Source organism: Gorilla gorilla, chromosome 3 (genome assembly GCF_029281585.2).
Source record: "Gorilla gorilla gorilla isolate KB3781 chromosome 3, NHGRI_mGorGor1-v2.1_pri, whole genome shotgun sequence".
Lineage (NCBI taxonomy): Eukaryota > Metazoa > Chordata > Mammalia > Primates > Hominidae > Gorilla > Gorilla gorilla.
In genome coordinates, this window is record NC_073227.2 from 104,264,606 (window position 1) to 104,408,784 (window position 144,179).

The window sequence follows — 144,179 nt, forward strand, 5'->3', positions numbered from 1 at the left end:
CGGGCGCCCCTCCCCCAGCCTCGCTGCCGCCTTGCAGTTTGATCTCAGACTGCTGTGCTAGCAATCAGCGAGACTCCATGGGCGTAGGACCCTCTGAGCCAGGTGTGGGATATAATCTCCTGGTGCGCCATTTTTTAAGCCCGTCGGAAAAGCGCAGTATTCGGCTGGGAGTGACCCGATTTTCCAGGTGCCGTCTGTCACCCCTTTCTATGACTAGGAAAGGGAACTCCCTGACCCCTTGTGCTTACTGAGTGAGGCAATGCCTCGCCCTGCTTCGGCTCGTGCATGGTGCGCGCACCCACTGACCTGCGCCCACTGTCTGGCACTCCCTAGTGAGATGAACCCGGTACCTCAGATGGAAATGCAGAAATCACCCGTCTTCTGCGTGGCTCACGCTGGGAGCTGTGGACCGGAACTGTTCCTATTCAGCCATCTTGGCTCCAAGAACCTTTATTCCACCTTTTTTTTTTAAACTAAATCAAAGAATCTAGCATTAAGAATTCTGTCAACCTGTCTTCAACTACTGGTAATTCCTTCTCTGCTTACTAGGCTTTAATTTTTGTGACACATTTTAAAGTAATAAAAACTTTTTTTTTTTTCTTTTTTTGGAGACGGAGTCTCACACTCTTGCCCGGGCTGGAGTGCAGTGGCGCGATCTCCGCTCACTGCCAGCTCTGCCTCCCGGGTTCCCGCCATTCTCCTGCCTTAGCCTCCTGAGTAGCTGGGACTACAGGTACCTGCCTCCATGCCCGGCTAATTTTTTGTATTTTTAGTAGAGACGGGGTTTCATCATGTTAGCCAGGATGGTCTCAATCTCCCAAACTCGTGGTCCATCTGCCTTGGCCTCCCAAAGTGCTTACAGGGGTAAGCTTACAGGCATAAGCCACCGTGTCCGGCCATAAAAACCTATTTTAACTTTTGTTCCGAAAGATTGTAAAACCTTTGTATTACAGAAAAAGATAGGGCTGGAGGACTTAGAGGCAGAGCAATCCTTGGAGCAACTAGCAAGAGTAAGAAGTGTTGCTCTGGTCTAAACCAAAGCAATTATGTGAAGCAGAGAAACCATGCGATTGTGGCAGGTGAACATTTTTCTCTTATTGACACTAGAGAGGGTTTGTGCACGTAAGTATTTTTCTGGTGTGGAAAAATGTAGATCAGAGACAGGATAGCTAAAATGCAGCATGTAGCTTTCTGCAAGGTTGGAAGCTATGAAGTGAAGTTCCAGACTCTTCCACAAATACAGAGTCAGGACCAGTGAGAAGGAGATGATCATTTGATCAGCTATTGCATGGGAGGAATGCCTGGCCATTTCCAAGGGCACTGAATTCAGCAGAGACTTAGAAAAGCCAGCAGGTTCATCTCACCATCTAGCAACCCCTCTGATAAAAGTTCAAACGACCTGAGTTTGGTTGGTGAGGAGGTAGTGGTAAGAGAATATGTTAGAGTAGCAGTCCGCAACCTTTTTGGCACCAGGGACTGGTTTTCTGGAACACAATTTTTCCACAGACAGGGAGTGGGATGGGGTGATGATTTGAAGATAAAACTGTTCTGCATCAGATCATCAGGCATTAGATTCTCATTAGAAGCGTGCAACCTAGATCCCGCGCATGTGCAGTTCACAATAGGGTTCGTGCTTCCGTGAGAATCTAATGCCACAGCTGATCTCACAGGAGGTGGCACTCAAGTGATAATGCTCTCTAGCCCGCCACTCACCTCCTGCTGTGCGGCCCAGTTCCTGACAAGCCATGGACAGGTACAGGTTTGCCACCCCAGGGGTTGGGGACCCCTGGGTTAGAGAGTTAAACAGTGTTCTGGTATGGGGCTTGGCATATAAAAGATGCTCAATTAATGGTGAACATATGAATGAATGGCCTTATAAAACCAAATAAGGAGTTTGAATTTTATCCCAGGCCAATAGATTTCAAATAGAGGCTGATGTGCTCAGATTTGCACTTCAGAAAGATTTGCACTGTGGGGAATGGATTCAAGCTGGAGATCAGGAAGTCAGTTAGAAGGCTTTTGCTTGTGGCCAGAGTAAAGGTAGCGGCTATTCAGTTAATGTTTGGAATATTGGATATTTAGCATTTTCTATTGATTTAAATAGCTAATAAAACTGTGTGGTAATAATGAGTGCCATATATCTCAGATAATCTCGGGAATGCTTTTGCCACACTGTCTGTCAATATTCTATGAAATTAGGAATTTCAGGAAAATACAGTGAAAGCTCCTTTATCTAATGCCATTGGTACCATTATGCAAACTTGGATAAAGTATGAAATAATAAAACATGACACACACATATCTTAAATGTTTTACCTAACTTAAAAATATAAGTAGATAGTTATTTACCAATCATTCAATACAGAGCCAGAGCCTTTTCTTTGACCATTAATCTTTTCTTTAGAACTATCTGTAGTCTATTTTTGCATATATCACAAATGCATTTTTATGATATCCAATTTCATTTTAGTTCAAGTGGAGTGAAAAATTATACACCCTTATAAAGCAATTTGAAAATTTTTATAATTGTTTTCCCAACCTGTTACAGTTATTTTGCCTACATTGAATTTGGTAGAAATATTTTACTAGCTACTTACTATTATGATTTTCTAAAGCAATCAACTTATTTTTTACAGTATATTGGACACTTCCCATCATCTTGGCCCATCTTTATTTCAGCTATTGTTGCAGCCACAAACATTTTGCAGGTGTAAACTGATGATGTTTAGTCTCATCTGACTACCCACCTAGGCTTTCTAGTGCCACAGCATGAGATACCACTGGAAAGCCTCAGGGAATCGCCCGGTATGAATAGGTGCAGCAACTTCAAGTATGTGCAAGGGAGTTGTGCCCCCTAGGAAACCTTCAATCAATGGGGGACAGGATCTTGTAGATAAATATATCATTCTTCTGTCCAGTTTATACAGCTTCTCAGAAGGTTCCAGAGGAGTTTAGACCTTAATATTAACAACAGTCAGCAGCTCAATAACACTCTTACATTGGCTCCCTGCTCTTTCAGGTTCTCCACTCTTGGGATTACATTAACTACTTATATGTAAACTCTTGTCTACATGCAAGACTCTGCTTTGTGGGAGGCAAGTCAAACCAAGACACACAGAAGCAACACCCCTATTTTAAAAACTCACATTATTTTACTGAATGTTTAATTTTATTACATAGTTATAACAAGTGCAACTGGCATAAGCAGACAGGTGAACAAATATAATTGACCCTGAGAAAAATGCACCACACCTATCAGGAGCGGAGGTAATAGAGAGTATCTTTCCAGCTTACAGCAGTTTCATGCCCTCCTTACATGCAATGTCCACTGTACAAGGAGGGAGGAGAGAGTATTGGTTAATCTAATGACTTGGTTATGTGGAGATTCGTTAAGAAGTCTTTGAGGAATTGACACACTGTCTTCCACAATAGTTGAACTAATTTGGTCAAACTACCATTTGACCCAGAAATCCCATTACTGGGTACATACCCAAAAAAATATAAGTTGCAGCGTGGCAATTATTTTGCACCAGTCTAATATTATAAAGATGCATGTATATGTTCATTGTAGCACTATTCACAATAACAAAGGCATGGAATCAAGGTAAATGCCCATCAATGGTAGACTAGATAAAGAAAATGTGGTACATATGCATCATGGAATACTATGTAGCCAGAAAAAATGAGATAATGTCCTTTGCAAGAACATGGATGGAGCTGGAGGCTATTATCCTTAGCAAACTCATGCAGGAACAGAAAGCCAAATATCACATGTTCTCGCTTATAAGTGGGAGCTAAATGATGAGAACACAGGGACTTATAGAGGAGAACAACAGACATTGGAGCCTATTGGAAGGTCGAGGATGAGAAAAAGGAGAGCATTAGAAAAAATTACTAGTGGGTACTAGGCTTAATACCTGGATGACAAAATAATCTGTACAGCAAACCCCCATGACAAGGGTTTACCTATGTAACAAACCTGCACATGTACTCTGAATTTAAAATAAAAGTTAAAGTTGTAGAACTTAAAGCAATGTCCTACAGAGCATTGTTCTATAATTCATTATAATTTATAAGATGCCTTAGCTGGTCCAGGGCAAGAGAGTGAAGAAGATGAAGTTTGTCTTTGAAGACTTTAATATACCCTTTCTTGTCTCTATCTTTCTCCAAAGTATTCTGCGCATGATTTGTTTAATCAGAACTGGTTCTTAGGAAATATCTGATATTCATTTACTCAAAGGAATACGTTAGCAATAAGGCTTCATGTGTGACTTTCTCTACCTTAACCTACCCCATGCTTACAGGAATAGTTGCATTTTTGAATAAAAATATTATATCTCTAATTATTTACATTTAAAATAAATAACTTGATAGAAGGTATGTTTTGAAGTTGAGGGAAGAAGTAAAAGTAGGGAAAAGAAAACCTGATGTCTTTCAAAAACACTCTAAGTAGGTGTTTGTTTATGCTTATTGAATTTACAAAGGTGGTTTTGCTTAAATGGATTCACCTGTCAATTATTGTTGCCCTCATAAAAATGTCCTTACATTGAGATCCTTATCTGGAAGTTGTTATTGTAGTCTTCATTAGATAAAAATCTCTAGCAGTGACTTCTTTTTCTGTTTGGAGAATTTCCAATAAAATAGCAAATGCCTATATCATGTGTGTTATATGCCAGACACTATTAAATCTCACAACAAGCGTATGAGATGCACTATTATTATTATTTTGTGGTTGAGGAAACTGAGGCACAGAGGAATTAAGATACATGTTTAAGATACTTCTGACAAGTAAATGTCAGAAGTTGTATTTGGCTCTGGTTTTAATTAAAAACAAACAAAAAAACATAAATGGAAAACAAAAATTATTATAAAAATCCTGGATTGCTGCATTTTAAAATAACCTTAGAATCACATTTGGAAAAAGTCTTAGCCCAACCACTGAGCAAGCTTCTTTGAATGCAGCTTCTTCAATATGTTCTCAGAGCACATGCCTCCCTACAGAGGAGCAGGACTTGGGGAGAGCCCACTTGAATGCTTCCAACTACCCTCCAAATCGTTGCACAAAACCTCCCAAGTACAGCCTTTCTACTTCTCTAGAATAGGGTCTGAGGCAAAACCCCAGGAATGGTTGTGCTGCAAGTAGATGTTCTTGGTAAGGTCAGTTCTGTGGACTTCAGATAAAAATATGCTAATAAGCTATTTTTCAATGCCACCTGCTGGTGCCAAACATAATTTTTCTTCTGAAGCTTTGTTCAAAGAGTCAACAGAGCTCAGACGTTATAGATTATAGTAATTCTAAGAGGCACAACTCTGTGATATATTCTGTAATTGTAACTTTTTCTTTTCAGTAATGCTCTCTTCTTCCTCCATAATCCATTAACAGTGTTCCATTTTATTTACTTTGATCTATTTTCTATTAAATACTCTACGTAATAAAAATGTATGCTCCACTTTTTCTCCCAGAAAAACTTTCAGTATCTTGGTGAAAAAGTATCTTCAACATTGTCAGGTTCTAACTGAGGTCCAAGGAGAGTTGGTGGGCGAGTGGTGGGTAGCTGGAAAAACACTCAAGGAATCATAGACAGTTTTGACATGGCTTTACTTTCTCTCTGGGCATGAGTGAGCCTGGGCATGAGCTGTATGTACAGTGTTAGCAGGGTAATTATACCTTTACAGATAATAGTGGCTCCAAGTCAAGCACGAGTTCATGTGGGTGATCACCTAATGTGCCTCACATGGTGTGGTTACATAACGAGCAGAGTTGTGTACCTGTGCTCCAAACTTGCTGAGTCATGCTAGACCGGATGTCTGCCTCAGCTTATTCTTGACTGAAGCACATCCATTTTCCTTACACTCCACCTCCTAGGCTGAGGGAGACATAGGCCTTAAACACACAGGTCTGACACATAGGCCTTATACATTGGCTCTGAGCACACAGGCCCCAGACACATGGGTCCAACACATAGGCCTTACACATTAAGCCAGGTTTTTATTTCCCTACCTTTAGGGGCATTGGGCCAGGCAACAACAGGTTACCCTTTGTCCCTATACCTGGTTGGAGGAGGTCATCATTCCTCCTAGAGGTCTTGGCACATGGCCTGGCCCCACATGGGCTGGTGACCAACTAGTCACTTTTGTAACTTTTAGGTAGTTAACAATAAGGTTAAACCTCTATAAACTGCCCAGCTATTGGTGCAGATTATCATAGGTGTCACCTCCTTGGTGATCACCATTTGCATTGCTCTGAGTTCAGTCCATTGACTACTTTGTCCATACCTGGTATCAAACCATATGGTTTCAGTGCTAGGCTGGACTGTGAATAGATTAGCACCCTGCTAATCTAGTTCTGGTGCTAAGGAACTAATCCTGTTAAGGATTAGTTCTGCCGCTAAGGAACTTGTACTCAGAGTACTCTGCTGTTCTAAGTAGGTGTCCCACTTTGCAAAAGTGGATGTCTGCACCATTCCAGTCCAAGGGGTTGTTACCCATGAATGCACCCATTCCACTACTGGATAAGTCACCTTCACGACAACTGTAGCCCATCCTGTCATACCCTTTCAAGCCTGAAGGGCAGCATATACAGCTGCTAGCTGTCTCTCTATCAAGGATTACTAGAGCTCAGCTCTCTTCCACAGTTGGAACCAAAAGCCTACTGGCATTCTCAAGCTCTCTGTGTGCTGACACAGGCCCCAACTGAAACCATCTGTGGTCACATGCACATCCAGCTCAAGTGGGCTCCCCCAGTCAACTACCCATAGGGCTTGTGCCCGCTGAATAGCCCGTCTGGCTGCCAGGAAGGGAGTCTCAGCCAGGTCATCTCAATTCTAGGCAAGAGGAGTGTTGTCGCTTCTAAATCTGCAAGATAATCAGAGGTTAACATCATATCATCAACAAGACCATGACATATGATAGGGCTGTGCATACATCCCTGTGGCAAGACTATGAAAGTCCATTGTTTCCTTTCCATGAAGGCAAACTATTCCTGGCTCTCTGGAGCAGTGTTAGTTGAGAATGCATTGGTCAAGTCCACCACATAGTGGTACTGTCCCAATTCTGTCATCAAGTGGTCCATCAAGTCCATGACAGACAGCACGGCTGCCAAGCTGTGCCAAGCCAATTCACTCTCAGAATGTATTCAGGTATGAGAGAGGCATACACACTGCATAAGGGAGGAGCCAAGCGGCTATTGCTGAGGTGCAAAGATACAGGTTTTGCTTTCACTGACTGGTCTTCGTAACAGTCTATGCAGCCTTGTCCGGAAACTTATCTGGGTGCAGGGACCAATGGATTGCCAAGTCCACATGTGGCCTCTGGTTGTCTGGTGTGTCCCCAAGCTGGTCACCTCAACCAGTTCCCTAATCAAACAGAAAAGGCTTTACATCCCTGCCTGGCTGCAGCACATAGTCTGAGCTGGAGTGCCTGGGCAGGACTGGGTCGCTCAGCAATGTCCTTCTCCCTCATGGGCATTTTCTGGAATTGCTGCTCTGGAGACAACTGACTCCACAAAGTTGAGTACCTCAGTGTGTTCCTCATTGGGCTGTTAATTGATTTTCTCTTGGTTGACCCCAGCCAAAACCAAATCTATCCACATCTGTAAGTGTGTCACTCATTGGGGCCCCCTTTTCTCCCATTGGGAGCACTGGTGGGCAGGGCATCTTCCCCTTCTTTATGGCACAGATCCCTCGGTCCCACTAATGGCCTTCTATTTCCCTGAGAGCCACCATAGGAGTGGTCACTTCATTTCTAAGCTCTGTAGCCAGGCCTCCAGGCACTCCACCTCCACCTGAAGGTCCCCATTCATGGCAGCTTCTAACTCTTTTTCTGAGCTCTGTAGCTGGCCTTCCAGGTGCCCTGCCTGTACCTGGAGGGCCCTTACCTGTGCTGTGTCCCTCAGGGACTGGGTGTGTACTTCCCATAGCGCAGTGAAAAACACCCATCCAATTCTGCTGGCAAAGGCTTGCTCCTTCTTGGTGCTCTGAGCTTCCAGCTGCTTCAGCACCTTCTCCATGCTTGTGGGGGACCCATCTACCACTTCCCAGATTTCTACTGGGCCCATCCAAGCAGCACAGCTGCCACCGGGTACCACAACCCATGTTGCAGCCACATGGCCAACCCGGAATCAGCGGGGACAGAAGTCTTACTCACTCCATGATCCTGTTCATGATGCCAATTGTCAGGTTCTAACTGAGGTCTGAGGGAAGTTGATGGGCAAGATAGCTGGAAAAACACTAGAGGAATCATAGACAGTTTTGACATGACTTTACTCTCTCTCTCAGCGTGAGCAAGCCTGAGCATGAGCCATATGTAGAGCATTAGCAGGGTAATTCTACATTTTACAGACAACAGCAGCTCCCAGCCAAGCACAAGCTCACGTGGGTGATCACCTAATGCACCTCATGTGGTGTGGTTACATAATGAGTGGAGTTGTGCACATGCACTCCAAACCTGCTGAGTCATGCTGGACTGGATGTTTGCCTTGGCCTATTCTTGACCACAGTACATTCATTTTCCTTAAAATCATGTTTTGAACAAATAACAGTTTTTAAATATTTTATAGTTGCTTGTGAGAAACCATTATATACTTCTATTAATTAAAACTCACTCTGACATGCAGGCTCTAATATTTAGGAATTACTGAGATTTTATCTCATTTGTGCATTTACAACCCTATTTGTGCTGCCAATTAACCAGAATGCTTCTCCAAGGTAAGTTCTATCATCCCACAATGCACCTGGGCTGTCCTTTACTTGACTGAAATATATCATGAAATGACAGCTGCTTGAAAGGGACCTTTAATGAAGTATGCTCTACTTTTGATGTCTTCTCTTCAGGAGCTTGGTTGTCTGGTTGTTGGGTACTCTAGATCCTTTTCAGGTAAAAATGACATTTTTAATTCTTCAGCCTCCAATTTTGTAAACAGACATTATCCTTGTAAACTCGTTTAAAGACAAAATGTGGGAAGATTTTGCTTAAACTTATTAAGCAATGAAACATCAGCAGTTCCTGCCTCCCCTCTGTCTATATGATGATGTCAAAATGGGTAAGAAATGACACCATGTCCCACAGACATCGTAACCAGTGTAACTGTGTCCTGGTGTGTGGTTTCCTTGGCGTATGATAGAGATTATTTAAAAAATTATTTCCTTGGTGTATGATAGAGATTATTTAAAAAACAGAAACATGAATGAAATAAGAGCAACTGAACTAGTTAATAAAAGCAATATCTTATCAATTTGAGTCCAGAATGCTCATAACAATATGTTACATTCTGTGATCAGTAAACATTTGTTTGGAACTTCTGTGCACCAGAAACTGGGGGTTTAAAGATGGGGGCTGGGCACAATAGCTCATGCTTGTAATCCCAGCACTTTGGAAGGCTGAGGTGGGAGGATCACTTGAGGCCGGGAGTTTGAGACTAGCCTGGGCAATATAGACTCAGTTTCTACAAAAAATACTAGCTGGACGTGGTAGTACTACCTATCTACTAAGGTGGCTTGAGCCCAGGAATTGGAAGCTGCAGTGAGCTATGATTACACCACTGCATTCCAGCTTAGGCAACAGAGTGAGACCCTGTCTCTAAAAAATAATAAATAAAAAAATAAAAAATAAATAAATATTAGAGAAACAGGGACCCTAACTTCAAAGAACTCTCAGTCTAATTATACTCATGACTGCTTCTCATCTCCAGACACTAATGTTGTCTTGTTTCCAGATAATCTTATGTGAAGATTTGACAGGTAAATTTCAGCTAAATGGTTTATTGGCTAGTTACTAATTAGTAACCAGCCTGACAATAGCTATTTTGGGAATTATGAATAATGTTTAGGGGAAGTTCTGAAAACTGGCAATCAGTACTGGCCTATAGGTATTTGTATTTGGCATCCATGGTGGTTTTTTTTTTTGTTTTTTTGTTTTGTCTGTTTGTCTGGTAATATCTTTATTTACCTCCAACCTTTTCATTAAATTTGGGAAGCTTTGGGACATTTCTTCTCAATCTCTTCTGCTCAGCCAGGTGATATTTCCCATAGGTCCCACCTCCAGCTTTCTGTATCTTTGAGAGGTACCTTAATTCTTTCTGATCTGATCCTTTCTTTGGAGGTCTACTTCTGAACATCAGTAGAGACCTTAAAGGGACTTTTCTTAGCATTTTTCTCCTGTCCCTGATCTTCAGTGGTTTCCCCCTTGTACTTGGGGAAGACCTGCATGCCTCAGCAGACCCTGCCTCCTTCTCCCCTTCCACTCCCAGCCTTCAGTGTACTACCTGCATGCACTTAGTGAAGACACCATTGGTGAGGTGATGCAGACTTGTTCTGTGGCTAAAGCCCAGAAATTTAATCCATAATCTCAACGGATAGCCATTAAAAGTTTGTTAAAAGTTTGTCTGGTTCCTCCTTACTGCTGTCTATGGTAGATTCTCCCTTCTCCTGCTGCTTCATCAGGGATGAAAGTAGCTGTGCATCTCTTCTGTCCTAGGAAGGGCTTATCACCTCATTTAGGTTTCTTTGTGCTTCAATTCCTGGATGTTTTTAATTTTAACCTAGTTTAGCCAGCTTGTTCTAGGGTGAATTTCTGATATCCTTACGAAAAGCAGAAGTCCCCCACAGTGTCTAAAAAATTTAAATAGTTGCCAGCACTAAAAATGTTAAGATTTACATAACAATCTTATTTCTGGCTTCTCTTGAAAAATAAGAAGTTCTAGCAAGAGAGGGCCTAAATTTCATAGCAACTGTACGTGGAGTCAAATAATATCTGTCCCATTCCTATGAGGGAGATATGGCATTGATCTATTCCTTTATAGAGAATGCTTCATAATATAATCTGGTATCTAGGCAGGTAGAAGCAGAAAGATACACTATAAAAACTTCTTTGTTTAGGTTCATACAGCATTTTAAGTCAGGCCATTTAACGAGCTCTTAGCGTGGTTTCCTGATGTGACAGTGTTCCTCTTGATCTTTTTCAAGTACAATGGATTCCTAAATCCTTCTTGCAGGTTCATTAGTGTTAAGATTTATTAATGAAGGCAAACTGTGCCTTTCAAATTATCCTTCAAGTGGAGAGAATTGTTGAGATGTATTCTTTCTCCAGAGTTTGTAAGATTTTCTGATGAATCTTTTTTTTTAAAGGCTTGTTTAGTGTGTGTGTGTGTGTGTGTGTGTGTGTGTGTGTGTATATGTTTCTTTTCAAAAATAGTCTCAATCATTGAAACTTTTTTATTATTTGAAGGGGATGGAATAGGACTGATTAAAAGAAAAGAAAGTAGTGAAATACATATTTAATAAATCATCAGCAAAATACTTAAAATTCATGGAAATATATTCACTGATAAAGAAATTATACTTTTAGTTTAACATTCACTTGCAGTATGTGTCAAGGTCCACTCTGTATAGAATCAAGTCACTAATTTCTTCTCTTCTTTTCTTTGTTCCTTTATTCCTTCCAACATCCATCTGCTATTTGTTAAGCACCTTGCTAGGTGCTGGGGACTTAATGGAAAGCCAGACAGATCTGGTTTTTGCATTTATGGAATTTGGGGATGTTAAATAAGCAATTACACAAAGTGTGTGAAGCCTATATGCATTTGATTTTTGTTTATTAAAGCTACAAGCATGATGGTAAAATATGTAGAAATTAATAATTCATTTCATATCTAATTTGAGAATGACTTTGAGAAAATTTTTTTCCCTCAGTCTTGTCTCTTCAGGAATACACATTTGAACTGTATAAATTTCATTAGCCAAAATCATTTAGGGTGTCATGAAATGTGGCAAATATAGCAAAATAAATTATTTTAAAAATGATGTTCTATATACCCCTAAATATTGTTCTTTTGGAAGAAGTCACCTTGAAGAAAGGTCTGTTATTCCAATGAATACAATCTTGGATTTCTTTTCTAAGAAAATTCTCTTGAATATTCTGAATGGTGAAACATTTTCCTTTGTGGAGATAGATGAATTTTTGAAATAAGCCAAAAGTATTTTGGCTATCACATATTCTCCTAAATATTCTGAGTGGCAGCACATTTTTATTTGTGGAGGATAGATTTAGTTCTTGAAATAAGCTAAGAGTATTTAAAATTCAGACCTATTGAATAAGACAGGAATCCATACTATTTGCGGGGATGAGGTTGTTGCTGTCTCAAAGCAGCTGTGACTATGATGTCTGGAGGGTGTGTCTGGTTAATCAGCTCTGAAGATAATTCTTCAAGAAGAGCTCCTCAAACTATTTAGTACACAAAAATATACATCAATAGGCCTGCAACATTATGATGTTGAAGAAAAACAATCATTTGAGTAGATAAATTTTTGTTTATCCAGAAAAAATCTTATTAGAGGAAATTGACAACAAAAATAGTTAAAGCTGTAAAAAATATGTATAACCTAATAGTTTCTTTGGTAGCATAATATGGTATTATGCATGTGCAACAGCTTGTAAAGTGAACTATACTTCTTTGTACATGTTTGTATTTATAATATAAAAATGGCTTATTTAGATATGTTGCTTCCAGATTAAAAATATGCTATGATTCAATTCTAAATTATATGACATTTTCTTGAGGTACTTATGGTTTTTTTGAAACTTTATGTATAGAATGCCTTATGAAAATCATCAAGGTTTTGTACAAAAGTTCGGAAGAAAGGCAGGACACAAGTGAATTACACATAGTAAGTTATTCAACCAGCTTTGAATAGCTGTCTTTGGCTGAATTAATATTTGATTCATCAGAAGCAAATGACAAAACAAAATGGCATGGGTCTTGGAGCTAGAGAAACCTAATTTAGAATTCTACTTTACTGCAAGCTAATTGTCCATGGCCTCAGACAATTTGTGTCCTGTTTTCCGTATATATACACATAATATATATAAGATAGATAATGTCCATCCTATTGTGTTAATATATGTAACATACCTAATGGGCTCAACAAATGGCAGTTATTATTAAGAGATAATATGGGAAAATTGAAATTTTTTTACATATTGTAATTTTCTTATAATTAAAAGCACATTTGCTAATACTACTGTCATTTTACATGACATTCATAACTTTCTTCTCATCAGCATCTACTGTGGTGCTGGTTGCCAATCAATGGATATACCCAAACCGGGAGTGTTGGTGCATACCTACAGTCCCAGCTACAACTTGAGATTAGGAGTTTGAGACTGTAGTGAGCTATGATTGTGCCTGTGAATAGCCTCTGCACTCCAGCCTGGGCAATATATCAAGACCCTGTCAAAAACAAACAAACAAAAAAGCAATGAATATACCCAGTAGTTTTGGAATTTGTGAGTTTCCAATTTAGAACATAGGACTAAGTCTCAAAAGTGGCAGTTGACAGTCACTATAAAGGAAAAAGTATTTTTCTTGGAGAAACTTCTTCTAGATCTTTTTTGAGATCTAAAATCGGGCTATCATGAAACCTCGTTACAGGCAGTTCTAATTCGCATTAGCATGTACTTGTGTATACATATGTGGGCACTCTAAAATTTTCTTACTGTCTGACTTCTGAATCAACAATGTTATTGCTGCGCTCCAGGAGCACAGTGTGATTACTTTGCTTTTGTAATATATCCATGAGCAAGAGCCAGATGTTCAAATTCACCTTTTTTTTTTTTTTTGGCTAAAGAGATTATCATCCCTGAATATAATCTCAAAGAAAGTTCCTGGGCCCTGCTCCAATAAGAAAAAGTCTTGTTTCTCTTTACAAAATCAAACGAAAGGGCTTTTTATTATATGAGAAGTATAACATTGCATTCCAGTGGAGGAAACAGGCAATCACCTTTTGATCCCTAATGTGGATGCCCAAGTTTGTAAATTTAATAAAAAGATAAAAAATGTGGTGGTGTTTTTATCTCAAGCAATAAACTCTGATTAAATCTTGCCAGTTTGATGCTAACAGTCTTCCTGGGTAGCATGAAGGGGAGTGAAAGCTTTGGACAAGATAATAGCAACAGACAAATGTGAAAGAATATGAAGTTTTAAAGAGCCTTTCAGAACACTAAAGAGTTTAGGAAATTAAAATAATCAGTATGGCTTTTCATGCTCCCGTGTAGGCTTAACTGTCTAGGTTCATTCACTTCTCTGTCATGGAGTAAATCTATCTCCACCATTGTAATGACTATTTCTTAGTCTGTAATGATTATCTTTCATGTTCCTTTTTATTATTATTTAAAAATAAAGATGGGCCAGAAAGTAATATGCACATTATCTGTTGAGCCTAACAAGCTGCCAGTCAGCTTAGCCTCATTGCTCTTATAACTAAAGAGGTAAGTTTGGGAAAGGGAGGATGTGGACTGGAATTTTTAACAAGGTCTTGAAAATTTATCATCATGTTGAGCAGAAGCTATAGCATATAGGAAAAAACAATAATTACTATGAGGTATGTTACAATGCTTGGCTATGCAGACACATCTTTAAAATGTTAACGTGGTAACAGTGGTCTGAAAAGTCAGAAACTTTAGATGGCATGCTTTGTATAATAGATGTTGAGTGCAATTCAGTCTAGTTATGCATGTTTATACAAATGTGTGGAGTATGGTAGTCGGGTCTTTAGTTAGAATAAATTGTAATTAATGTTGAGATTAACTTTATTTTATGTCAATTATGTTTCTTAGTTTATCCCATATTCATGATGATAACATTTTGATAAAGAAGTGAGGATTTTGCATTATGGTTGTGGATAGGAAGCAGTGCTTAAACATTTTGGTTTTGCCTGGTTAATGTTGATAGTAATTAAACAATCCTAATATGACTTAAGTTAGGTATGGCTTATATTTTTGTTATCTAGATATTACATTGAGCTGGCTTCTTTTAATGTTTCATGGTTGAAGTTATATTAAAACATATTAGTTTGGCACAGCTTTCAAAAGGGCACCCTCTGTTAGATAAAGGGTGCCATAATAGCTTCTGGAATGATCTATTATTTTTGGCATATAAAAAGAGTTATAATGCTGTTCGTTAAAATTTATGTTTCATAATAAAATGAATAATTCATTCACTCATCCACTGACAAGCAGAATACTTAAATTAATGTCTCAAAGTAAAAAATCAGCACCAAACCAAAAAGCTAGGGTTGGAGGTAGAGAAAGAAGCCTGGCTATTAGGATATAATGCATTTTCAGAAGATAACCATAATATAAAATGAGTCTGAAAGTCATTTATAAAGAACAGGATATTAAAAGCTATAGGAAAAAAAGGCCATTTATCTATTTGTGTACTATTTTGAAGACTTGAGCCAAATGTTTCATCAGTGATTTGGGCGCCTTCCAATAAATTGGACGGGGTTTATGTGTGTGTGCAGGGTGGGGTGGGAAAGGAAGGTGGGCAACAGTCTCTTTTTCCTTTGAGCTTTGTTTATTTAAGCCTTCATTCAGTAATTCAGCAAATGCCTACTGAGCAGCTGATATGTATAAGGCAAGCTGCCAGGCATTATAATTTATATACAAAGATATCTAAAGCATAATACCTGAGTTCAGAAGTTACAAGTGAAGATGACATATCTAGATGAATTTAAGATAAAATTCGTTTTAAACATAATTCTGAAGTAAATTATGGAATGAAATTACTTTGTTAATGACTAAGGATGAGTAAATAAATCTCATCCACTGCCTCCTTTTTACAAAGCATCATCATCATCATTATCATCATCATCATCATCTGATCATTAAGGATAACAATAATAGCCAACATGTACCATTCTGTGTGTTTACATGTATTTATATGTACACAATAACCCTATGGTGCAGGCGCTATTATTATCTCCATTGAATAAATGGGGAAACTGATGGACAGATAAATTATGTAACCTGCTCAGGATCATACAGGTAGTAAGGGTAGTCAGGACTTAGCTCCAGAGCCCAGGGTTTTAGCTATCAGAAATTACACACATGCAGGCATTGCTGTCAACTCAGAACCAATATAGCGTAATTCCCTGACAATATCTAGTTGGCATTCTAAGATGTCAGGATTGTGAGGATATTTTCATTTTGTTTTCCAGATTTCTTTAAAGTTGTGAATAGAAATTTCATATAGTTTGAAACAAGTCAAAGAGCTCAGGCCTTGGTTTAGAAAAGAAAATTGTATGAGTATGACAGATGTTCTGTTGTTGATATTTGAACATTCACGTTTACAGAGAATCTTTATTTCCTAAAACTGATGTTTATCAGGGTTAGTCAAGACAGTCACAAATCAAACAGAGGTTGTTTCTGGTTAGCTAAGTTCTATCCATAATAAGAGAGTTCTGAACTGGGATCTCTGTATACATGACCATATCACTTTTCAGATCTCAGGTTTTCCATGTGTAAAACGGAATTGAATGAAGTGATCACCTGGGTCCATTTCAAGCTTCATGTTCTGTGAGTTTATATTTCTTTGCGTTAATGAGGCTCATGCAGTTCTAGATTTGATAATAATAATTAAGAAAGGTTTTAGTGGCTGGGTGCGGTGGCTCACGCCTGTAATCCCAGCACTTTGGGAGGCCAAGGTGGGCAGATCACGAGGTCAGGAGTTTGAGACCAGCCTGGCCAACATGGTGAGACCCCGTTTCTGCTAAAAATACAAAAGTTAGCTGGGGGCGGTGTCATGTGCCTGTAATCCCAGCTGCTTGGGAGGCTGAGGCAGGAGGATTGTTTGAACCCGGGAGGTAGAGGTTGCAGTGAGCCAGGATTGCGCTCCAGCCTGGGGGACAGAGCGAGACCCTGTCTCAAAAAAATAAAAAAGGTTTTAGTGAGAAAAATCAGCAAAATTTAGACACTTAGAAAATAGCTTTACATGAGCTGTTATCTTTTTTCCATTGACGGGTAGCTTTGGCCAAGTCAACCAGTGTACATTGCACAAATAAATATATTACATTGCATTTCTTACAGACTTAAAATAATTGCTTCTATTCAGAAATAGTGTTAGTTTTGTTTAGTCAAGGAGTTAATTATCATATTTCAACATTTGGTTACAATTTCCCATCTTTTGACTGTGACGCAAAGTAAAATAAGTTTCCTAGGAAGGCATGCATAAGTTCCAACAATAAAATGCTAAAAATAGAAAACACTAAAAAATGGAATAGGCAGAATTGACGTGATTATGTGTGTGTTCATTTCATACCTCTTGTAGAACATTGTAAAAACTTAATGCTCTTATATTTCACAGATTTGTAGACATTTTTGTTCTAAAGACCTTCAGTATCACTTTTCTGAGCCAGAAGTCCTGTCAGGTAATTTCCAATGCCTGAGAATTTTTACTACCTAAGGTGTGTGACCATAATATTTTAATATGTGATTGCAATTTCCTAGTTAAGAAATGGCTATATTAACTATATTGACACAGAGGTGAATTTACCTACTCTTTGAAAAGAAAGCCTGAGATCTTAATAACTTGATTCTCTGTCTGATGTGTGTCATGGATGAATCATCCCTCCCATGGCACATGCACAATTAATTTACTCCCATGGAGAAGCAGTTTATGATAAAAACCAGTAGCTCCAGTTCTTCTTCCTAGCTGTCTGTCCTAGGGCAAGCCATTGACCTCTCAAACACCATTTTATTTTCAACTATGAAATGGAAATTGTTTTCCTTAAACCTACCCTAATTTCTTAAAAAGCAACTTTGCTTCATTGTTTATGAACAATAACACATTTCTTGTGACTCATTTTATGTATGATCACAACACATGAGTACAAGTGGATGCTTTGGATGAGAACTGATATTCTAGATGGAGACACAGACTGGAAGGGTCATAGGAAGTGAGTAATCTCACTCCCTAGACAAAAACTTTGCACATCAGGATCTAGAAAAGGGAAGGCTGGAAGTTGGGAGCTTTTTTTTTTTTTTCTGATTTTGATGTGAACCAATGTCATTTAGAAGAGAAAATTGAAGCAGCAAGGTGTAAATTTTTAAAAGGCATATTATTATTTTTTAAAAATAGTAGATGTAAGTTTCAGTTTTTTCTAACTCTGAAGGTTCAGGACTTTGGAACCTACTATTCCTTCTGGGCTTTGGTGAATTTCATTTCTGTTTAGGAAAGTGGAAGGGGAGAAGTTAAGGCCTTCATCCTTGATAGTTTAGCCACATATTCACTCTCAATTCACAGGAAAGTTGAATAGTCTCAGACTGATGTTCCTATTTCTGAAAATGTACTAATCACTTGATATGTAATCACATAAATTCCCACCTCCACATATTCCTACCTGCACACTCCTACCTCAAACAATTTTTCATTTACCCCATTACTTTTTAGGCATGGGTTAAATAACAAGAGAACCCTACATATTACCCCATTTGAGAAGGCAAGTCTGTCCAAGAAAGAATATGTCCATCTATGGTGGAAGCTCAAATGATTATTTTTCTCATACATTGAGAATTTCTAATTTACATTCAGGGAAATGTTTCCAATTCACTGAAAACAGATAACAAAAAAATATAGAAGTAATAGAATGTAATCTTCACTTCAGTTTTCTGGAAGTTTACATATATGTGTGTGTGTGTGTGTGTGTGTATACACACCCACACATGTATATATTCTTATTTGAGGTATAACTTATAAACAATAAAGTGTACAAATCCCAAGAGGACAACATGCTCTTTGCATAGACATATTCTTGTATAATCACCACTCAGAACAAGGCACAGAAGATTTCCTGCCTCTCTCCCCTTACCTCCTACTCCTTCACAGAGGTAAGCACTTTTCTGTCCTTTACCACCATATATTAATTTTGCCTATTTTTGAACTTCATATAAGTGTAATAATATAATATATAGTCTTTTACATTGTGCTTCTTTTCTGCTCAACATTATTTCAGTGAGATCTTATTCATGCTGTGGTGTGGAGCAATAGTGTATTCTTTTTCACTGCTGTGAATTATTTCATTGTATGAATATTCTACAACTTAGTTATTCTATTATTGATGGACATTTGGGTTGTTTCCTACTTTTTAGCTATAAATAGTACAGCTACGACATTATAGTAAATGTTTTTGGTGAACATTTTTGGTGAACATAGCACCAAGGGTGGGATTGCTGGGTCATAGGATAAACACATGCTTAGATTTAGTTGATGGGCCAAAAGTTTCCCAAAGGGCTTATACCAGTTTACAGTCCCATCAACAGCAGATGGGAGTTCCACATCTTTACCAACATTTAATATATTGAGTGTAGATGCTCTTACAGCATTTTAGATGGTGTGTGGAGATATTTTATTGTGATTTTAATTTGCATTTCTCAACCAACTAAGCATGTTGATCTCGCTTTTGTATGTATATTGGCCATGTATTTCACTTTTGTGAACGTCCGATCAAGTATTTTCCACATTAAAAAAATCTGGGATGTCTTTTTCTTCTTGATTTGTAGTTTTTTATATATTCTAAATATGAGTCATATATATATATATGGCAATTATTTTTTTCCAGTCTGTTGCTTGCATTATTATTTTTTAAAGTCATCTTTCAAAGAGTAGGAGTTTTAAATTTCATGCAAAATAATAGATTTACCTTTTCCCTTGTGGTTAATTTCTTGCTTTTTTCCAGTTAAGAAATATTTGCCTATCTCAAAGTCTTGAAGATATCTATGCTTTCTCCTGAAAGATAGCTATGCTTTCATCTTTTATATTTAAGTATCTGATCCATCTCTAATTAATTTTTGTGCATGATGTAAGATAAAGGTAAATGTTTCCCTTTTTCCATTTATTGAGAAGACTATCTTGTCCCCACTGGATTGCAGTGGCATTTTTATTATAAATCAAGTGACCATATCTGTGTGGATCTGTTTCTTGGCTCTCCAGCATGTCTCTTTGGTTTATCTGTCAACCCTTGAGCTGAAACCTCACTGTCTTAGCTACTTTTGTTTAACAGTAAGTCTTGAATTCTGGTTCCAAGTCCTGCAGCTTTATCATTATTCATTTTCTAGACATTCCTGACTATTCTAGGCTCCATATATTCACTGAAGAGATATTTGAAAGCTCTACTTTTGAAAGATTTTTAAATAACTTTTTGGGAATTAATAAATTTTTCAAAGCACGGGATTGACCTTCAAAATCATTCTGATTATAAGATCTTTGGTGAATTAATGGATCATTAAGATCTTAATTTCTGCAGTGATAGAATAGGACTAAATAATTTCCATCAACCTCCTTGGATTGCTGTATGGCTAAAACACAAATGATTATAACTCTCTTGAATTCAATACTAATGAATTAGTGCCCTTAATTTAGGGAGGGGAGTTACCTTAAGGATTACCTGGCTCAAGTCCTTTATAACAGAAGTGAAAAACTGTTAAGGTAGGTGATTTTCCCAGTGTCTGTCTCCTGATCCACAAGTCACGTTTCTTTCTGCTAAAGCTTGCCATCTTTTAATCAAACCTACAATATTTTAGGAAACATTTGTCTTGATACACATGTCTTGTATCTATTGGCAGAAAGAGATGTGTGACCTTAAGAATGTTAAACTTCAATAAAGAGGAAAACAGTTTATAAGAACTGTTCCTTTGTGATGTAGAGAGATGCTTAATTAGCTAGAATGTCATTTAAAATTGCAGTGTAAATCTTTAAAAAATTAATCCCAAGTCCCCATGAATTATGTCTCCTCTGATTGTGCGGTCCAAAAGATTTTAAATCAGCAAGGCACATCTTGATCTAAGAACCATGTTAATGTTTGCACACTCTCCACTTTCTCATTTGCTTCAAGAGAGGAAGGTTTCTCCTTAATTCCATTTACAACAGCTGGATTTTGGAAGACAAACATTAACAATCTACAATTAAAAATCATTTCAGCTAAAGGGAACCTGAACAGATGAGGCGCATCATTGACAGTGGATTTTCCCCACTTCCTATGCTCTCCCCAAAACACTGTTTGTTTCCCTTCCCTTTTATTTTATTTTAATCACTCTTCTGAGACATTGTTGGGGCTGACTCTTCATCAAGGTGTCCAGCTGAAAAATGGTTATCAGATCCTGCTGAGGCAGGGACAGAGGAACAGCAGCTCACATCGGCTGCAGATGTGCAGAGTGGTAACTTTGGGAGGCAATGATAATTAAAGAGCATATGGTCTCTAATAAATCTGTACAGTAGTGTTAGCCTGTATTAATCGAGGGATTAAGAGTAATAGCACATCCTTACAAATAGCATGTTAAATCTCAAGTTACAATTCCTAGGCTTAACATAGCTCTGTAAATTTGGTGTTTTTCTTATTCAATATAGCATATGAAGTGTGAGAGATTTATGATATAATTTGTGTACATGCACCCTGATCAAAATGGCTGAGAAGGGCCTGATAACACACAAACATCTGGAGATACAGATGTCATTCCCGTGAAGCTGAAGAGTGCTTGGGGGGGGGGGCGGGTAGAAACATATGATTGTGAGGGAAGCAGGGCTCAGAAGTGCCAAGTTTCACATGAGTTTGATAGAAATGTGTTATGAGTGCTTAACACTGTGACTGATAGTGTTTGACGAAGCAAACTGTCCCCTAAGCCTATGCATGCCTTTTTGTTTGGTTTTTGGATTCGTTCTTTACTTCTACTCTTTTTTTTACAGTGATGACTTTTACTGGGAAAGGCATTGAGTGTCCAGGTTTGGATAACAGAGGTGACTCTTTTGGAACAGGGAAAGCTGTGGTGAAGAAGGCAAGTCATATCCATGTTGTGTCCTGGCCTGATATGAGGTTATCAGCAAGAAAGGGAGAAGTGTGTATTTCCTCGTTCACTTATACGTACTCAATGTCTATCTATTAATACCCTCAAACCAGTGACTTTCATTCATGTTTATAAATTAAATTATATATATGAATACCCTATCAAATTAATAATGATTATTTCTGTTTACTGGAATTATGGAATATTTTTCGTTCATTTTGCTGATCTGAATGTTCATTGATGATTGAGATAACATGTTTTTCAGAAGAGAAATATTAAAAGCACAATTTTTCTTGAAATGAATGTCTTCACAAAAGTTCTGGTTTTGAATTCATCTGTCTTTAACCAACCCCAGTGGCTTCCTTCTGGTTTCATCAAAGTCAAAGAATGACTACTACTTCTTTTCTTTTCCTCTCATCATTACCAAGTGAAAATAAACTGAAACATGATTATTCTTGTCAGCTCAAACAACATACTTCCTAAGTAGACTAGAGTAGAATAGTTGAGCCTGACAACTGTTATAAACCAAATGAGCAAAAATATGTAGGACCATATGGTAAGGGATATACATTTATAAGTTAAAGAAATATGTCCACTGGGAAATCCTAGGGGCTGGGCCTTGGAGTTTCCTGAAGCATCCTCCATAGATGAAGATGCATCGCCTCAATGTTAAGTCAGTCAACTCTCTTCTAATGGATCAATAGCCCACTGGCTGAAGATTTTTGAGAATAGTTTAAAAAATTCATATCTTTTGGCTGGGCACGGTGGCTCACGCCTGTAATCCCAGCACTTTGGGAGGAGGAGGCAGGCAGGTCGCCTGAGGTCAGGAGTTTGAGAATAGCCTGGCCAACATGGTGAAACCCTGTCTCTACTAAAAGCACAAAAATTAGCCAGATGTGGTGGTCCGCACCTGTAATCCCAGCTACCCGGGAGGCTGAGACAGAATTGCTTCAACCTGGAAGGCAGAGGTTGCAGTGAGTTGAAATTGTACCACTGCACTCCAGCCTGGGTGACAGAGCAAGACTCCATCTCAAAAATAAATAAATAAATACATAAATACATAAGTAAAATAAGAGTAATGGTTTACCCCAGTGTCCTGGGCCAGGCGTTTGGAGGCTTAGACGAAAACCTTCTGTCAACTCCCATAATCCTCTTTATAGGATCAAAGTATATGTGCCATCTCAGTAATATAAATTTATGTATATAATAACTGAATGGTCTACTCATTCATTTGCTGGATGTGATGTTGCATTGGGAATACAATGGATAACAAAAGCAAAGTAATTAAGGCAATATTGAGTTTCCCTTTCAGAGCAAGAGCAGATGATTATATTGCCATAACCTTTGGAGTCGGACAGTAACCTTAGCTGATCAGCAACTCATTTTTCACCCGATGTCATTCTGTTCTCTTCTGGCCTCCTCCTAACCATACTGTAGATGAATAGCCATGCTCCTAGATTTACTGTTCTGCCACTGACTGAGGAAGCAGCTGCTGATGCTGTGATGATGCATGCAGTCTAGGGATGCCAGGCTTTTACTTCTATCAGGGACATTTTTTCCTTATTGGTTTTTAATAAGCAATTTTATATTTCATACTGGCAGTGCTACATCTCAGCCTGAAGAAGGGCTAATGGCCGAAAAGATTTTATGTGAGTTTCACATGGGGGCATATTCTACCATCAAAGGAGCTTAATTGCTATGATGGCAAATGGCTTTGGCATGGAAATGCCAGGGAGCGTTTTTGAGTTCCTCTTGAAACAAAAAGAAAGAGAAAAAGAGAGTCAGACAGACACAGAGAAGCAAACACATATTGACAGATACACACAGTAGGTAGCACACTCAGTTCTATTCCTGGTACCAGAAGGAGTTCTTTAACTGGATAGAGACAACAAAAAGGGTTAGCTAACAGAAACCATGCATGTACTCTGGATGATCTACATGGACTATTATGTGGTCATCTTAAACATATAGATGTACCTATGTGTATAAGCATATGTGTACACACACTTAAAACCATATATGTGACACACAGAGTAGTAGAATTAAGTGTAGTTCTGATTTTTAAACTATGAATCCTTATTCACTGTAATGTAATGAAAGTTATGAGAGTGCTGTTTCTCTTCTTTGTGTTGCTTATATCCTCTTTCTTAGACCTATGTTCATATCCATGTGTCAGAAACTAATTGCAGAAAATCCTTGGCCTCTCTGTTGAGAATGAAGTTTATAGTCTTAGACAACTTCATTTTCCATAGTGTTAGACTTTTCTGATCCTATTTGCTACTGTATCAATCTATGTATTTATAAGACCTTCATGAGTTGAAATTCTAATTCAATGCATGACTTACAAAAATATCTGTTGGGTAAGATTTTATAAAACATCTCTGTTGTAGTAATAAGAAGGTTTTCTTTGTGGTCTGTTGTTTGTTCTATCAATGATGCTTTGGCTTTTGGTTGAAAAAGAACAAATCCCCACCTTGGCATATTGTTGCCTGGAAATGTTTGTCTCCATTATTCAGAATTCTTAGGTTGTGGCTATTTTAAGTATCAAACTATCAGATGTCACCTCCAATGTTATCAACTATGTTTAAGATCATGTAATTACTACTTTGTTGAAATTTTGCTGCATAAATAAGAAGAGTTACTGACAGCACCAGATATGCAGGTACAAAAATATTTCCTTTCTTATTAGGTATAAGAATGATACTTTTAAAAAGAAAATATAAATCTAATTTTATATCCCCCTAAAATGTTTAATCATTTGATATTTTTTCAGAACAAATTGCAACAGAAGCGGAATGTTGCCTGAAGCATGCACGTGGCACACACAGACACACACATGTGCCCACATGATACATATTCATACACACACACACACACACACACACATCTCCAGAAGTTAAATTCAGATAACAGAAGTGGAGAATTTTCATGGATAATAGGATCTATGATGAATCTTGCAGAGTAAAAATTGAATGACCATGTTGCTAGTGTACTAGATGGTTCCATTATCTGTCCTGCACAGGGAGGAGTAATCCTAAATACTGCACTTATTCTGTCAGCTCCTCCCCGCCAAGATGAATTTATCAGGAATTGATACCCACTGGAGTAGGGGCCATATTTAGGATGAAAAGCCATGATTACATTTTTTTCTCAAATTTGAGAAACCAAGCTAAAAGATCCTATAGACCAGGGAGTTGAAGTTGCCATTTTAGAGCATAGGGTAAGTTAGCAGAAAAAATGAGTGTGTAGAATGAGAAAAAGCAAGGAGATTCAATGACAGGCATCATGTGGCCCTTGAAGAAAAAAGGGGAAAAGAATATCAATCACATGACCTTGATCCAGGACCCTTGAGACACCCCCCCAACCCCCACCGGAGTCATTATTTTCAATATGGCATTGTTTTCTAGGTTTAATTCCTTTCATGTGAAGAAATGGGTAGAAGCTACAAGGAGTCTGAGAAATTCTTCCGCCCAGCACTTGATTTTACAGATTGGTAAACAGAAGTTTATTGAAGTTAAAAACAGAAAACTTGTTCAAAATCACATAGTGACATAATCAGTTCCCCTTCCTTAGCATGGATACATACAATATAGTCCAGAGGAATATTTGTTATCAATAATAATATCATTTGCAGAGACATGAATACTAATAATATTCTCACTTCTAAGCTTTGAAAATATTTCTTCTACAGGTTTTCAGGGAAAAAATTGCTTTTCTGATGGACGGTCTGGAGCATTCATTCACTAAGAAAATGTGAGGCCCTCCATGATCTTTCCCAAGTTATATTTCTAGACTCATCTGTACTAGTCATACTTGGGGACCCTGTGGTCTAGCCACATTGTTCCCTGAAATCCTGAAATGCCAAGTTTTACTATTTAAAAATGTATTTCATTTACATATTTATATGTGTATATATATATAAGTGTGTGTGTGTGTATATATATATATACATGCATTTGCTAATAATATTTCTTTTTCCTAGAACAGCAGTTCTGCATCCTGGCTGTATATTAGAAATTCCTGGGGAGCTTTAAAAAATATTGATGCCCAGAGCTGTCAGGTCCTGATTTAATTAGTCTGTGTTGTGGTATCAGCTAACTGAAGTATAATTTATGTATAATAAAAATTCATCCATTTAACTATACAGCTTGATGAAATTTGTTAACTGTACAGCCATATAACCACCATCACAATCAAGACTTAGCACAGTTCTATCTCCTTACAAAGTTTCCTTGTGCCCTTTGTTAGTTGATCCCCTCTCCTGACACCTGGCCCCAGCTAACCACTGATCTATCTTCTGTCACTATAGTTTTGCCTTTTCTAAAACTTTATATAAATGAGACCATATAGTGTGTATTCATTTAGATTTGACTTTCTCTACTTAGCATACATTTATGCTTTTGAGATTCATTCATATTGCTGCATATTTTAATATTTTGTTCCTTTTTGTTGCTGAGTAGAATTCCATAGTATGGATAAGCCATAATTCATTCATCTTTTTACCAGTCGGTGGAGAGTTGAGCTGTTTCCAGTTATTTGGATATTATAAATAATGTTCCCATGGATATCTGCATACAAGTCTTTGTGTGGACATATGTTTTAATTTCTCCGGGAGCAAAACTGCTGGGTTACATGGTAAGTAAATTATTGCTTTTATAGATATTGCCATATTGTTTCTCAATATCATTTGCATTTTCACAGTAATGTGTGAGAAGTCCAGTTGTTTCACATTCTCACCAATACTTAGTATTGTTAGACTTTTAAACTTTGGCCATTCTATTGAGCATGTAGGAACATCTCAGTATTAACTCAAGCATCAGTATTTTAAAAATACTCTCAGGTGACTCTAATATCACCTATGTGTTCTCATTGTTCAGCTCCCATTTATGAGTGAGAACTTGTGGTGTTTGGTTTTCTGTCCCTGTGTTAGTTTGCTGAGGATAATGGCTTCCAGCTTCAGCCATGTCCCTGCAAAGGACATGATCTCATTCCTTTTTACGGCTGTATAGTTTTCCATGGTATATATGTACCACATTTTCTTTATCCAGTCTATCATTGATGGGCGTTTGAGTTGATTCTATGTCTTTTCTATTGTGAATAGTGCTGCAATACACATACTATAATGGAATGATTTACACTCTATTGGGTATATACCCAATAATGGGATTGCTGGGTCAAATGATATTTCTGGTTTTAGATCTTTGAGGAATAGCCACACTGTCTTCCACAATTGTTGAACTAATTTATGTTCCCAACAACAGCGTAAAAGTGTTTCTATTTCTCCACAGCCTCACCAGCATCTGTTGTTTCTTGACTTTTTAACAATCACCATTCTGACTAGCAGGAGATGGTATCTCACGGTAGTTTTGATTTGCATTTCTCTAATGATCAGTGATGTTGAGTTTTTTTTTTTTCATTTGTTTGTTGGCTGCATAAATGTCTTTTGAGAAGTGTCTGTTCGTGTCCTTTGCCCCCTTTTTGATGGGGTTGTTTTTTAAAAAATTTGTTTAACTTTTTGTAAATTCTGGATATTGGACCTTGTCAGACAGGTAGATTGCAAAAATTTTCTCCCATTCTGTAGGTTGCCTGTTTGCTCTGATAATCATTTCTTTTGCTGTGTAGAAGCTCTTTAGTTTAATTAGATCCCTAAATGGTACCTATCTCAAAGGGTTAATATGATCACTGAATGGATTAGCAGTCATATAACATTTTGAACTGTGCCTAGCACATGGTAAGCAGTATGTGAGTACTCACTATTTTTAGAGTTTACTTACGTGTTTCTGCTCTGTGGTGTACAGGGGTGGTTTGTAAGAATAATTTTAAAAAGCTGAGATATTAGAGAGGGGAGCTTGAGGGAAAAGAGAGAGACTAGGATTACTTTTCCTAATATTGGCTTTGAAAAAACTGAAAATGAAATATCCATTTAACCCCTGTCAGTCCAGTTCTCTAGAGTGAGCCTTCATAGTCTCATTGGAGTGCTCACCCCCTTTAAATCCCATTTTCCCCCAAGGTAAAGCACCAGGACATTCAGCTGGTGTCTGACTCTAGAGATTGTTCCCACTTAGTCTGGCTGCTGTCACTTGTTTCATGGAGAGCCAGTTCTGATCTCCAGCCAGTAGATACAGCTTTTCAGTTTTCTCCCTTTACCAGTTGGTCAGATACTAATGCTTAAAAGCACCCCACTGTCCTGAAGGTGGTATTTTTATTAGAGCAGTTGCTGGAAATTTGGTGAGGCTTGCTTCTCAGCAATTTAGGAACTTTTAAATTTGTTTCACAGTGTATCTTTTCTTCCATGACAGAGAAGTCCTGTTTATGTATTAGAGGGTATACCTTTTCAAAGGAGCTGATTAGGATGATTTCTAGTTGAAATAAATAAAGTATTTCACTGGATCCTGGAAACAATAATCTGACTATACTCAGATTGTATTCATGCTGTGGGAGGAAAGAGCCACTGAGATTATTTGAAGTTTTACTGTTACTGCTAGGGTTGAGGAGAAGAGAGCAGCTTTGAGCAAGGAGACATCTTTCTTCAAATGCAGTATCTCTGGGGCCTGGTGAGGTTGGGGGTATTCCTTTCTTTAAACATTGAATATTTTGCAGCCACCCTATGGTGCAGAATCCTACCAGATGTTCCTGGCCCCTTCTGGCTGGGTCTAGCCACGGTAGGACACAGAGTGTTGCTGTCCTTGCTGCTCTTGGAAGTCTGGCTGGGAGTTCTCTGCAGGATTAGAATATGGTGCTAATGAGGCCTGGGCCACAAGGTGGATCCAGGTGTGAGCCAGTCACCTTTGCACAGAGAAAAGCTTTGTCCTTTGGTCTCAGTTTGCACCTAGCCCTTGAGAGCCATTCTAAAAATGGGTCAGAAGGGGAACCAGGTGAGAGAATGTTCATGAATAGGGGATTCATTTTCACTACAGGGAAATCAAAGCACAGGACTTAATAAACCCAAGTTTATTGTAACATCTTTATTGGTGTGGGCTAGTGGGTGGTAATTAATAGGAGACAGACACCCAAACCAAAACATGAAGCTACACAAAAGTACCTGCTGCGGACACACATCAGTGGAGACACAGGTCATTTACCCATGCTGTCCAGGAGGAAAACAAGGAATTTAGTTAAACATATACTTATTGATTGAACACCTAATACAGCAAGCCACTCTTCAGGTTGCTGAGTGGGGCACTTAGTGAGTTTCTATTATCAGAGAACTTAATTTTGGCAGGCAGTAGAAATAAAATAAGTACACAGATAACTAAAATACAAGAAAGTGTTAGGTGAATTACAAAAAGTACAATCAAAATATAAAGATTCTGGGAGGGAAAAGTCACAATTACAGAATACACGATTGATTAACCCAATATATATTCCCCTCTATTTTCCTTCCTCACTGATTTTTGATTTTATTTAGTATCTGCCATCCTCCACACAATTATGGGCTTCAGGAGAAACTGACCTCATGCCCAGATTCTGAGAATTTAAACTGATTAGTCTAAGCCAATCCTGGGAATCTCATTATCCCCTCCTGTGCCTTATTTAGGAATGGTTATGCAGTCAACTGTAGCCAATAATGATGGTAAGGGAAAGCTTCTAGGGAAAGTTACCTTGCCACCTAGCAAAAGGGAGAATGGATCCCTTTTTTATTGGCATGTTCCCAGCACTAGATGTGATGCGTGGTACTGCTGCAGGCATCTTGACATCAGCCTGAGACAAAAGCGAACACGTGGAGAAGCATGGAGTAAGACAAGTTCAACAAGAGGTGAATGTTACACAAGTTGCATTCACCCAGTGGAGGTGAGAAAAATTTTATGCAAAGGCCAACATTCAAGGTGAATATAAAAGGAAAAGCAGAAGTTTGATCATTGGAGTACAAAGAGTAAAATATTTTAGGTGATGGGGTGGTGGTAGTGGGGTGGAAATAGTCCAGGTTCAGAAAAAAAATCAGAAAAAAGGCACAGGGATTTGAAAGTTTAAAATATGTACATTCAGACTAAAATTTGATAATTTTATGCATTTTCATTTTACTGTATAAGGGATATAGACCATTTGTGGAGATTGTTAAAGATAGTTATAAAAAAGGAAAAGAATCAGATACATGAGAGATTAAAATATGCAAATGATAATAAAAGGTCAACACACAGAAGGTTGAAGAGAAGAAAAATAGGGTTTCTAAATCCTGCACAGTCTCTAGGTTGGAATATGACTTTCAAATTTCCATGACCAAATGAAAACGAAACCTGGTAAATTCCATAGATCTCGTTGCACATTTGAAGAAAACATGCTAAGAAGGTTTAATAAAGGAGCTATTTATAAATGTGTGTGCAGGGCGTAAGGGACCACCAGGAATAGTGCAGCTTATCCAACAATTGGCTGGTAACAGGAGAACTAATGCTCCAGTTAGGCCCAAAGGGATGAGGAATGTGAGTGGTTATCAGAACCCAGAAGAGAAATATAGTGCATCATATGATAAAAATAGCAATTTTTCTTTTATTGAGTATTTTATCAAGAATGAATATTAAATTTTGCTAAATTCTTTTTCAACATTTATGCTATAACATCCCCAAAGCAAACACATTACTTATTGAGAAATTATAAGAAACATTCCCATTAAAGAACAAGAGAAACATGCTTGCTATAGCCACTGTTCTTTAACATTGTACTGGAAGTATAAGCCAATGTGATTAGACAGTAGAAATAAGCAGTATAAAAATTGGAAAGTGGCAGGAAAAATGCATCTTATTTTCAAATAGTTGATTGTTTAATGTAAAACCCTAGAGAATTAATTTAAAACCATTAAACAATCAAAACAGCCATAAAATTAACATATAGTAATCAAATATAAAAAGAACAACTAGTTAGAAGATGTGATTAAAAAAATACCTTCCCACTTACAATAGAGCTAAAAAAGATAAAACTATCTAGGCTAAACAGGAAATATGTAAGACCTAAGAAAACTCTAAAACACTCTTAAAATGTACAAGATCCAAATACATGAAAATGCATACTATATTTTTATATAAGAATGTTTAACATTATAAAGATGATAATACTCTCTATTTTACAAATTAACACACTCTTGATTATAATAAAAATGCCACAGCTGCTTTTTTTGAGGATGGGGCAGAAGGAGGGAGCTGAATAAGATGATCCTAAGTGTCATATGGGAAAATAAAACAATTCCAGGAATACTGTTAAAAAATGAGTACTGAGAAAAAATATCATACCGATATTAACATATATTAGAAAGTCTCAAAATTTAAAGAGTGTACTATTGGACTGTGAAAACGAAACAGAACAAAATAAAACCAGCCAATAAAATTGAATGGAAAGTCCTAAATAGACAGAAATGCATATAGCAATAATATATGAAAATGGTGACATCTCAAATACAAGGATGAAAAAAGGTGCTCTCAATACATGTTTTGGCTAGTAAACTAAAAATAAAATCCTAAGCCTCCCAGCTGACTGAGCGGACCCTATCTTGGCCAAGGGGACCCCTGAGAAACCTGAAACACTGAGTTCTTGGCTGTGATGGGATGAGAGTGAGACAGCAAGGTGGGAGGGGGTCTCCAAAGAAACTCCAGCCAGTGTGTGCACTGGGAGGAATGCACACCGGGGCAGAGCCTGGGTAAGTTCCCGCCATTTGAAGCAGGGAGGAGCCCGGCTCCTTCCTTTCCTACGTGGAACCTGGGATCCCAGTGACCGAGCAGGAAGTGCTCTAGCCAGAGGGACACTGTCCTGGTGAAAGTCCCTGTTTCCCCCTTTTCTTCCTTTTTACCCAATAAAACCCTGTCTTACTCACCATTTAAATTGTGAGCCTGAATTTTCATGGCTGTGGGACAAAGAACCCCATTTTTAGCTGAACTAAGGAAAAGTCCTGCAACATTTTTGGCATCCAATGTGGGGCTCAAGAGGTGGTGAGTGAAATGGGGACTCAAAACCTCTCACTGTTGCTTCTAAGTCCTTTCATCCTTGGACTTCTGAGGGTGGGGGAAACTATGCCCACACCCTCCGTCACTCCCGGAGATTTTCATGGTCTTTTCCTTCCTTTTTCAGGACCGACGGGCGAGCAGCAGCTCCACACCACTCTCCCCTCCCTGTCAGGGCTGGGACACGTGGTCCAGGGGTCCCACACAGCCAGCTGGCTGGTGGTTTCCACCACACACCACCAGAGGCTTCCGCTTCCCCAGCCAAGGGGCTTTACTCCATTGGCAGTAATTAAGCTTTTCTCCTGGTGAAGGAACCAGTTGCATAAAATAAAAGGTTCTTCCCCAGGCATTTTTTTTTAACTGTTTTTTCTTCCCCTTATCAACCCCACAGCAGTTAACCTTTAAAGTTTTTATTTTCCTCTTAGAAGATGTTTTCACTAGGCTAGGTCCCCCAGCTATCACTGCTTGTACTCTCTAAAGCTTTGGTTGTGAAAAAGGATCTTGTGGGGATTGCGTTTTCTTCTGCCTGTCTGTGTGTGTATTGCTTCTGTCTGTCTGTGTGTGTATTGTGTGTAATATCTTTAAAAAGAGCTCTAATTAATTTGGCCTAAAGAAAGACAAGCACTTGGATCAAGTGTTTTTTAAAGGGAAGGTAAAAGCTGTGGTACCTTTCAGTTCACATGACTTTAATCTTTGAGAAGTAAAAACAGCCCTAAAGACTATTAGTAAAATACAGGTCAGATGCAAAGTTTGCTAAGTGTTTTGAGGTTACAAACTGCTTTTTGGGTTTTGAGAACTATTTGACTTGCTGGCTTCACAACTTGTAAGGCCAGGGGACATATGGAACTAACCACACTCTTAACTAAGAAGGCAAACCTGGCTGCAGTTAGTACACAATTAAAGGAACTTACCAAGTTTTACCTTAAAGTTAAAAATGTCTAGGAGTTATCATTATAACATGTAATTAAGACTGCTGAAAATAGATTTACATGCAAGTATGTAAAAACAGTGAAATATGTTTTTTAGTAAAAGGTTATAAGAAGGCATGGAAGTGTAAACTTTTGCCTAGAGCTTAAGGATTGTTTTAAATTAGATAGGAAAAAGTCGAACGTTCAAAGAAGTGGTGGAAGAATTGTCAAAATTAGTCTTGCAGAAGAGGTTCTCTATGTGAACATATTGACTAAATTTGGAAGGGTATTATATGGTTTTTCTGTAAATTGAGCATTAAAATAAAAGCATAACAAGGTATTCTCAAAATGCTAATCTGCTCTTTGGCAAAATTCATAAAGGGTTATAAAAGGTTTTGCCTCTTTCAAATTTCTGAGTCATCTTTCTGGCAAAATAAATAACATATGGTCATCTGGAATTTTATTTCATAATATCAACTGCTTTAAACATATTTATAAGGCTTCCCCAAATCAAACTTAAGTTTCAAAATTGTCTTCCCTGGCACCTGGATTTTTTAATACATCAGAGGGCCCCTGAAGTGTCCAGAAAAGAGAGGTAAACAAGATTATTTGACATGTTTAGGAATGTGGGATTGTCAAAATGATGCTCAATCTTCTTCAGGTTATGTCTTGGTGAATAATGCTAATATATGTTCCACAATTGTATGGGATTTCCAAAATTCTAATGTCTAAGTATATGCTGTGAATCATAATTAAGGTTGTTAAGTTATCGTAAACCATGGAGATAACCAAACTTCTCTGTCAATCTTGTTTCTTACTGTAACTACCCTAGATATTTTGCTATTCACAGACAATTGTTGTCTTGTTTTAATCTTTTTCAAAGCTGGTTTATAATGAACTATAGGACTTTAACAGGTGCTCTCAAATACAGGCTTCTGATAACTTTAGAGATTGTTAACATTGGAATGAAGGAATATGTACAGGACTCACAAAGAGCTGAAATGTTCATGAATATCAAGCAAAACCAGAGTTAACTAAATGGACTGAACTCAGGAAGCTGCAGCAAATCTTTTTTACTTTTGCTTGGTACATTGCTGATCCTTATTTGGTTTTTCAGTGTCAAGGAAACTTATTTTGAACTATTTACAGCCTTTAATAATTAAGTAAGGTATACACTCCTGTGATCAAAATTTGGAGCATATTTGTTTCTCTCTGCCTGATTCCTCTAGAATTTGGAAACTATCTGTGAGTATTCTTATGGCAATATAGTTGTTTGTGTCACTGCAATAAGAATCTATTTTTCTTTTGCAACAGGACACAATTGGAGAAACTGGTAATTTTATCAAGGCTTTGACTGGAAGGGTATGCTTCCCTTAAACGAGTCAATCTTGACATGCAGAGCCAATAAAAGCCCAGTGGGGAAAGTAGCCTCATACCCTTGTCTACACAGTTCCTGTACAGGGTTCCTGACCTGTGGTCAGTAAAGAATGTCACTTTCTAACAGATCTAGGAGCTCCAAGTTTATTATGGGACCTTAAGAGGAGAGGATTACCTAACTCACAGGTATTTGAGGATAAACCCATGGTTAGGCTTGGCTTTAAAAGGTCTTATCTGAGATTCCTTGTGGAACAGAGTTCCATCAAAGACAATCCAAAAGGCCTATGTAGAAATAGTTATTCTTGCTACACTTTATGCAAATAATCAGACCAATTATAAGACTAAAGTCTATTTTGCAAACCACTCAGTCCTATGATGATTTTTTTTTTTAACAAACATGAGGACTGGAGAGAGAAATCTTGTTTCAAAACTTATCATATATTTGTTATTAAATTCTATATTCACTAGTTGTTTTAAAGTTTTTGCCTACATTTTAGACTAATCCTGCTTGTTCCTGTGAATCAACTAGAAATCTTCTGCTGCAGCTCAGAAAGAACAAAAGGGATGGGTAATATAGAAATCTGGATCAATATTCTAGTTCTGAGCAATTATCCTGCAAATCCTGCCAGGTGATGGAATAAATAGGGAATACATAGAATGCCCATCACCCAGAGGTTTCCTTCTGGGGAAAGTAGGACCAAGAAAACTAACCAAAGCCAAGCACCATGCACCCAAATCCTAACAAGCATAACTGTAGCCACCAGTTATCTGGATGAATCACAAGACATCCTTTTCTCTCCCTTGTTGGAGAAGGACTCAGTTCCACAGTTTCATCTTAGCATTTGGCTTATGATAAGGAGTCCATGCAACCCCCTGAGACATATTTTTGTCCCAAACTTTATTCTAAGCTTCGGGTCAAAGCTCTAGGAAGGAAAACTGGATCTGAGGGATCCAGAGGCAAATAACAACAGAGGTTAAAAGGCACAGCACAGGTGAGCATGGCTGATTCCTGCCGATTAAGCCAACCCCAAGCTTCCTGTTTTATGAATAAAGGCCACGTTAATATCCGTGGCATAAATGAGGTCTAGGGAACTCCAAGGCTACTGACAGTAGTGGGGATAGAGGCATAGGTGAGAGCAGATAATTCCTATTCTCTAGGCCCTCCCTGTGTCATGGGTGCAAGCTGCTTTTACACTCATGGCAGGACCTGCCAAGGTCACCGGGACTCAGGGATGCAAGGATGGAAGAGAGAAAGGGGATGCTCTTCCTTCTCTCACTCACTTACCCTGGGTATCTGCTAGGAAGAGAAGGAAATGAGGGACACCTGTTCCCCTCTTTCTAGTAGGGTAGCCATTCATCTTCAGTCTGTACCCCTTTCAAATGTATCCTGAACCACTGGGACTCCTTTGAAAAAACACCTTCTTTTTTCCTTTTTCCTCCTTGATTCTCTCTTCATCAATAGGTAATTGTGTCTATGTACTATGAGACACTCCCCTCAGATGCATCCTCCAACCTGGAAAAAGTTAATTTCCAAAACCTTAAACTGGTTGGTTTAGGATTGGGCTCACTGGAAGGGAACCCAGAAGCCCAACATCTGACAAAAGGGTAAAGATTTTTTTACCAGTCAGGATTTCGGCCTCCCTCACCCTATGCAAACTGGTAAAAGGCCTCATAATTTTTGAGCTGTCCTTACCTCCCGCTTGTTTCGATTTGATACATGTTTTCTAGTAACCCAGTTTTTCTGTTCTTGCTTTCAGGCCATCAGACTCCAAATGGTCATGCAGCTGGAGTCTCTGACAATGGTCCCTTTTGCTGAGGTCACTTAGATAGACCTCTGAGGGAGCTCTGACTGCCGTTTCCCCCAAAACAGCGCCACCTGTCAGCAGGAAGCGGTTTAGATCGGTCTTCATCCTTATCTTTAATCTAGCAGCAGTTAGATATACTTCTTTAGAGGGGGGAATGAGACAGCCAGGTGGGAGGGGGCCCACAGAGAAACTCCAGCCAGCCTGTGCACTGGGAGAAATGAGCATCAGCGTGGAGTCTTGGAAAGTTCACGCTGTTTGCAGCAGGGAGGAGCCTGGCCCCTCCTCTCCTTGTGTGGAACATGGGATTCAAACAACTGAGCAGGAAGCACTCTAGCAGAGTGACTTCAGCTTTGTGGGAGTCCCTGTTTCCCCCTTTTCTTATTTTTTACCCAATAAAACCCTGTGTTACATTTAAATTGTCTGTGAGTCTGAATTTTCATGGCCGTGGGACAAAGAACCCTGTTTTTAGCTGAACTAAGGAAAAGTCCTGCAACAAGAGATCGGACACATCTTATTTTACACCCTCCTTTTTGGAGTTTAGACACAGCAACTGACCAGCATTAATGTTAGAATAGAGATCATAAGACTAACAAAACAGACTCTTTGTGACACTGAGATACCAAATTAAAAACGGGACCTAAGGCCATGCCAGGCAAGGGTGAAATCACACACCCTTACAGGTCGCTTTGACCCAGTGTATTGGTTCACAGCCTTCCTTATCTTAAAAATTCCTTTCTGCTGACTCTAGATTTTTAGAAAAAGCTTTACTCCTTTAACCAATCACAAATTAAAGAATCTCTGAACTCACCTATGACCTGTAAGTCCCCACTTCAAGATATCTCACCTTTTGGGGCCAAACCAATATATAATTTCTGTGTGTTGATTTATGCCTTTGTCTGTAACTTCTGCTTCACTAAAATGTATAAAACAGAGTTACGACCTAACTGCCCTGGGACCACTTAGTTAAGGCTTCTTGGGTTTGATACATAAGGCTGGTCTTGATCTCTCTTTTCTTTTATCCTGCAACACAGATCCTCTGTGACCAGGACTTGGGCTCTATTACTAATTACATGGCTTAGGTGCACAGAAGAAAGAGTCTGAAATACTTTGACTTTTAAAATATCACATGTACTTGGTAAATATAAAATAGATACAATTATTATGTATCAATAAAAAGTTGCCAAAAAAGCAAGCATTACCAGCACATTTCCACCTAGAAAAAAAAATGCTGTGTTCTTTGTTTTTTTTTTTTTTAAACGTACACTAAAGGAACACAGCAGGTTCCCTTACAATCAGCTCCAGGCCCCTTGTCACAAGGAATGGCTCTCCATCAGCAGCCGGCAGGGAGCCAAAACTTGCATGGAGGGGCAAGCAATAAAATAAAAATCACATTTTCAGGATTTCTTTCCTCTGCTACTGTGGGTCATATTTGATTAATGGACTGCATTTATTTTAAAGGTGCGATTGCACACACGTTACCAATACTGTGCCACTGTGCACTTCGCAGAGGCAGAAAGCTCATTACGAATTCGGAACCACAGTGAAATGTTAGTACATCATTAATATGCATAGGTGTAGATATCTGTCTGTTGTTTTATAATGCTATTTCATTTATATAGTGCCAGTACTTGATGGATGTAAGAGACTTCATTCCCAGCTAGAGAGATTCCTAAATAAAACTAGCAAGTTATTGCAGAAGTAATCAGACAGAGTGAAGGAGTTCAGGTTCTTGTGTCTCTCTCTATATAAAACCAGGTTTTGAGTTTTGTTTCAAATGTCTCTCTGTGTGGACTAGGTTAACTTATTCCTTTCTTTCCTCACTGACAGCTCCAGTGTCAATAAGTCCTACCACACTGGAATATATCAAACTGCAAATATACCTGTTTTTACTTTTCTTTCTTTTTCTTCCTTTAATTTTGTTTAATGTAAAAATACAGTTTGCTGCTTTTTTTTTTGGTTCCACCAGCTAGAAAGTAGTCTCCAGGAAATAAAACCTCATAGCGTGTGGAGTCAAGCTGCCTGTGCCCCTTTCTATGTAAGCAAATGTGCAACCCTGAGTGGGGGATGGTCTAGGATGAGACTGGGTGTGCCTACCTGCCAGTATGAAATGGGACGTTCAGAGTCAGATTTAAGTATCTTTAAGTCACCAGTTCACTACCCTACTTACAGCCATCTTGAGCAAGAAAAATTCAACTCCTTAGGATGATATGCAGAGTATTCAAAGCCCCATCCATCTCTTCAGCAACAATCTTACATCTTCACTCTAGCCGGAAAAAGCTCCCTACTGCTTTCGAAAGCACTGTATTGGTCTATGCCGTTTCCCTCTTTTTTGCTATTGCACATGTTCCTTCTTCTATCTAGAATGTAATTCTTCCCCTTCCTGCTTGGTGACTTCTTCCCATGGACTTGCTCTTGTGTGAAATCTCTTGTGAGTCCCTATGTAGACGTGCCCTCTCTCTCTTTCCTATTTCTATTGTGTCTTGATATATAATCTATTATAATACCACATACATCATACAATAAATTCTTTATACATCTCTAACCCTACTAGAATGTGGTTGTCTACAAGGGAGAAAGTGTGTTTGTCATCATTGTAACTCCAATGCCTAGCACAATGTCTGGAAATAATGGACCCTAAATGAACATGTGTCGCACGTGTACCCTGTGAACTTGGAAGGTATTTAAGGTAGGATGAGGGAATCCATGAGAATAGCCCATATCAGAAATATTGGATTGTGTATTTGAGATTATGAGAGGATTCTTTCCTTGATTAGAGGCATTCTTAAATAACACCTTGAAGTTACTGCATTAAAACCTATTGCTGTCAATTCCTCCCTTTCTTCAAGACAAGTAGGAGTAGCTCTTCTAGGAATGACTGCAGCAATTCTACTGCTTTGATAAGGAGTCTTAAGATGGGGGTCTCTGGGCAGAAGTTATACACACCTGAAGACTCACTGGTTATACTGAGTTTCTAAATATGGTTGTCTTATTCTATGTTTTTAAAAAATTAGTTGTCAATATCAAAAATCTGCAGATTTCACATAATGATCTTAAGCTCTAGCTTCTTTTAAAGCAAAACAAACAAAAAACCCACGAAAAACACAAAAACAAAACAAAACAACAAAAAAACCAACAGCGGACATACATTGTCCCATGGTGAAAATCAGATGGAGGACATACACCATCCATGTGCCACAGACTCTCATCTCTCCCATTTCATCTGCCTATTCCATTATGTTAAATGCTACAAATCCCTTGAAATTGGATAGGGATTTAGTCCATGTGAATTTATGGACATTTTTGAAAGGAAAATTTTCTTGTTTTCATTATAATTTCAAAGAAGAGTATGAATTCAAAAAAGGTTAAAACTAACTAATTTGGATAATATCACACAGGAGACAGCAATTGAGCCAAGAGAAGAGTACTAACTTAAAACAGACATCAGCCAGTCATTGACTGGGCTTCCATCATTTGTCATATTCTCACGGTTGGGTGGGAAATCAAGTGGGTTTTGAGTAATGGATAAAGCTTTGTTATCGCCACATTGTTAATGTAGCTAACACACATGCACCCACATGCACACACATATGTATGCACGGAAACACACCCTGAAAATATAATCCAGAAATAGTATAGCACATTTGGAAATGCCACTCTAGCGATTTTAAATATGAAAACTTCTAAGTGAATACTTGAGTTATATTCCACAGAATAATTGCAGAACTCCAGTCCATTGCAGATATTTATCCAAATTTTAAATTAATCTGGAATTTTGTCTTAATTTTAGATATTTGGAAAATCTTGCTATTAGTTGCATATAATTTAATTCCATTCATCCTGCTACTTTCATTATTATTAAAGTCTTTTAAATATGAGGCTAGAATTGGCTTACTGTGCTTACCGTTGCTTTATAGCTTAACACAAGAGTCTTTGTTTTCTCCCTATTTAATAAGTTACATAGTATATATTACTAGTCTACTGGTATACTAGTGAATGTATTACACTGTCTAAACATATTTAAGAGGCAGTGTAATATATTATTAATTTGAAATCCATTTGATTTTCCCAACTTTGATTTAAGTTGCATGATTCAGGAAGGACATTTTTATTCTTTGTTTTGTGAAAGTTCTATTTACTAGAGATTTTTTGGATATCTATGATTGAATTAAAACACAGTAATGACTTAGCTGGAGACTTAAAACTCACTTTTTCTTCTTATCTATAGGTAGACAAATCCTAAGTAATAGATATAAAGGATAAATTCTATATGAAAGAAAAGATAATTTTTGTTTAGTAACTTGTTTCATTATTATAAAATCTTTACTGCTGCAAAATGTTTTCTTAAAGCAGGAATCATTCATGCCAAAGATAAAGCTCATATTCTTATCAATTTATAAATAATCCATGTGGTCTTGTCATTATGGCATTTGCATTAGTTGAAAAAAATAAGAATTACATTAAAAATTCATTAAGTTTAAAAATAATCCTAGGAGGCTTGAATTCAGAAGTTTAGGAAATCTTAAGAATAAAAGGGAGGATTGTCAACTAGTTGCTTAACCTGCAATATTTCACTTGAATTTAGACACTTAGAGTGAATCAAAAAATCAAAGGATATTTATTGCTCACTTGAAGTTACATAAAATAACAGCGTGAGTTGGATATGATATCGATTGAGTTTTCTTGGAGATATATAATTTAGTTTTATGGCAAATTTGGTAATGGAAGTTGTCAAGTGACATTGAAGCAGTCTATTAATTCCTATTAAGTTTACTGTGCTGATCTCAGAAGATGAGGCTATTATTATGTATGCATAATAATACATATTTCTTGGAGATTGTTGTAGAAATTATTATCACATCTTCAAGAAAGTTGTTACCCTGTCTAATACTGTCCCCAATTAAATCATTATTAAATTGAGGCATATTCTACTACCCAAATCCATAACAGCTTTTTTGCTTTTAAATGTTGACTAATAAAATAGAAGGTGGTTGGCCAAAAGCCACCTAATGGAACACCTGAGAATTTGTGGCAATGTCTGCTCTTGACTCATGCATACAATTTAATATATTTCATCATATCTAAAACTTCATCAATTATAAGTCATACTAATATTTTATGTTCCATTAAGAAATAAAAAGTGCTGCCAATTAAACTAAGACACACCATTTATTATAAGACATCTCTGATTTCAAAGACATTAAATGTAAAAAGAAAGTATGTCTTAAAATGATAAGAAAAGATATTAGCTCTTCTCAAACTTTTCACTCCAGGTGGCCACTCACTTTCCCTCCAGTGTTTTGGGAAATAGTAATGTAGCCATGTCTATTGAGTACAACTTGTGATACGTGTGTGTGTGTGTGTGTGTGTGTGTACTGGTAACATGGAAAAAGCTTAATATGACCTTCATGTTAGCCTTTTAGTAACATGTCAGTTACTAAAAGATGTGTTTCTTAGTCTGAGTCTTCTTTAGAAATGTGCTAATTAAAATTAGGTCTATGTAACAGGATGTTCTGAATAGTAGATGTTTTCTTTCTCTTTCATCACTTTAAGCCTTGCTTGTTCAGACTGCAGATCTGCTTCAGGGGATCTCTATATGCCCAGAGCCCTTGGACCCTTGGATTTAACTATATCAACATGGTTGTATAAGAAGCTGTTCTGTAGAGGCATGCTGCATCTCTAAATGGTGAAAAATGGTACCAAAAGTGTTGCATACACACACACATGAGCATGTGCATGCACACACATGGAATTCAGTATCTAATATCTATTTAGGGAACTTTAGTTATGTGTCAGCCACTGTTTATACATTTTATAAACATTTACTTTATAAAAGTTTAATCTTAATCTTATAATATTTACCACAATCTATGAGGTGGTTACTGGTATGTCTATTTTACCAAAAAGCACACTGAAGCTTAATGAGATTGTTACTTGTTCACAGGATACAATTAGCAACTGGTGAAGGCAAGATTCAAACCCAGCTTTGTCATATTCCAAAGCCAGTTGTTGTTGTTTTGACCATTATGATGCCTCTCCCAAACAAATTACATTTTTTAAAACATTTACCTTATTCCATTGTTTTATTCCATCTTGTACCAAAAAAGCCTTCGGGTGATAAACCCCCTTCCCCACACATCCTACGCCAAATTATATAGCGATGGAGGAGAGGAAAGAAACAAGCAGAGGGGAAGATGATGATTTCTATGGTTAAGTGTTTTTTTCTTAAACAATAAACTAGAAATCAGGAGTTTATGGTTTGATTTTTCTTCTCCTGTTATCATTTTGGTTAATTGAATTATTCAGTATATCCTGGTATGAATGGTTCTTTGTAACAGTTTAGATAAGCAAGAATTCATTCTTTTTCTCTGTATTCTTTTCCTCCTTTGAATTAAATAAATGGTTTCATTTGGAAAAAAGCAGGATGAAAGCTTAGGCCTATTGCCATTGATTCCTCAGTGTTTTCCTAATGTTTTCATTTTATAGAGTGGGCAATCAGGAATACAGGAATCTTTCTGAAGTCCAATGGATAGTATTGGATGTGGGGAAAATTGGTGCTACTAAATAATACAGTTTGTAAAATGTCATGGTACAGAATTTGGATGATTCCAGTTCTAAAAAGTTAATGACAATATGCTCATCCTTTTAATGGAAAAATTACTAGGAGGTTCCTGGCTACATAATCCATCATACTGCAGAAGACTTGTTGACTTATGCTTTGTGACGAGCCAGTGAGAAAAATATACAAACTCATACACCAATGTTGCAAATCAATTCTGCAGCAAAGTGGAAATAACTCTTGTACCAATAAGCAGTAAGACCTAGAGGGAAGAAATCCTTTTCTGAATTTCCAACTTGCAGATAGAAAGAGAAGCCATCAATCATGCTAGAGAGCTTCCATTTCAGGGCCATTGTTCTTGAAGACAAACCAGATGAAATCAGACAAGACCAGAATATGCAAAGGCCTTTGGATTTTTCCAGTCTTGGTGCAGGAAGGAAGCAGAGAAAAACAAGACTTTCTCTCCTTTTCTTCTAGATGTGAAATGTGAAATCCAGCAAAAGCATGCACATAGGCTCAGTTTATTGTCAAATGACCAATTAATCACTCCACAAATGGCTATTAATCATACACATTAATGAGATATTCTCTTTGCTCTGGCAAATACAGATTCTGTGGCAATCCTTTCTCCTTGGTACCCAAAGCAAGCTAAAAGCATGTAGAACTCAATTAATCTTGAAGCAGCATGGGGTGTTTGAAATTGCTCACAGTTTGAAAAGAAGCAAACAGCAAAGACATTTAAACTTGTCCATATTTCACTGTGTAAATTCAGAAGCACTTAATCATTCCCTACACATTCTTTTGTTCCCTTTCTTCCTGTGTCATGTTATAACTGTGTTTTAAGTCTTCCCATTTCTTTCCCCAACCTTGTACACTGAAACACAAACCGAAAAGAGTGGGGCTTCTAATAAATTGGATTCTCAGTCTTCTTGGACAGACCATGAATAGAAACAATGTCTGTGTGTGTATGTGTATACACACACACACATATATATATATATTATATATGATATTAGAGCAAAAGGCCTATATCTAGTTGCATAAATTATGAATTGAATGCCATTTCTTATTTTTTTTATTGTTTTTTTTTATTATACTTTAAGTTTTAGGGTACATGTGCACATTGTGCAGGTTAGTTACATATGTATACATGTGCCATGCTGGTGCGCTGCACCCACTAACTTGTCATCTAGCATTAGGTATATCTCCCAGTGCTATCCCTCCCCCCTCCCCCCACCCCACAACAGTCCCCAGAGTTTCTTACTAAGCAACACCTAGGTTAGGATTCCACTTCCAGACAGAGCTGGATTGACCTAGGGAGGAAATTCTATGAAGTTTGTCCCAGTTAAACCGTCTGCAAAGGATTCAATTTTTATAATTGAATGCTTTAGTTTATTCAACAGATGTTCATTAGATACTTATTCTGTGCCAGGCCCTGTGCTAGGTGCTAAAGATGCAAATATGAATCAGTTTTATTTCTTCCCTTTACGGAGCTTACGGTCTAGTGATAGAAATGAGCTGTTGTTACATATGAATACGTTGTGCACATGTACCCTAAAACTTAAAGAAAAAAAAAGAAAAGAGCTGTTGTTTCCCTAGGAGAGTAAAAGCAGAGGGAAGAACCAGTGTGAGGAATGAAAGCACAAAAGAGCAGAATATATATGGGATGTAAGTAGTAAAGGAAGGCTAGACTTCGGTTGCCCTGGGGAGGAGGCTGAGCATGTGTAGGGATTGATGTTGGGAAGGAAGGTTGAGGCCAGATTGTCAAGCGCATTGTACACACTTCTAAATACACTGGGGAGCTACCAGAAGTTTTTGTCCAGGGAACTGTCACGATTTGTGTCAGGACTTTGAGCCTAAGACCATGCCCGGAAAAGACATTTGTTGGTCTTAGAATGAGAGTGAGTGGACTTGGCACGGGGAAGGTACATGAATAACTGCACCCATGACAGCTGATCGCAATACATTTCTTTCATTAATAGCTCCAATTCTTCACCCTTCTCTGGAGCAACACCTTGTTCACCATGAAGTTTTACACTGTCCCTGCTCTGTGGGCAGGGCTCTTTCCTGCTGGGTTTGACTACATGATCTATCGACACATTGTCACTTCTGATTCATTCTAAAATAAAGTTGCAAACCTAATTGCCTCCTTTTGCATCCTCAGGTTGCATTTGGATATCAAAATCTGATCTGCAGCCCCTGTTTTAGTGGGCTCTGAGGGAAGAGAAGGGAACCCTCATCCATAGTACTAGAGGACACTGGGAAATAGATATTTCAAATCTCATTCAAGGTCTCCAATAGCAATGGCTGTCACTCGTTTTGCTGTTTAATAGTCTAAGAGCAAATATATTTTCCTGCCACAAAAAAATTGATTTTCTTCTCAAGACCACTTAGTCTCAAGAATACTGAAGTTTATATGTGATTCCTTCCAAAATAAAAAGCTTGGCCTTGTTATACGAACAACTCTCTTCTGGGTTACATTTACAAAGTCTCTCACTTTAACTGAACGTTTTTTTCTGTGAGCCACATGGGACAAATATAACTAATTAAAAATAATTTCTCTGATTGTTAAAAAATTTCTGAAGCAGTGCTTAGTGGCAGAAGCCTGTTCAGTGAGGAGTTTCAGTTCATCCCTCAATCTTTCTTTATTTCTTCTTCCCTCCCTTTTTTAAGTACAAAAGGAACACATGCAAAGGGCTTTCCTGTATTTTTAAAACCAACTTTAAAACTATAAAAGATATTATTTATTTATTTATTTATTTATTTTTGTACTTTAAGTTCTAGGGTACATGTGCACAACGTGCAGGTTTGTTACATATGTATACATGTGCCATGTTGGTGTGCTGCACCCATTAACTCGTCATTTACATTAGGTATATCTCCTAATGCTATCCCTCACCCCTCCCCCCACCCCTCGATAGGCCCCGGTGTGTGATGTTCCCCTTCCTGTGTCCAGGTGTTCTCATTGTTCAATTCCCACCTATGAGTGAGAACATGCAGTGTTTGGTTTTTTGTCCTTGCAATAGTTTGCTGAGAAAGATGTTCTTAATGTGCTGGAGAGTTAAAATTAAATTTCAATACAGTTTGCATTATATGATTTCAAACATAGATTGATTCATTAACACACATACAAGATAGATAAAAAGATGATTGATTCATAGATATTCCAAAAATGTTCACAAGAGTTATTTCTGAGTGACTGTATTTATCTCCTTCTTTCTTATTATATATATTTTTTTTACTTTTAAGTTCAGGGGTACAAGTGTAGGTTTGTTATTAAATTAGTTCAGCCATTGTGGAAGACAGTGTAGTAATTCCTCAAAGACCTAAAAACATAAATATCATTTGACCCAGCAATCCCATTACTGGGTATATACCCAAAGGAATATAAGTCATTCTATGATAAAGACACATGCATGCATATGTTCATTGCAACACTGTTCACAATAGCAAAGACATGGAATCAACTGAAAGGCTTATCAACAATAGACTGGATAAAGAAAATGTGGTACATATACACTGTGGAAAACTATACAGCCATAAAAAAGAACAAGATCATGTCCTTTGCAGAGACTTAGATGGAGCTGGAGGCCATTATCCTTAGCAAACTAACAAAGGAACAGAAAACAAAATACCACATGTTCTCACTTATAAGAACATGTGGTATTTTATAAGTGGGAGCTAAATGATGAGAACACATGGGCACATAGTGGGGAACAACACACACAGGCCTTTCGGAGGGTGAAGGGTGAGAGGAGGGAGAGAATGAAGAAAAATAACTAATGGGTACTAGGCTTAATACCCGGGTGTTGAAATAACCTGTACAGCAAATGACAGATGTGTTTTCATTTCACTTGGGTAAATACCAAAGAGTAGAATTGTTGGGTCATATGGTAAATGTATGTCAACTTTATAAGCAACTGCCTAGTTGTTTCCCAAAGCGGTTGTATAGTTTTACATTCCTATCAGCAGTATATGAGCATTGCAGTTGTTCCACAACCTCACTAACATTTGATAATTTAATCTGTTTAATGTTAGCCCTTCTAGAAGTTGTGTACCAGTATCTAATTGTGGGTTTAATTTGAATTTTCGTAATGAATAATGGTGTCGAACATATGTTCAGACTCTTATTTGCAATTTATATACTTTCTTTGGTGAAATATCTGTTCAAATTTTTTTTTTTGCCCATATTTGTCAGGTTATTTGTCGTATTCTTGAGTTTAGTAGTTTTTGCATATTTTGGATACAATCAAAGATTTTCTTTATCAAATATATATTTTGTTAATATTGTTTCAGTTTGTGTCTTGCCATTTTATTTAGTAACAGTGTCTTTTAGAGAACAAAATTTACTTTTGATAAAATCCAATTTTTTTATACTTGTGATTTTCGTGTCTTATGAAACTTTTATCTAACATAAAATTGTACACATATCTTATTTTTTTCAGATGTTTTATAGTTTCATGTTTAACCTTTAGGTTTATAATCTATTTTGAATTAACTTTTGTATATGGTGTGTATGGCTTCTGCATGGGAGATTGTCTCTTTTTCCCCAGTTATTAATTTATTTAATCATTTATTTATATAACTATATCATGGATATTTATTAGGATATTTATAAATGGTATGGATATTTATTTTGTACTTTGAGTTATAATACTATTTTATTTATTTTCTTGCACAAATTGTTCCAGCTTTAGCCACTGGGAGCTTCTTCAGTTGGCTCCAATGACCTCTTGACATACCCCCAACAATGTGTTTTTTAATTCTGTTTTGTGTTTTGAAAACTTCCTTACTGTCTGACACTATGAGATGTTCAAGGCTCATCTTGTATATTTCCTGTCCCAGTCCTAGAACCAGCCATTTTGCCAAGAACACAGTCTTTTTTAAAATGGGAAAACAGTATTAGAAACTGTTTTAAAATGGGAAAACAAGGTCAAGGTGCTAGGTGTGCTTGTTGATGCTAGGGTACTATTTCTTTTAGATCCTCTCAGCTAACAGAACAAAAATTCATGTGTGTATTAACATGTGTATATATACAGACATATATATATATTTCTACATGTAAAAATCTGTACATTAAGTTAAACATGATGTTTTTCTCATGTCTCCAACTCAAATTCACTAGCACATGGATCATTTTAGCCTCCTTCTCTGCTAATTACCATTATATAAGTGAATAACCTGGCTTCCACCATCTATCATCCATTTACTTGGTTAATTCCAGTATATACAATGAGAATTTTGAACCCAGACCTCTAAGGGAAACAACTTTATCAACTAGAGTACATTAATGTACAGTTTTTGTTGCCTTCAATCTTACAAACTACATTCATTTCCAAAGTTACTTAGGTCAGCATCTTGTCTCCCAACCTTGTTTCATAAAGTTAGATTTTCTTGTCATAGTTTTCATTATTTCTTGAGATCCTCTTCCTAAAATTTTTTTTAAAAATTGATTTACATTAATGTTCACTCTGTGCTGGAACATACTGTATATTCTGACTAACGTATAATGTTATGTATCTACTATTACAGTGCCATACAGACTAATTTCACCAAACTAAAAACTATCTGTGCTTCATATATTTATTCCTCTCCTTGTTTTTCCTTTCCCTTGGCAACCAGTGATCTTTGTGCTCTCTGTAGTTTTGGCTTTTTCAGAACGTCATATAATTGGATCATAGAGTAAGTAGCCATGTCAGACTGGCTTCTTTCAATTCTCAATGTGCATTTATGGTTCTTTCATGACTTTGGAACCTTGATAGCTCATTTCTTTTTATCACTGAATGAATTCCATTTTATGGACGTGCCACAGTTTGTTTATCTATTCACCTATCGAAGAACATTTTGGTAGAAATTATAAATAAAACTGTAATAAGTATCTATGTGCAGGTTTTTGTGTAGACATGTCTTCAACTCATTTGGGTAAATACTTAGGAGCATGATTGCTGCTTAGTATGGTGAGACTAAATTTAGCTTTGTCTTCCAAAGTGGCTGTACTATTTTGTATTCTCACCAGCAATGAATAAGAATTTCTGTGGCTTCACATCCTTGTAAGAATTTAGTATTGGCAGTTTTAAAAATCTTTCTTAGCCATTTTAATAAGTACGTAGTAGTATCTCATTGTTTCAATTTGCAATTCCCTAATGACATAACATGTGGGGCTTCTTTTCATACATTTATTTGCCATCTGTATATCTTCTTTAATGAAATGTCTGTTCACATCTTTTGCCCATTTTTTAATTGGGTTGTTTTCTGATTGTTTAGTTTTAAGAATTATTTGTATATTTTGGAAACAAGCCTTTTATCAGATATGAATTTTGCTAATATTTTCTCCTAGTCTGTGGCTAGTTTTTTCTCTTAAAAGTGTTTTTTGAAAAACTGAAATTTTTAATTTTAATAAAATCCAACTTTTTTCATGGTTTGTGCCTTTAATGTATCTAAAAAGTTATCATTGAACCTAAGATCACCTAGATTTTCTCCTGTTATTTTCTAAAACTTTTGTAGTTTTCTGCTTTTAGGTCTGCAATCCATTTTTGAATGATATTTTTGTGAAAAGTGTAAGGTTTGTGCCTGGATTCATTATTTTGCATTTAATTGTTCCATTATCATTTATTGAAGAGCCTATTTTTGTATAAATCTCTTTCTGGGATTTTTATTCTGTTTTATTGATCTATGTGTTCTTTTGCCCCCCACTACCATGCTGTCTTGACTACCATAGCTTTATACTAAGTCTGGAAGTTGGGTAGTGCCAGTTCTTCAACTTTGGTTCTTTTTCTTCAGTATTGTGTTGACTCATCTGGGTTTTGGCTTTCTGTATATACATGTTAGAAACAGCCTATCAATATTCACAAAATAACTTTCTGGAATTTTTATTGAGTTTTTTTGACTCTACAGATCAAGTGGGGAAGAACTGACATTTAAATAATAATGGGTCTTCTAATCCATGAGCATGACATTTATTTTAATTTTTAAAAATCTTTTATTTCCTATATCAGAGTTTTATAGTTTTTCATATATAGATCTTTTACATATCTTGTTAGATTTATCCCTAAGTCCTTCTTATTTTGTTAGACTTATATGTTTTTAAAAATTAAATCAGAGCTTTAGACAAAGTAGTTGATATTTTGTCAATGAAATAGGGGGAACAAGGTTTGTGTCAAGGAAAGAGTTGACCTAAGTAGTACAGAGGACTGTCCACAGTGTCTAAAGCTAAAGACATGACATGAAATAATGACTGAAGAGTCAGAAGCAAAGAAGATGCCTATGTGGAAGTGGATCCAATTATGACCTTTTATGTCTAAAATTAACTTATTTACATCTACCCTCACCAGCCAGTCATTATGTAAATTCATGATAAAGCAGTAAGGACCTATGTGCCTGCTTGAAGTATACTTGGGATCTATTAGTCAGTTGGGGTAATCAATAAAAATGGAATAATTATTCTCCATTCTCTGTAGATCATATAGTTGCCCTTTTACATCAGTTGAACACATTTTGTGAAACATAACCTTTGAAACTCACACGTAATCATCATATGTTTCATATACTATCTTTTCTTTCTTTAGAGTTTCTGACATCTTCCTACCTCAGGGAAAACTTTCTGGGCCTGTTGAAAGAGGAGGACATTTCCTTTGACCTCATTTCTTTCACAATATTCTATTCAATCACCTCTTTGCAATAAACATATTTTTTTCTCCAAATACACATATCCTTATGGAAAGTTGATTTCACTATCTGGGTCTTTGGCTGCCACTACTGCTTATCATGTATTGTCAGATGTTAAAAAGCAGGTCCAGGAGAGAAATGCACTGAAACAGACATTGAATAAATCCTTTAGATGCAATAATTATTGCCCACAGAGGAGCTAGGCCAATAGGCTTGATGCCAATAAGATGATGCCAATTTCAGCATAGCAACATCAACTTCAATACAATGTTATTGATATAAGCATTTTAGTATTACAGTAGTATCATTGGCACCAGTGGAGAATGGACCTGATAAAGGCTATTTGACGCCCGGCTGGCTCAGAGTCATTCATAGCTTTCCTTCGGGGGTTAGGACATGTGGCACACTCTGTATGTGGGAGATAAAGGGGCACTTGAACAGTACTTGATGGTATCCAGATAGATTCTATGCCATTTGTTGCTAGCAAGTATTTTTTAAAAATTAGTTCTTTTTAATTTAATAAAAATAGTGGGGCATAATATGTAATGGAAAGACTGAATATCTTCTATCATTTTAATCTGCATATGCTTTCTAGAATAGGAAACCTGAGAAGTTTTGGAATAAAGAGTATTATACCATGCATTGCTTCTAATAGGTTAACTCTTTTTCCACGTGGATGGCAAGATCCCAGCTTTGGCTTGATTCCCAGACTTTACCTATTTTCCTTCCACACAGCATGGGGACACTTGCACTTCATGTGCAGGCTCAATCACCTCTCAAACTATTGGTAAGATCCTAAAAGTTTCAGATTTCCAAGTAAATGGGATAGATACAGAGGATCTGGGACTGAAGCAAAACAAAAAAACAAAGAAAAACAACCTGGTTGTGGATAACACAACCTTTCATCAAAAAGGCCATGTTAGTGGAGAGCTTTGAGCCATTGGGCAGGTATATTCTTCATAAGAAATGTTTCCCTTATGGTCTTCATTCATTAGGATGCTGGATTCAAGAGTTATTGCCATTTTTCTCAAGGCCTAAATTTTTATCTATCTAATGTTGTCACCTGAGAGAATTCCCCTAACTACGTACTTGTTCTGATCTAGAAATAGTGCCTGGTCATGAATGTTACCACCAAGCATCACTTGACTTTTCAAGGACAACACCCTGGTTAAAAACACCCTCAACAATATTTTGATCTTGGACTACCATCTATTATTTTTTCCCGTGTACTGTGAATATCACACTTTAATTGTTCCACATACTTGATTCAACTTCACTCTATTTAAATTTACGGTCTGCATATATTTTAGAGAGATTTCTTTGTTTCCATAACTAGAGATTTAATGGTGAGCATAAAAGACATGATTTTGGTGTTTTACTGCCAGCTGAGATGTAGAAAGATGCAAAGGACCTTCACCCTGATGAAACCCACATGCAAGAAACCCACAGACAGAAATAAAAAACAATATTTTCTATGGGGCTAGCAAAGAGCAATGAACAAAGGAAGCCCTGATAAACTGAATTCCAGAAGGAAATGAAAGTTTCACAGGTGAGCAGAAAACCATGACAGCTTCTACACCATAAGGCAGTTTCCTAATTTGAGTGGAGAGAATGGAAGAATTAGGTTGACATATGCACACAAACATTGCAGTAATGAAAAGAAATCAGCTGATTCTTAGACAATAATTTGGGCTGGAGACAGGTTGGAATCCAAAAGAGACAGAGATCCCAAAAACAAGTGGTTTGACCTGAAAAAATTTTCCCACCACAAATTTTGCCAGGAAAGTGGCAGTGGCAGAAGATCTGGAAATCAGAGAGAAGTTGCAAACTTCTGCACATTTGGGAGGCTTGAATTCTAAGGCTCTGCTTAAGTTGAATAAAAGGGGAATTAAAAGTCTTTGAAACTATAACCCGACTTTATTCTAGCTTAATATCGACAAGGTCAAATAGTTAATCTTGCTGTGGGAGATTGGAAGTTGGGCTAATCACAGGTAAGCTCAGTCTAATGAAAGCTAAGGTTCAGTTTCAGATCAACTTAATTCTGGCCATAGAGAAATGGTTTATAATCTCTGAAAAATAAGCAAAATAAAAGGAAATAATTATAAGTCAGTCTTCACTGTTTCATGTCCTAAAAAGTACATGTGAGTTTCTATATGTGAGAAAACACGAAAATGTGATATATAATCAAAAGTAAATACACTCAATAGAAGACTGACAGAGGGCCCAGTTAGCAGAAGTAACTTAACACAACTACTATAAAAATGCAAAAGGATTTACAGAAAAAAGGAGATGTAATGATGAAAATATGGAATATTTCAGGAGAGAGATAGAAGTTTTCAAAAATAATTAAATGAAAAGTTACAAATAAAAAATAAGATATCTACCATCAACATTTTATGGGGTGGAATTAACATTAAATTGAATAGGAGGAAAAAAGCATCAGTAAACCTTAGGATACATCAATTAAAAAGTAACTAGAATAGAGAGAAAACACTGAAAATAAACACAGGCAAACAAATCTTTAGGGCTATTATAAGCTATGAAGTCCCAGAAAGAAAGGAAAAAGAGACTAGGGCAAAACATTACTTGAAGAAATAATGACTGAAAAATTTTCCAAGTATGATGAAAGTAATAACGTACAAATCCAATAACTCAATGCATCTTAATCAGGATAAATATCAAGGAAACCACATTGAGAGATGTCATAACTAAATTATTAAAAACCAAAATAAAGGAAAATCTCAAAAGCAATTGGAGATAAAAAGACACAAAAAGGAACTTCTTATACACTGCTGGTAAGATGGTAAAATAGTTCAAAGACTTTGAAAACTGTGTGAGACTTTCTTATAAAGTTAAACATACGCTTATTTTACAACCCCTTAAGTCTATTCCTAAGTATTTACCTATTAGAAATAGGTTCAGTCCCAGATCAACTGAATTCCAGCCATGGAGAAATTGCTTATAATCTCTGAAAAATAAACAAAATAAAACCAAATAATTACATCTCAGTCTTCACTGTTCTATGTCCTAAAAAACTTATGTCCATTAAAAGGCTTGTATAGTGTTTAAAGCAGCCTTAGTCATAACAGTAAAAAGCAAAAAACAACCTAAATGTACATTAACGGAAGATTAAACAAACAAATTGTGATAGATTCACCCAATGAATTCATCAGTACCAAGAACAAACTACTGATAAACACAACATGAGTAAATCCCATGGACATATGTTGAATGAAAAAAGCCAGACCAAAAAAAATGCATACTATGTGATTCTATTGATAAAAATTCAAGAACAGGAGAAGCTAATCTATGGCGATAGAAATCAGAGTGAGAATCGACCCTGGAGGTTAGCGGGGTTGACTAATGGGGAGTGTAGAAGTACTTTTTGGGTTGATGGAAATATTCTATGCCCCGATTAGAATGCCCATAGTATCTTGAACTGTATGCTTATGAAGATGTACACTTTCTGTAGGTTAATTAATTATTCCTCAGTGTAAATAAGATGGAGTCTCTTTCCACATGGAGCTTTCATATCAGTGTGGAAGAAAGAGCATCATCACACAGTTATACAAATCCATAGATATAAACCATGATGAATACTAGAAAGAGCAAGACAAAGACTTAAGGATTGCAGAGAAGCTAATCTACATCTGCGGAATCAGGGAGGGCTTTTGAAAGGGAATAACATTTGAACTGGGTGCTGAAGGTTGAATAGATGATAACTAGGAGAGTGTTGCAGGTAAGGGGAGGAAAGAGCATTCTAGGCAGAAGGGATCAACTGGCTGTCCAAGAGACCTGAGCAAAGGAAGGCATATGACAAATTCAGAAAGAGAGATAATGTGATGGCTCAGCATACAGTGAAAAGTAAGAAAGGTGGCGAGTAAGGCTAATCATGCATGGCACATTTAAGATCATATTAAAGATACTACTTTTTATCCTAAGGATATCAGTAAATGACTCAAGCGTCTTACATAGGAAGCTGGAATGATCAACTGCATTTTCCAAAGCTCCCTTTCATAAAGGAAGAATGCATTTTCCAAAACTCCCTTCATAACTTAAAGAATGAATGTGAAGTGGTCAAGAATGGATATGGGGAAATCAATTAGGAGGTTACTGCTATTGCCCACCAGTCATCATGTCCACTTGGGTGAGGTCAGTGGCAATAGTGATAGAGATATTCAGGCAGTATTTCTTAATGGATTAGATTGAGGGCAATGATAAACAGTTGTTTCACACCATTACTACTACTAGGTGTCTGCTCTGTGAAACTAGAAGGAATCTGATGCCAGCCACTGAGATCGAATAGAAATGAGGAACTACATTGTAGGAACAACACATGAGTTGTATTTTGAACAGGTACAGATAGAAATGTCTTTGACACCTCCAAGGGAATATTGATTATTAAGTTGACATGCACAAAAATGGCCTGGGCTGGAAATACATTTGCTGGAAATTTGGGAGTCACCTATTTGCTCTGATGATTCAAGTCACAGGCATTAATAATGTCATCTAGAGAATCATTAAAAATTGAGAAGATCTTACAGCCAAACCTTGAGGGCTTCCCAACATCCAAGGACCAGGTAGGAAGAATATGCTAGTGAAGGAAACTCTGAGATAGTCAGAGAAATAGGAGGGAAACTTACTGGGCCCTCACACAAGCCAAAGGAAAATGTTTCATGAGTGAAGGAATGGAAAGCAGAGTCTAAGGTTTTTGAGCAACCCAGTAAGAGGAGAATGAGAAAATGCCTATTTCATTGGTAAAATAGATTAGATTTAGGTGTCCATGGGAACGAAAAGGTTTCAGTGCAATAGGGGTTCTATCTACAGCTGTACACAGATGAGTTAAGGGGACTTAGAGAATTCCCAGAAATTGTCTGAAAATGTTTTTATATAGGCACATGCCTTTTTCTGTGGACAGGATCTACAGGCTTAATCATATATTACTCTAAGAGAATCAACTATCTGCTTCCCCTTGCTTGGTGTATGTGTATGCGTGCATGTGGGTGTTCATTTTTAGACTCTGGCTGATCTTTGCTGAAGAACATCAATATTTAGTTTATCTCTCTCACAGTAACAGAATGAACACCACAAAGCAGGTTTCAGTTTTGTCCTCGATAAGCATCCTAAAGGAATTCTGAAAACTTTTCAACAGAATCTTTGGCATTAGAAAACAATGTTGAATGTAGGCCCAGAAAAAACTGAATTTTTAGCCCCTTCCTTGCCGTGAGATCTTTAGTGAGAGGCTTAAACATTGTATACCTCAGTTTCCTTGTCTGTAAAACAGGTAAAGTAATAGCAACTTAGTAGGGTTATTGGGATCATAAAATGATAGGTTGATTTAGAATGCATTTTGCAAATTACAAACTGCTATACAAAGATAACTATTCTTATATATACCTTATGTGAAGAGATGTGAAAAATGGGAGAAAATATCTTGATTAGGGTTATGGTAGACACAAGTGGCTAGGCAAAGGTAGAAAGCACAAGAAAAGTGGTTGCCAGAAGTTGCTATCCTGCTAGCATCCACCACACTGACTCCAATAAAAACCAAGGTGAAACAAAAAATTACCTCCATTTATAAGGTGGAAAAGAGTTCATCAGAAAAGCAATGGAGTGAGATCAAAGGTCTTCATTTTTTGTGGCAAATAGAAAAATCTAAGCAGAATCAAATATATATTACTTAAAGCAGGGGATAAGATGTAATTTAGTTTGAGAGCAAAATCTTTCAAGACCTAAATGTTGCCTCTTTTCCCTTTGCCAAATAGTTGCTTATTAGTTTCCTAGGTTTTCACTCTAGAAGCTCGTATTCATATATGATGAAGTTGGTAAAATGCATTTTCTTTTCTCAGTAGTAAAATTATTTTTCTTTGGCTACATGTCAATGAAAATAACAAACTCTTCAGCTCCAAAGGGTCTAAAATGTCAGCTCACAACTAGTTTTTTATTGGGGTACTTGTTTTTACTAACTTCTCCATTAATAGTACAAATCTGTTGCCTGATTAAAGTGTCCTATGAAATTGCCCTATTCCACTCAAATCTGGAAGTCTTCCCTACAGCAAGTGTTTTGAGATATTGTTTCTGGTTCTGTGAAATAAAATATGGTCCAGATTTGACAAGTAAAGATTAAGTTGGAGCAGGTCCTTGGCCTCTCCTCCCTCTGTGGCTAAAGAGAAGCCTACTCCATCGCAGGTTGTGCAGGTGTAAAAATGACCTTCCCCACTCGCTGGGCTCTCTTTGGCTTATAGTTAAGGACAAATCCAGAACTGTAATGGAAACGATCTCTTGTATAACATTGGCTTTGAATCACAATTTTAAAATAATGCAAGTTTACTAAAAATTAAAATGCTTTTTAAAAAAGTTTCAGATACAGATATGCTTGAGAAAATCTTTTTTTCAAAATAATTAAATATAATGCAGTCTTTCATTATGTATTAATTGAACTATATTGATTTTTGAAAAATATATGGGGGTATGCCAGTAAAGCAGGAAGTTATTTTCTTTGCAATTATTTGCTTTTGAAGTCATCTTGTGAGGAGACTTAAGTCTTATTTCAACAATATTGTCAATGCTTAAATATTTCCTAAAGTGTGTTTTGGAGTTACAGTCAAGAGTATTTTCCTGCCTAACCTTCTTTACCAGACTTGCCTCCAAATGAGTCCTGGATATTTGGAGAAATGAAATCTGCTGGCAAAGATGGCAAAGATGGAGATTTTCTACCACATAGAATATTCACATAAACCAGCTTTAGGCTTTGAAAACTTATTTCAAATAGTCATTCCAAACTTGATTTTAGGAGTGGCAGCATTGTTGAAAATAAGAAAATAAATGTTTTGACTATGTCAAAGGTAGAGTGGCACACAGCTAGTTCTTTTTTTTTTTGGGGGGGGGGTCTTGTTTTTATTAACTTCTTCATTAATAGTACAAATCTGTTGCCTGATTGAAATGACTTATGAAATTGCCCTATTCCATTCAAATCTGGAAATCTTTCCCTGTGGCAAACCTCACCCCATTTTGCCCAGGACTTTCTCACTTTTGGCGCAGAAAGTATTGCATCCTAGGAAGAATAAGAAAGACCACTCTAGACAGAGGACTGTTTTTAATTTGGATAATGGTACTCTAAAGTTGCTTGGACTCTGTTATGGTATACAGAGTTTATATAGAATTTAAGAGAATAACAAACTGCTGTCATAAGCTGCTAGTTTTAGTCCAGTAGCTCTTCTTTTCTTCTTTCATTTTTAGTAATAGAACCCTAGATTTATAGCTTGGAGCAAAACAGCTCAGAATAAGGGCTATATTTTCTAGTTTCCCTTCTAGCTAGGTGTGGTCATGTGCCTAAAAACTGTACAATGGGACATATGTGTAAGTGATGCATGGAACTCTGAGAAGTGTCCTTAACGGGAGGGAATGTGCCCTTTTTCTCCACTTCCCACACCTGCTACCATATTTGATAATGAGATGATCTTGGGAATGAAAGTCACACCCAATGGAGCCTGGGTCAATATCACTGTGGAGCTCCATATCTTCCCTGGATCTTCTTGACCAACAGACAGAGAAGTAAATTTCTGTATTTCTAAAGCTGTTGGTATTTGAGGCTTTCCTCTCACCCAAAGTTGAATCAAATCCTCTGATAAGAAGTTTAAACAAAATGATTTTCTCAGCTCCTCCATGGTCAGAGGAAAACCCACACCTTCTTAGGTCATGATTCCTCATTTTAGTTTTGTAATCTTTATTTGCGTTCAAGTTATAAGGCTTTAAATTAAGAATTAATTTTAATTTACTTTAATTTAAAGTATAAAATACAGGTCGAAGGGAAGGCTTTACAAAGGAAGAGGAAACCAAACCAGACATTCACTTTTTTGACATTTTTATGACAACCTCTCCTATGAGATTTTGGAAGTGGGGATTTTGCAGAGTTTAGGGGAATCTTGAATCTCTTTACTATTCTTGTCTTTAATGACAGCCCACTCCTTTGCCTCTCCTTATAACTCTAATAATTGCTGCTCAAATTGCTTTGCGGACACTTCTTACTTCACCAATATTTTTCTGATGTACCTTAAGGCTTCACCTTTAATCCAGTACTTCCCCCAGCCCTACCTTTATACCATATTCTTAGTTGATCTTATCTACTTTTTTATTACAATTAACTTTATTTAAACCAGAGTTCTATACACATTGGCATAACATTATTTATTTTACTTGTATGTAGTTCTGCCTCTTTCTTAACCTATGACTTGTTTGCCTCTGCCTTACTTCTAGCTGTTTTCCTAAATACAAATGTACACTGACTGTGTTAAATATTAACTTGCTACTTTTAGAGTACTCTTTATTTTCTCTTTTCTCTCCCAGTCTAAAAGAGACCACTTTGAATTTCTCTAAGTCTGGGCCAGATAATTCAAATGCTTTTGACTACATCCCAAACACTCCAACCCAGAGCAAACACACACACACACACACACACACACACCACACACACACACACACACACGCGTGCGCGCGCACACACACACACACGCACACACACACATGCAGAATATAATATAATGGAAGAGAAAACATTTCTTATAGTAAGGTGCATCTCATAAAGTAAGGGTAAGTATTCTTAAATTTTGTTTAATTTTATACACACATACAAAAGTACTATATGAGATTAATACTATGCACTTTATTTTCTAGACTTCTCTATTCCAGTCTATTTTATTCTCTTCCACTTGGTTCAAAATGAATATTTATCATAATCATCTAAATTTATTTCACAATCCATTAACAGCCATGATACACAATTTGAAAAATAGTCATTAAAATATTCTTTCAAGAAAGGAGGAAAAAATAAAAAATGTCTCTAGTATTTTTCAGAGCCTGGCTAAAAAGCAACCACTGTAAGCTGTGTTTATGGGAGCAAAACCATATTTTCATTGTCAAAGTCAATTAGGGGATTGGATCTCATCTGCTTTTGTATTTTAAGCCACTGTCATTATATTGGTCACTTCTACAATGTTATCTCTAGAGCAGACTTTCTGATCCTTCAAGTTCCTACAGTCAACTGCTTTCTGGTAGGACAGCTACTTTTTATGTAACTGAAATTCATAATGTTCAAAACTCAAACTGATTGAAAAGAACACCCTTCTTCCTAAACGTGTCTCTCATTGCTAATGGACTGAATGTTTGTGCCTCAACAAAATACATATGGTGAAGTCCGACCTCCAATGTGATGGTGTTTCGAGGTGGGGCCTATGGGAGATGATCAGGTCATGAAGGTAGAGCCCATATAAATGAGATTAAAGCCCTTCAAGAAGAGATAAGGAAAGAGCTTGCTTCTCTCTCTCTCTCTGTCTCTCTCTGTCAACCCTCACCCCCAATGCACATGTGAAGGTACAATGAGGAGTCAGCTATCTTTAAACCAGGAAAGTGGGCCTTTACCAAGACCTCGACCATACTAGCACCCTGATCTCAAATTCCCAGACTCCGGAACCATGAGACATAAATGTTTGTTGTTTAAGCCACCCAGTCCATGGTATTGTATTATAGTAGCTTACAATGACTAAGACACCCATTGTAGATTCTTTATTATTCCATTTGAGTGACATCAACAGTTACCCACATTAGAAACCTATCATTCTTGATGCTGCCCTTTTCCTCAGACTCCAATGCCAACACCCATTTATTATTACTCACTAAGTCTTGCAAATTTTATAGCTTAAATATTTATCGAATTCACCCCATTGTCTCCAACCTTATCACCTCCCTCCAGTTTTTGACTCTCCTTATATCTCTACCTGGGTTACTATTGCAACTTTGGAATCACTTTCCTGCTTTAGTTTTGTCTACCTCAAATCCCATTTCACCACTGAGGCACTATAGGAAATAATCCATATTTCAAATCTGACTTAATGCTCCTTTAATTAAAATCTTTCAAAGGTTTTGCATCCCCTATTGGATATGATCCAAATTCCTTAGAATTGCAAAGAAGCCGTCAGTGTGCTAGACCTTGCTTGTCATTCCAGCCTCACCTGTTGCACTGCCTAGCCTTGAAAGTGCTGTTCTAACAACACGAAACAGCACATATAACACTCTGGGACTCACATCCATTCATCTACTAATGCTTCCTCTGACCCTTCTGCATAGTCAAGCTCTAAAATTAATTTCAGGTATCTCCTCTTTTAACGTCACGCCTGACCTCTCCCTCCAATGTGAATTAAACATCTCTCCCCTCTGCTCCCAAAATATCCTAAGATTTTCCCCCATTATAGTCATTATATGCTCTAGTTATTTGTTTAAATGTGTGTCTTCTTATTAAGTCATACAGTAGAACTTAAGTAAATGTATGTTAATGAATGCATGAGTTAATAAATGCATTAATGAGTGAACTAACTTAATAATAACATAGTGCCTAGAATAAGAACACACAATAGAAATACATTTTATTTGATTCTAGATATGAGATTGAGCTGGAAATAACCTCTGCTATCCAAAAGATCATTCTATTTGATTCATATGATTTTGCTAACTGGGTAGGTGTTCTTTGCTTTCCACCATTCTGTATATGATCTTCCTGAACTGGAGACTCAGACAGAGATAGTGGCCTTTGCCTGGAGCAAAAAAAAAATCCCAGTTCACATTGTTTTCAGTAGACTACAAGCAGGGTTGATTCAATGATATTTCAGGAGATAGATGTTGATCATATTCTTCCTAACAAAGTCAATCATTCAGCTGACTTTGCATTTTGTTATATTCTACAGGTTCTTAAAAAACTAGTCCATTCGAATGTCTCAAAGATTAATTTCTGACTAAAAGGCAATTGGATTGACTGAACTGTATGTAGTAATTGGCAAGAAGTTAAATAGCCTCAGAATAAAAAAAGTAAGGAAATATAAAGTCTCCTTCTCTAAAGCACCCCAGAAGAATTTCAAACAAGTTAATATTTATACTCATAATACTATAATTTTCTCCAGTCCCCTTTTATTCTTCCTATATAACTATTCAATTATGGTAAAATCTCTATCATATTAGAAGCACCTTTTTATTTTGTTTTGTAAACCAAAAATAAAATTCTAAGCCCCCAACTGACTGAATGGACCTTCCTCTCGGCCAAGGGGATCCAAACAAACCTGAAAAACTAGTTCAGGTCATGATGAGGAAGTGGAAGTTCGACGTGTCTCATTATACCCTCCTCCCTTTGGAGTTTAGACACAACTGATCATCATTAACATTAAAACAAAGATCTTAACACTGATAAAATAGACTCTTTGCAGCAATAAGACATCAAATTTCTCACTCCGTAATAACATCACATGACAGAGAGCAGGCCCTGAAGGAGATCAGTCTTTTACCCCAAAATATATTTCTTTGACATATTTTGAAATGGCACTGCAAAGCTGTCTCTTTTGGGAGACACTGGCATTCTGTAGAGAATCTCCTTCCTTTATAAGGTCTGACACTTTTTAAGGTCCAGTGAGACATTCACATCTATTCTCTGTGAAGCCTGCTACATGGAGGCTTCATCTACATAGTAAGAACCTTGGCTTCTACAACCCCTCCATTACCTTAACTTCAGCCGATTTCAACTCTTCAGGCAGAGCTTAACCCTTTCAACCAACTGCCAGTCGGGAAGTGTTTTAATCCACCTATGACCTGGAAGATCCTTGCTTTGAGATTTCCCACCTTTCTGGGCCGAACCAATGTATACCTTGCCTGTATTGATTTATGTCTTTGCCTATAACTTCTGTCCCTTAAAATATATAAAATCAAGATGCAACCCAATCACCTTGGTTCTCAGGACCTTCTGAGGCTGTGTCATAGGTCATGATCCTTTATCTTTTCCTTTATCTCTACCTTGGGGAAATAAACTTCTAAATTAATTAAGATCTGTCTCAGATACATTTTGGTTTACACCTTTAAATTGTGTGTATATCTCAGCACTTTATTTTGGTCAAGACCTAGCCCATTTATTAATAGAGATAATATTTAATTAGCAGAAATACCCATGTACAGCAACAAGAAAACCTGTATTACTAATGCTTGAAGGATTTAGATTTCAAAGTCTCTTAACAACCTCGGGCTAAGAACACATGTCACAGAAGAGGTATTTGGTAGATGGATTGACCTTTAAGAAAGCAAACGCTTCTTTGTCTGTGAAGGCCACTTTGGCTAAGACAGAGTGAACATGGGGAAGTGCAAAATGGCATGAGGGTGAAAAGGCGTCTGGGTGAAACGATAGAAGTGATCTTAAAATAGGGGGTGTAGTAAGAGAATTATAAATAGAAGAATAAATGCAAATGTTCTCTTCCATTGTTTTTTCTTGGGTCACATGTAGTTAGGACAGGCAGATATTGCTAGGGTAGCATGTCTCTTGGGATGAGACCAGGCTGCTCTTAAAAAGTGAGGTACAAACTAGAGAAGCGCCCAGTTTTGGGGACACTAATGTTTGAAGAGACAAGAAGAGACTGTGCAGCTCATGCATGATCTGGTCTAGGTCACCAGGGTAGAAAACCCTACAGTAAATTGAGGATGAAGTTATAACTAGTTATAAAGAGTATATATTTGTTTGGAGAGTCCTTTGGGATTGTGAGAGTAGCATGGTTTCTGAATTTAGCAATACTGTTATTCTTTTCATGTATCACAACTAAAATGAAATACAACTATATTTACCATTTTAAATAATCACAACTGCTTTTTGGACATAGACACTGTGTGAGCAAGAAGGGGTGGAAGAAAGATCGCTAGAAATAGATGTATGTACAAATCCATATATACTTACATTTAATATATATTTGACAGTGAGATTTAATATTTGCTGGCATTTATTCCAATGCTTTTCTTTTTCTTAAAGGACTGAGGTTGATTTTCAAAATGATTTATCCCTATGGCTCCCACTAATACATCACCACTTTAGAATTTTGCTTCATACAGCTGTAGCTTTACCCACACGCCACAGAAAAACAAACCTTTTTAATATATGAAGGGTGTCAATGTTAGTCATGTGATTTGTAATGCTTTTGCTTAAATATTGATTTTTTTCAAATTCAATTTTTATTGATTTCTCTTAAATATTAATCATTTCTAATGACAGCTTAAAAAATAGGCTGAGCCCCTTGAACATTCTTGCTATCCACTCCTTGTAGAAATAGAGTACAATTTTAGTATGCTTCAAATTAAGTCAAACAAAAACATACTGCTTTTTCATTTAAGGGTTTATTGTAATCAATCAAAATTTTATTTGTCCAAATCCAAGAATTTATGCAGAGTGTTAAACATGGCTGTGCAGTTTCACCATGAAAATCCAGTGCCATCTATGACCTCTAGCTCGTTTATCTGTGCTTTGCTGCCATAGTTGCTTCCTGGCAAACTGTTCCTGGCCTTTAGGAGATCAGCGTTCTGCAATATTAGTGAAGTTGACAGGGCCCAACTTAAAATAACTAGAAAGTGGCAGATTGTTAACAGTTGGAGGGGACGACGTCTCCTGTACAAGCGTGTGGAAAATATTCCGATTCTCTTGGAAAATAAACGTCACTTCCCCAACATTGGTTATGCTTTAAATTTGTGATTGAGAAATTAGTGCTTCTGAAGAATTGAGTGCTAAACTTGGCAATAATTAGCTGTGAGGCTTCCAGTACATCATTTAACCCCTCTGACCTTGGTTACCTCATCCACAATAGCGCCAGTGGCTCCGTGGGAGACAAACAGCACAGGCAGTTACCCACTTGAGCAGGTTTGTATTTAGAGTTTTTCTATGTGGATTGTTGAGATTTGAGGATATATTTACCCACACAAACAATGTATTAGTGCTGGCTGGATTTTAGTACAGTTCAGAAAGCCCTTTAAACCTATAACATAGCTAAAAATATGAATTTAAGATTAGATAATTTTTTATTTTTTGTTTTTAACAAACAGTATTGAAGTACTACAAATTAAAGATAAATGTAATAAAGCAAATAAATATTTTCTTTTGCGTTTTCAGTGATGGTGTTTGAAAATAACACAAGGACAATAATGATGGGGGTTATGACAAAATTAAATATACTTCTACACACCATGAATGTATTAAAGTTGATAGAAAGTTTTAAGAATTTTTTTTTAATCTAATGCTTATTTACATTTGACATAGAAAATTTGGAGAATAAAGATAAATCTAAAAATGCATTTAAAAAGGATCTTCCACTACCTAGAGATAGTCATTATAAAAATACACTTTGGCAATAATTTAGTTCTTGTTTTTAACTAATCAGGACATTGAACTTAACCATCATGATAAACCTTTTTTTTTTTTGTCTCACAAATAAATTAGGGCCAAAATACAGCACAGTAAATAATATATGCAAGTGTCTGTTATGGTCATGGTGATCCGGAAAGAATCCTGCAGGATAAGTTAATCAGGTGACTGTCTGGAGCTGGTGAACTGAGGAGAAATGGTATGGAAGAAGTGGCATACACCAAGTGCCAGGGTCCATATAAGGATACTATATGTTTGGAAGTACAGTTAGTTCTATATATGAACCACTGATGAATTTATCTATTATTTGTCTTTTGTTATGAACCTGATTTAGGCAAACTTGGATTCCAATCTAGGCCCTATCACTTAGTGGCTGTGTAATTCTAGACACATTTATGTAATGTCTTCTTTTAATTGGTATAAAATTTACATAACATAAAAGTAACCATTTTAAAGTGTACAGTTCAGTAACATTTAGTATGTTCACAAAGTTGTGCAATCACTACCTTTATCTGATTCCAAAACACTTTCCTCACTCTAAGAGGAAATCTGTACCAATTAAGCAGTCACTCCCCATTCCCCTTTCTTCCCAGCTCCTGAAAACCACTAATCTGCTTTCCATTTTTATGGATTTATCTATTCTGAATATTTCATATAAATAAAATCATACAACATGTGAACTTTGCACTTACTTAACTTCTTTAACTTTTTTTGAGCTTCAGTCTTCCCCACTATCTTCCCACCCTAACATGTACTTTATTGTATGAATTATCATTGTATGAATTAAAATAAGATCATGTCCATAAAATACCAAACACAAACCCTGGAACCATGCATTCTGTCAAATAGTTCCTCTTTTATTGTTTGGTTTAAAATCATTGCGTATATCTTTGTATGTATATAGATATTATACTAATCTTTGAGGATTTACTTAATGTAAACTTTTTTTCCTATCACTAATACACTTTTTGTGTGACCTTGTTTTGTGTGACCTTGTTAATGTAGGTCTAGCTAGGGATTTTCATCTTGGCCTGCAGTGCTGCCCTTTTCTCTCATTTCATCTCCTGCCTTCTTTTCTAAACATAGTTGTATTTCCATCCATTTGGTGGGTCTTGGGAATTTTCTTTTCATATCTGTGAAAACAGCAAGCTGACAAGCTTCTCCTTGGCATGACACAGCATGTGTGAATCTATGTCATGTCCAAGTGACTTTGTTCATAGTTAATTTGTTAAATTCCTTTGGAGAACAGACATGGCATTCCCTACTGAGCAATCAGCACAGCTGCGAAGCCAGGCAGTGGCCAAACAGAACCCAGTGGGAAATGTGTATTCAAAGTCCAGAGACAGCAGTCATGGCTGAGCCCCTGAAAGTTTACTGGCCTCTCTTTGGGGATATGCAGTATAACTTGCCCAGGAGCCCTATGTTGTCCATGAATCTTAGGTATATAAGGTGCTTGGCTGTGAAGGTTTAATAGACATAAAGCAATAGAAGGAGATACCCTGGAGTCATGATATAATCCCATTCTACTCTGTACTCTTCCCTCCTTTGTTCCTTCTCTTCTTTTCTTTTTGCTATCCTAATATTTTTCTTCTATCATCTCAGCTGCTTTGATCTTGGTGTGTTGCTCCTTTGACAATTAAGTGATGAGGACTGTAGCTGACAAGTCATTAGAGAGGGAGCTGGACTTTAAAAAGAAATCAAATAAACCTCAGGCATGATTCCCGTGAGTCAGAAGAGACCATGTGCCGCTACATCGTCTTGGGTAGACAGTGGGTGGGCAAAAAGGACAGTGTGTGCACACTCTTCAATAAGCACTCCTAATAAAGTTAGCTCCAGCTGAGATGATCAAAGGCTGTTTTTCCCAAAGCTAGCCTATGAATTGTCAAAGTCAGCCTGGCATTCAGAGGTTAGAATCACATATCTCCCTGAAATTATCCATAAGGTCCAGGAGCTTATCTCTGCCATCATGATAGGAAAACAAGCTCTGGCCCACAAGAGCTGGACATAAAGATTTCAAGGTAGTGAGACTAATGAGATGATCTACAAACTACAAACTTGGTCCCTCTTTTTGCTTCAGTTTTCTGTTTTGTTTAGTTTTGTTTTGTTTTTATCTGGGGGTGGGGGGTGGTTTGGTTCTCATGTTCTGTTTTCTTAGGCTAATGTGATAATGGCTGAAAAAAAGAATTCTGCAGAGAAAAATGTGAAAATTTCAAGGAAAGGTCCTTCATAAGTCTGAAGCAGGGTCATAGAATTTTGTGGTAATTTTTCAACTTTCCTTCTTGGTTGAAAAAAGATATACCTAGGTGTTGGTCCCATAAAGTTGAATTGAAACATCATTCAGAGAAAAGAGGTTTCTGGAAACTTCTAATTAGACCTGTTGTGTGTGTGTGTGAGAGAGAGAGAGTATGCAAGAGTGTGCCCATGGGGTCCACCCAGCATTATGCTAGACTTTCCATGTTATTTCTTTTATTTCTGAAAAAAGTGAGGTGGGCATTTGGGAAAGTTGAAATTAACAAATGGAAAGCAACATGCTACCACTGGTCAGGAAGCTTGTAAGTGTCAAGATCAGAACTTGAACTCAGGTCTCTCTGACTCCAAAACACTTTCCACTGTGCTACCTGCTCTTGTACTGCCTAGTAGGACCTACAGAATACCCAGTATCCTCCTCCTCTCACAGATTCCCTCAAAGCCCATCTAGTTAACAATTGTAGATTGAATAATTAGTACCTGCAAAAGCTCTCAAAAGCCTGAAGGTCGGGGAGCCAGGTCCTATCTTCAAGGATGTCACAGTTTAGATGGGGAGGTAAGAAATGGACTCAGATAACTAGAACACAAGGCAGAGTGTGCTGAGGGAGTACCAAGCAGCAAGAACCTCATTTCTAGCTGGGAGTGCCCAGGGGGTTTCACAGGGAGCTGGCACTAGAACTTGACTTTCAAGGGTGGAAAGGATTAAGAAATGCAGATGGGGAGGGATTTCAGGCTGGAAGGAGGAAAGAAAGAGGAAGGGACCCACAGGCTGAGGGTGAGGACTTGTAAGTCATCCAGGTTGTCTGGGCTCTAAGCTAAGACCAACCAGATCTGGACCCCCACCTAAAGAGTTTGGACTTTCTGGTTTACGTTGCATCAGATGTTTGCAAGGGAGGAAATAAGTAGTACGATACTAAAGGCAAAGGCCACAAATGGAAGACTGGCAGGCAGATTACTATAAAGGTTGAAGTGGCTTTTTTGACAAACATATTATAGTAATATTTTTAACATTTTTGAGTAATTATTTAAAAAGAGAGGGGATTTACATAACAACAAGTGGCTAGCATTTGATATGGCAACAATTGTCTGCAACTGAGAAGCAGCCCCTTCAGTTCTTCTGCTTCAGTTTCCCAGAGTCCCTGTCTAATTCAACGCCTGGATTGCTTCATTCGTTTACCTTACCTACCTAGTTCCTGTGGGCAGTTGAGTTGGTAAACCCTGTCTCAGGTTGTCACCAGAAGATGGTCTATTGTCATAAAGTGGAAAAGTTAGAGATTCGAGTTAATGGTAACACAGTGGTTAATATTGTCATCACAGGCATATTATACACATTATGATTCTGTAGAAAGAAAAGCATCGGTTTATGGATTTATTAATTTTTCTTGATCTTTTCTTCTTCCATATTTCTTCTTATCAAAAGAGACAAGTGTTCTTAAATTTTCCACTAAGTGAGCACTTTGGTTTTGTCAAAAAAAGGAATAAATAGAATTAGAATAGAAAAAGCAACAGTATTTACAATGTGGTTTCAGAGGCTGTATTAGTTTCCTTTTGCTGCTATAACAAATTACCACAAACATAGTGGCTTAATAGAAAAAAAATTTATCATCTTACAGTTCTGGAAGTTAGAAGTCTGAAATGAATCTCAAGGGGCAGCAGGACTATGCTCTGTCTGGGGTCTCTGGGGAAGAACCCACTGCCTTGCCTTTTCCAGCTTCAAGGATGCCCGGATTCCTTGACTTATGGCCTCCTAGGAAATTACATCACCGTTTCTGTAATCACGTCTCCTCTTACTCTGATGCTCTTGCGTGCCTCTTATAACAAACCCTTGTGACTACATTTGAAATACCCACATAATCCAGGATAATCTCTCCATCACAAGCTCTTCAACTTAATCACATTTGCAAAGTTCCTTTTGCCATGTAAGGTAACGTATTCACAGGTTTTGGTGATTAGAACATAGATATCTTTGGTGGGGAGCGGCATTATTCTGGCTCACAGAGATCACAGTAAGATTCTGACCTCCAAAAGAGTTGAATCTACCATACCCGCTCAAATTCCATGAAGAATGCTCAGAGCATTTTATTCCATAAGGACAGCTAAGAAAAATAACTAGAAGAGAAGGTAGAACAGTGTCTTAAAATTGGCACAAGACCAAGGTACAAATCCTGATTCAAGATGTTGGGCAGAGAGTGAAGGAAGGTGAGCAAAGCAGGACACTGTACACGAGGGTGCAGAAAGAGAATCTGGATAAATAACTATTTCTACAGTGATTAATGACTGACCAAATATTTCTTCATATGACTCCATGAGATTCTCACAACAAGAAAGTTAGCATCTCTAACCATGTTTTATAGGTGTATAAACAAGGCTCATGCTAGGTAACTTCTCAGAGACACACAGGTAACGAGACACAGAAACTCTTATGCTCAGATATGTCTAACTGAAAGCCACACTATAAGGTGGCCTGCTGCACAATTTGCTGAAGACCAGACTGAAAGCGTTAGTAAGTAATGTTCATACCAAGCAAATTTTATGACTTATGAAGATTTCTGGAGGATTATTTGTTTTGAGCATAACTACCTCTGGAGAAGATGTAATTACCTCTGCTTTAAAAGATGCTATCAATATCGGGATCCTACTAGAAAACAGAAAATGTTCTAGGCCTTTCAAACAGTGAGGATGTAATAAAGGGGATTGGTTAGATGTTGGAAGGCTGAAAGAACAGAAAGATGATGCTGGATTAGTATTAGAAACTGTGAGAACTGCATGAAACAGCTATCATTTCTAAGGTAGGGTGATACATCAGGGCAGATGATTTGGTGTGACAGGAGCTGATGCCTGTGATAAGTACCTGTGAGTCTTACCACAAGTGGTGCTGGGTGTACCCAAGAAGCTGGAGGCCAGAGATGCAGCGTCTCTTGCTACTGGATGAGGCTGCTACTAACTAGACAGCAGAAGGAGCCCTTTCTCCCCGCCTTCTGCCTTTCACACTCCCTCTAGTGCCTCCAGTAGTCTATATACAGCAATCCAAGGCAAGGTGCTCTGGGAAATATGGATTGCAGACTCCAGGCCTGGCATGTCCAGGAAGAAAACAGAAGAGTAAGCAGAGAATGGCAGACAACAGGTAAATCACTAGCACAGGAGCTGAACTTGTTAGTGATAGCATTTATTTACATTTACTGTACTCTAAATATTTGCCTGTAAAAATTTATTTAATTTTATAATCCTACAAGGCAGGTACATTATCTGTATTTTACAGATGAGGAAATGAACATAACCAAGGCATCCACAGCTAGTAGTCAGTTGGAATAAAAATCATGAGTATAAATTTACTCATATATCACATATTCATACTCCAATGTTCCCTTCACTGTGCAAATAAACCCCACATGAATCTCCTTTTATTATCTTTTCTGAGCTAATGTCATGACATAGATTTTCTTAATAACAGGTCTATGTGAACACAGAATCTTTTTAGATAGCTGGATGCCTTACTTACTGAACTAAATTATTATATTAATGAAAAGACCGTACCCTGGAGCCAGACTGCGTAAGTATAGAGAGTTTCAGTTCTTACCAGCTGCATGTCTTTGCAAAATTGCATAACCTCTCTGTGCCTCAATTCCTTCATCTGTAAAATGGGGACAGTAAAAGTACCAATCTCATAAGGTATTTGTGAGGGCTAAGTGTGTTAATACCTGGAAAGTGCTTAGATGACTTCCTGCACTATATGATAGCCTTTGTTTATAATAATAATTATTATTAGAATTGGAACAATCTTTAAGGAGAAATGATTCCCCTCCCCCTATCACATTGTAAACATATACTATCAATTCAGCAAACAAATAATTTATGTTCCTTGATCAGGGGGTTGACCCTCTCTAGCTTTTTGGCCACCAGAGAGTAACCTACCACCTTTCCCAGCATGGCAAACTTACTTGAACAGTGGCTTAAAATGTCTCTGATCTTTGTGTTGACATGGATGTAGTGAAAAGGGAACACGTATATGCCACTGGTAGGAATGTAATTTAGCACAACCTCTGTGGAAAACAGTATAGGGATTTCTCAAAGAGCTAAAAGTGGATCTACCATTCAATTAAACAATCCCACTGCTGGGTATCTACTCAAAAGAAAAGAAGTCATTATATCAAAAGATACCTGCGTGTGTATGTTTACTGTAGCACCATTCACAATAGCAAAGATATGAAATCAACCTAAATGCCTATCAACAGATGAGTGGATAAAGAAAGTGTGGTATATATACACCATGGAATACTACTGCCATATAAAGAACAAAATAACATCTTTTGCAGCAACCTGGATGGAACAGAAGGCCATTATTCCAAGTGAAGCAACTCAGGAATCAAAACTAGATACTGCATGTTCTCACTTATAAGCGGGAGTTAAGTTATGGGTACATAAAGGCATATAGAGTTGTGTAACAGACATTGGAGACTCGGAAGCAGGGGTTGTGGAAGGAAGATGAGGGATAAAAAGCTACATATTGGGTATAATGTACACTACTCAGGTGACAGGTGCACTAAAATCCTAGACTTCGCCACTGTACAATTTATCCATGTAACCAAGAATCACTTGTACACCTAAAGCTATTGGAATAAAAACATTTTTAAAAAATAATTCCTCTGATCTCTGATTCAATTGGTGGCTTTCCCCTCTGAAAGACTGAAATGAAGATATTGTAATTTGAATGTAACAAGTCACTCACCAAAATTGTGAGGGATGACCTTTGTAGGGACATGGATGAAGCTGGAAACCATCATTCTCAGCAAACTAACACAAGAACAGAAAACCAAACACCACATATTCTCACTCATAAGTGGGAGTTGAACAATGAGAACACATGGACACAGGGAGGGGAATATCACCCACTGGGGCCTGTCGGGGGGTGGGGGGCAGGGGGAGGGACAGCATTAGGAGAAATACCTAATGTAGATGACGGGTTGATGGGTGCAGCAAACCACCATGGCACATGTATACCTGTGTAACAAACCTGAACATTCTGCACATGTATCCCAGAACTTAAAGTATAATAAAAAATAATAATAATTTAAAAAAGGTCAGACACCTAACCTGGCAGGTCTCAGCCATCTCTCCTCTCTTTGGCTGTTCTCCCTGGGTAAATCTCTCCATGAACATAGGCCCTGCTGCCCAACTTTTCACGTTGAGTGACTTTATGCACCACTTGGATTCCACATGGCTGGGCACCTTGGCTGGTTCTTGAGTTGTCTTCATCTTGTCTCCACACTAGCAGCCACCAGCAATTTTCTCAAGTTGTCTGGAAGCATAATCCTTTTGATTTTTTGAGAGAATGAGAGAATGAATGGGGATAGAAAGTCGTCCCAAAGGGAACTGAGTGGTATTCCTGGCTTTATGCCTCAGCTTTTCCCTCTGTCAATCTGCTTCCCAGCTTTTATTTATGAGACAAGAGGACTCAGAAGTGAAGCTAATAAACTCCTAATGAAATTGAGATAGGGTCCTAAACAGTACAGTTGATGTTTAACAGCAAACTAAACAAAGAGACAAGGGCAGGGGAGGGCCTTGTAAGGATTGTGTAGGTAGGTAGTGGGAAGAAACTGGCTTGTGTGAAAATAGTGACTGGGTTAGTATCTTCACTGGCCCTAAAGGGCCCATTTGGATGGGAATGAAATTTTGTTTCCAGCCCTTACACTTGGAGTGTAACAGCAATGGGGTACATGTCCCACCCCCCCCACTCTCCATTCCTGGATGAGTAGTGCCTATGATCTGTTTCTCCTCCATGTCCAACACTTGCCAAATATGCCAAATACAGTGCTTGGATACCTTCAAATGATTAATAGATATCACTTGTAATTCACAGCCCTTGGCTTGTGAATTTTAAGATCCCTGTTGACTGCTTCACTCCACGAATGTTTATTGAAGCCCCACTGTACTCAAGATTTGTTTTTCACCGTGCTCTTTATCCCTGTCCTTGTCAGTCACCGCAAGAAGCCCAGGCCTCCCACGCCCTCCTAATCTTTACGTCCTCTTTTGCGGGCAGTATGTGCCACAACTTTCAAACAATTTGTATGACTGTGCAGTTGTTCTTTTACTTAGAGCTCCTCTCCTCAACTTTGAGTTCTCAGTTTCCAAGAGCTGTGCTTCATTCTCTTGTGTCCCCACACCTGAGGGAGTGTTCAGCACTTAGTGAGTGTCCAATATGTGGTAGTAAACTAAAGATGTCTTTAGAATCTGCCATCAGTTGACTTTGGCAGGTATTTTATAAAATGAAATGTATTTTAGGAAATTGAGTAAGTGAATCCTAAGTTTTTCTTTCTCTCAGTAGTAGCCCTCAGCATATCAAGGTGGACCGAATCTTACAGGTGACACTAATGAAACTTGAAACTTAGTGGGGAGCATGATGATGAAAACGAAGCTGTGGCCGAAGCTTTGGACTGGCAGTCATCCTACCCCTGGGTGTTCTTTGAGCTTGGCTAATTGTATAGAATCTCCAGGCTCTGGGCTTCAGGAAGTGTCACAATTTGATTTGCTTGCTCTGAGCTAGGTTCACTATTACATTTTAAGTTAGACTAAGAAAAGCACAAACATAATCAGATAAGAAATAGAAATAATGAACTTATATTCATTATATCTAGAGACCTTAGTGCAACCTTTTCTGTTTTACAAGTTGTTTATATTTGGATCTGCTGTTATCATAAGTTAAATTTTATGTAAATATTGTAAACATAACTTAGATTCAAATTAAGTAATGCTTCACTTTGTTTCAGAAGGAATTGGAGGTGAACACTTACATGAATTTATTCTAATGACACAAAAATTATTAAACAACAAAAAGTGAAAAGAGATGAAAAGAGCAGTTGTTACTTTACATTGCAATCCTGATATGACTCAGTACTATTCATAATAACCAGTCTTGTACTGATTATAATGGAACCTCAAAATCGAGTTGTTCTACTTTCTAGAGATAAAACAAAGAGCCACACTATTGAAATTTGCCAAGCTGCCCACAGTGACCATCTGACCAGAGAGACGTATCCCTTTAACCAAGAAGTCTAGCATCTGTCACGATATTCACTTACCAACAGCACTGACAACAGCCTGAAACCAATAATGAGAGAAAACGAATAATATCTAGAGACACCATCTGTTCAGCATTTTCTAGGGTGCACTTACTAGCTGTATCACCTTGGCCAAGAGCCTTAACCTCTCTGTTCCTCAGTTTCCTCACATGTAAATTGTAACTAATGACCAAAACTACTTCATAGGATTGCTGTGACAATGAAATGGGTTAATATATGTAAACAATTTAGTGCCTGGGATGTAGTAAATAACATTTAAGTGTCTACTATAGTTATTACTGAGTGCCAACAAATAGCTTCTGTAATTTACTTATGCTATCTAATTTAACTTTATCATCTTAATAACCTTCTTATAAGTACATTTCTGCATTTTTACAGATACGGAATCTGAGGCTCAGAGAGATTAAATAATTGGCCTAAGATTTCACAGCTAGTAAGATGCAGATCTGGGATTTGAAGCTAGGTTTTTCTAACACTTAACCACCATGACTTGCTGTCAACAGCGACATCTCCAATTCTCTTGGGAACTGTTGTGCTCCTAGAGTGGGTATTGAACTTCAAGAATAATAAAGAGGAGGACTATTTCCATATCTCCACATTTCAACCAAGCATCTTCAGTCTGACATCCTTCCTTCCCTAGCTTCAACTTTATTACATGCTACAACTTTCCAAGCACTTTGTGCTCCAAGCCACAAAATAGTCCTAATTATTATTTATTTTCTCATTTATTCCCACAAAAAGAATAAAATAAACAATATAATTTCTGCTTCATAAATTATTAAAGTGAAGTTCCTAGACCTTAAGTTCAAGATTGTATACATAGTAACAAAACAAAAAGTAGGTACTTATTCCACAAGCACCTACTTTGTATCTACCAGGTGCCAGGGTTACAGTGGTAAAAGATTCAATTCTTGCCCTCAAGGAGCTCACCAACCAGTGTAAGATGAAAGAGGAAGCAATCACAGAAGAGTGTGGTTAATGCTATGATAAAGATGTGCACAGAGTGCTATGGGGCACACTTAACAAAGTGACAAAGTGGTGGTGGGAAGAAAAAAATGTGCTCAGGGAAGGTTTCTGGGGCAATGATACCAGAGCTGAACCTTCACAAAGGAGTAAACCAAGTGGATAACTGAAAAAAAGTCTTCAAAGCCCAAGAATGTCCATAACGAAAAGATTGGACACCTGAAGAAATGGGGTAGCTGGAAGAAGTTCACTAGGGCTGGAGTTGAGAGTAGAATAGTGTTGAATAATGACAGGGCTTTGACTATGAAGGGCCTTGTATGCTACACTAAGTAACTTGAATTTTGTGATAGAGATGATAAGAATTTGTCGAACACATTAAGCAGCAAATGTATGAGGTAAGATTGGCGATGAGTATGACAGATCACTTAGGAGTGTAGGTAAATAAAAGACCAAAGCACTGGTAGTGGCCCTGGAGGAGGAAACACCTACATCTATTAAGGAGTAGAGTGGCCAGGATGTAGGAATTGGCAGTGGGTATGGTCAGCAGTGGAAAAGAATGAATCTAAGCTGACTCCCACATTTTGGCCAGACAACTGGGTACTCAGTAATGATTTTGCTAAGACAGATAATATAAAAAGAGGAGCGGATTTTAAATGAAGAAGAGACACTTCGGTTGGAGACACCTTGAGTTTAAGAAATTTATGAGACCTGTGCGTATGTCCCTTGAACTGGTTTGGAGTTAGGAAGAGGATAGGGTACTGGGAAAAGTATGATTTCTTAGCTGAAATCACAGGCGAAGATGCAGTTACAGAACTAAAGTTAGCCAGGACTTAAATGCAGGTTGATCGAACTCCAGAGCCTATACTGTTTCTATGGCCCATATTGTCACTTTCCAAGGATAACATCTACTTATAACTGTTTTTGCTGTTTCTTTCATTTGCAATGCATTCTGTCTTCGATACTGTGTCCTGAGATCCTTGCTGCTGTTCAAATCTCGGTTCAAGTCTTACGTCTTGTACAGGGCCTCTCAGACCATTACAGTCAGCATTCATTTTCATGCTCCTTTCTTCCACTGTCTGTTTTTACTCCTCTAATATAACACTTAGAATCTCAGAGACCTCAAAGGAGCCATTTAGCCGAAGCCTCATTGTTGTATGAACCACCTTTTCAACAACCTCCATGAGTAATCTTGTAGCCTTTCCTTTAGCATTCTCCAAGCAAGCAGTTCACACTTTCCAGAGGCAGCACATTCCAATTAAAGACAGCCTCAATTGCTGGAAAATTCTTATATTCTCCAGAGCTCTCCGATTTACCTTCCATTTACAGATACTGGATTTGCTTGCTGGAATTTACACAACAGCTCTTTAGCTCTTTAAAGATAACTGGCTTGTGCCACTTTCTCCCCACTTCCCAGGGCTAACCATTCTCAGTTCTTGAAGCTACTTTTCAGGACATGTTTAGTTAGTTTCCTCCTTTTATTTTGATTTCAAGGTATTCCAGCTTGTCTACAGCCTTCTTAATATATGATATCAGAGCTCACCCCAATAATACAGATATGATTTAACCACCACCAAGTAGAGCAAAACCATGCCCTTCATTGTACTAAAAATTTTCAGTAATTTTGATATAACCTAAGATTTTATAGATATTCTCATGATCCTTATCTATTGACTTATATCGAATTCACAGTAACTTCTGGTTATAGTTGCTTTGAATCATAGTTATTTGTTAATGTGCCCCTGCCTTTCTTTTGATTATTAGTCTTTAGATTTATCTAAAAACATGTATTATAAATCTTTGTAATTACTTTGCTCAGAATAACACTTACATGTATTTGGAGCTTAATCAATGCTGAACCTTCAAATTGGCATTGTTTGGGGTGATTTTCTACTACATGTTTTTAAAAAGTCACAGCAAAAACACCACCACCATTTTGTCTCTTTTATTGAGTAATGAAACTTTTTTGCTTGCTTGAGTTATTACCAAAAAAGGATTTATTGAAACAATGCTCAACTTAAAGAAGATGAATTTTAAATCTGAGTTACAGACACTGAGTGAAAAGGAGAATGAATTTTCTTTATGACAAAATGGAACTTATGCATATGCTTTTTCAGAAACATGTCTGAACCCAGCTTTGTTCTCGCTGAGTCCCTAAGAACTCTGTCTCTGCATTTTTCTATAATTAGTTTTTAAGTCACCTGAGAATACACTCCTCCCATCTGTCTTCCTAGAAAGGCTCTTCTTAACACAATGTTGAGGATTAATGCAAAGTGACCCGGTTCTGGTTTTCCACGAGTAAAAAGATTGGATGTTCAAGAGGGACGTATGTGCCAAAATAATTTTGGGGAAAAAACAGTCAAGTAAAAGAAATATATTTGACTAACACATGAGTATTTAAACATGAATTTAGCTGTTTGCATGCATCCAAATGATAGATGAAGAACATCACCTTGTGTCTATCTGCAGTCAAGAACCCTAAAATCTTGATGTCAGAAAAAGTCACAATAGGCCTTCAAATCCAACATTTTAATAAATAACTCTCTTCCGAACATATTTAACCATGGTGAGAGCTGGCCTCTGAGAACTGGCAGCACTTAGGGCTGCATTAGATAAGTGTTCTTTTTGGTCTCTCCTACTTCTAGATTGAGATTCCTACTTAGCCATTTTAGATTTAAGAGATAATTTTTAAGGCTGTATCCCAGCCTGGTGGTGCAGTAGGGAATCATTCCCATTTTTTCTGTGTCACTCTTTATGTGTGGTTTTTCCCAGAAACAAATGATTTGTTATTCACAGTGAAGAGAGACCTTTTTCAGGCTGGTGTGATGAAGGCCTCCCACATCACATCAAGGTGTCCAAGAGTAACCTCTTTATTATTTTTAGGGGCATAGGCCATTAGAGCCCAAGATGTGGCTTTGGGAGAGATGGGTATTAGAATATTGATAATCTCCAAGAGCAGACCAATTCTCTTCCAGTTACCGTAAATAAATACACAATCTAAATTCAACAGCACATGTGCTATGTAATTCTTGCAGCATCTTGAAACAGATTGCTTCTCATAAGCCCTTTCTCTGTAGAAATTCTGGAGTCTTCACTAAACAAAGGGTAATTTCATTTACAGGTACAAAAGGCACGTTCATTAATGTTGCAAGGTTAGTTGACAATTGAATCAAGTCTTAATGTAGTTGGAAGGTTGTAGATTGAAACCATTTAATTCACTGAGACTTCTTGGCCCTTCTCAAACATCTTTTCTAAAAAGTCCTTCATTAACAATAGCTTCTACTAGCATTCCAGGTTGTCTCCATGATGCATAAGTGATCACAGCTGAAGTTGTGCTGTTTCAAAGATTAGAGAGGAAATAAACATTTGTTGAACATCCCCTATTTTGCTGTAGAGTATATGAAGCTTACAGTAGGTTCTTCACATACGTGATCTCAATTCTCTACAGATCACTTTCCCTCTGAATGCATATAAACCCACACATTCCTGAAAGAGTTGTCACAAATGACTCTGCAAATCTTTAAGTACAAAAATTTTGAGCTAACTCTAATGTCTTTGTGTGGGCTTTAGTGCCACTGTTACTTTTAGTGGTCTTAGCATCATTAAAAAAAATGAATTAAGTAGTTATTTGCTTATGGCACCTCAATAGTAGCTGTCTCAAGACCCCTTGCTCATAGGACGCTAGAAACCAATGGAGAAGATGAGGAGAAATGTATTATTAATTAAAAGTAGAGATAAATAGCAGTAGAATTATGCACATGCTTCATGAAGTCATTTAGCACATATTAAGTATGTGTGTGTCTGGCACAGGGGGAACAGTGGTTTAAAACAAATTCGGTTTCTACCCTTACGAAGTTTACAACAAAATGTGAAGGAATGATCATTAAAAAGAAAATAAAAGAGATCTGATTTCCAATCCTAGCTTTGTCTCTCGCTACCTTGGGCAAGTTGTTTAGTTTCTCTGGGCCTTAACTTTGCATCTACAAAATGAATAAACTGGACTATACCAGCTCTCCATTGATTTCTAGTTCTGTAGATTTTATTTGTTGCCTTATGAAAAAATATTTTGCCTGTCTTATATTAAGTACCTTCCAGTTCTATGACTCCTTGACTTCATGAGGCCTATGCTGAAATATCTTTCCGGTGAGAAACAGTTATCAATTATGGTTCATGTTTATCTCCCTTTTGGGAATCTCTGTAAGAAAGTTTATGACTCTGGCAATTAGAATAGCTCATACCCAATCAGCTTCCATGGAAGTCCATTATTTTTTATTCAGCATTACATTTTAGCATTGTTATATATGACTCCAGTTGACTTTAATTAAATAACTATATTCCTTATCCAGCCAATTAAAAATAATTTTGAGTATAAAATGTTCATGATTTAGAATACTATACGTACCTATTCTATTACTGTATGTCCTTTTTATCTGACATCCTCCTTATTGTACATATAAATAATTGGATCTTGTCCAATCTTGTAATCTGATTAATACATTTTTTATGGGATTTCCTTAATAAGTGTTCTGTTTCCTTTGAGTTACTAAATAATTCAAATGTACATTTTGAATTCTGGAACCATTTTTTATATTTTTCACTTTCCCATTTCCTTCTGTTTGTTTTCAATTTCCTCTCTTAGCCTTCACAATTGTTGACAACAATGGTCTGTAGTTTAGCAACTTCGTTATGTGCTCCCCTCTGTACCCCAGGAGACATGTTTCCCAGTCACCCTGATTTATTCTGATTTTCTAAGCATGTTTTACCTGCCATATATTAACAGCTATTTTCACAAGGTCTTCATTACTTCCTAATTCTGCAAATTCCATTTCCTTATTTATCTTGCCAAAGACAAAGTTGAGAAAGGAGTTCATTATCTCAGCTGTTTTAGAGTCATTATTAATTTCACTTCTTTCCTTATTTGTTAATGGCTCTACATATGCTCAAATATTTCTTTTCACTGATAGTTGTAAAATACCTTCTTACTCCCTTTAATGTATTTGGCCAGCATTAGCTCATTATTCCTTTTTGGCTGTCCTTTCCATTCTATTCCTGGGAGTCCTGATAGATTTTTGTATCCTTTAAAGGCAGGGTAGAGGGCAGGGACAGATAAGGTTTGTGGGCCCCCTTATGAAAAAAAATGATAAATTTCAATATAAATATGAATATTTATTACAGGACAAAGCTACAAAATACTATAAATATCACACAATCTGGAAAAATAATAATGCTTGTTTAGTTAATTATCAGAAAAACCTCTCTAATACTTTCTTTCCTGTATTTTTCTGGCTACAGAATCATTAATCATCTTTTCACACACTAATGATTTTGGAATATATAGAGCTGCCAGATTTAGCAAGTAAAAATACAGATGTTCAGTCCAATTTGAATTTTAGATCAACAATGAATAATTTTTTAGTATATGTCCTACGCTATATTTGAAAATACTACACTAAAAATTTGTTATAGTGCAAGTTTTCTTATATGTGAAAGCTAAAAATATTGAACACATAGAAGCAGAGAGCAGGATGATGGTTACCAGACACTGGAGCGTGAGAGGAACAGGGAAATGTTGGTTAAAGGGTGCGATGTTTCCATTGGACAGTAGGAATAAATAATAGGTATTTGAGTTGATGGATATGTTAGCTTGTTCAATTATTTCGCATTGTATATGTGTATCATAGCATCACTTTGTACTCTATAAATAGATATAATTATAACATATATCTAATAAAAATTAATGAATTAATTTAAAAAATGTATTTGCTGTTTATCCAAAATTTGAATTTAATCAGGTATGCTGTATTTTATCTGGCAACCCTAGTAATATTTATACAAAAGAATAGAAAAAATACTTTCATTTATCCTTTGGAATGGTCAGAGAATTTTTAATTTGCTGGTATTTACAAGAGTTTCTGCAACCTCATAACTTGTTATTGGTTATATCATGCAAACCTTTAGGAATGTCAAATTTGGGGAAATCTCTATCAAGATTCTTTCATGTATGAGCTATAATATTTGGAAGAATTTCTCCAAAGCTAGCTTCTAGCTTTGTTTATATTAAACATCATCTCTCCTCTCACAGCCACACCTTTCTGGTGCTGACACCATGAGACATATCCATATGGCAATGTGAAATTTGGCCCTGCTCCTAATGTTTCTGTGATTGTGGACCCCATTGAATCCACACCAAAAGTATTCCTAACTTATCTTCCTCTTAGTTTGATCCCAAAATGTGCATGGTCCTTTCAGTGCTATTGACTGGGGAGGAAGAGGGAATAGAAAGAGCCAGTGGTCTTGATTAACTGTGGTTAAAAGGTCTTAGGAGTGCAAATTTAACAAATCATACGACTGTGAGAGTGTAGAGCTCAGGCCTTTTCTTTGGGTTTGAAAGGGGATTTGGGTAAGCGAGGTGTCCTAAAACTTAAACTTCATTAGATTCAGGGTCTATCTGCCTCTGGCAGTAAGGAGTGTATGTGTGTGTGGCAAGGGAGGGAGCCTTATTCTCTTCTTTCTTCTTTCCAGTATAGGACATTCTCAGTTTTCATCTGCTCATTCTCTCCTTCCTTTTGGTCTCCTCTCTCCCTCCCCTTTTCTTTCTCCCTCCTCTGCCTCTCATCTGCTTATTCTCTTCTTCCTTTCTCTCTTTCTCTCCATCTTCACTTTCTCCCTCCCCTCCCCATCTGCCCTGTCTCTTGAATACTCTGCCCATGTCTCAGTATAGACTCCTGCTCTTTCACAGAAAGAACCTGCTGGACCTCAATGACATTATCATTGAAACTTCTTCAGACTTTCTTCCTTCCCTTGGATTTTAGTATATCCTCTCAATTATCCTAATGCACTAGACTCTTATTTCTCCAAGCTATACTTTCTTGAAACCTAAAAGTCTTCCAGGTCTGGGATCCATGTGACTATTTCTTACTATGCTCAATTCGGGCTGTTCCTTTTCAGGGATATTAAACATCCTTAAAAGTCTTAAATTTTCAGTGGTTTTCTTTTAGTTTGGAAGAATCAATTTCAATGAGGTCCTCCTGTGGTAGGCTTTCTATTTATCTTAGGTTTGACCCAAATTCATTCATATCTTTAGGACCTACTGCATAATGAATATTATCTCAGTTCCAAATCTTCTGGACTATGGAATTGGTATTTCTAGACACTGTGAGTTCTCTAACTGAGTTTCTACATTAGGGATCAGTGTGAGAAGCCCCTCCTCTTGGATGTAACTGTCATTATAGGCCACCAGTTATACTTTAATTAAAATGGCAAAGGTGTTCTTTAAACTTGAGCTCCGAGGTGGTTTATGCAGCTGGTACTATTTTTTTAAAGGAAAGTAAAGAAAACTGACATTTTCATTCTTAGTATATCTATCCCAGATTACATTTTCAAGTCAACTCTCTGCTTAAAAGATAGATCTCATTGGCATACTTATTCTTGGCATATAACAATGATTATCACACACAGCGTTTGAATACCACTTTAATATTTACCAGGAGTTGTAAGTCCTTTATCTTTTTTGTTCATCAATAGCCCAATGAAGCTTATAGGGCAAGAATTATTGTTATTCCCAGTGTGTAGATGACACAATTAGGTTTAATGAAGTTAAGAGTCTTGCCTAAGATCACATAGACAGTAAATGGTATTCCAATGTCTCCTGAATCTGGATTCTACTCTTTCAATTAGGCTCTACAATTTTCTACCTAGATTTTGTTGATGGAACTTATTCCTTGTAATATTCTGTGAACTTTATTCTACCAAGGTTAGGAAGGCCTTTGGGCAGTCCAAATCATTCACCTTGGATTTCAGATATACTCACCAGAGTGAGTGTAGAATGGAAACCAGAGTGGGTAGGTATGGATTCTATTTATATTCTGTCTCTTGGAGAAGATAATTTGCCTTTACATGAATTCATTTCCTCATAACTAAAATAAATGACTCAATGATATTCAATTTCGTTCTAGCCCACACATATAGTATTCTTCTACTTGTCATCCTTGGTTGCAAAGCCCGTATGTATCTTATCTTTGAGAGTTTCACTCTATGCTACTTATTTGCATTAAATACTCTTACCTAATTTCTGCTTTCTATTTTTGAAGAAACAAAATTAGATCTGGTAGAAAGACCTCTAATCACCTTTATATAAAATCTTTTTATATGCCTGTGTGTCAAAAACTTTCAGAGCTACCTAGTTACACATGACAATATTCTTACAGTCCTGTGACAACCAATGGTTTCTAACATTTCTGACATCATTGCATCTTTACCATAGTATTTTCAGTCAAATTTGTGAAATATTTAGAGAAACTGACACTTTTGGAGATATGTTTTATTTATTCAGATCATGAGTCACTACAAGTCAGTTAAGACTCAAAAATGATTCCTCTATGAAAGAGCCTTTTGGGAACAAAATTATACAGCTCTCTCTAAGGTTATAAAAGCTCACTAAAATAACTTTATATTCACGTTATGTAGAGTGCTTTAGTCACCAAAAATTAGACAACTGGATGTTATGAACTGAAGTGGGTCTTTCCAAGTTTCATCTGTTGAAGCCGTAACCCTCAATAACTCAGACTATGGCTGTATTTGCTGTTAGGGCCTTTAAAGAGTTAATTAAGTTAAAATAAGGGATTTTTTGTTTGTTTGTTTTTGGAGTTTTTTAGGGTGGGCCTTAATATAATTTGACTAGTGTTTCTATTAAAAAAGGAGATTAGGACATACAGAGAGATACCAGGCATAAACATGTACAGAGAAAAGACCATATGAGGAGGAAGCAAGAGGGCACCATCTGTAAGTCTCTGCAAATAGGCCTCAGAGGAAGCCAAACCTGCCAACACCTCCATCCTGGACTTCCAGTCTCCAGGACATGTGAGAAAGTACCTTTCTGTTGCCTAAGTCATCTGGTCTGTATTATTTTATTATGGCAGCCCTAGCAGGCTAATATTCTGGCCTTACTCATTTTTTTTCAATTTTGTAGAATTGGTGAAGAATTTTATTCATACCCAACTGGGTGAAAATAAACCTGCTATAACATAGCCATGCTGTGGAGTATGTGACGTGTGTATTCCACGTCTCTAGACAGCGCTGGATCTTCCTCTTCACATATCCACCCTCTGCCATTTCATGCCCAGTGGGCTGTCTTTAACATTTCCCATCACCTAAACAGTGGATGATCTGAAATGACCTTTTATACTTACACACTGGAAGATGTCTTAGTCCATTTCTTCTGCTGTATGTAACAAAATATCACAGACTGGGTAATTTACAAATAGCATAAATTTATTGCTCAAAGTTACGGAAGTTGAAGTCCAAGACCAATATACCAGCCGTTAAATATCTGGTGAGGGTTGCTTTCTACTTCTAAGATGGTGCTTTGAACGCTGCCTCCTCTTGAGGGGGTGGACATGATGTCCCTAAATGGTAGAAGGGCACAGGGTAAAGAAGAACAAAAGGGCCTTGCTAGTTCCCTCTGGCCCTTTTATAAGGCATCCCACTCTTGAGGGCAGAGCCCTCATGGCCTAAACACCTCCTAAAGAACTCACCTCTTAATACTGCATTGGGGATTTCCTTTCAGCAAGAATTTTGGAGGGGACACAAATATTAAAACCATAGCAAAAGATTATGCTTTAGTTATTTTTTAAATTTTCATTCATCAAATATTTATTTAGTGCTACTATGCACCACGTGCTGGAGATACATCACAGAATAAATTAAATGAAAGTCTCTCCATGTTTGGAGCACTCATTTGTAAAGATGGAAGAAAACTAAAAATATGAATAAGTACAATATCTTAGTATTTAAGACAGTGATAACTACAAGGAAAAACAAGGCTGATGAGGCCTAAGAAGGCTGGAGCTTGCCTGAACAAGATTGGCTGTGTGTGGCATCAAAATCTCCTATTTTGTAAAACAGCAGGAGGGATCAATGAGCACCAAGGCAGAAATGTGGAGTAACAAGGGGCAGAGGATGACTGAGGGCCCATTGCAAGGCTGGCTCTAAAGATGAGCCTGATTAAGTACTTTATAGGACAAATTGGAAGTAGTCTTCAAAGATGATCCCTGTTTTCCCAGGAAAGAGGGCCAGAGGCCAGGGCTTGCACTAAATGAGCTGGACTTTCTTGTGGTGATGATTCCTTAGACTTGGGCTCCATTAGCCTAGTTGTTTACGTGGACAGAGACAGAGTCATCAAGACCCTCTAGCAGCCATAAAAGGGTAGCCAAAAACCTACCTGAGCATATCAGTCCCTTCTTACCTCCTTTTAAGTCAGCCCTTCATCAATAGTTATCCTCTGTTTTGTAAATATGCAACTGATGTTTTCCAATAATTTACCACAATTTTAGCCCAAGGTTTCATCATTTATTTTTGGCAGTAGATATCTCTAAGTTATGAGATTATGAGTGATTTTTTTCTTTTTTTTTACTTGTTGGACTTCTACATTTTCTACCATAAACAGGAAAAAGTTTTGATATACAAAAGTATAGCAGCAGATATTAAAATGTCATTAAAGATGACAACTCTATCATCATAACTCACGATTCAAATTTCTCCCATTTTCATTCAGTCCTTGTCAAAATGCATACATATTGAAAAATGTTTCAGAGAGTAGAGAAGCAGCAAGAGCTAACACTTTTGAGGGCCTATCACGAACAAGGTATGTGTGAAGCATAGATATCACAATTGAATCCTTACAGTAACTTTATAAGTTCCCTGTTGGACAGATGAAGAAACTGAGGCCCAGAAAGATTGAATAACTTACCTAAGATCACCCAGCCAGTAAATGTTAGAACTGAGACTGGAAGCCAATAGTCCATGTCCTCTGTGATATGAATCCTGGCATGGAAGGAACTTGGTATGGTAAGGACAACTTTGGAACTGACAGTCTGGACCCAGAATTAATTAATATTAGTTAATTAATATTAAGACCATTGAGCAAAAGGGATAAAAATAGTTCCTACACTGGCAGAAAGCTTTTTAGGGAGTTGGAACAGGGTTGACACATGTGCATGAAAGCTTGAGTTTGCCCCTGGGAAGATACTTGCAATTTCATAATTGATTGATGCCACTCAAATGGCTTCCAAACTAGCCTGGGGGAAATTCACCATGCTTCTTACAGAGCTTTAGAAATTCTATCTTAACAAATACTTGTAATTACATGTTCTATGCCTATCTTCCCTACCACATTTTCTACTATGAATACTTTTGTGTTCCTGGTTTTCTAGACAGTGTTTTCCATATAATATACAATTAATTAAAAATTTATTGAATGAAGGAATTAAATTAATTGAGAGACCTGTAAGAAAATGAAAGAAGTAAGGCCCAGAATAAAAGCCTTTGGGGAAGCCCTCTCTCACCTCCATGAGGACATCATTGGGGGCCACCAAAATGGTAAAACTGGTGGTGGTGGGTCTGGAAATAAGCATTGGCTAAGCATGGTTGGACCAGGTGAGTATGTAAGGTGGTGATTGTGGTTGCCATTGATGTAGACACAGGCATCACACACTCTCATAGGCAGTCTGGCCTTGGAGCACAGAGCAGCACATGTAAGGATAAAAGAAAAACTTTAATTTGGGTGCTGTTGCAGGAGGAGAGAAAAACTGGAGTATGGGACATCTCATTAGTTCTTGCAGGGGGGAATGCAAAGGCTGCTGTTTAATTTTGTATTAGTATTCACATCTTTATTTCCTTCCACAGGCTACTGTGGTCTTGGGAATTAAATGTAACTCACTGTTTTTACAGTTTTAATCTATATGTAGTTAAAAATTTGCCTTTTGCTTCATTTATGTTTCAGATTAGTATTTAATAGTATATTTGTTTACAACATTTTTTTCTTCATACCCAAAATTGCATATTGACCTATGTCTTATGTATATTTTTTACCATTGGGAATTAAAGAATTTTATATCTAAAAGTGACTTTTTTTTTTTTTTTTTTTTTTTTTTTTGAGATGGAGTCTCACTCTGTCGCCCAGGCTAGAGTGCAGTGGCGCGATCTTGGCTCACTGCAAGCTCTGCCTTCCAGGTTCACGCCATTCTCCTGCCTCAGCCTCCTGAGTAGCTGAGATACAGGTGCCCGCCACCATGCCCAGCTAATTTTTTTGTATTTTTAATAGAGACAGGGTTTCACTATGTTGGCCAGGATGGTCTCGATCTCATGACCTCGTGATCTGCCCGCCTTGGCCTCCCGGATTGCTGGGATTACAGGCGTGAGCCACCGCGCCCGGCCTAAAAGTGACTTTTTACAGTAATATGATCCAGCTCTCATTTTGCAGATGTAGAAACTTAAATATAGAGAATTTAATGCACTCATAGCACAAATTTGCACAAGGCGAGAAGTAGAACCGATGACTCTGTCTCTTAATCCATTGCTCTTTCTACTCTAATCCTCTGCTGCCAAGACTGCTGGAGAAATGTGCACAAGAATGTTAATTTGTGCCATGCACAACCCTGGTATCCAACTTTATTTACACCCTCAATTTTCTTAGAAGGAGAAACCAAATACACAAAATTATGCCTATTAATTTTTCATCTTCAACTACTAATACCGTACCTCACAATGTGCAAGGAAAGAGGGTGGGATGTTATTGAACTAAATCTCTTTTGTCAATATGATATTATTACTGTGTGTGTTTTACAAGGTCAAAGGAATTCAGAAAGAAAAAAATATTATTCCTGTTGACACATTGAAATGGGACATTGGTTTATAAATGATGACTATTCTTTTTATAGATTAAGGAAATTATTGTTATCTACTTTAACAACTTAGATAAGCCCCAAACTATATTTGACATAAATTTTATTAAACAACAATTTATTACTTTCTAATTTTGAATATATTTTCTTTTGTTTACATATGTAGTCTAAATGCCTAAAATATCAACTGGTATGTAATAAACATTCCATAAATGCTTGTGGGATATTTGTTAAACAGTTTATAGAAAGTGGGAATCATTAATGGACTGCCTCATGGTCTAATGAAGAATCTCTACCATACAACATTGCTTGTTGAAGCTGCTTGTCAACTTTGCTTTTCGTTGTGATGTTTAAAATCTAAGTTTTTGAATTACTCACTTCAAGGATTTTTGTCTCTAAAAATCCCATTTGGAACAGGAAAGAATGGGGTATAAGCATGATGTTTCTTATCACGTAGATTCTCATTTGCACTGATACTACATAGTGTCAGTATATAAAGTGTTCAGTGTTTGGACTCCATGCAGCTCTGTGTGCATTTAAGTAAACACGAGAAAGACTTGCTATTTAAATAGTTGAGAAACTACATTTAGAATTAACTTTATCTCCAAACACTTGGTTTCGCAAACCTAGGCATGAAACACTGGCACTGGGGAAAAGAGAAATAGAGAGTAATTTATTTCCTTAACTAGATTTCATTAAACGTGATGTTTACTTGCCTTTTTCATTTGTGATGGACTGACTTTTTAGTTCTCGTTAATGGACTCATTTAGATTTATACCCCTATAGACCTTTAGCTGCATTTTTTTTTAATCTTGAATTTGTGGTGAAATATTCTCTTTTTGTAAAGATAAAATGACCAAAAATGTGTTTTATGAAAGGAAATGTGAGATCAACATTTAAATAAGAGGTTAAAAAAATTGGACTCAGAGAAAATTCACATACACATAAATAAATTATATATACATTGCATTGGTCTGGTCTACCATCACCTAAAACCATACTTGTCATCACATGCTTATCTTACATTGTTGCCATGTTTTATTATTTCTAAGTGCTTTCATACCTTATCTTATTTGGCCTTTATACTAACTCTGAGAAATCTAAGATGGGTATTGTTATCTCCATTAAAAATATTAATCGATGAGGAAACAGCCTCATGTGGTATGATTAGGACTTATGGGTAATTGCATCAGGACCAAACCCAAGTTCTATGATTTCTTCTCTGAAGCTCTGTTCACAACATCCAACCTGTCTGAGTGACGGTTATCCTTTCAAAGATGGGTAGACCTCTCTTGGCTCCTTTCTCTAAAGCATAAGTGGATGTTTCTTACATGAGATAAATTAGGCTTTGCAGTGTGATTTACATTAGGGAAGGACAAGTGTCTGTTTCTGCTCTTTCATTTCTCCTCATTGGAATTCAGTCTTAGAAGAGGAATAAGTCTTTTTCATGAGTAGCAACAGAGAAAAAACCTCATTGGTATGCATGTGTATAGTCCAAATTAGACAAGCAGAAACCTTGGTCTCAGACTACATGAAAATATGTGTAAGAGAATATAACATTTTTCAGCCTAAATATGAAAATAGTAATCAACGAATAATAATTATTATTGGGAATATCATGAGATGTCACTTCAAGCCAGAGACATCAAAGATACAGTCATACTGGCTGAGAAAACGAGAACATTGTCATCACAAGCATTATCTCTTGCAGGCCTCTGAGACCCATTCCTTCCTTCCCTCACTCCACATGCACCCACCACACACAGACAATACCATGCACACTAGTAGCATGTGTTGCCTGAGGGGATACCTACTGATTTGATGGGAAATGAGGCAGACACTGTAGGAGCTATGTACCTACATTCCAAATAAACATTTGCTGAAGATGACTTGATTGGAATTCACGTAATTTTTTGCCAGGTATGACAGTAATAATGCCTGACAAGAGGAAACCTGTCAATTGATTTTCACGGAGATGCCCCTTAGGGCTCCCTAGGCCCTGACATTACAAAAACAGCAAAGTATACAAGTGGCTCACAAGGCCATCACCATGACCACTTACAACTTGTGTTCTCTCTGCTAGTCACAAGCCTTGAGCCATCAATGGGCTATACAACGTATTGTGTTTCCAGAGGTAATAATGGGTTTTGATTGATCCTCCATCACTCTTTATCCTTGTGAGGAAAAGCATGGCTTCATACAATGTCTGACTAGACCAAGAACAGCATGGAGTTAACTACATTATGCTATGTTATATTACTTTTTTTTATATTTTCACTTTTTATGCTTGTTTTAGTTTGAGCTTTTTGGCTACTTTGTTTTGTTTTATTTTGTTTTGTTTTTGAGATGGAGTCTCGCTCTGTCACCCAGGCTGGAGTGCAGTGGCACAATCTCGGCCCACTGCAACCTCCAACTCCTGGTTTCAAGCGATTCTTTTGCCTCAGCTTCCCAGGTAACTGGGACTACAGGCGCCCGCCACCACACCTAGCTAATTTTTTGTATTTTTAGTAGAGATGGGTTTTCACTGTGTTAGCCAGGATGATCTTGATCTCCTGACCTCCTGATCTGTCTGGACTCGGCCTCCCAAAATGCTGGGATTACAGGCGCTTTTTGGTTACTTTTTTACATTCTCAGTCTACTTGGAAAGCAGAAGAGTTTCCCTATGAAGCTTCTATAATTACATTTCCTCCACCATAATGAGCTCAAACTGACCACCTATCTTTCAATCCCAAATCAAATTCCTAGGAGGGAGAATGCCATTTTTTCAGCATGAGCCGAGTCTCCACATCCGGTCCAGTCAGTAGGAATGGAACAGAATTATGTGTGGATAATTGCCGTTGAGGACACTTCGTGACAGCCAGCAGGCAACTTCCAGGGAAGGCAGCCACCACGCTACTCTGAAACAATCACCCAAGGGTGGGCCTCCAAGAGTGTTGTTGAAACAATAATGACATAAACTCACATTTAGATGGCACTTTAAAGGTTACAGTATGCTTTTGTATACCTTTTTGTGTTTGTTTCGTAATAATGGTGAAAGAGGATTTTGGAGGAGAGGAAGACCACATAAAATATATTCATAAATGTCAGCCAGACGCAGTGGATTACTCCTGTAATCCCAGCACTTTGGGAGGCCTAGGGGGGCGGATCATGAGGCCAAGAGATTGAGACCATCCTGGCCAACATGGTGAAACACTGTCTCTACTAAAAATACAAAAATTAGCTGGGCATGGTGACGCATGCCTGTAGTCCCAGCTACTCGGGAGGCTGAGGCAGGAGAATCACATGAACACGGGAGGTAGAGGTTGCAGTGAGCCAAGATCACGCCACTTCACTCCAGCCTGGTGACAGAGCAAGATTCCATCTCAAAAAAAAAAAAAAAAAAAAAAGAAAAAAGAAAGAAAAAAATCTATGTATCTCTCTCTCTCTCTCTCTCTCTTTATCATCTACCCATAAATATCTCTAAATACTGACACACATATTTTAAAAACCTCTACCTACAGAGTTTATACTATGACTTAGTGAATTATTATGGTCTGTGTATGTGTTGTGTGTGCGTGTGTATGTGTGTGTGGGGGGGATGAAACAATAAAACAAAGAAATAACAAATAAAAACAGTAGAATAAAGCAATATAAACAATATTTTGCGAGAAAGGGACAGTACACTGAAAAAAAAAGAGTGAAAGCAAATGTAAATGTAGTCACGGAACTTAAAAGTTGTAAAGATTTGTATATAAACAATTTGTATGTAAACAATGCTAAGAATTTGGAAAGTGACAAGAAGTTTTCTTTCACATACCAAATGTACTTGAACTCTGAAGCTACCCAAGAAAGGGATCCTACTGGGTGCATGACTCAGGAATTCTACTGCATGAAAAGAGCCAAGCTAATGATGGTAGAGTGAGGAAGAAAAATGCAGATGTAACCTCAAAGCTAAAAAGCAAGGCCAGGAAGGGCTGGGAAGAAAACACTGGAAGATCAGAGATGAGGGAACTGGAAGCCAGCAGGTGTCACTGATCAAGACAGAAGCTGAGCTAAAAAGCTGGGGAAAAGCTGGGCAGGCATTTCTGGGCTCAGAGCCCAGGAAACACTGTCTTAGTTGGTAGATCAGGTGTCTAACAGGGAGGGAATTCTCATTTGAAGCTTGAAATGGGCTTGAAGTTCAAAAAGGCAAAGCATCCACCCTTTTTCAAAACAAAGACATGAAATAAAATTCAGTCCAAGCTGAAGGCTGAAGTAGAAAATCCCAAAGTCAAGTTCTAAAGGAAAGGTTCATGGATAGGAAGAGAGAGTAACTTTAGAGAGTTCCTGACAGGGCATACCAATGCTTAACCCTGTGTGGAATGGCTTGAATCTCAGAGGAATCTGTATTTGAAATGTGTGTCTAATTTTCAGTTCCTCCTCTGAGGCTTACACCCACAGTGGTCGAATATTCCATGGACTGCACTGAGGTGGTCACGATGATAGCCCTGTAGCCTCACTGTCCCAAGCCACTAGTCATATGTGCTTACTTAAATCCAATTTTAAATGAATTAAAGTCCAGCTTCTCAGTCACTGTAGTCACATTTCAAGGGTCAATAGCCACATGAAGACAACAATTGGACAGCACATATATGGAGCATTTGTATCACCACAGAAAATCCTATTGGATAGCACTGCTCTAGAGAAAAAATGATCAAGGGAGACCCTGAATTTAAGGTTTTCATCTGGGAGGGGAAGATATCTCCTTCTAATTCCTGGGAGAAATCCCAAAATAAAGGAATCTGCAGAAAAGAAGATCCCTGTATTTTAGAGTTGCCAAATTTTGTCACAACATCCCGACCCCCTCAGGTTCCCTCTGTCTTCTTTCCTCCCCTTTCCCTTTTTAATATTTTCTGTCACAGAAAGCAATAGGGCAGGCAAAATAAACAGAATAAGAAACTGCTTAGTCACATCAGCAGGGCTTCTTTGAGGACAGACACAGTGTCCTTTTTAGTCCCCATTGTTTGCTGCAGGCTCAACACTCTGTATGTGCAGATCTCTTTCATGGCCCCTTGGGGATCACTGACATCACTTAAGAAATCCTAGGATTCTCCCAGTATGTATTCCTGGCAACCATAAATAAGTTTTATACAGTTACATGCTCCAGTTCACTATCCTGGTTGTAATTATTTAATCAACAGGGTAAGTCATCACTTCTGATCAAGAGGATTGGTGAGTGGGGGCTTGGGGGTGCAGCAGCCTCCAGGATGGAGAATACCCACATACACAAAATGCAGTCTATTCTGTGGCTGGAGAAACAGGCATGAGAATAATTACCAGCAAAAAAAAAATAATATTTTCACTGACAGTTGAGGGCAGTTAGTTTCCCAGGGAGAAGCACTGGTGGCAAAGGGCTTTACACAGGGAGGCTTTTGTCATTTTATGGATGCTCATCTGTCAACTGTCAGCGTGTTTCAAAGGGACTCTGCCCATAATGTTTTCCTCTGCACCTTTCCCATCATGGTGGCCCAAATTTCCCTGACTAACCATTCGTCTTCCTATTTGCCTAGTCTGGTCTCTTACAATGAGTGGAGATGTAGTGGTGATTCTGCAGCTGCAAAGAGTGAGGAAGAGGGGCGGGTGGCCTGAAAGGGAAGGCTGGAAGGAGGGGGAGGCTCAAAGAATGAGCTTAGCATCTCTATGGAAGCACTTCTGCCCAGGGAGGAGTTTTATTGTCTATACCGTTGTTCCTTAGGAAAAAAGGGTTGAGCCAAGTGTGAGGTTGGCAGGACAGAAGCCGGGGACCCAACAAGGCATGGTAAATCCTAACACCCCCACACCAACCCTAGCATTCTGAGGCCCCACCCACGTGACAATATCATTCTCTTGAGTTCCAGGAGGAAATTAAGTGCAATTGTCTGAGGCATGATAGTACATGAAATTGGCTGTGATGATTGTGAATTATACATCACAGTTCTATTTGTTCTATCGCATTGTAAATATCATAAATATTTTTGGCAAGTTGGCAAGTTGGAGACCAGTGCTAAACTGGTTGAAATTCTGAATCTTCCACATGCTCCATGTATCTTTATCAACAAATCCCTTCAGCTTTCTAAGATTTTATTTCCTCCACTGCAAAATAGGAATGATAAAAACATCTGCCTTACAGTCGTTTGAGGATTAAATGAAATAATGAAATGAGAGAGACTCCTGAACCTCTAGCTTGGTCTTGACTGTGCTCCTTTGCTGGCTGTCCACTTTCTCATTCTTGCTCAGTATCATTTCTCTTGGATTTGACTTTTCCAAATTCTTCTTCCCCCTGCCCCTCAGTTCCAACCTCACTGTGCGTGGCAGGCTGGGCTCCCAGACAGCCTCTCATAGATCTGGCTCTGCAGCCCCAGCAAGCCTGGATCCAAGAGCATGAAGTAAATAATCAAAAAGGCCATACACTGTTCACATTCCTTCATTATTTCTCTTGTGAATTTTTTGCTTATGTCCTTTACCTATTTATTTAACAGGACTTTTTCATACTGATTTTTGAAAAATGTTTATATGATAAACTTATTAGAGCTTTATTTATTTTATATGTTATTTCTTTTCTCCATTTTTTTCATTTACCTAATAATTGAGAGTTTCCTTGCTAAAAAGTGTTTTTTTTTTTTTTTTTTTTTTTTTTTGAGACAGAGTCTCACTCTGTCACTCAGGCTGGAGTGCAGTGGTACCATCTCAGCTCACTGCAGCTTCTGCCTCCCGGGTTCAAGCAATTCTTCTACCTCAACCTCCCAAGTAGCTGGCCACCACACCCAGCTAATTTTTGTATTTTTAGTAGAGACAGGGTTTCACCATGTTGGACAGGCTGGTCTAGAACTCATGACCTCAAGTGATCTGCCTGCCTCGGTCTCCCAGAGTGCTGGGATTATAGGCGTGAGCCACTGCACCTGGCTGATGCAAAAGTTTTAATTTTGTGCTGCATAGTCAATCTCTGTCTTTGTAGTTTCTTCTGTTTTATGTTCTAAAGTCCTTCATCACCCTAAGATCTGACAAAAATCAATTTTTTCCTCTTCTGTTTTAAAACATAAAATATTTATTTAAAAATTAACCGATTATTTAAAATTTAAAAAATTTAACCAACTGGTTAAATTTTGGCTTTCTAGTGTCTGAATTATTTTTGACATACATGGAATGTGCTACCGTGTGTTTTGAGAAGTTAGAAAGCCAAATTCTCGCTTCCCCATATCTGACAATTAGGTTGTGTGTACAACTAGGTTGTAAATTCAGCTTGTCTAATTGATGACTCCACCCCTTACGTCCAGTGGAGTCAGTGAAATTTATAAAGCAGAAACAGTTTTAAATTCACTTCAGTAGATGTGGCTCTGTCTTGGGTTCAAGTGTCATTGTGACATTCAGTATTCAGGGTCAGGGGCTCCAGGCCAACCAGGTTAGTTCTAGAACCAGGCCATGACTAACCAAGACAATGCCCTTATGTAAATTAAAGAAAGGCATCCTCCAGGTGCTCATAGGCCCTTGAATACACAGCTTGGCCAGTAGAGCTTTTTGTGAAGACATAAGGCATCTTTTTCTCTGGGTTGATGTAGCACACACCAGGACACATGGCTTGGGGAGCAGAAGCTGGGTTGGCCCCTAATTTCAACCCCTAATTATTCCCTCAGCTAAACACCTTTGGGCAGCAAACAACCTTCATAACCATACTAGGTGGCCTTATGTCCCAAGACAGTTTTATGAGTTTCTCATTAAATGTGTGATCTACCTAAAATCCTACCAAGACATTTCTTTTCAGCTTAAATTATTCAGAGTCAGTTTTCATTACCAGCAACCAAGAACCTAGATTGGTATAATGTTGATCTAGCTGTATAGTCATATATATGTGTGTATGTTTTATTTATTTACTCAAATATCATAAATTATTAACCTACAGACCTAGTAACATTTATTTTAATATATCTATTTCTCCTACTCTTTTGAAACCCCACCTTCATAGTAAATTATTTCTTTTATACACTAAGGTATACTTGTAAATATTCTTCCTGTCCCATTTAATCTGTTTATTCTTACACTTGCAGGTCCTCCCTCCTCAGCCAACCTTCTGGAGGCCCCCCTACAGAGCCCACCTCTGATACTGGAAGGGCCAGAAGTATGAAGGGATACAGATAGACTTATGTGTTGGAGAAAGGAAGCTGAGGCACTTCCTGCCCGATAGTCTCCAGGGAAATAAGAAAGAAATAGGAAGCCAGGTCAAGGATACCCAACAACTGCCTTCTAAACACAAGCTGACCTTCCTGGGGGTACCTTTAAGAGCCACACTAAAGGTTCCAGTTCCTTTCTTTGAACACAAATCTATTGAAGACAGGGATTGTATCTTTCTTTCCTTACAGTCTGGTGGAAAATCTGTAGTTGCTTAATACAAAAGCAATTGAAAACAGTTCCCTGTGACAGTGTCCAAGTGGTTTGCTTTGGTGTTTAAATAAAGCAAATTTTGAAGCAGATGAGAAATATCATTAAGCTCCCTGACTGTGCCGTCATATTAAATTTCAGCAAACTTGGTGGCAGAAGAGAGTAAAGAACATGACATATACAAGGCTCCATCTACCTTAGCTTTTTGGCTTGAATATGAATGAGCTGTGGCATGAAAGCTCTGTATGTGCTCAGAGCCCAAAGTCCACAGGTCATCATTGCATTTCCTTTTGCCAAAAGATGTACACCCGATTTTCTCAGGGAAAAAAATGAGAGAAAAACCAAGTAAGAGATACTAATGGCAGTTTCTTGTGCATGCAAGCCCAGGCAATAGTGTAGAGTCTTCAAGAGCACAGACACTGGAGAAGAATGTCTGGTTCAACCCTAGCTCAGTGGCCTCCTAGCTTCCACAGGCCTTGGTTTTCTCATTTGTAAAATAAGTTGGTTTTGAAACTACATCAAGCTCTTAGAACAGTGCCTTAAACATCAATGCTATGTAGATGTTAGCTATTACTCTACTCCACATGCAGCACATGTAGGGCTAGAGGTTTTAACTATGCTACAATTTTTGATTCTGTGAACAGGAACCAGCTGTGTTCCAAGTTCTATGAACTCCAGGAAGACTCTTGATAATTGATTTTCTTAAATACCCCACTCTGTGATACACTGAGAATGGGAACCTTCTCAGTGGGCTAATATGGGGCTAGGCTCTAGTATCCCTTTTTAAATCACTACTGGCAGATCTGAACAAGGAGTTTTCATGCACAGATGACACAACTTTAGGATCACAATTTAGGTGTGGTCTTAATAGACAACTGACCTTGTTATCTAGCTTTGTTAGAGGGAAGGGCTAAAGATCAGCTTCTCCAAAACCAAAGTCATTATTGTTGGCTGACTCACCTCCACTTCAACCTGACAGTCCTTTGTAGCAACTCACTTCATTTAGAAAACCTAGGCAAAATTGTGTTGCCCATTTTGTTGAAGGACATGAGAAGTTACACCGAATGCAGAAGAAATTGGATGTGGCATAAGTGTTTTACAGAGCTTTTTAGTGGTTAATGTAGAAAAATCTGCTTTGTAAATTGTCCAGTTAAAATTCTTACCACCCACACTCTATGGCAGAGGACACTGATGTCTTCGTTATTGGTTCTGTGCGATCAGGTAGATTAAGAGAATTACTTCCTGAAGAGAATCTTGGCCCTGCCTTGGGTCCTGTCTACTTCTCTTCAAGTGGGGGCTGAGATGGCCTCTCTCCAAGGCTGTTTAGCTTTTATTCATTCTATCCCCAGCTCAGCTGGCTTTTACAACATATAGTTCTGTACTTATCTTGACATTTAAAATGACTTCACCTAAGGACTTGTTAGGAAATATATTCTCAATATCACTGCCAGTCAATAGCTATTTAAGTCTCTGGAAGACAAAAATACCCATCCTGTTGATTTGAACCCCAAGCCACCTCTAAAATCCATTCTCACCTCTTCATTCCTCACGACACTCTAATCTTAGCCACTGAGTCTTTTGCAACACCAGAGCCTTCTAATTCGCTCCATGTTTACTTCTACCTTAACCTTTCCAGTTTCCACACCTTGCTCTGAGCAATTTTTTATTTTATTTTATTTTATTTTATTTTATTTATTTTTTAGACAGAGTCTGGCTCTGCGCCCAGGCTAGAGTGCAGTGGTGCGATTTCAGCTCACTGCAAGCTCCACCTCCCGGGTTCATGCCATTCTCCTGCCTCAGCCTCCTGAGTAGCTGGGACTATAGGCGCCCGCCACCACGCCAGGCTAATTTTTTGTATTCTTAGTAGAGACGGGGTTTCACCATGTTAGCCAGGGTGGTCTCGATCTCCTGACCTCGTGACCTGCCCACCTTGGCCTCCCAAAGTGCTGGGATTACAGGCGTGAGCCACCGCACCCAGCCACTCTGAGCAATTTTTAAAACACAAATCTGATTGGACCACCCCCCTGTTTAAAAGCCTTTAATGACCTCTTATTCTTAGGTTAAAGTCTAAAATCTTCATCCTGTCTTACAAGCTCGGGCATGGTCCAGCCTTTGACCATCCGTCCAGCCCTATCTCTCAGCCTCTTCCTCTTTCCCTCCAACTTATAGCCACTGTGGCCTCCCCTCCCACCCTCAAATGTACCAAATGCTTTTACCTCAGGGCCTTTGTGTGTGATGTTTGTTCTGCTAACTGCTTCCTCACCCCTCTCTTCCCTTCTCTACTCCCATCATTCTCTCTTTTTTCCCTTTGATAACATAACCTCCGCCCATGGCCAGATAAATCCTACTCACTATTTTTTTCTTTTTTCAGATAGGTTCTCACTCTATCACCCAGGCTGGAGTGCAGTGGCATGATCTTGGCTCCCTCTGCCTCCCAGGCTCAAGCGATGCTCCCACTTCAGCCTCCTGAGTAGCTGGGACTATGGGCACACACCAGCATGCCTGGCTAATTTTTGTACTTTTGTAGAGGTGGGATTTCGCCATGTTGTCCAGGGTGGTCTCAAACTCCTGGCCTCAAGCAATTGTCCCTCCTAGGGGCACTTTCAAAGTGCTAGGATTACAGGCACGAGCCACTGCGCCCAGTCCTTACTGAATTTCTTGTCTTCGTTGAATTGTCGCTGACTTTCTAAATATTTCCATTAGCCAATGTATCATAATTGATAGTTGATAATTATATTTTGGTTTTTGAGGTTGTCATTGTCCTCATCAATAAAGGCAGTTACTAAGGCTGTACTGTAAAAACCCTTGGGCTTAGCATTGTGCTTTGAACTTAATAGATATTCAATAAATGTGAAAGAAGAAAATAATTGCCACAAAGACATACAGTTCTTCCATGCTTCTGGGAATTTCAGAATTTATCCTTGGATTAAGTCAATTAATAAGAGGTATGTATTTCTGGATCCCAAAGTATTGCCTTTTGCCAACCCATCCACCATATGATAAATATTTTAACTTAAATGTGCCTTAGAATGATGTTATCAGCTTATAATGGGGGATGTTATAAGAGATAAAGTTATAAAATAAGTATTTGCTATAAAGCTAATTGAAGACATAATTCATTCTATAAGTACCCACAGGAAACAAGTCTGTTCAAAACAGTGATGCTTCTTTGGAGCTACTGGTTGGTTTTTATCTTATGAAGATGATTAAAAGCATAATTAACAGTATCTTCTTCTTTAAGCAGTCAAATTGGTGGCCCACTTTTGGCAAATGGATATGATTTCATGCCGTACTTTTAATATACTAACCTGATGGCTGGTAACATTTTACTTCCTTACACTTTTGTTTTGCCTCAATCTTCTCACCTCTTGTGAATTTGTGTTACCATATGCCTCTTCATAAGCCATCTTAAATCCTTTCTGGGATAAGGTGGGGTATAAATAAACAAACAAGAAATGTGTAATATATGCTTCTCTGCTACACTTCTGTGCTTTTCCCTGGAGGTACTAAAACAATTGTGAAAATAAGGCCAAAGATTTCTTTTCAGTTTCCTCTATAGTCACAGAGAATCTCTTAGGCTCACTAAAACCGTTCCCTAGATGGAGTCAAGTTGCTTTTTTAGTAATTCCATTCATAAATACACACTGGCTGTCTAGTAGAGCACTTGAAATCTTGATAATCAAAACCTTATTGTGTGTTTGAGAAGCCTGAAAGGAAATTGAAGCTAATACCAAGGGAGAATAGAATAAAGTTAGATGTTTTCCTTCAAAACCAGCAGGAGGTCATTTAAAGTATAATGTAATGCACAACGTTTAACTTTATGAACCTTTTCGCTTTCTCTGCTCATTTTGTTTTGCATTTACAGTAGTAAGGTTACTCTATCACACATAATTAACTTGCCATCTATAGAATGAGAAAAAAAATCCAAGGTTGTACTGATAGTTTATAACAGAACAATAAGTATGTTTGACATTGTAAATTTCTTTGAAAAGTTCAGAAGTTAAAAAAAATTAGGGACTCTATATACTTACACCTTTACTAGTTATTTATCCTTCCTCCCCTCTCTACTCCCACACCCAATATACAATTATGAAGTAGAAACAGAATCACTACAGTTAAAAAAAAAGAAAAGAAAGGAAAGAGAAAGAGAAAGAAAGAAAGGAAAGAAAGAAAGAAAGAAGGAAGGAAAGAAAGAAAGAAAGAAGGAAAGAAAGAAAGAAAGAGAAAGAAAGAAAGAAGCAATTTAGGAAAAAAATACAATGGAAAAATGGGAAACACTATTGTCACTAAATCTGCATCAACAATGAAGTCTCTCTGGGCAAGTATAAAGGAGATGTTATAATTGGCACCCCTGGTGATCTTCTCTTCTGGTCTCTGGAAATATTTTCTTGGACCTTTGTCCTCTAAAGTCCCTAGTTCTGCACTCTGAGACCTTCTCCTCTCTCCATTTTTCTTTATGACCACATGTGAGGTGAGCACTTGGAACAATGCCTTTCCGGGGGGTTCACAGTTTTTATATCCTGTTTCCAGCTGGCACAGGTTTTGGAGCCCAGGGATTACTTCAGAGGCTGACCAGACTTTTTCAGACCCAGTTTGTGGTTTCCTGGGCTATATTATCCCCTCAGAAACTTGGTAAACTTCTAATGATCAGTGTGTGCCCAATCTGTTGCATGTGTGGCTTGCCCTAGCCAAAATCTGGCCTTGAAATAGTTTTTAAGTACAAAAGCTTTGGACTTTTACCCTCCACTGCGATTAATTTCTTTTCTCATACCTAAATTATGGCTCCCTTAGAGCTGTCTGAAAATAACCTCCTTGAATTGATATTTGCCTCAAAGATGGCTCCCACCGTCTTGCAGAGAACAATGATTAGAAGATGCTTGAAGAGTATGTTGGGGCAGAGTCCTATGTGTAGCTAGACAGTCATTGCTTATTACCAGTCCATTTAGGATACAAATGCAGTTAGGTTTTTCATCTCTGCAAGACCCCAAATTACTGGGTATTCAAGAATTTGTAGACCATGAGCCAAGAATATTCTTTTCTACATCTACTTGCAGGTAAGCTAGCTCTGGCCTGAGTTTATCTCTCTCTGCTGAGACTTTGCTGAAAGTGGCGTAAAGTGGCCAACACACGCCAACATCCTGAATTTTCCCTGAAGCGTCAATCAGATCATGGTTTCCCTTCCAAAGTCCTGCTGGAAATGATTTAACCAAATGTTTTGCAACATTTCAATCCATCTACAACTCTACCAAATCCACTAAGCCAATGGCTCATTTTGGGTGTTTACTTGGAGAACCCCACAGCCAGATAACAAAATCTGAATCACTTAGGATTAGATTTGGCTGAGAGTGATACAAACCCCAAACTACCATGTGTGGGTTTTTTTTTTGTTTTTTTTTGTTTTTTTGAGACGGATTTTCACTCTTGTTGTGCAGGCTGGAGTGCAGTGGCATGATCTTGGCTCACTGCAACCTCTGCCTCCCGGGTTCAAGCAATTCTCCTGCCTCAGCCTCCTGAGTAGCTGGGATTACAGGCACGCACCACAAGACCCGGCTAATTTTGTTTTGTATTTTTAGTACAGATGGGGTTTCACCATGTTGGTCAGGCTGGTCTCGAACTCCTGGCCTCAGGTGATCCACCTGCCTCAGCCTCCCAAAGTGCTGGGATTACAGGTGTGAGCCACTGCGCCCAGTCAAACTACCATGTTTTATATCACATGGTGTGTTTTTCTCAAATGTACACAACATTTGAAAATAAGTGGTTCAGGCTGGCATGGTTATTCTTCTTCTTAAGTGCTTAGAGGCCCAGGTCTTCCTCAGCCAATCATCATGTTTGCCCTAGGATGTTTCCCATGTCCTCATGGCCCAACATAGACCACCTGCCATTATATCCACAACCCAACCAGCTGCTACTTTCAGCAAAGTCTCACAGGGGCAAAGAGGAACTGAAGAAAAGCATGCTCCCTCTCCAAAGTTGCACACATCATTAGAATTTACTCACATGGCTACACCCAGGAGCAAATGCAGTCTTCATTTGGTTGTCTAATTTTATTGAATCATGTACTTAGCTAAAAATTGTAGGTTCTATTATTACAGGAAAATATGAGACTGGATTTGGGGAAATAATAGGAGTAGTTGCTCACAGTTGCCTAGATTACAGAGTAACTGGGCTCAAACACTGAGATGACACCAGACTTAAGGGTCATGTTCTCAAGCCGTGCTCTCTGAGCAGGAGCCTGGTGGAGGCAGGCAGTTTGTTGACATGGTCAAGCAGTTGTCTGTCTGCTTGGAGACTAGGGAATAAAGGGAGTCAGCTAGTTGTATGTGCCATCTTATGGGGACAGGTCTCAGAGACTTAGTGGAAAATTTGATGAGATTCATGAAATTGTTGTCTAATTTTATTGAATCATGCAGAAATGAAAGACAGTTTCAAAAGCCTATTAAAAAGCTTGAAACAGCATGGGTAACAGTATTGTTTCTTTTAGCATAAAGTTAACTTGGGAAGAGAATGGAAGATTTAGGAATACTAGAATGAAGTGGCAGATTGTTTTCTCTAAAAGTTAAAAAATAATAGGTTGGAGGAAAAGAAAATGTGCTGAGGGGGTTAAACTTATCTTGAGAATCAAGATCAGACAAAACTGAGATTCCAGACAATTGGAGGATGACAGATATGGCAGTATGGCAGGAAGGAAAAGAACTGTGAGAAGAGTATGGAAGAAAATGTTAAGGAACAAGTTTGACGAGAATCCCTGTGTTCTCAGATATTACATCTATTGCATAGAGAGTATATATTTTATACAAATACTGAAAAGTGACTCAATGTTTTGAATTAAATTTCCTGTATGATCTTATAAGCATTCTCATAGCCTGGAAGTTTTGAAGTAATGACATTTCATGTGATTGGAAAGATTTACTTTTTTCAAAAGAAGCTGATCTGATAGAAGTAACAGGGAAATGACTATATGATAATAAGGATACGGTGAAAATCCACAACCCTATAGAAGTTCCATATAAATCTCTTTACAAAAATGTAATACAAAGAAACAGAAGGAGGTTGAAGAAATGGGACATAGATATGTACCAATGGCTTCCATTCTTTTCGAGACTTAGAAGTACTTAGAAAAGTAGTGACTTCAGGGCCTCACCAAAGACCCACCAGACCACAGTCTACTATCCAGGACTCGGGAATCTGTATTTATAATGTAAAAACAAAAACACTTTCAAATTTTTCATCCCGGGACTGGCTTTCGGGAACTGCTGCTTCAGACATTCAATGAGAAGGAAGGGAAGAATGCTGCTTTCCTAATGCGGATCACAAAACTGGCGCAGAGATGAAACAGAGATGAAGTCTAGTGATAGTGTTGGGGGCAGCATCCCCTGCCCTTCTGCAGTCAGCTGCATGTTTCCTCCTGATGAAGCAGAGCAGCTAGTACATTCTGGGTTTTTTTGTTGTTGTTGCAAATGGGACTTTTCAAATTTGAGGAACAAATGAGGGAAATGTGTACCAGGACTGTTCTGGCTTCTTCCAATCTCCTATCCAGGGTGTTACTGCCTGAATCCAAAAGAAGCCAAAGGGCTCAGGAGCTGGTGATGGGTCAGCTGGGCCTCCGGAGAAAAGGACAGGGTGAAGGCAGGGTGGACCTTGAGGGGCATGTGGAGATTTGGGGGGCACTGAAGTGGTAGGAACTAGCCAGCCCAGCCCCAGCACTACAAATTTGTGTGGTCATTCTTCATATCATAACCCAACCTGTTCACTATCCCTAAAAAGCTTCTTACAGAGCTTCATGGCCATTCATAAAGATGGAGTTGCTCTGGCTAAAGAAAAGAAGTTTAAATCTAATCAGAGAAATGCAAATCAAAACCACAATGAGATAACATCTGACCCCAGACAGAATGGCTATTATGAAAAAGACAAAAAATAACAGATACTGGAAAAGGTTCAGAGAAAAGGGAATTCTGATGCACTGTTGGTGAGAATGTAAACTAGTACAGCCACTATGGAAAATGGTATGGAGATTTCTCAAAAAAGTAAAAATATAATTACCGCTTGATCCAGCAACCTCATACTGGGTATCTGCCCAAAGGAAAAGATCAGTATATTAAAGTGATACCTGCACTCACATGTTTGTTGCAGCACTATTCATAATAGCACAGATATGGAATCAACTTAAGTGTACATCAACAGATGAATGGATAAAGAAAATGTGACATAGATACACAATGGAATACTATTCAGTCATAAAAAATGAAATCATGTCATCTGTAGCAATGTGGATAAAACTGGAGGTATTATTTTAAATGAAATAAGCCTGGCACAAAAAGGCAAATATTGCATGCTCTCACTGACATACAGAAGCTAAAAAATTTGATCACACGGAGGTGGAGAGTGGAAAGACAGATAACAGAGGCTGGGAAGGGTGAGTAGGGGAGAATGGGGGAGGATGAAGAGAAGTGGATTAAAGGGTACAAACGCACAGTAAGATAGAAGGAATAAATTCAAATTTTGTAGCAGAGTAGGATGACTATACTTAACAAAAATGTATTGTACTTGGGTGATAGACATTCTAAATAGCCTGACTTAATCACTACACATCATATACATGTAACAAAATTTCCCACTTGCCCCATAAATTTGTACAAATTAAAAAAATGGAAACGATGAGGCAGGAAATGTGCATACTGCTACTGTAAACACTTGAACTGAAAATGGACCCCTCACTCATTCTGTCTTTCAGTGGTCTCTCTAGCCAGTTGGTGGTATTTTGGCTGGCAGATCATACTCTATATACTCTGGAAAGATAAGGTGAACCTTCATCTCAAGGAATAAATGATGGTTGGAATGAACAGAGGGTATAGAAGTCTATATTAGGTTTATTTATTAATCTGAAGTTCAATATTTCTTTTGACATACAAGCATTAATCTCAAGCAGAAAGGAGCAGGAAGAGTTTATTTCAGTTTTATTTGCTGGTGTTTCCTTAAAGCCATGTCTACAGCCATCATACTGAGATGAAATTGGTTTGGTAAAAGAGCTAGGGGATCAGTTCTAGCTCTGGAAAGGAGAGAAATGTCTCGGTAGAGTGAGAATTTATAAGATCTGAAAATTGGACATAATGGGTTTCGTGGAAACTACCCAAGTGCCAGGGCTGCAAGAGATTTAGAGCTGTTGCATAATCTCTCTCTGGCTTTCGGCAGAAGCAGTCACCGTGGCTACACTGGTCTTCAGTGAATTATCCCCAGTGTTCCAGATGGCATGGGCAGCAGGATTACATGATAACATGGGGGTAAGTATCAGAGGCTTTCAAAAGGCATTTATTAGAAATTATTTCTGACAAAAGGTTAGCAAATCCCGTCCTTTCAAATTTATCAGTACTCTTTTTATCTATACTTATCACAGTGCTGGGTACACAGTAAGAAATCAATAAGTACTTTCTTTTATTTGATTAAAATTTGCCAACATATAAACACAATTCTGTATCAATATTTGCTATATTCACCAAATATATATTAATTCCTACTATGCAACTAGAACTGGCCAGGCACTAAAGTAACAAAAAAGATAAATGACATGATCTCACCTCTCAAAGGACTTATATTTCAGTGCAAATAAATATATAATTACAAATTATAATACAAGCCATGAAAGAAAAGAGCTAAAAACATTGAGTGATTTTAATGGGAGGACATGATTTGGTTTAAGGATTGAGAATCTCTGCTCTAAGAAAATGACATTTGAGCTGAGATGTGAAGGATAAGTAGGAATCAACTCCTTGAAAGAAGTGAGCGTTTCAGACCTTTAAAAATATCAGGGAAGATAAAATTCTGAGGTATGAAGAAGCAAGGTGCATTCCAGGACGGCCAGTGTGATAGGCGCTCAGGAAGCAAGGGGAAGCAGGTGAGAGATGAGGCTGGAGAGGTGGACAGCAGCAGGTGTGGCTCTTGTACAGAATCATTTATTTTAAGAGTCATTGAAAGTCATAATCAGAGAAGGATTATGATCTAAGCTGTTTCTGAGAATATTACTTTAAGGATTGGATAGAGGAAGGCAGAAGAGGATGCTGTTCAGGAAAGAGATGATTTCAGTCTGGATAGGGTGGTAGTGGCTGAAACAAGGACAAGTAAAGGGATTTGAGGAATATGTACAAGTCTAAATTGATAGGTCTTGACGATGTAGCAGGTGCGTGTGTGTTTTGTCATGTGTTGGACAACAGAGAGGGAACTGTCAAGGCCAACAGCCCTGGTTCTCTGCTTTTGTAGCTGGACAAATAGCTGTGCCATATTCTTGAGACAGTAATGGCGGAGGACCAGATTTGGAAAAAACATGATGAGTTAAGTTTTAGGTATGTTGATTCTGAGGCACTTTCCAAGCGGAGATGCTGAGAGGCAGTTGGGAGCTCAGAAGAAAGGTCTGACATGGAGTGGAAGAACTTTAATGGGCTTGTCCAACATCCATTCCCAACTCTTTTCTCTTTTGCCAGCCTCTACTATAGAGGCTGGATAAGCAACATTTTCAGTTTCCTTATCTTTTTGCATATGAGGATAGCCATGGAACAAAGATCTGGCCAATGTGACATAAGCTTGAGTTTGTCAAGGAATTATCAGGAAACCTTTTTTTTTCCCCTGATATAGATACTATCTCACCTCTGGTTTATTCTATCACTTTGAATATGGATGTGAATATGGAACTTTTGCAGCCATATTACTGCCATCAGAGAACAGGCAAGAGAATCACAGACACTTCAGTCAAGATGTCATTGAACAACTAAAATATGCCAGCAAAAGCTACCTCCCAACTTTATGAAAAACAAAATAAAATTATATTTTTTCAGCTACCCTGTTTTTTATTAATTGCAGAAACAAACTATTTCTAACTGATACAGGTAGAGTTATAAATTTGACAATCATCAGCATATGGATGATAATTGGAGCCAGGCGCCAGAAGAAAAAGGCCCAGAACAGACCTTAATGAACTCCAACAACTGAAGTCTAGTTAAAGCAAAAGGAGCAAGAACAGGAGCTGAGGAAGAGTGTCCAAAAAGGTAGGAAGGAAACCAGAAGAGTGTGTAAAACAAGGACACCGATGGAAAAGGGTCTTATAAAAAGGAGTGAATGGTCAATGGTGTTAGATGCAGCTGTTAGCTGAATCCTAAAGCGTCTACTGGATTTGGTGACATAGAGGTCACTTGTGACTGTGGTGGAACTATTGGAATGCATTAAATAGGAAGGGTAGGCCAAGAAATGGAAACATCATCTACAAATAACTCTTTTGGGGTGTCAGGCTGAAAAAGAAGAAGGTAGCAGGAAGAAGCTGGATAGAGAGATTTTGTTTTGTTTTTCAAATGAGAGGATGGAGGAAGTTGTTTTTCTTTTCTCTTTTTTGAGATGGAGTTTCACTCTTGTTGCCCAGGAAAGAGTGCAAGGGTGAGATCTCAGCTCACCACAACCTCTACCTCCCGGATTCAAGGGATTCTCCTGCCTCAGCATCCTGAGTAGCTGGGATTACAGGCATGTGCCACCACGCCTGGCTAATTTTGTATTTTTAGTAGAGATGGGGTTTCTCCATGTTGGTCAGGCTGGTCTCGAACTTCCGACCTCAGGTGATCCACCCACCTTGGGCCCCCAAAGAGCTGAGATTACAGGCATGAGCCACTGCGCCTGGCCTGGAGGAAGTTTTAAAATATGTAGAAAGGACCATCCAGGCCAGATAAAGAGAAGAGAAAAAGGTTATTAATAGCATGAGATTCCCAAGAAGGTGGAGGCAATTGGTGATCACAGCACAGGTAAAGGGATTTGTTTTTAATGTTAAAAATATGAGACTCAGAGAGGCAGATTAAATCTGATGAATAAGATAACCTAAATATAGCCAGTTTATTTAGGAGGTAGGCACTGTTGCTTTGTTGCTTTCTGGATATACTGATTATATAATTTGCAATATAAACTATAGGGGCCTCTGTAGAAATGTGGAGAACTCCTATGGTGATTTTGAGGTTTGCAGGACAAAGACAGCAAACCTGCTCCACAGTTGCCCCACTGGGTGACTTTGATTTTCATGGTGGATATATCACACTATAACGTCTAGCTCTCACTCTCACTTTGGTGGGTATATGGTATTCTAGTATATAGTAGCTAATCTTACTTTGGGATATATAGCAGTCTAGATTCGAGCCCTCCGTCTTCACTTGGTGAATAAAATGGTTAATTTTATGTGTCAGCTTCGATATGCTACAGTCTCTAGTTACTCAATCAAACACTAATCTAAGTATTGTTGTGAAGACATTTTATAGATGCAATTAAAGTTCATTATCAGTCAACTTTGAGTGAGATTATCCTAGATCATCTAGGTGGGCCTGATTTTATCAGTTGATGAAAGGCCTTAAGAGCAGAGCTGAGGTGTCCCTGGATGAAGAAGAAATTCCATCTATGGGCAGCAGCTTCAGCTCATGGTCAAGAGTTCCAGCTTGCCTTTCCTGACAGCCGGCCCTGAGGACTTGCCTAGCCAGCCCCCACAACAGTGGAAGCCAATTCCTTGTAACAAATGATTTAATATATATTTCCTCCTGGTTCTCTTTCTCTGGGTGAATGCTGGCTGATACAGTGGACATATCACAGTAAAAAATCTAGCCCTCAGCAAGCTGATTTGTTAAAATACCAAGGGTGGGCCTGACAGGTAGAAAGCTGAAAAGGCTAACTAAAACACCAAGAGTACCTGTATACAGTAAGAAAGTTAGATTACAAATATCAGAAATCCTCAAAGTCCATATGAATGGCACACTCATTGGATGATTTGTGGAATCAAACGTGGAAGTAGGGGCAGGTGAATACTGAACTACATCAGGCTAAGAGATCCAATGCATCCGTCTTGCCATGGAGCCTCTCCCTTGCCAAGAGAACCTCAAGTACTTGAAGTTCCTTTGCTGAAGCTCTTTCTCTGAGGGAATGCTACTCTGGTCATTAACAATATTTGCCTACCTGACTTGCCTGTTTCTAAACTTACACGGCTAAGTAATTCCCTTTATAGATATACTACTTTCTTTACCTATGTTGATACTGATATAGTCAATCCAGTTGCCCAAGAGCCTCACAGGCTTAGGCATCTTTCTACTTCCTTCCATGGTCCTTACATAGCTCTGCTTTAATCCCACTCTGTATCAATGTTACACACTGGCTTTCAGAGGGTAATGACTTTTTCCTCTTTCTTGAAAGCCCACCAAAAGTTTTTGTGAAATCAGTACTTCAATTCTAGACAAAGGGGTTGTGGGCCGTTGAAGGAATATGCATTCATGGTTCAGAAGGTGGCTCTTAGATTAGCTATTGTTAATCTTCTGGAAACTAATTAGATTCTATCATACCATCCAAACACCTTCTACTTTCAAGTTTTTCCTTCCAAATCAAAATGTTTGCAAACTGCCAATATCTTTCCTAAAAGCTTTGCATACATTAATTTCTACAATCCTTGTAACAAAGTATAAACACCTTGAGAGGAAGCCATTGTTATTTCTGCACTATGGAAGGAAAACCGAGGCTCAGAACATCAACAAATTGTCCAGTGTCACATACTAGTAAGACATGGAGCTGGGGTTTGGGTCCGGACCTATCTGACCCCACACCATGGGCTCTCCACCACAACACTATAAATATCCCTCTTCCTTTAATAATTAGATACATCTATTGGAAGGTAATGTGGAGTTAATAAATTGTTTTTTAACCCCAAACCAGATTTCCTCCTACAGACCTTTCTAATCTGCTATGCACATGGTATCTAAACATGGTTCAACCATCTTTTCACTTATGATCTCTTTTTCCCCTACGTGATTATGTGATATTAAATCTACTTTTTTTTCCTTTGTTTGGCCCAAATGTGTTCTAATTTCTCATCCTCCTCTTTCTACTCTTATTCCTTATTCATTAGACTATAAATTCAAAGGGTAGTAAGTGATGTTTTGAGTTTCAAATCATTCATCAGGATGATAAATGTTTTAATTTAGAAAAAAATCACATTTTTAGTTGATGTTGCACTTTAAAAACCACTTTACAATTATAAAGCACTTTTTTCTATTCAAAGAGCTTTCATATACATTATATACATTATTTTGTTTGATCCTTACAGTATCCTTAGGATCTGAGTAAGATAGATATTATTCTCATTTTGCAGATGAAAAAAATTAAAATAGAAAGCTTAAGTAACATCATTTTCTGGCAAAATAGATTAGATATATGTAGATTTACATAGTAATGCCCACTAGGGTTCATTCACTGAATTTATAGAACGAACACAGGAAAGTTTAATGGAGATATCAAGTTATCCAATACAGTCACACAAAGGTGACAACAAACAAATAAAACTAGTGTGAACAGTCCCTGAAAGAAAACTATTAACCCTCCAATTAGACCAATCTCAGCTTAGTTTAACCAGATTATACTGCCCTGCCCCTAAATTTCTATACTTAGATTACATCACTTGACCTTACTTGGATGATTCTATACACTTCTGTGGGAGGAGATGCAGGAAGAGAGTTATACATAGAATTTTCGGAAAGTGGCTAGAAAATATCACCAAGTAAAGGCATGCTTTGAAATTCCGTATGCATTTCATTTTATTCTTCATTTTCCTTTCCTTTCCCTTCCTGCCTAACTAACCCCCATTGCTCCACACACATTCATACCCACTCTCTCACACATAGCGGCTTGCTCCATAAATAACTCAGCGACAGTACAAGCTCTAAGGGATATCAGAACAGCTCACTGGCTTCTTGGGCATGCTCTCCTCTCCTTGCCATCAAGTTTTCTTTGCTGATGGAAAGAAAAGACATTTTTTTTTCCTAAGATTAACCTATAGAGGGCATTAATTTAAAACATAACTAGGACACCAGGTGTGTAGGAGAACTGTGTACAAGCGCTAACCTCAAAACATTCAGACTTTGAACTAACACCTTTGAAGTAATCTGTGACTGAAATGCAATGCTTAGGTGATGCTTTCCAAGCCTGTGGCACACCATTCTGCCCAGGTAAGTGTCGGTGTGAGTGCATCTCTGTGCTGAAGTGTCTTTGTATGCCTGTGCGCACCCAATTTTCTTGATTTTTGTATGGATGGCATTATAGGGATCACAAAGCTACTTAACTTATTGTAACCCATTTTTTTTTTTAGATGGAGTCTTGCTCTGTCACTCAGGCTGGGGTGCAGTGGCGCGATCTCGGCTCACTGCAGCCTCTGCCTCCCGGGTTCAAGCAATTCTCCTGCCTCAGCCTCCCAAGTAGCTGGGACTACAGGTATGCACTGCCACGCCCAGCTAATTTTTGTATTTTTAGTAGAGACGGGTTTTCACCATGTTGGCCAGGACGGCCTTGATCTCCTGACCTTGTGATCCGCCTGCCTCAGCCTCCCAAAGTGCTGGGATTACAGGCGTGAGCTACCGCGACTGACCAACCCACTTTCTTAAAACTACTTCTATCACAAATTTTTAGTTCTTCTGATTTTGATTTTTTTTTTTTTTTAACAAAAAAGAGGAAGAAGAAAAAGGTAAAAAGAAAAAACAAAAAAAGAAAAGAATAATGAAAGGGAAGCCAATACCACTTCAATTTGATTCGGATATCCAACCTTAAAAAAAAAAAAGTTCAAACCCAAAACCCAACAACCAAGAAAAACTCCAACAAAACAATAGATATTTTAAGCTGAAAGTGTTCCAGATCCCTCTGACAAAGAGCCTCCCGAGGATTACAATGCAGTCAATGTTGCTTTAATTAAATTTAATGCTGTGTGAAATGCACTCCAAGAAACTTTGATGAATGACTGGGGCAATTCACGGAGCTCACTAAAGGGCATCCAGCCCTTGCCGGGGTGTCAAGCCACGATGAATTGGTTAGTACAGGCATGTTTATAGACTGCCTCGGGAACCTCGTATCTGTGTGGTAATGTCAGAGATAATGTTATGATTCGCTGGACCTGAGGGGGCTTTGATGACACGGTTAATGAGATGTCCCAGAGAGCACCCCTGCAGGTTGTGCTCAGACCTCCCACATCAAACGAGCGGCCTTGCCCCTCCAGAGCTGCTGCCCTCCAAATCCCTCAGCTGGGCTTTTCTTTCCTTAGGGTGTTTCTCCCTCTTTTCTTTCTTTCCTTTTTTTTTTTTTTCTTCTTAGTCTACATTCACTTTGTCTGGCTGTTGAAATTCAAAAGTTGTTAGTTTTTAATTTGGCTTCTTGTTGACCTGAGAGTGAACAAAAGGCTTTCTGGGATTTGTGGAAACTAGGAGAGAAAAGAAAAGGATGCTGGGGAAAGGATAAAGAAAAAAGAAAAAGGACTCATGGCCAAGAGAGGTAACATCTAAAAATCACCCTGCTTACAAAAAACAAAGGTTCCCTGAAGACTTTGGTAGTAAAATGTGGTCATATTGTGGGAGAATGTGATTTTTAAAAACCTCAAATTTTATTTGCTTTACTGACATCTAAAAGAAAAACAATTAATTGATAAAAATTAAAAATTAGCCAAAACAAGCACATAAGCAAGCAATTCACTTATGATTATAAAGGACACTGCTGTGTTTTAACAGTTTTTCTCCTCATTATAATCTGTGGGTAGAAAAAAATCCTCCTGGGAATTGAAGAAAGAAATGGTCTGGTAAATAAACATGCTTGGAATATATCTATCTCTGCAAAAAGTCCCCAGACAGGAAATGAACAGACAGTATTACCTCATTAAAGAGAATATGCATAGAAGGCAAAACAGAAGTATATCAAATAACCCTTCCTGAGAAAGAAAATTGTTTTGTTTATTTTATACTTTAAAGACATTCTAAAATATTTGCCTATCTAAATGTAGCCAAATATCTCCTCCTTGGGGAGAAAGCAGCCTTTATTATTAATACTTTATTATTTTTTCACAGAGGAAGAGAGGGAAACGATAACTCACCATTACATGTTCTAAATATGCTTGCCACTACCATTTTTCTTGTTTCTAAAGAAATTACTTGAAACTGAATAGGAAAAACAAGCAATAAAGTATTTCCCTTTTTTCTATTGCATTCTTTCAAAAAATAACTCCTATTGAAATCCTATTAATTTTTTATTGCTGAAGGATAAGTGAACTATCTAGGTAGACAGTTTCTTATGGTAAATGACGTTTATTTAAAAATATACTTGTTTTGCTTAATAGCAATATAATGAATGAAGTTGAAATTGGAGCACAGACACAAAAGTACCGCACATGGTTTGGTTGGTTGTTTCCTAAAGAGGACAAAAGATAAGCAAGGAGCTAATCTATTTTAAAATAAGTCTAGCTCCAAGATAGTTTAGCTCCGAGATAGTATGACAAAATAATCTTTGTACTCATTAAGGATCAATTAGTCCTTCTGCTAACTGGACTCTTGCCCACAATTATAAAGGACAGAGAATCTCAGAAAACTGGATGAGAAGCTTATTTCTTGGTTGTAAGTTGGAAAGAGTAGCTTTATAGGTGAGAGGGTATTATTAATTATATCAAAGTTGAAGTATGGGTTGATAAATGAATGAACACAGTAACCAATTGGATGTTGCTTTAGTAAAGAATGATTTCAAAATATTAAGTTGTTCCTTAACAGGGAGAGGAAAAATTAAGTGATTGAAAAGGAGGGATGTTTAATAGAAGAACCGCAGGTAAATACGATGCCTCTCTTACATAAGGAGCAGCTTATTAGAAGGTCTCTGTGAAATATGTTTACTTTTTATAGCTCTATGCCAGACTCAAAGCCCTGACAACAGACAAACTGCCTGTGTGTAGCACAAGTATCAGGCAGAACTCTTGCTGTTGCAAGTGACAGAAATCTCGATTTGACTTTGATTAAACAAACTTTTAAGAAAAGGAATATATTGGCTTATATGACAGTAAGTCTAGAGAGAGATGAACTTTCATGTAGATCTAAATTCAGATTCCAAACAGTATCCTAAGGACTAGATTGCTTTCTACTCTCCTCTACATATTATATAGATTTCATTTTCAGCTCGGCATGATGACAAGTTAGCTGCAGTTGCTCCAGCCAGATATTCTTTCAGGTCCAAATTGGATAAGACAGGCTTGAGATTCACTCTGACTTCATGGACTTAGGTCATGTGCCCAGCCCTGGATTTACTGCCATCACCAAAATAATTAGCTGCATTAATTTGCTTATGGCCAGGTCATGCGTACCACCCCTAAAACTGGGGGTAGCATCCCACAGACCACATGGAGTGAAAGTAGGCGAGTGCATACCCAAATTAAAAATTATAATCTGCTACTAAAATGAGAGAATTCTAGTACTGTATTCCTGGATGATGAAGAGACAAACAAAAATTCCCCCAAACACGTCCTATCTCATTATTTCTGTAATAGGTATTTCTACAATTTTACTCTTTCTATGATTTGAGAAATCTACTGATATAGGCTTGGGCTGATAGTAATAAAGGGTAAGAGGCAACGTTTCCTTAAAATGGGGCTAGGAGAGAGGGCAAATTATCTAATATGTTTCATACCTAAGTACAATTATGCAAGTCATTCATCTGGTTATGAAGGGCAACATCAAAAGTGCGTTACAAAGCAACTGGTAGTAGTAAGAAAACTAGCTTTAGGTCATAAGCTAGTTTCTGTCACACTTTTTGCATTTTCTTTGGAATTTTAGGCAGTTATAGCCACAAGGAAGAAAAGAAGTCAGTAGTCACGCCTGGGTCCTACTAGATAAGGCAGCTGAACTGAAAGAGGAGGAAGAGTGCAGCCAGCCAAGCGGCAGAGCACCAGGGCAGTTAACATTCCCAATGCACCACAAAATGACTCTATAATGCAGCATAGACCAAAGCTGAATGCAAAAAGAAATCACAGGTAGATGGAGCGAGGTGAAACAAAGCCACATCACACTGCATAAGGAAAGAACATGCACTGTAAATATTATAAAGCACACACCACAAATCCACAGAATTCAATATTTTTCTAAATCTGTACTGAGATTTTTGCCTCATAAGTTGCAAAAAAAGGTTAAGAAACACTTAACAACGATTAGATAGAAGTGTTTATCTGTGCCTAGATATTGTATTCATATCTAGCTTCAAATAGTACTTTTATAAATGTTAATATACAAATAAGATAATAATTGTTTATTAAAATATTGATACCTGTGAACCATAGTGGGTTTTTTACTATAATTTGCTAGAGTGTGTTTATTCATCTCATACCTCTCTCTGGTAGCAGGTACATAATTGCAGGCGTGGTACCCCAAATAAACTAAATAACCTCATGGAAACAGGCATCACATATTTATTGCTGATATAATAACTGTAAATTCCACAGGTTTATCCACTACACTACTAGTTTTGACTGCCTTGTTTTGTTTCTTAATCATTCTAAACCCACAGTCTGAACACATTTACATTTTCTGTTTTAATACCAAAAGCTTCTATTTTTCAGAAAAGAAGGACCTTCAATATTTAATAACAATTACATATTCTTATGTAAGGATTATGATAATTAAATGAGGCAGCATATATTCAATCACAAATCACTTAACACTAAGGCGTGTGTCACTTGGCAAGTGACAGACTGGCCAATTGCCCGGGCTTCAATATGAGAGATCTTCCTGAATTTGTAGATTAGTGGACAAGACAGGCCTGGAAAGGCCTGATAAATTGTATAAATCAGATCCAAAATTTGACTGCAAACTCCTGAAGGTGCAAACTTACATTATCTTTGTATTTTCCTAAAAGCTGATCAGCATAAAATACACACGTTGAGAGCATTGAGTAAAAATAAACTTTGCTTAAAAGAACAGAGAGATGAGAATATAGGATTTCTGAAAATAGGTATTTCGGCATGATTTAAAAAATGTAGTAATCTCTTGGCCATCTTAAATTGCTACAAAGGTTTCATTTGTATTTTAAAGAAAAGTAAAAACACACAAAATGACAGATATTCCAGTCAGAGGTATTGGTATACGCAAAGGCACAGAGATATGAATTCTGTGTCACTGTAGAATAACGTATCACAGGTTGAGCATCTGTAATGCCAAAATACAAAATTTGAAATGCTCCAATTTGAAACTTTTTGAGTGCCATCGTGATACCACAAGTGGAAAATTCCACACTTGACCTCAAATGACAGGTCAGAGTTGAAACTTTGTTTTATGCACAAAACACAGTCAAAACTTTGTTTTATGCCCCAAATTATTAAAAATACTGTATGAAACCTTCAGGCTATATGTATGAGGTGTATCTAAAACATAAATGAATTTTGTGTTTAGACTTAAGTTTCATCCTCAAAGATATCTCGCTATGAAAATATTCCAAAATTTGAAAAAATTCAAAATCTGAAACATTTCTGGTTCCAGCCATTTCAGACAAGGGATACACAACCTGTATTTTAGGAGCAGAGATGAGGTAGTGGGAGATTGGTAGCAGAAGAAGCCAAACAGTTGAAGAAACAAGAAAGAGTTTATGAAGGTTTTGCTTCCTATGTAAAGGTACCTAGTATTTTATCTAGTTTCAAATGGGAACCATTAAAGAAATTTTAGGAAAAAAGAATAAAAACAGTTTTCTACTAAATGAACAGGTCAGGAAAAGGAATAAGGAAGACCAGAGAAGCTGCACATAGAATAAGGTCTGACCTAGAGCAAAGGCAGTAGGGGTGGAGAAGATGTAATGGATATAAAAGATAAGTTTTAAAGTTTCCAAATGATTGCTAAAGCAGTGGAACTCTTTTGATCAAACAAAACCTTGCAATCTTATCCCAAACCAGAGCAGGTGTGTTTTGTTGAAGGGAGGCTCCTGTTCCCTACCTCCCACTCACACCACTGGGCACAACTTAAAAATTACTGTGCAACTGCCAAGCTTTCATAACAGTCAGTATGTGGGGCTGAGAGATCAAGTGAGACTCAGTTTCTCAACGTAGGCAGGTTGGTAGATGCAAATGCTCTTCCACAGAGAGGGAATGCAGGAGGCAAAAAGGCATGCTCAGTTCTTGTGTTGGACTCTCTTCTCCCTGTCCCCAATTTATTCTTTGTTCAGTCTTCCTATCAAGATTTTACAATGAAAACTTTTTTGCACCAGTTGGGAAAATGAGATTATCAGTGAAATCCTAACGATCTCAAGGTTAAAAAATTAGCCCTAACTATAAAAGATAATTAAATTTGCTTTTTTTCTGGAAGTACATAAATCTAAATGCCGAAAATTTAATTCTTATTTTTAGATAGTTACCTATTTTTAATATGTGGTTTGAATTTCTTGTTAAAGTTTGGTTCTAGTGAACAGTAACTACCAGGGCGTGTGTGTATATATGTGTAACATATCATATTTATATAATATGCATTTTTAATATAAGTACAAATTATATATTTAAAGGTTTATCTATACTTTATTCACTAAATATCCATCAGATGATTACCAAGCACCTACCATGTACCAGAGATATGGCAGTGAAACAAGCAGGCAATTCTCTTTTCTTCAGGAGTTTATATTCCAGTGAGTTGAAAGCAAATCATTTCTTGACTATAGCTAAAGGGTAAGATCTGCTAGAAAAGTTAAGCCCATTATCCACTCTACCATTCAAATCTGGCAGTGCTTGATTCAGTGCTGTAAGTTGCAGCAATATGATGGGGATCACAAGGGCCACAGGGTTGGGCAGTGACACCAGGGAGATGAAGTAATTTGGCCTTTATGTTTCTCATCAGCATTGCTTTGCACTTTGGATCAAATCTTGACATGGATTACCAGTCTCTTTTCAACATCAGACAGGTAATGTATGCTTCAGTTTCATTGAAACTTGGGATGTTGGGCAGGTAAATGACTACTAACTTTGGCTAGAGGAAGACTGAGTGACAGTGGGAGTGACAGTGAAATTACCTCCCCCTGGACTGTGTTTTACACAGAACCACATGGAGTTGCATACCTCCTCTCTCTCTCTCTGCTTCTCTCTTGCTTGCATACATTCATTACATGCCTAATGTTTAGGAGCCAGGATCCTTCCAGCTGTTATCCTTCCAATATGCCTGCCGACTTGTCTGTATCCTGTTCCCTTTTGCGTTTCTTAATTATTTGTTTATGGGAGGACATAGTATTGGGCCTTAGAGCCAAAACAGATTGCATTAGGTGGGCATGGTGGTGATTGCTTTTAGTCCCAGGTACTCAGGAGACTGAGGATTGCTTGAGCTTTGGAGAGCATGGCTGTAGTGAGCCGCGATCACGTCACTGCACTCCAGGCTGGGTGAGACACTGTCTCAAAATCAACAACAAAAAAACTCCAAAATGGGTTGCAGATTGCATCCCTCGCAATGTTCTTCTCTGACATTTGCAAGGCTTTATCTCTGTTTAAATAATCAGTAGTATTGCTGAGTACTTATTGAACCTTCTTTCACTTTACTTACATAGCTTCAATCCCACAGTCAGCCATTTCACCCAAGTCTTTACAATCAGTCAAGTCACCTTGCTGTTGCCAACTCAAGATAACTACATCTCTATAGTTTTGATTTCTTCATTCCCCTGTTTTATATATAATATATATCTATATCTCTCTCTATATATATAAATAAAACAAACCTTCAAAGGTTTCCCATTATCTATCATACTCCACAGCAAACGCTGAGGTTTCTCTACCATCAGGATCCAAACTTCCTTTCTAGTCACATCTTCCTGTACCACCCACAAGTTCTTTGTATGGGAAGTACATCATGTACCTGTGCTGATACTCACATTGCTAGTGCCGTCTGGAATATCCTTCCATTGATTTCTGTACCTGCCCAAATAACTCAACTGTGGCTATCCTAAGGATATTCCACATTATCTCTGGCCTTGAAGTCTCTTAAATGAACAAAATGAAATTGTCCTATTTGATTAAGTTGGTTAATACACTTGATTTCTTCTTATTTTTTTTTCTTCAAACAAAATCCCCTGAATTTAGAGTTCCAGATTTATGCTACTTTTACATGTCACTAGAGTTATGTTTCTTCTAATGCTGGAGCAGACAAAATCGAGTTTAATTTCATTCTTAGATCTTAATAATGATTTCTAGTAGTGATTTTGTCATGGAAAGGTATATTGTTTAAACGGGATTGTGTAGTTCTAGCCCACATAGAATGAGCAAAATCTAGGAAGCCTAAACATACATTTATGGGCATCGAATTGTGAAACACAGAATGAGTAGTGAATTCAGTCTCCATGAGGAAAGAAGAGGAATCTCTTAAAAGATCTTGAATATCAAAGGGAACTGAAATTTGATTATTCTCCAGAAATGTGAATACAGATTAGCTTTTTCTCTGAATTATCTGAGTATCACATAGCTCTAGAGGGCCTAGAGCAGTGCTTGACACATAAAAGCTACAAAATAAGTCCTTGTTGACTGACTTACAATGAGATCACAAAGTGAGGAACCCAGAGGGTTGGCCCAAGGAGGGAGTAAACCAGGAAGATTCCATGACATGTGATTCCAAGGGAACCCTCTGCAGAAAAATACCTCCCCAACCTGCAATTCCACCAAAGTCACCTCCTAAAAATGTTCCAAATCCTTTGTCTATGTGTCCCACACCTCCTAGCATGATATTGATCAAGCAAATATTTGGGTATCAAAATGGAGTCTCTCTATTCTTAAGGGTATATAATAAGTGGTTAGATTTATTAATATATCTTTTTGAGTCTTAAGAATTATTGCATCCCCAGCCAACAGACACATGAAAAAATGCTCCTCCTCACTGGCCATCAGAGAAATGCAAATCAAAACCACAATGAGATACTATCTCATACCAGTTAGAATGACGATCATTAAAAAGTCAGGAAACAACAGGTGCTGGAGAGGATGTGGAGAAATAGGAACACTTGTACACTGTTGGTGGGACTGTAAACTAGTTCAACCATTGTGGAAGACAGTGTGGCAATTCCTCAGGGATCTAGAACTAGAAATACCATTTGACCCAGCCATACCATTACTGGGTATATACCCAAAGGATTATAAATCATGCTGCTATAAAGACACATGCACACATATGTTTATTGCGGCAGTATTCACAATAGCAAAGAGTTGGAATCAACCCAAATGTCCATCAATGATAGACTGGATTAAGAAAATGTAGCACATATACACCATGGAATACTATGCAGCCATAAAAAAGGATGAGTTCATGTCCTTTGTAGGGACATGGATGAAGCTGGAAACCATCATTCTGAGCAAACTATCGCAAGGACAAAAAACCAAACACCGCATGTTCTCACTCACAGGTGGGAATTGAACAATGAGAACACTTGGACACAGGAAGGGGAACATCACCCACCAGGGCCTGTCATGAGGTGGGGGGAGGGGTGAGGGATAGCATTAGGAGATATACCTAATGTAAATGACGAGTTAATGGGTGCAGCACACCATCATGGCACATGTATACATATGTAATAAACCTGCATGTTGTGCACATGTACCCTATAACTTAAAGTATAATAATAATAATAATAATAATAATAAAAGAATTTTTGCATCCCAAGAGTGCCCTAATGAAAGTCACGTGGCTTTGGGAGGCCTAAAATTTTAAATCATAGGTCACTTCAGGGGGGAGGAGGAAATGACGTTTGTCATCGCCAGCTATGAGCAGAGCCCCCTGGAAATAAGGCACAAGAGAGGCACCTTATGATCACTTCATGAGGGAAGAAGAGGGGCACTCTAGGCCTCTCTGACTGGTGGTTATGTAAAGCCACAATAATGGAGGAGAACATCTTAGCATCAAGGGCTTGCTTTCCTTCCTCCTATCTTTCCTTTTGCCCACGATTTCTTTCCCTTCTTCTCCTGCCTTGGGGACTACAAGGTAGCATAAGGAAAAATCTCTGTGATGGACACCTTTCCTTTACCCCTCTTTTCTATTTCTTGGTTCTGTTCTTCACTCTGCTTTGTAACCTGGGAAGCTGGCTCTATGAATGGCATCCCTTGCCCTCTAGTTTCTGTTCGGTGACCCACCAGGAAACATGGGTAGCAAATCAGAAGAAGAAAAGAGAATGAGAAATGGCTGTTTACTCTCCTGGCTCCCATTCTGTGGGGTTGTTGAGGGTGGACCTAGACCGAAGCCTTAGAGTCCCTGACACTTGGCTTCTTGTTTTCTTTCCTTCTCATTCTCACTCTCCCATCCCCTCCTTCTTCCCCTACTGCCCTGCCTTTCTTCTGGTAAGTGCTTTCCTCCCTTGCCCTTCAGATCTTGAGATCTAAGTACCTCTTACACTGATATAGCCCCAGAATACAGCATTATTTCTTGCGGTTTTTCCAAATCCTTCTCCACATATTTGTAAATCTGCCTTTTATTAAACTCACATTAAATGACCCAATCTGGGCACATCATTTGTTTCTTGCTGGGATCCTGACTGATGCAACCTCTTATCCTACAGGAAAACTCACCGTGATGCCATGTGCTTTCCCAAAGAGATAAATATCTGATTTGGTGGCTCCTTATATGAACATTTTATTGTGTATGACTAGGATATTGTTTTTTTTTAAGCTAGCAGGTAAAAATTTTCTGAAGATCTATTTAAAAATGGAATCCTATTAAAAAAGGACATGGGTTTCTTCTTACCTCTTATCAAACTATTACTAAATATTTCTCTTCAAATAAATACACTTTTTTTTTCAATGCCTACTAAAGACTCCAAGTTGGTGTCTTATGGAGGATAGCTCTGAAGAGCCAAGACATTATTCTTTGGCTTGCCTGGCTCCTCACATTTAAAAGGAAGAAATTAGGTCATACCAAGTTAAATGACTTTAATAAACTCATTGTTTCCAGTGCTGGAGTGGTGTATGACTTTTGGAGCAGAGAAGGATATAAATTCTATTTCTCTAGAAGGACTCACTGTTTCATCATTATCTTCAAATTATAGGTACGAGCCCAGCAAAAGACTTTGGACAAAGTAAAAGGAGCTTGAATATTGTAGAAAAGCCTTCTAAAACAGTGGAGACAAACACGATAGTGTTCAGTGGGGCATAAGTAATCACATCTCAAAATGTAGCTGGACAAACTGGCAGCTGAGCTCATGCCTAGTCCATAGGAAGTCAAAACAAAGAGAAATATACCATTACAGAACTCACATTTTGACTACAATTTGATCACATTATAATTTTTCTCCCCTGATGACAGAGTAGATTGACTGTCTGAACTTCCATTTAATGTTTAAAATACCTAATCCTCCAAATCCTATAAGAGGATCTTCCAACTGTGAGATCCTGACAATGGGCCAAGTCAGCAGCCAACAGCGACCCCGCAGAGCTTTTAGCTGAAGCCAGGAGGAAGCAAAAGCCTTGTTAGTAGAGATTCACTCACTCATAGCTCCCTAAATAGCCCTAGCTTCGTACTATGACTTTGCCCAGGTTCTCAGGTTCAGATCTCTTAGGCTTATTTTGGGAGGATTTTGCTCCTGTATAATGCTTTAGGCACAGGGCTTCTAGACTGAGACCATCTGGATTCAGGTGCCAAATAGATTGGCGTGACACTAGGCAAGTCACTTAATGTCTTGTTTTCTCAGTTTTCTTAGCTGTAAATGGGATAACCATAATGCCTATTTCTTAGAATTGTCATAAAAATTAATGAGATTTGTACATCAACATTCTTAAAAGTCATTGAAAGTTATGAAATGAGCTAATACATGAAATGCATTAGAATTGAGCCTGGCACATAATAAATGTTCAATAAATGTGAACTATCATCATCATCATTGTGTGAAGTGTTTAGCATTTTTTAAAGTATTTGTAAATGTGAGATTTTTGTTTTCAGATTTTGCTATTCTAGCAATATTGTGTTTAGCGGTGATTTGCAGAATAACTTCTTCCCCTAATTCTTTTTTTTTTTTTAAATAGAGTGTGTGCTTAGTTGCAACAATGTACTATTGATTGAAAATCTTAACAGTAACTCTATTTTCTTTTTTCTGGGATGAAATGTGCTGCTTACCTCCTGATTTTTCAAAAGGAGAAAATGAAGTCATCATAAAAGAGATGCATGTGGAATAGTTTTCCCAATAAAACATTTTCATGTACTGCTTCATGTCCTTTTTCCCTTTCTGGAGCATGGGCTTTTGGCAGGAAATATTTAATTCCAGTTATTCAAATGATGAGTATTTCCAAATAGACCCCTATACTGTATATATGAAATATACCAAGTTAAAAATGCCAAAATTTTAGAATACAAATAAATTTTAGTTCATTTATTCAAAAGATTGAATGAATTATACCTGCCATTATTTCCTTCATCCAATACCCTTGCCCATGACCGACATTGCTAATCGATTACTCCAATCATTCCTGCAGTCTTGGTTGCATCTTCAGAGTCCATCTCAATGCAGCACACCAGTAACTGCTTCTAATGAGTAATAAGATAAAACCTAACAGATGAAATATAATATAGCCTTAATAGATTTCTTTGTGTTACAGATAAAAAAGCAAGATTAAGTGGCTCAAAAAAATACTACACACCTGAATAGTAGCAGAGTTAGATCTAGTACTCAGTATTTCCAGATCTGAGGATTCACATTTGTACCACAGTGAATGAAAATCTGCTTAAGAACTAATTTCATGATACTCTCTAATGATATTTCTATATTCCAGAATGTACTGCATAAAAAAAGAAGCTATATTCACATCTCATGTGAAGTTTGCTTTGAGTTTTTCCTCCACAGGAGCCTCTGGAGTGGCTTAAAAATCTCTAATTTTACTCACTTCATATCCCATTTCAGCTTTCATAAAAAATCAGCCAGATCCTTAGAAATTCACAGGAAGATTTGCTCTGTGTCAGAAGCAAAGTCGACTGACAAGCCAGCGATGTCTTTGTTCTTCAGTGTTGCCAGTGAGATAATTGTTTCACATTAGATGGGCTCCCTGATCTTGCCCGCCCCGCCGCGAGGCAGAGCCCCTTGGAAAGTCTCCTTCCAGCAAGTCCCACTACCCAGTGTTTAAATTTTCACTTGGCTGCTTTGAAAGGTCTAGCCAGTGTCCTGTCTGCTGTTGCCTCAGGGTTCAGTTTCAGGGAATGTTTCCTTAATTAGTAGATGACAGGTAGATGACATCAATCTGAAATAAGTCCAACAGACTGTCTAGCAAGAAAACCAGCTAGTGTCAGGAAGCAGCAATATTAGAAGTTGTGTATTCTCAGGTGTAATGCAGAAAATGGCTCTGAGGGCTGGAGAGAAAGGCAAATGCTACCTTATGTGAGGCAGATTCCCACTGGTCCTTGCTATGAACGATGGCATCCCTTTCCCCGACATCTCCCAATACCAGACCTGATGTTGGAGTATGGGAAAGGAGGTTGGATAGGTGTGTTGAATCTTCCCTGAGCCTTTTTGCCAAGGTTGTGTGTTGAATTCAGTTTGACTTAAACTTGAAGATACTCAGTCATACTAAAGCCAATACTTCCTTGCCCTACCTTCCCCAGATGGGTGTGTGCACTTTACCTAACTCTATTAGATTGCCTCTGTGGACACTCAAAAATTCTGCCTGGAAGATTCTTACAGATACTCCTAAGAGTTTTTATTGAAATAGCAAAGGTGTAGTGGAGTAAGAACTAGACAGCAGTTCAGAGTAAAAATATTTGCCATACCTATGCCCTCCCTCCTTACTGAGGTGGTTGTCAATAATATTAATCGTTGTACCTTGCATTCGCTGAGCTTTATCATGTTCAAGGGACGCCAGCTAAATGTTCTCATTTGATCCTTCATACTTTGCACATGAGAAGATGCTAATTGCTTATGAACTAACCATTAGAGGGAAAAACTGAAAGCAAAACGTTCAGAAAGAATAACATTGGGGAAGGAAAAGAATTAAGTACTATTTCAGTTTGTCCCATATAGGCAAGAGAGTGAAGAGGGTTAATCAATGCTAACACAGAATTTACTCCAAGAATGAATGCTAAAGATGGTTCCCAAATATTTCTCTATTAGAGACTTCTGTGGGATCCCAGAAAACTGCATTTATAAAAAAAAAATTTTACTTTGTCCTCATTTTTATCAATAACAGCCATGCCTGATAACAATCAATTGGTACAATTCTGAGTTGCTATAAACAGACATCACAGAAATATAGAATTTCCATTAGGTTTTGATGATGATTTCAATAGTCGCTGGATTCCTATTTTGTGGAAACAAAGTGATTGATGCCAAAGTTTGAAAACTATTGATAAAGTCTAGCCTTCTCCTTTTAATGATGAACAGATTGGCCAAGAAAAATAAAATAACTTTACTAAGATTACAAAGCTAGTTGGTATCAAGGTGAAACTAGAAAGCAAGTCTTCTGTCTGTACATTTTAACAAGATAAATCAAGTCAAAATCAAATTATATTATGAACCATGCAGGTAATTAAAAAATGAAGTCACTAGTTAAAAGAAAAACAGATGCAGAGATTTGATAAAACTGGCAAATGGCCCTCTGGCTTGGTAGTGAAGAGACAATAGGAAAAAAAAAGAGGACTATAATAAAAGGGAAAGGACATGTCCTATTTAAATGGGATAACGTAGCCTACTTCAGCTAAGGGCAATTATACTGGAATGTGAACTTGGCATTGCCAAATCTTCGTGCTTTTTTCCCAAGAAAAGTAGGAAATGCAAATTTTTTTGTGAAATTTCTCAATGTTTAAATGTTGCCGGTTTATTTAAATGTTTTAAAATGCCATTAGGGCCAATGTTTCAAGAGACAAAACATAACAGTGAGTTGCTAATTTGTGGCTACTCATAAAAGTAATCAATATTGGAACATAAAATGTGTCTACTGATAAAAGTTTACCAAACCTATAATATTAATTTGTTCATCTAGCCTTCCATTTATCCATGTGAGAAGTTCTTGAGTTTCTTCTGTGGGTAAAGCATGGTACTAGACATTATCAGAAGCACTGAGTGAGACTGGAAATGTGAGGGGAGTAGAACAGCTTCGGAATGGCCGTCAAAGGGATTTGCTTCAGACTTGTACTTACCTGGGCGACAAATCAGAATCACCTGGGTCTACCCCTTGATGATTCTGACTCAGCTGTTCTGAAGTACCATCAGCAGTCAATAAGAGATAAGTAAAATATTTTTAAGTAGCAGCTGATGTCAGATGACGTGAATTCCTCGTGAAGCCAATATGTATGATATAATGACTTCTAACAACCCCGGAAAAAAGAGTGTAAGTAAGTGTGGCAGTGGAGGAAAGTAGATAAGGAATCCCATTTAGGCTAGAAGACTGGCGAGGTGGTCATACCTGAAATGAATGGCCATTTGGTTCAGACTGATTCGGTGGATGTCTGGCTAGTGGGTAAGCAGTGTATGGGTCTTGAGATATTCTGAGTCTGTAAACACTGGGCTCATTGTGTTTCAGGAGAAACAGAGGAGGCTTGTGTCCTAATGTTCCTAGGGCTATATCAGACTGACTAAAGAATCTTGAGGAAATTTGCTACACCCCCAACATCCTCATCTGTTAAAAAAGGCTAACATTGCTGTAGAAGTAGTTTGAAACTTGTAAAAGCAGTTTGAAGTGTAAAGGAAAAGTGATATCTAAATGTAAGTGTTATGGTTTTCAAATGTATTATTTTGGTATTTTGAGTGCTAACAGGAGCTTCTCAGAGAAGTCTTTCTCTTCCATAAAACCAATCAGAAATGTTCAATTTTTGCACACAGGAACAGGCAGCTACAACTGGGAAAATGATTCTGTGATTCCACACATGTGTTTGACAAGTCACAAATGGGTTTTAGTGACCAGCTGCAGCTTGTGTGTTAAATTCAAATAATTCATTCTTGGCACAGTTATTTTTCACATTCCCTTGCATTAGAAAAAAAATTATGCTGCCTACCATTACATATTGTAAAAATGGCAGCTTCTATCTTATCTATTTGGAGAGGATATCGCATGCTAAATGCATAAAATAAAAATGTCAATGAATTCACCAATATGTTTCTCCTTTAATCAGTTGGAGCAAACCTTCTTTGGATCTTTAGTCAGGAGGTCTGCTAAGACCTTCAGGGAATTTTCTTATCTCATAAACTACAGGAAATGTAAAATGGAGATGATTGTTGACTACTTTTTAGGTACTCAGATGAAAACTAGCTTTTAGAGCTTGGATTGATCTGGAATTCTTGCCCCCACCCAAAAGTCTGGACCAAGTAACAATAACACAGACCATCAATCTGCTTAGTACACTTCTGGTTTTCAGGAGGAAAGTTTTCCCTTCAAAGCAAAGGATCTTCTCACATTGGGGTGAATTATTGTGTTGAAGGTACTAGTTTATCTACTGGCATCCTGAAATCTACTCAAACAAGGAATGCATTTCAAAATTCATTTTATCGCTATGCTTTTTTTTAAGTCCATGATCATGTAAATTCATTGTAATTGGGAAAAAAAGTATATTCGGGAAGAGAGATGTCTCAAGATTATTATAATATAATAATGATTAATATTATCACACTGGAGGTGATTTGATGGAAAAGATCCTTAGGTGTTTGCACTTAGTCCCTGACTAAATCAACATAGAATTTCTACTGACCTAATTAATCTTAAATTAAGCATGTCTACTGTTTACTGTGATTACCTCATCAGACAAGCTGTTTCAGCATCTGTTTTTCCTCATGGTGAAAAAGGTTCTCTTTTACTTCAAAAATGAGTTTTCCTCCTTTAAAGCTCACTTGTTTGGGTATTTCTATCCAAAATAAATACTTCTTTCTCACCTATTAGCTGTTTAAGACTGAGTTGTGTCTTCAAATGCATGTACAGGGCTCTCAGTGCAGACATTTGACTTCAGTGGGAGCTGTGAGTCTTTGAGGGCCTGATTTGACCCTGTGTTTGTGCTCAGTATATAAGTATTTAGGTAATGTTTTCATTTCCTGATCCACTCAATATCATTTTTTGGCAAAATGAATTCACTTCCCTCACATTTTCCCCACCTGTTATATTCTTAAGTCTGTTTATAACTTTGCTTACTTTTCTTTGATCATTTTTAGTCTGGATATCATTTTTCAATGACAATGCATGCATGCACGTGCGTGCACACACATAAACCAAAAGAATACATGGAATTTGTATTCCTTTATACAAAGTATGTACAAAGTACCTAGTACAGCATTTAATTTTACATATAAGATATGCACACATATATAGATTTATCTTTATACACATCTCTATGATGACAAAATGGGTTGATATTTTGCTTTTAAAAATAGAGATGTAAGGTTGTCTATTTCTTAATATTATGGGAAAGAACCTGGTATGGTAGAGAACTGAGTCTTCATTTTTCTTCTCTGGGTCTAATTCCGGTGTGTAACCTAGATGGAAAGATTTTCAGTTTTTAGTTTTTCTTTTGATTAATCCATATTTGTTTTCTCTTTGTTCCCAAACAGTATGTTTCAAAAGCATGACTAGCTAACCATCTTGAAAGATGTTAACATTCAAGAAAACATCAGACTGGGTATCAGGCATCTGTGGACTCATTCTGGATTCCAGATGGGTGTTTCAGACACAACAAATGAAAAGCCCTATTTTAATACATTTTCCTGCTCTTGTTTTTTCACTTGACTTCCCAATCTAATTTCTTTGCTGCCAAGGGTTCTCACTCATATCACCATTTAAAATTTAAAAGCAATATATATTTAAATGCGAAACAAAATGCTTATATGGAGACTCTGCCACAGTGGAAAATATGACAGTGGGTTTCATTTCAAAGAGTTCTGGATGATCTCCCGAGTGGTAGAGCCAGAGGTAAGAAATGTTAGATCATTCCAAATGGCTGGAAACAAAACAAATATTATTCCCTGTCTGATCATGGTCTGTATCTTTCCACATTAGGGAAATTTTGTTTTTATTCATTTGCTCTTTGTCATCTTCCTTTTGGGTGACCATGGTTGTTGTGAATAGCACAGAGAGCAACTTCCAAATTTATTTTAACAGTAGGAGAGGTTATAAGTCACCCATTCTCACATTTTGAGAAAACAGAAAAATCCTATTAGTAATGTATATGCATCTTAGGTTTTTCTTAAAAAGTCTCCCTCTTGATTTAAAACACCCTTCTTAAATTGTACTGTTCTCTGGAATGATAATAGAATTGGAAAATTTCCACTCAACATCCCATTTTTATCAATCCACTCAGGAACACCCTGATAGAGCCATCAGTTACATGGAACTTACTGCTTGCACAACCTTCTGCCACCAAGGCTCACAATGAAGCAAAAATGTGAAAAGCTCAATATAAATGAAAAATATTTTATATGATACTGTATGCATACTTACCAAGAATGTTTATATGTTTTGTAATAATAATTTGTAGAATATACAAATAAGTTTGTGTCTGGAGTCAATAGTCAAAAGTGTGCTTGGAGAGCAAATAGCAAGTTATTCTGCCAGTGAAATAGGGCAATGGACTACAAAAGGTATAACTTCAAATGTATCTTTTCCAACTGCTTTTGTCTTTGTTTTGTTTTGTGTACCTTCAAAAAATTAGTCTGCTCTTTCTTGTGGAAGCAGCACTAGTAGTTATATGAAATATATCTACTTGTCTGGCATATATTTTTTCCCCTCTTAGAAATGTCAAAACTGATATAGTGTGATGTGTATGAGTGTGGAGTATGTGTCATATGGGAACCCACACAGTGTGCAAGTGCCATCTACATTCCTGAAAAATTACGTATCTGTGAATAAATAAAAATGAAATCATATTTTAAATATTCCATGGAAATCCAATGTAATGTAACTCCTCCGGTAATTACTTTTAAGTGAAACATAAAATAATGTAGTTTGTCCTACATACAGATATACTGAATTTATACATGAAAAAATGTTTTGAACACTGTATTTTCTGTAATTACTTATAGCCTTCTAGAAATATTGATATACTTTGAAAGTAGAAAATTGAAAGAAATATAGAATATTTGACATCACCTTCTGCAGCTTTCTGGGCTGATGGTAAAAATGAGGATAATGAACATGAAGCCCAGCTGCCTCTGAAAGAACAGTAATGTGCTCACCTTTCCCTTTCTTTCTCCTTTGTCTATCTCATGGCTTCTGTCTTTGTATCATTTTGGCAAAAAAAGAGTGTAGTTTTTGATATTAGTCAACCTCTACTGGGGAAAGGGCCTCCTGGGAGAGCCAAGCAATCTAATTCAGGCAAGAGAGAAGAAATCATTAATCCCTTAACTTTGTGGCTGAAATAATCTATGTAGGTACTAGAATTTCTTTGAGATCATAACTTCATGATGTGGAGGCCTGTTCTATAGAAATTGGACAGTGGCTGCCAGCATAAGTCAGGCATAATGTAAGCTTGTTCTAGTTACTCAGCTTCTCCGTACCATCCAAACACATAAACCAAAAGAATCACTTATTGTATTACTTAGAAGCCCTAAGATACTGTCAAGATGTTTTATGTTGAGTCAAATGCATATGAGTGACCATATTTTTTTAAAAAAGGAATCTTGACCCTTACCTCACACCATATGTAATTAATTCAAAAGGGAACATAGACATAAATGTTAAAATTTTAGAAGAAAACATAAGATGAAATCCTAGAGACCTTGGATTTGGCAAAGATTTTAAAAATATGACATAAAAATCTGCACTTCACCAAAATTAAAGATTTTAATGTTTTCTGCAAATCATATATCCAACTGAGAACTTAAATACATAATATATAAAAAAATTTGCAACTTTTTCTAGCTTTTTTTTAGCTTTGGGGTACATGTGAAGGTTTCTTACATAGGTAAACTCATATCAGGGATGTTGAACATTTACAACTTTAATAGTGATAAGATAAAACGATCCATTAAAAAAAGTGGGCAAAAGATTTGAAGAGGAACTTTTGCAAAATAAAAAGACATACAGATGCCAAATAACTACATGAAAAGATACTCAACATCATTAACCATTAGAAAAATACATATTAAAACTATGAGATATCATTGTACTACCACTAGAAAGGCTAAAACTTTAAGAACTGACTTTTACAGTGTTTGAACCCTGATATACTGCTGGTTGGAATGTAAAATAGTATAACCACCCTAGAAAATAGTTTGGCAACTTTTTAAAAAAAGTTAAACATACGCTTATGCAGCTGAGCCCTTCCATTACTGGATGGATATTCACCCAAGAGAAATGAAAGCATGTTTCCATACAAAGATTTAAACACAGATGTTTATGGCAGCTTTATTTGTAATAGTGAAAAGCTAGAAACAATTCTAATATCCTTCAATGAGACAATGAAATACAACTCAGCAATAAAAAGGAATGAACTATTAATATATTCAAAGTCAAAATAGCTATGCTAAATGAAGTCAAATTTTTAAAAAGTACTTACTGTATGTCATTTACATAAATTTCTAGAAAATGCAAAACCACTCTACGGTGACAACGGTAGATCAGCGGCTGCCTGGGATGAGAATGGGGAAGAGGGACCTTTGGGAGGGATTACAAAACAGCACAAAGAAACTTTTGGGGGTTACAGTTATATTCGTTATCTTGAATGTAGCGATGGTTTCACAGGCGTATCCAAATGCCAAAACTCATTAAGTTGTACATTTGAATATATAGTTCATTGTATGCCAATTATACCTTAATAAAGCTGAAAAACCTAAGTGTAATCTGAAAAACAATCCTCTTTTGTTCATTAATTACCATTAGCACAAGCTTTGGAATAAATGGTGAGTTTTTTTTTTTTTTTTTTACTTTGGAATATTATTTCTCAAGCAGTATGCCTCTAAGCAGGATATTGCATGATAGTTGTGATTATTAGTTTGGCAAAACACTCAAATAAAGTTTAACTGTGTAGCAGAATTCTAATTACTAATATTCATTGAGATATAGAAAAGTTAATTCACTTTAATCATTTCACAACATATGAATATGTCAGAACATCACATACTCCATAAATAAACATATATATGTATAATTGTTGATTTTAAAAAATGAAGAAATTTCCAGATGAATTTTTATGTTCATTTAAGTTTTTCATTTTACAAGTATATGAATCTAGGTATCTACGAAAGAAGCTGCTAGATTCCATGGAGCATATGTTCATTTGTGGTTTTAAATGACAACATTTTGTTAGCTGAACATTGTCCTAAAGCAACGATTCCTATTTACCAGCCTGAACCCCTGAATACATTAGAGTCACTAGAAGGTTTTACAGTAATATAGTCTTGCACCTTTCTCTTCCTCTTCTTCCTTGCATAGTTTAATCCAAAAGCTATGAGATTGAGCCAAGAAGGTAGGCGTTAGGAGGGGGAACCTTAGTAATCTAGAATGTCTGTAAGGAGCAAATCAGTACCACGTGTCGCCTGATGGAATGCAATGAGAAATACACAGCATCAATTCTGTGCTATTACTACCATAGATGTATAACCTGAATTGAATAAAAAGGCACCATCAGACACACCTAAACAGAGGGCATTTTATAAAACTAACTGGCCTGTAATCAGCAAGTATTAAAATCATGAAAGTCAGGCAAATAAGAAGGAACTCTCAGATTGAAGAACACTAAAGAGACACAATGACTCAAGGCTAAGCTCTAAAGGACATTACTGGGACAACTGGTGAAACTTGAAGGGGGTCTGAGAATTAGATAATAATAAGACACTAATGGTACTTTCTCAATGTTTATGTTTGTTTTGTGATTATGCAATGTTTATGTTTGTTCATGTGATTACGTGAAGATGCCCTCATGTGTAGGAAATACACACTAAATATTTAGAGGTAATGATGGGGCATCACGTCAGAAACTTATTCTCAAATGGTTCAGATTTTTAAAAGTCCTTTATGCTATACTTGCAATTTTTCTGTAAGTTTGAGATTCTTTCAATTGTTTAAAAGAATTTAAAGGCATATCCCTGGGGAAAAACAGGACACATTATAATTAAATTCATGCCATAAATAAGGTCAATTCTTTATCATTAAAAAAGTAACTATATAAAAGTAAAATGAAAAGCATTTATCTTCCTATAAAACTGCAAACCAAAAATCACACTAGAAACATACTGAAACATAACCTTCAAACTTAATTTCCTGAAACAAAGTGAGTGGTACATCTTCACTGCCTATAAGTCTTTCAACTTCTCCAGCTTATTTTTTAATAGTCTATTTGACTAGTGTTAGGTTTAGGGTTAGGTTCCAGCCCCTGCTGAGGTTTGAGGGGAGTGGGTGGAGGAATGGGCAGATAGCTGAGAGAACACTCGGGGGGGCCATAAGCAGGTAAAATGTAGCTTTATTCAGCAGCTCTCTCATTAGCGCCTTACTTACACTAGCTCTCTCACACTGGTCACCTTTATCTCAGCTGTCTGCTCCAGCTCTGAGGTTCCTCTCAACAGCCAGCTCAGCTCTCCCTTCAGGGTCAGCAGCTTAACTCTTTCTCTCTAGGCACAAGTGAGCTGAGCTGTGTTCTGGCTTCCTCCTGTCTGTCTCCAAGACAGACAGCTTTGGTTCTCTCTCTTTCTCTGGGTGCGAGCGCCATGTCAAACCATGCCCAAGAGCCCATACAGTGTCAGCAGGGCAGTTTTACCTTCTACAGACAATAGTGGCTCAGAGCCGAGTATGAGTTTATACAAACAGGTTATATAACAAGTGGAGTATGCACCTGTGCCTAAACTCACAGTCATGCAGGCCTGGATGTCTGCCTTGGCCTAATTCTTGATCAAAGCACATCCATGTACCTTACAAGTAGCAGAAAAGGAAGGTCATGATTTATAATGTTTTAGACTCACTGGAGGATATATCAGACATTTAATATATAATACACTAAAAGATTATACATATATATATCTCTCTATATAAAATATGTTATCATATAAGAATCATAGATGTCAAATAATCCTTATTTAAAGAGCACAGTATTCCATCATTAGTTGTTGGATGCAGCTGGAACTTAATTGACAATTAGGCTTTTGGTGTCAGGTTCATAACTAGAAATCTGCTGGGTTCCTTGCAGCAAACTCTCTAAAACACAAAGCACAGTTGAGGATCTGTTTTTAAAAATGCAGCCAAGCTAGTGCCATACAGACCAACAAAATTAATCAGTGGAATATAACTAGATTATTACACTGAATCTAGTCAAGTCTATTGCATCTCTACCTATAATCTAAGATCCCAACATCTGCTCTCCCTTCTGGGCCCACATATACCCTGCCAGTTGAAAGACAGTCATTAACAGATCCTAAATTCTCCTATATTCTTCTAAAACTAAATTGGAAAGTTACACAACCAGATGTGTGTTGATCAATACAGGGTGATAGAGTAGGTAGTTATTAAAGATTAATAAAAGAAAAAGGCAATTGAAGATGGTTTCTGTGTTTGTTAATTGTTGAACACATCACTCATAATACTGATGATTCAGGTACCAAATATATGTTAGGATAAGAGTAAGTATATAACTCTCTTTAAGGACTAGTAGAGCTTCCAGTCAGACAAAACAAAACAAAACAAAACAAAACTAATGATCTTAAAAATATTTTACATTGATACAGTGGAATACTACCCAGCACTATAAAGGAATAAACTACTGATACATACAACACTGGATTAATCTCAAAACCTCATGCTGAAAGAAGCCAAAAAAAAGTTTGTACAAAAAGAGTTCATATTCTCATGCCTGTAATCCCATCACTTCAGGAGGCCAAGGCAGGCAGATCACTTGAGTTCAGGAGTTCGAGGCCAGTTGGCCAATATGGTGAAACCCAGTCTCTACTAAAAATACAAAAATTAGCTGGGTGTGGTGGCACTTGCCTATAATCCCAGCTACTCAGGAGGCTGAGGCACGAGAATCACTTTAACCTGGGAAGCAGAGGTTGCAGTGAACTGAGACTGTGCCACTGCACTCCAGCCTAGGGGACAGAGTGAGACTCTGTCTCAAAAAAAAAAAAAAAAAAAAAGGAAATATTGGGTACCATTTATATGAAGTTCTAGAACAAGCAAATCTATGTCGAAAGAAATCAGAGCAACAAAGAATTGACTGGAAGGGGACATTTTCTGAGGTGACCGTTATGTTCTATATCTTGACAGGAATATTGGGTTGCATGTGTATATGCATTTGACAAATATCCTGGGATTGTAACACTTAATATGTGTGCAATTCTTTGTAGGTAAATTATATCTCATTATAAAATATATTAAAAGAAAAAATGTAGTGTAATTTTATTTTCCTTTTCGTCTTTGCTTCCAGCAAGTTCAAAGGCTGATTTTTAATAGCCAATCACACATGACTAGGAGGAAAATCATGTTAGCATACTTTCTACCTTCTATATTTATTTTAATTATTTCTAATTTAACGACAGTATACATTTGTCATGTTATAATGGCCCTCCCTTTTTTAAAAGGTGTATTGTAAATGTACATATATATACAGTCACCCTGGCATATAACAAAAATGAATAGACTTCTAAAATGTACATTTAACAATTCGGGGGAAAAAAAACTTTCAAAAATCTTGACTTGTTATCACTCTCAGTTACTTACAAAAGTCTATTTGAATAGTGTAAAGATAAATTCCTCTCCTGATTTTAGTCATTACATCAAAAATGTATTCTCTTTTGAAGAATGCAGCATTGCTTAAGTGGAATATTTACTTGAGAATAATATATATGAATTGAAGTGTTTGATTGTGGTTAGAAAAGTTATTCTACAGAATCTCAAACTCTCTCTGCTTATATAACATTAAAGTTGTCTGAGGATGCATGACTAATGTAAAATGAGAAAATACGAAATTCTTGAAGTTATCACTGTTCATACTTAAAGAGAAATTTTTATTTCAAACAATCCTTGGAACTACTCTGATATATGGGGTAGACGTGGACTGAGTGAGAGAAGGTTTGCAATTCTGTCTCCAACTCACATTTGTCAAATAGCTTTGTCTTGGTATTTACAATTTTCTCAGTAGATGTGAAAACTCAGTTGCCATAGCACCAAGGAATGTTGAGGGTTGACTCAATAAGACCTTCCCTTTGCTCAGGATGAACAGTGTGGGCAGCATTTGGTATAAAACGTATTTCACAAATTCCTAGTTCAGGAAAAGCTGCTGCATAGAAGCTGCTATTTCCGTAAGAATGCTTACAAAACTACTGCCCTCTCCATTCCTAGTTTCCCCCCTATTTTCTAACCATTTCTATTACCTTGTGAAGAATAACTTCAAGGTCTATTGTATAACCCCACACAATAGCTCTTAAAAACTATGGCAAATTATATTTCTACCTCCAAAGTTCACCTCCACAATTTTTCAAAGAGAAAAAAATTGTTTTTAAATTACAGATTAATCATCAAACTTCTTCAGTCATTTGTTTATCTTGATGCTGAGAGAGAATAGTGTATTTTTCACGAGGTAAGTAGTTTACTGTAGCAAGTACTGCTACTGTAGCAGAAAACCCTTCAGCTGTGCTGTTTTACAATGCAAATATGCGGCATGGCCCTTGAGTAAAGGAATCAACATTTATGTCTATTCTGTAAGTTTATATGTTCAGTCTCCTCATAAAAAGAGAAATGCACTGAAATAAAATTTCTTACCTATGAGGTTGGCAAAAATGTAAAAGTTTGACACCAGACTCTGTTAATGAGGCTGTAGGAAAAATGGCACCTCATACATTGATGGTAGACTGGATTACAGACATTAAGATTTTCTTTTTTTTGGTCAAAAGAAGTAGGCTTTTGTCTGTAATATTTGATGTAAACATTTTTCTCAGGTTCCCATTTGTCTTTCAATTTCGTTTCTGGTAGCATTTTCCCAACAAAAGATTCTGAGTTTTATGCAGTTGAAGTCATTCCCTCTTTTGTGTGTGTATGTGTGTGTAGGAGAGGGTGGTGGCTTTGAGGATTTGTGTCACTCTTTGACAGGCCTTCCTCATTGTGACAATAACAACAAAAGCACCTCTGGTTTCTTCTAGTTTTATAACTGTTTCATTTTTAATACTTAAATATTTTAGCCATCTGGTTTTATTTTGATGCAAAGTATTGGGAATTCAATTTTATTTTTCTTTCTTGGTAGAAATCTTTTTGTAATCCATTTCTTCTAATTTAAAATGTCTTCAAAATATATTAAATTCCTATATGTGCTTGTGTCTATTCGGGAAACTTTCTATTGCATTTCATTGATCTTTCTGTTCACGAATTAGTACCACACTTTTAAATTATTATAGCTTCATAATATATTTTAATGTCTATAAAACTTAAAAAGAACAAAGCTGGAGGCATCATGCTACCTGACTTCAAACCACGCTAGAAGGCTATAGTAACCTAAACAGCATGATACTGCTACAAAAATAGACACATAGAGCACTGGAACAAAACAAAAAACTTAAGAAATAATGCTGCACACTTATCACTATCTGATCTTTGACAAGACCAACAAAGGCAATCAATGAGGAAAGGACTCTCTAATAAATAGTGATGGAATAACTGGCTAGCCATATGCAGAAGAATGAAACTGGACCCTTACCTTTCACTATGCATAAAACTAACTCAAGATGGAATAAAGATTTAAGTGTAAGACCTGAAACTATAAAACCCTAGAAGAAAACCTATAAAATAGGTTTTCCTTGGTTTGGGGGGCCTTAGCCAATAATTATCTGCCAAGGCTGATCCTTCTCAGCGTCAGCCTTGGCAAACAATTATTGACTAAGTCCCCCAAAGCAACTGTAACAAAAACAAAAATTAACAAGTGGGACCCAGTTAAACAAAAGAGCTTCTGTACAGCAAAATAAACTATCAACAGAGTAAAATATGCAACCTACAGGATGGGAGAAAATATTCACCAACTATGCAACTGAATGCATAGTTTATATCCAGAATCCATAAGGTCTAATATCTAGAATCTATAAGGAACTTAACAAGCAAAAAGCAAATAACCCCATTTAAAAATGGGCAAAGAACATGAACACACACTTCTCAAGAGAAGACATATAAATGGCCAACAGACATGAAAAAATGCTCAGCATCACTAATTATCAGAGAAATGCAAATCAAAACCACAGTGAGATACTGTCTCACACTAGTCAGAACGGCTATTTTTAAAAAGTCAACAAACAATACATGCTGGTGAGGTTGTAGAGAAAAGGGAATGCTTATATACTGTTTGTGGGAATGTAAATTAGTTAAGCCACTGTGAAAAGCAGTTTGGAGATTTCTCAAAGAACTTAAAACAGAATTACCATTTGACCCAGCAAGCCCATTATTGGGTACATATCCGAAGAAATATAAATCATTCTACCATAAAGACACATGCATGCATATGTTCACTATCACGCAATTCACAATAGCAAAGACACAGAATCAACCTAGGTGCCCATTAGTGGTGGATTAGGTAAACGAGGTACATATGCACCATTGAATACTACACAGCCACGAAAAAGAATGAAATCATATCCTTCACAGCAAGACAGATGGAGCTGGAGGCCGTAATCCTAAAAGAATTATCACAATGTGATGGTTAATACTGAGTGTCAACTTGATTGGATTGAAGGATACAAAGTATTAATCCTAGGTGCATCTGTGAGGGTGTTGCCAAAGGAGATTAACATTTGAGTCAGTGGCCTGGGGAAGGCCGACTTGCCCTTAATCTGGTGGGCACAATCTAATCAGCTGCCAGGGAATATAAAGCAGGTAGAAAAACCTGAAAGGCGAAGGCAGAAAAACGTGAAAGGTGAGGCTGGCCTAGCCTTCCAGCCTACATCGTTCTCCCATGCTGGATGTTTCCTGCCCTCGAACATCGGACTCCAGGTTCTTCAGTTTGGAGACTCAGACTGGCTCTCTTTTCTCCTCAGGCTTGCAGACAGCCTACATGGGACCTTGTGATTGTGTAAGTTAGTACTTAATAAACTCCTTTATATATCTATCCTATTACTTCTCTTCCTCTGGAGAACCCTGACTAATACACATAGAAACAGAAAACCAAATACATATTCTCCATTACGAGTAGGAGCTAAACACAGAGCACGCATGGACATGAACATGGGAACAACAGTTACTGCAGACTACTAGAGTGGGGAGGAGGTAAGGAATGACTGAAAAACTTCCTGTTGGGTATTATTCTCACTATCCGGTACATGTAACAAATTTGCATATGTACCTACTGTACCTAAAATAAAAGTTGAATTTTTAAAAATAAATTAGTTCCCTCTTGTTGCTATTATTTCTCAGAGGTTTTCTGAATGGCCTAATTTTTCCCATGTAGAATCAATGTATCTTATTACAAATAAAACTCCATTAGTATTGTAATTGGAATTACATTTAATTTAACTCTTAAACATAAGGAGCTTTCCATTTTGTCTTCTTTGATCATTTTAAATTTTTCTTCATGTAAATTTTGCACATATCTTGCTAAGGTTATTTCCTCATCTTTCTTGTTGCTAATGTATCTATCCATTTTGGTGAAAAATTCAATAATTACATTCCACTGGGTTAATACAGTGTATGCTTTTCATTTGATAAACCTAGATAGATAGTATCTGAAAGGCTTGTCAGCCTAAATAGTCTGTGGCTTTTCTCTTTTCATAAATTTGAACAACATATCTCATATAAAATACCTCTGTTCTGTTAAATAGTAATATATTTAATCCATACATTAACTACCAATGTGAATTCTACATTTTCCCCCAACTGAGGTGTCAATAAATTATTTTAAAATCCTTTTATTCTTTGAATGAATGAAATGACTGTCTTGGTATATGAACATAAAATGAGTCCCAAATTTTAAAAAATTGAGGCTGGCATGGCACAGTGGCTCACTCCTGTAATCCCAGCACTTTGGGAGGCTGAGGCAGGTGGATCAAGAGATCCAGATTATCTTGGCCAACATAGTGGAACCCCATCTCTACTAAAAATACAGAGCTGGTCATGGTGGCAGGTGCCTGTAGTCCCAGCTACTTGGGAGGCTGAGGTGGGATAATTGCTTGAACCCGGGAGGCAGAGGTTGCAGTGAGCCGAGATCGCACCACTGCACTCCAGCCCGGCGAAAGAGAGAGACTCCGTCTCAAAAATTAATTAATTAATTAATTAATTAATTAAAATAAAAAATTGAGACTGGCAAAAATAAGAAATTGTATGATCCTGGTACTTAAGTTTCAGCACGTATGGAAACAGCATGCAGGGAAAGGAAAATAAGAGCTATAGTAGATCCTGTAACTACCTTCATAGGATGCTATATGAAAAAACTCCTTAATAATAGAATGGTGGTTTGAATAGAAGAGTGCTAGATTATCTTAACATAATCTTTCTCATTCATAAAAAAATCACGATTGTGGAAAATATACATCTTATATATTCCTTTTCATGATGGACATACTTAAAGGGACTAAGGAAATACTATAGCCCTCAAATAACTGTATATTCAGTAATACAGAAATTAACGGGACCTGGAGCAGTGGCTCCTGACTGTAATCCCAGCACTTTGGGAGGCCGAGGAGGGCAGATTGCTTGAGCTCAGGAATTCGAGACCAGCCTGTGCAACAAGGTGAAAGCTCATCCTACAAGAAAAATACAAAAATTAGCTGGGCATGGTGGTACATGACTATATATAGATCCAGCTATAATACTTGGGGGGCTGAGGCAGCAGGATTCCTTGAGCCCAGGAAGTAGAAGCTGCAGTGAGAAGGCTACACTCCAGCCTGGGTACACTCCAGCCTGGGAGACCCTTTATCTCAAATAAATAAATAAATAAATAAATGTACTTTCATTTTCGTGTTACAGCCCCAGACTTTTATTCGATGCTCTCTTCTCTATTTAGCTTGATTTCATTTTACATCTTTCCTTATTCTTAATATCTTTATGCAACTACATCTCATGTTAAAAAATTATTAACATAAAATGTTTATAGAGTACAATAGAATGCAAAGTACATATTTAGACAGAAGCTGCCCATAGACTATAAAGGGCAGACAGGAAACAAGAGAGGAATGGGTGAGCTTGTTTGAGACAGGTAGAAGAAAAATGCCAGAGTTTATCTGAGAAGGAAGGTAGAATCAAGGTGATTTGTAAAGTGTTACTTTGAAGCGCTTCACTGATGCCACTAAGATTGTGATTTGTTTTTTGGAGAAAGGACTGATGTAGGTAAGATCTCTAACCTTTTTTTTTCACTTGAATTATTGTATCTATCTGAGTTTTAAACCTAATGTAGGGTTTTGGTAAAGATTGATTAGATAATAGGCTAATTCTACAAGGTAATTAAGCTATTCCCTTGGGGACATAGGCAATTTGGGGAGATATACTATTTCTTTCAAACCCTTATAGTGCCACTTAACCCAGCTGTTCAAACACAAAGCCATTTAAAGTGATTTCTACCACTCAGAAGGAAATTCTAGATATTATAGATAATCAGCATTAATAATATGTCCAGCATGACAGGGGATCTAGGTGGAAGAAGATGTTATAAAGGGTCAGGGCTGGGAGTGCACAAGCAGGGAGTAAGTTCTGTCATGGAACTGGGAAGTGGTTTTAAAGGAAGACTGCCTCATAAATAATGAGTCCTAAGTATCATTGCCCAGATAGACCCAAGACCACCATCTAAAGAGTACACTTAGGAAAAGAGGGAAAATGAGTGTTTGCTTGCTTACAAGGTGATTCGTTTACTCCTGCCACCGAAATTCTTGCTCATAGCTAGTGGATTTTATACGGCTTTCTTAAAAGCATTGCTTTGCTTTTACTGTTGTTTTATCATCATGCTTTTCTACCTTCTGTGGTCTAAATACGGTGTGGTATTCTACAAGGTGTGACCGGGGATGCGGGCATCAGGTTGAGTTTGTTGGATAGATATGTGACTGTTTCTATTTGTAGGTCCACAATTCTTCCATTTATACTGGAATTATCAGGCCTAGATGGTGTATTCAAGATCTCCAAATACAGCAAATGCAAGTGTAAGAATCATGCATGGATCTTTCCAGGCCATGCATTGGATGGAATTGAGTTCAGCGTGTCCTTTGCATACAGAAGCAATTGTAGGAAGAGAGCTATACAGTTCATAATGGTACCAGTTGATCAGGGTTCCAGAATCTGCTTCTAGTGGGTTATATCTAGTATCAGAACCTAGACAAGGAGAGATAGACTTGACATCTCACATGAAGAGCCTGTTTGAAAAGCTGTGTAGCAGGTTTTTACATCATTAAACCTGGCCTGAAGGTGCTGAGGTTCACCAAGTTCTGCTTAGTCAGTGTTTCCCAAACTACATAGACATGAGAATTAGCTGGGAGATTTATTAAAAGTGCATGGCTCTGAGCCCCAATTCTGGAGATTATGATTCAGTAGATGTGTAATAAGGTCCTAGAATCTGGATTTTTAAGAAAATATAGATATATAGGATTCGATACAGATGAACTATAAAAACCTCATGCTGGGTAGTCACTGACGAAAGTCACTCAGGTGGTAGACATGAGTGGAGGAAGATACCAAGTTTGAAAAGTGGACATTTTTATCAGCCTGGATGTTCTGGATTGTGGATAAGGCTGAACTTCTGCTGAATTCATTGGTGGGAGAGAAGGCAGGCTAGTTGACCTGCTGCTGTAAGGCATAGAGCCTTAAGTTCTGTTCCATCCAGCTTCCCATGTTGGTATTTTATCTGCACATGAGATTGGTGATGGTGTGCCAAGGACTGGAGGACAAGGACACATTAATTGCTGGAGTATCATGGAGAATCCTCCAGAAATGGGAGACGAACTGAAGATTTGTACAGCATGAGGAGATATATCATCTGACTTTTTCTGGAAAGTAAAGGATCCCTTGGAATTGGGACTTGGTCTCAGTTCCTTCCACGATCCCTTGACCACAGTAGGATGTTATTCTCAAAGGATCAGAGTTTGGCTAATGAAGCTACTGCAGGTCTGAAATTTACTAACTGTAAATTAGGTAAAATTCATTTGTCTTTTTGAGCCTCAGTATCCTCATCTGTAAAATGAGTGTAACAACCACACTTGTTTATTTTTATTTTTTTTGAGATGGAGTCTTGCACTGTCACCCAGGCTGGAGTGCAGTGGGGCGATCTCGGCTCACTGCAAGCTCCGCCTCCTAGGTTCATGCCATTCTCCTGCCTCAGCCTCCCGAGTAGCTGGGACTACAGGCACCTACCACCATGCCTATCTAATATTTTTTGTATTTTTAGTAGAGATGGGGTTTCACCGTGTTAGCCAGGATGAACAACCACACTTTGGATTGTTGTAAGGAAAGGCAGAAAAGGAATAAATCACTTTGAATGGTTTCTGCATATGCAAAAGATCTATTTTGGTTTCATGAACATTATGGAATAGTGAAAAGAATGTGTATTGTATAGTTAGACAGACGTGGATTTGAGTCCTGTCTCTATAACTTCCTAACTATATGACCTTGAATAGTTTACTTCCTTTCTCTACAGATAAATTACTCACTTAAAATAGAACCATAATGCCTGTCTTGCAAGATAGTTGTGAATATTAGCAACAATACAGGACAAATACCTGGCATTCTATAGAAATTGATCCATAAATATTACTGCTTCTCTCCCTCTTTTCTTTCTCCTCCTTCTTCTCCTTCTCTTCCTGCAACTCCTTCTTCTACTTCTTATAACTTGAGGTCCTGAGTTCATAAAACCTATGGAGAGTGAGCTGGTCTCCCACTCTGATTTCAACTATCATTTTCAGAAAATTGCATAGGAACGCTAAAGCTGAAAAAAAATGTGGATTCATAAGTCAACATGACCAGGGTGGCCCTGAATTGCTTCCCTAACCAGGACCCAAAATTATTTATAGTGGCTTCTATGAAATGACCTGCTGGCCTGATTTAATAGTTAGGCCTCCTGCCAATCATTTCACAAAGTTGGCCCAAGGGGAGCTGTATCAGCTCACTATAAGGTGATGATTTTACAGCATAAGAGCTATGTGAATTGATATCAAAGTTACCTATTTGAGGTACTGTATCCTTCTTAGGTGTGTAAATACAAAATGCTATCCCCTTTAATTCTTCCAGGTCATTCATTCCATACTAAACAGAATCAAAAAGCGTCAGCTCCTGGACCAGGAAGCAGGTGTTAGAGTGCTGGAGAATGGAATCACACCCTTTATACTGCTGGAAAACATTTGTCATCTTCCTAAAAAACACGCCTTTAGGACCTCTCAGCCTCACAGAAAACTTCCGTTTCATGAGTAAGGAACTCTGGTTATGTACCTGTTATGCTGGTCAGTCATTTGTCTCCAATTTGGAAGGTGACTGTGAAGTCAACCCACCTTCACATTATAGATCACAAGACTCAGGAGCCTGCATGTAGGCAATGATCAACATGTAAAAAACCCATAATTCTCCAAAATTGTCATAAATTTTTACGAGACACTCCAACCAGGAAGAAATGAATGTGTTATGTACCCACAGACTTTATAGTCTGTCCAAAAAGAGTTGTTTCTATCAGTAGGGCAAAGCCTTTCACTGCATTACCTAAACATAGAAAGGCTCCAGCAGAACAGTGTCAGCTGTTGGTGTCAGAACAGTGTTGTTGTACTATAGAGTGTGAGCAGGTCTGGAAAGCAGAATTGATGAGAATTGGTGCCTCCCAGGTATACATACACAAGTGGATGGGTAGTGGTCTGCCATCCAAGGGAGAGCAATAGGAATTGTTAGCCACACTCAGTAAAGGAAACCCACAATTAAATACTAGAACTGAGCAAGTAGGGGCCAAAAGTTAAACTGATGGGTATTGTTAGGAGCTAGAAGTAAATTGCTGGATAACTCCAGTGGATTCTACAGAACAGCATTCCCTTTGCTTGGAGCTCTTCTTATTGAGCCACTTTCATGAGTTGTTCTGCCTGGACTGTGAAAATGAACATATTGTAATCATGAACAAATCACCATTCAAAGTCAAATCCAACACATCTGCCTTGAGTATTTTCAACATGTCAAGCCCTGAGCCAGACACTGAAGAATACCAGTCAAATACAGC